Source organism: Blennius ocellaris, assembly GCF_963422515.1.
Source record: "Blennius ocellaris genome assembly, chromosome: 10".
NCBI lineage: Eukaryota > Metazoa > Chordata > Actinopteri > Blenniiformes > Blenniidae > Blennius > Blennius ocellaris.
The window spans coordinates 13,759,356-13,881,623 of record NC_137659.1 but is presented as its reverse complement, the minus strand read 5'-3'; the positions used below and the strand labels follow the sequence as shown (position 1 = coordinate 13,881,623).

Here is a 122,268-nt window from a genome sequence, read left to right as displayed (position 1 = left end):
GTTCCTTGCCTCCAGGACAACGCAAGTAAAAAAGGAACACCTCTTACTCCACTCTGTACTCTTTGATTTTTCATGCATCTTACAGAAGAATGAGTCTAACTTTTTTATCTGGAATTCTATGTTGGTGTGTCTCTTAATACAACACTAACTCAGCCGTGCTCTATATTTCAAGATGAACCCTTCTGAGTTCACTTCCATTTACGCTTCATGAGTACAGCAATGATGTTTGAAGCTCCACCAATGCTAGAAAGCACCCGTCGGTTAACGCCGACGTACCACCAGCCTCCATTATTACTGTTAGCAGTGTGCCAGATGCCTCCGTGGATCACACTCTCACAACACTGATGAGTTTGCGGCTGATGTCCAGAGTACTTCTGGCTCCGCGTATCACGTGTCAGACGGTAAATGAAACCGTAGTGAGCAGGTTGCCAGTAAACACTCTCCCACATTCATCAATTCCTTAGTGTATATGGAAAATAATAATAATAATAATTGTAGAGCCCCCTTCTTTTGCAACACGCTGGAACTTCTGATCTAATGAGGCCTGAGCAGCAGCACTTGCAGCCAATCCGCTGCCGCTCGGAAAACTGTTGCCATGGAGATCATAAAACAGTAGAAGAGAAGGATGTGTGAAGTTCAACTGGCTTTCTTGTAGCCTGGTGGTTTTCTGCACATTGCTCTAAATTGTGGTTGTGGTCGTTCCCACCTGCGAACTGAAGCAACTGCTACGACCAGTTAAAGTTTTCATCAGTGTGACACACTGCGTTTTCTTACCACCCAATTTATGCCTTATTTCATTTGATACAGCACTTTTATGGCGTTGCATAAGAAGATTATCTCTACCTTTCCATCTCCACCTGGCCATCTGACCTGATATTTCCACTTAAAGCAAATTTACACAAGGGATTGAAAAACAAAAAAAAAAACACTTGAACATACCGAGGAATGCAGTTCTTGTTTTCGAGGGGTCAACCTTTTCAAGCCATTGTGCAATCGTCTCGCCACCTTATTGCTTTTACACAGTCTTTAAATTAAACCTCCCCAGTGTTTCACACCAGCTTCAAATGTGTGCTGAAACAACTGCTATTTTTCACTCCTCCCGTACTTCGTACCTCTTTCTCTTCACAAGTCGATAGAGGTAATACACCCTTTTTTTTTTTTTTTTATTATCTTTTTCACCAGCATTTTTTTAACATTAGACCTAAACTTATACTTACATGTAAAGCAAATGCCGGAATCGGTCCTTTAATTTCCAGAGCAAGAAATCATTGTCAAAGATGCTGCTGTTGGTTCGTCACCCACATCATTAAAAGTCACATCACTACAGTTCAGAATTCATTCCAAGACACCTGATCGATCGCATAAAGCTTGAAACAACCCCGAGGTCCATTTACATTTGTGGCCGACTTCAATCGCAGAAGCGCAACAAGTTTATTTGATGTTGAAATGAGAAATATTTGTCGTCACAGTTTGTTCTGTATCAAAATGATTTTGTGATTCAGTTCATGAGCGGAAGTCATGATCTGAATCAAAAGTCTCCACCACCAAACCGACAAACCTCTTCCGTTAGTGCTGCAAGTCACCATTCACTCCACTTCCCAAGCCCCACGCTCAGTTTTTTTTCATTGTCTCATTTATCTTTTGTATTAGAATTAAAGCACATTATTTTGCCTCCAGTGTTTCTGAATTGGAATATTTGGCCTTGGTTTGACAAAAGCGTATATCAAATCAAGTGGTGATGCAATTTTTCCTGCCGAGACTATATAACTTGGACATAAGGTCCGCTGATTATGTTCACTATTCACCTTCATCACAACTCAATGGTGAATTGGCCCATGTCCAGGCCCATCAATTGTATGAGACATTGTTTTCCTTCAATCAAAATGGGAGAAAACATCAGAATATGCATTATGTTTTAATGGCTTCTGGAACATATTTGACCTTTGCTTCCTTTGCATGAGTAGGAAGAAATTGAGGAAATTAGATGAGCTTCAAAGTCTCACACAGGAAGCCGGGGGAAGAGGGGCATTAGTAGAATTTCATTTAGTGACGAGTTAAATTGAAGAGAGTCGACTCGTGTGTGAGCATGTTAACCCTACAAATGCTGATTTGTGGTATCAAATGTCAACATCGACGCGGCGCGTGTTTTCTCAGCACTTGTTTTTCGTTTGACGGGAAAGTCTTTTTGCACACAGGACCCGGCGCTTCACTTTGCCAACAGAGCGCAGATTTTATTTAATTAAAAAACAGTTTTCACAAATGCAACTTCATTCTTTCTCATCGTACTATTACAACCCCCCCAGGTTCTTTTGCACTTCATGAAGACGTTTTTTTAGTTTGACTGACTCACACATCACATCAGTGCACCATCTCACCTTAACAGTTAAAAAAAAAAAAAAAAAAAGCACACACACCTCCTGTAGGCTCATATGCTCTTTGAGTTATAAAATAGATAAAATGCCAGTATCTTAATCCCATTTTATTTGAGTTCCACATTTCTGATGCGTCCTGTTGGACGAAAGGTGCAAAAAAACCCAACAAAACAAAACCTCAAGACATTAAAGAAGCAACTCATGGTGATAATGTAACAGTCAGCTGGAATCCCATTGGTGAATGACTTCTCTTTGAAGGTGCCGCTTCAAAATTCTTTGTTTCACATTCTACGGTCAATGTAAAGCCTGTTCTGTAAAGCTGCTAAACCGCCAATACTGGAGGTCGCTGATCTCGCGCCGTGTGTGTGATGCGAATCGCCTCGTCTCTCTGGCAACACATACCTAACACAGTGCTTTGGCGTGGATGTCCGACTGAAAGGACTGAGGTAATATATCCAGCGATGATCCTCAATTGACTGACTGACACGCTCGCACGCACGCACGCACATACACAGGCACGCACGCACGCACGCACGCACACTGTTGTGATACTACAAAAACGCTGCTTTGCATGGATAGGTGTTGAAATAGTAGGGTCTACAAAGGAGTGCCAGTTTCACAGCTGTGCAGTACAGCTTCCCAAAGGGTCCAGAGGTGTACCGCTTCACCCGCGGGTCCGTCGCCGCCTTCCACAGGTCGTGAATGTCCTCCACGTGGCCGTGGGACGTCATCATCTGGTTATAGATGCACTGGTGGTACGGCGCCTTGCCCTCCCCTGAGAAATAGACGTGCTCCTGCGGTGACACACCCACCGCATTGGCACAGATGCCCATGAACACGTCGTCAATGTACAGAGAGGCGTTCAGAGTCAGCGTGGCGCGGTAGATTTTGTCCGCCACGTCGCTGGAGACGACGTAGCCGGCCCCGGCCGTGTAGTCAGGGTAAGACAGCCACTTGTACATCTCCAGTGGGACGTAGTACTTGCTGCTCTTGTCGCGGATGGGCGGCGCCCCCCTGTGCACTCGACCGATCCAGAAGTCAGCGACGCCCCTGCGGCTCAGGTCCTGCAGGTAGCCCACCAGGTTGGGCATGTGCACGAAGATGTCGTCGTCTGCGGTCATGAGGAAGCGCGCGTGCGCGCAGTAATCGTGCATCCAGTGGAACTGCAGGATCAGCTTGAGGGTCAGGTTGTGGAAAGAGTCGAAAAAGTCCTGCTGGATCAAATCAGAATGGAGGCGATCCTCCTGGAGGAGGTGCTCCTGGAAGCCCACGCCGCTCCTCTTGCTCCACGTTGGCTCCTCCTTCTTGGTCTGAATTGAACCCAGAGCAAACAGCACCTTGACCGTCACTCCCAGGGCACTGTGGATGTAGGTCTCATTACCCCAGGTGGACCTGATGGCGTTTCGCCGCTCGATGTTCTGCGGCGACGTTTTGACGAAGAGGAGCAGGAGGACGTCCTGGTCCGCGCACTTATCCGGATGGTTCAGCAGGTAGCGGAAGTTGCTGAAGCGTGTGGCCTGCTCGCGAGGGATGGTGAGGCTCTTGTTGATGTAGGTGAACTGGTTGACGAGGAGGTAACGGTACGAGTAGGACTTGACGTGGCTGACGATGCTGCTGTCCAGCTGCTCCCAGCAGATCATCACCACTGACAGCACCAAGCAGGTGGTCATCAGCTGCACATACTGACATCTTCGTATCCTGCGGAAATTGACAAACATCCTGGAAGCTAGTCACCGCTTGGCAGTGGTCCCTGTTTGGCCGGAGGTGAAGCAGACGGTGAAGCAGCGGGTCGTGTCGGTGTGGCCGGAGGAGGCGAGAGAATGAGTCGGAGTGTCGTTCCAGTGCGTCACAGCTGCATGTGCTGGGTCTTCCATCCTAGGCGTTCCACATTCAGCAGGAGTCAGAGGCAGCGGCGGGAGTCACAGGATTACGTCCGTCATCACAAGAGAATGAATCACTTGCTCAGAGTTTCCCAACTGCTGAAGAGTCATCTTTCTGTTGTCGCTCTGTGGAGGGAGGACACATCCAAAACAGATAGTAAATGCTCAATTTCAAACAAGAAAGAGGAACTACATCTGATAACTGCCTGCTAAAAGGGGGATGTAGTTGTCGGAAACTGAAATGGTGTCTCAATTTCTGATTAGCTCACATCTTACTGTTTCTATTCAAAGTGCAACACGTCATGTAACACACAGCTTCCTATAATGACAAAGATCAGAATTTAAGTTTTCACTCTACTGGCTTTGGAGCAGTAACGTTAGCTGTGGAGCCTAAAGCTGGTGGGTGGAGTAAACAGGAATAGTGAGGGGTGGGTTTGGTGGAACAGCTGAATGCAACAGCCAACACAGCAAATGTTGCAATACAAGCTCGTCCATAATGGAAGGGTTTAAGGCGCAGACCCACTGAAAACGCTGAGAGCCATGGAAAGCATCGGGACACAATGGACAGCGTCAACACAGCTCGGCTGCACAATGCTGGATGAGAATAGGCTGCTTCCGCATGGACACTGGGCTAAACCCAAGAGAGGATCATGATGGGCCCGGGGACTCCCACTGCGGACTTTGAGCTTTTTCAACATTACTGGCAGGCCTGTGCCTAATGGGGTCATTGAGTCAGGGCGGCTTTATTCCTGTCTGATAATGAGAAACCGTCACCTCTGGCTCACAATGCCTCGCTGCTATCACTTCTACACCCACTGCTTTACCTCGTCGACCCCCTGCCATGAAACCCAATTCATATTTGGAAATTATATAACGACTGGAAAAACTCAAAAGGGTTTTTTTTGGCAGTAGGTAATTTACATAATTCATATTAATAAAGGTCTGCTTTGCCAAAATGACAAACGTCTTCAGTTTTAGCGAAATAGCTCGAGTGAGTGCCGCCATACAGACACTGTCCTTTGTCTTTGACAGATAACCATCATACACCCCGCAAACACATTTTTCGGGAAACCGCATAAATTCTACTGCAAAACCTGCCTGTAATCAAAGAATATCATCTTTTTTCTTGTTGTATATCAAGCCGATCATTTCTTTCATCGGACACTACACCTATCTTGTGACAGGTGTAATGTCACCAATCTATTGCCTGGCTCTGTCTAATTGCTGTGGCACATTGCCACTGCTGTTGACAGATCACACCTCTGTGAAATTCTACCCCGATGAATCATTCATCTGCAATTTAGACAATAACAAAGCTATTGTATTGTGTTGATCCAACCAAGGCTCTTGTGTTCTCTCCGCAACATTACATTTTTAAGCATATTGACCGAAGGCGTTCTGCCACTGTCACACTCCACCGGTCTCTCGTCTCCGTACGCACTCCACGCTGTACTGAGCACAGTTGATCCTCACTGTTCTGCCTCGGCAGCGTCTAAAACAAGCTCCGTGAAAGTGACCCACCCCACAAGCATATTTTCAAAGTCACCATTTGTATAAATAGACTTGAAGTGCCGAGGCTGAACAGGAGGGGATGAAAAACATTGGACCATCATGAGATTGATCATCCAAACACTCACCGGCGGGGGGGGGAAAAAAACAAAAAACTGTGCGCAGATCTGATCCAGAGATAGCAACAGCCGTGGGTCTTGTCCTCAGCCGCCTCCTCCTCCGCTTCAAGTTTACTTTTCCTTCAGATACCAGGACGTGGAAGACTTGTCAGAAGCAGTGCACCATTTCTTAGCAGAACAAGTGTGTGTGAGACGATATGTGAGGCAGTGTCCAACACTGTGTTGTTTCCATATCATCACATTGACCTCAGCACATAGACTGGAAGTTGCTGGTGAAGCCAGTTGCCTCGGCTGTGCTCACACCCCTCCCTTCCTTTAATTTCTCCCGCCCATCCTCCCTCCCACTACACAGAGTGGAGGTGGTGATAGAGTGAGGGGGCAGGATGAGAGGAAGGCCCGCTCTGAGCTTCGTCTCACCCCTCTGACAGACACCCAAAAGGTGAAAATCGTGCACATGCACGGACGCACCGTTTGAATGTATTCAAATAGCTCAGTTAAATTCAAATAATATTGGCAGTACAAATGACATCCATACGTTGAAGCCCCAAATAGGCAAATACTCCTTAAACTGCAGGAAGTCAACTTTCACTGCAAAGCTTTGATAGAACATTAGCATGTGCTATTAAGAAAATAGAAAAGCAGCTGAATGCACCCTGCATCCTGTCTACAGCAGCTACAACATACCTCTTTTCTTTTTATATCTTCACTTAGATTCTTTTAAATTGATTGAAGAATCAACGAAAGCTATTGGAATTTAAAAGAAAAATCTAAATCAGATTTGATCTCGTCTGCATTTCTGTTCTATTCGGCACAGATTGACACACAAACAAGCTGCTTCAGACCAGTCAAACCTCCATTAATAGGCAGCCGGCCTACAAGATTCACCTGAGAGAGAAGCAACCAACTCCAGCAGTAGATGAATGTCTAAAAATACACTGACTGACCTGATTAGAAAGAAGAAAATGTTTGTCAGGGGGTCACAGATGTAAAAGGCTACTGTACAAGACTGCTGGATCCTGAAGAGCACATGACTAATGGATCACGAGATTTCTTTTTTCAGAGCAGGTTTAAAAAATTTAAAAAAAAGACTGATATGTAGTCTCAGGGGTCCACGAATTCACTTGTTACCCAGAATGCATGCACACTTTCAAGATCTTAATTTATCATTAAACGTTTAGGATCTGCTGTGGTTTTCAGATTAGCTTGAAATTGGTGAAAGCAACTTGTAAGTTGCGTCGATTTTAAAATAGCTGCGATGTTATGCAGGACCGACTGGTCATGGGCAGAAATCTGAACACAGAAAGTCTCCAAGAATCACAAAAGTTGCACACGTAAAACACATTTGCTATTGTTTTTAAAAGTGAAGCTCTGCAAGTGGCCTTACGGTCTGAAGACTGTGAACGTTGCATTAAATAACGGCAGTTTGAAGCGAGCGTCGGGACGTTATCTTCATTTTTGGAAGGATAATGTTCGTTATTTTGGAAATAAAGAAGGAAACTGTGTAACACCTTGCAAAAAAAAACAAAACTAGTTTACATATGACAAAGAAACCCCTCAGAGCACGTCTGTTGTTTCCCATCTATATAATACTATGCTCGTGCGTTGTTTTACCGAGAATCTCGTTGGTGACAAAAGACAAACTTGTGTGTTGATCGATGAGGGGGAGGGGGGGGGGGGGGGGGGATCTCTGCAAGTTGAATAAGCAGAAGCAGAAATGGTGTTTGGTTAGAGATGTGAGTTTCATACCTCACACTGTGACTGACACCCGCAGCCTTTAGCAGGAACGCGACACAGTTAACCTCTCGCCTCGTAGTGTTCACCTCTCCTCACCTGGATCAATCCAACGCACTCCGTAGGGGGGGGGGGACGACTGAAGGCCGCCAAACTTACCTGCGAGAACAAACATCCTGCAACGTGACAAATACATTTCAACCTTACTACTGGGTCGATTTAAAACTACCACATGTGAAAATTATGTTAAGTCTGCCACAGACTAAAGGGATTTTTATTGTTGTTTTTTTGTAACACCCTTCCATTTCTGACTTGGTAGTGGTGACGTATAACGGTCTGCACCCTGGACGTATAGAAAACTATGTAATATAGGTCTATGTTCTTCACGCTCAATTTTCTAAATCTCGCGTAGTCAAACTTTTTACTTTATTAATTTACTTGATAGGGACAGTGCATATTAATGAACATCTGTAAAACAGTGTAAATATGCCAGATTATAGCAAAAATGCTAATTTCCACCTGTTACGACGTGACTTCAGTGTAAAACAGACATAGATATAAACGTGCACATGTATGGCAAATGACCTGCCTATTTTTTATTTTGACAATCTCATGATCTAAAAATTAATTTATGTAGTCTCAAATTGAAAGCAATTTATAATTAGTTTAAAAAAATGTGAACTTCAAATGTATTTATGTTTGTGAAATAGGATAGATACGTGCAGAATTTGGATTTCTTTTTGTTCTGTCACTACTCAGAATGGAAAAAAAGCACGACAATTTCCTAGATATTTGCTCCCTTTCATGGCGTTTTGTCATTTCATAAGATACACGATGTACTTGTCCTTACCCTAATCGCTAATGGTCAGACAACAGGAGGTCACAGATAACGTATGAACAAAAGTAAGACATGACTGATAAGTCGGCAAGTGTTCACATGGGCTTGGATTTAAGAGCTGCTTCATGATCAAAGCAGAAGAAACAAAGCTTTTGGTAAATTGTGGCCTTAAAAAAAAGAAGAAAATATCTTCCAAGAAAAGACAATTCCACTACCTCAAAACTTCAAACTTCAAACCTGCTCTCAGGGACTGGTGACCCGTTTCGGATGTTAGCCTGATTATCTCCAGCACCCTGCTGCCCTGACTTGGATCAATCTTACCCACATCCACACAAATGCTTGTATTCAACCAATTACATTAGTATTCACTCACAAAGACTGCAGTCTTTAGCATTATGCTGGTAGGAATTCCACCTTTCTTAAAATAACTGAAAGGACAAGGAGCATTTTTGAAAGCAAAAAACATTGAGAAACCAGATAAATGAGCAATTATTCACATTAAGTGTCCAGGGCGGGAAACGACTATTGTAACCGTCAAGAGGCTGTGATCCCTGAAGGTTCCTCAAGCAAGTAACTGATCATTGTTCATTCTTTGATGCTAAATAAGGGAACGCACAGAGGCTCCGATTTCCAGGGAAGAAAACCTTGTAGCGATACGTTTTAATAACCAGCAGACACACTCGTATTATCAAAATAGATTTTATTCTAGACCTTGAGATCTGAGTGATATTACAACAGTCTGATTGAGAGGCTGCAGACTGCAACCATGTGAGTGAGAGAGAAAGAGAGTACAACATAGGTGAGGGAAAAGACACCAAAAAAACCTGAAAATTGGTATTTACATTTTCTGTTATAATACATCAACAAATCCAGATTCTTTTTATTTTATTTTTTTCTTCTCACTTTGAGTGTGCAGCTACAAAGAAATCAAAATTACAAAAGTTTTGATAAGTACAAAACCTTCCAACGGCTCTCCAACATAGCAAAGATAGAATTAACGTTAGTACTTTCGGTAGGAACAAAAAAAAAAAAAAAAAAAAATAGCAAACACACTTGAATGCAGTGTAAAAAGCTTGTCATCTAAAAACAAACCATTATAAAATACCATTTCACTGTCATAGGTCTGAAATAGTGTCTTTGTGATGCAGCCCAAAAGCTGCAGACTGTACGAAAGCAAACTTTAAAATAAACTTGAGCTGGGGTACACTTGTTTCTTTCAAAACGAGTAACATTAGGGAGTAAAATGTCAAGACGACGTGCGTGCATCGAGCAGTTTTGGACGTTGGTTGTGGCTGCGAGATGAGGCCTGGAATGCCGTGAAGTAAACCTGTTTGACGTACCCGAGGACTCGGCTTTATTTACCGTCGGGGACGCTGCACGTCAACTAGGGTCAGAGGAGTTTTCAACATGGGATGTGTGTGTACGGTGGCATAAATAAACACAACTTCCTGTTTCTCCATTTTCCAGTCTAAAGTGCAGAAGAAGGAAAAGAAAAGGAGGAAAAAAAAAACCCTTCAAAAGGCTGCTCCTTTTGATTGAGCTATGACGGTTTAATGGTATTTTATAACAAAAACCATTTGTCGTGGTCATGACTGCCAGTGATGCACAACCACATCACACATGGTGATTCAAGCGTTTTTCAAAAAGTTACTTAGAAATCCTCTCTTAGCGCAAGAGTGGCATACAAAAGAAATTCCCCTGTAATAGCACAGATATATATTCATATTTATTTATATATATATTATATGCAAATACCATGTTACATCGAGTCAAATGCTGCGAGTCTGCTTGTCAACACGAGCACAGACCTGCCTCATGACACTACAAACAAAAGCGCCGTCTATCTGTGCATAGGCCTGAACGTAGCCTGTCTCTATGATGAGTGTGTGTGTGTGTGTGTGTTAAGAATGCCGGGCAACACTTGCTTAACCAATGCCGGCGCTGTAGCGCGTACTGAGGTCACTGCCAGACAAGAAAGCCGCATGTTACAGAGCACGAGCTTAGCGAGCCAAGCAGAGGTGGAACCCTGCCGCCGCCGCTGCCAGTCAGTCAGTCAGCCGTCGCAGTGTGTGCGGCGTCAGCACAACAAGGTTGTGACTGCAAAGCCCCGTGGAGGAAACGACGCCCCAGACGATGTCCCGATGTCTAATGGCCACAGCAGGGGAAACAGGACGCAATTAAGCCGAGTTAGTCGGATCATCATTCAGCAGTGATCAACGAGGAGCCATTAATAGAGGAAACTATTAGCCGATCACATTGGATAGATAGATGTTGCTGTCGAGAGCCATTTGTCCTCGTTTCCTCTCTTTCCTTCTTTCTTGTCTTTCTTTTTTTTTTTTTTTTTTACTTGGGCTGCATCACGTCGCACCAGCTGCTGGCAAATTAACCGGGGCACATATTCAGAAGCTGACTGCACACAAACGGTTCACAGCTATGTGGATTACTCTCCAGCCTAAAGAGTGTGAATTCTTCTGAGCTCTGTGTTCAACCTGAAAACACCTGAAAAACACTTCTGAGGATTAAAGTTGGAAAAAAAGAAGAAGAAGAAAAAGAGCACACGTCGCCCTTTGATTAACTGCTTTCAATTCTGGTTTTCAAAATGGCAACAAAAAAATAATAATAGAAAAGCAAAAGTACTGAGTGAAAATACGGTCCACAAAATGGTAGAACATTTTATTTTCTGGACTGTAAATCTGTGTTTGAATCTCAAAGAGCGCAGAAAAGTAAATGGATGAATCTCCCAATGAACGGCTTTGTACATCTGCTTTGAAAAACAAGTATCTCCCACCCTCACCCCCCCCCCCCACCGCTCTCTTCTCTCCCACCACACATGTAATATAAAAACCTACAGAGATCAGTAAAATCCAAATTCAACACAAAACATGTCCACAGGACACCAAATGCTGACATATGCAATATGCACACACCAACAGAACAAAAAACCTTTACAAACCTGATACAAAGGATAAAAAGAGGAAAACGAGACGGGTCCTGGTGTTTTGGTTTTGCTTGTGACGGGCGGGACAAATTCTCACTGTGTGATGACAAAGAAACGGTTCTTCCTGCAACAGAGATCCATACAGACCTGCGGCGCCCCTAACGGCGAGCCCGGAAAATTCTACGTGGCCCAACATGTGGTCCTTATGAGTACAGATGGGGGTGGGGGGGAGGGAGGGGGTGGGGGTTGCCCAGTCGGCTGTGTTGGCGGGCCATGGCGTCTGATGGGACTACAGCAGTGTGGCGGACAGGCAGGGACAGTCATTTTGGCTATGTACACATTCGTAGTCGGTCCATGACGCCCCCAGACGTGTGTCATTTCCTCAGGTCTAGTACACAAACCTGAAAAAAAAACAAAAAAACAAAAAACAGAAAGCCACCAACAGTTTAACAATCAGGATTTTTCTGTGTCAAGTTTCAGTTTCAGCCGCAGTGGGCTGTCTGTGGCGGCGGCTCGCGAGCTGCTCTGAATCTCATTGGTCGACTTCAACGGTTTCTCGGAGACTGTGGTCAGCGTGAGCTGCACGGAAAGCCCACGCAGCTTTGAACAATCTTCCTCTTGGATCAGGCACCAGATTGAGAGCACTTTTTTTTTTAAATACTTGTACACAGCATACACGGTGGTGAGAAAAAGAGTTCGCTCGCCCTCCTGACCTGACCTCTTTACTTTTCTCACACTTTGATATTTCAGATCATCAAACTTAAACCTTAGTCAAAGACAACACAAAATGCAGTTTTTGAATGAAGGGTTTTATTCATGAAGAAATCCAAAGCGACATGGCTTTGTGTGAAAAGGTGTGAAAAAGTGTTAGCCCCACCATCTCCTGTTAAAACATAACTGTGCTTTAATTTGTGTGGCCACACATCAGGCCTGATTACTGCACACCTGTTCTCAAGCTAGAAATCACTTGCATAGGACCGACCCGTCAAAGTGAAGTAAACTAAAAGATCCTCTAAAGCTGCAGACGCCATGCTGAGATCCAAAGAAATTCAGGAACAAATGGAGAAAAAGAAAAGAAAAAGTAACTGAAATCTGCAGCGACGACTCATCCAAGAGGTGACAAAAGACCCACAAGATCATCTAAAGAACTGCAGGCATCGCTTGCCTCAGTTCATGACTAAAAACCATCAGAAAGAGACTCGGCAAAAATGTCCCGCATGGCAGAGGTCCGAGGCGAAAACCACCGCTGAGCAAAAAGAACATTAAGGCTCGTCTCATTTTTGCCAGGAAACATTTTGATGATCACCAAGACTTTAGGGAAAATATTCCGTGGACCGACGAGACAGAAGTTGAACTGGAGGCCTGTGTTCCATTACGTCTGGCGTAAAAGTAACGGTGCATTTCAGAAAAGAACATCGTGCCAACAGTAAAACATGGCGGCGGCAGTGTGGCGGTCTGAGACCGTTTTGCTGCTTCGGGACCTGGAAGACTTGCCGCGACAAATGGAAGCGTGATTTCTGCCGTCTACCAAAATATCCTGAAGGAGAATGTCCGGCCAGCTGTTCGTGACCTCAAGCTGAAGCCAACTTGGGCTCTGCAGCAGGACAATGATCCAAAACACACCTCTGAATGGCTGAAGAACAACTGAATGAAGACTCTGGAGTGGCCGAGTCAAAGTCCTGACCTCAATCCGACTGAGACGCTGTGGCAGGACCTTAAAAAAAGGCAGTTCATGCTCAAAAACCCTCCAGTGTGGCAGAATGACAACAATTCGGCAAAGATGAGTGGCCAGAATTCCTCCACAGCTTTGGAAGAGACTCAATGCAAGTTACCGCAAAGGCTTGATTGCAGGAGTTGCTGCTAAGGGTTGCCCAACCAGTTATTAGGATAAGGAGGCAAACACTTTCCACACAGGGCCACGTGGCTTTTGGATTTTTATTTCTTCCTCATTAATAAAACCCTCGACTTAAAAACTGCATTTTGTGTTTACTTGTCTAATCTTTGAATTTGTTTGACTTTGTTTGATGATATGAAACGTTTAAGTGTGGAAAAAATGTAAGAAATCAGGAATCGGGCAAACACTTTTCACATCACTGTATGTGTGTGTATATATATGTATATATATATATATATATATATTCCTGATGAGTGAAATGCTTGTGCCTGTTCTGTGACTCGTTCGTGTCAAACCACATCGCGGCAAACCAAATGTGAAAATTCACATGAGAAAATTCGACGAATGGACGAGATAAGCAAACAGAAACCAAGTGAGAAAGAAAACACCTTCACAAAAGTCACTTCTTACCAGGAAACTAAAACCATTTATCTGCCATTCTTGTTTCCCCGATCACAAAAGCTTAATTTCACACGGTGTGTTGTGAAGCCGGCGTCTGATATACGTGCCGGAATTCCTCGGGACCTCGACCTGTATTCCAAGTTCCTGATATCAAACGCGTGACGTTGAAAAATAAATCATTCCCTCCTCCTCCGCAGCAGCAGCAAGTTAATAGTTTGCTTCACGAGATGACAATTCCAGAATTGGACTTTCCCTTCCGGGGCTCAGGCGATGCAGCGATAACATTCGGAGCCTTAATTTAGCCTTTTGGAAAGGAACCCCCGCAGGCGCTGGCCTCTGCTCTCTCGTGGATCGCTCCCTCCATATTCACACCGTTCCATTTGAATTCAAGACCAAGCCGTCTCCACCTTTTTCACACCGTCTGGGGTGAATGTGTGTCCTGTGAAGCAGATGGCTGTTCCAGCCCCTTCACTCCGCAGTGGCTTCTCTCTACCCTGTAGCCCAATAAACGCCTGAGTGATGGAGGGGCGCCGTCGCCTCCCGGACGGCGCTTCCAGTTTGCTGAGCTCGGCCAAAAACCGACGACGCGACGTAGGAAATGTGAAAACGAGTCTGAATGTTCTGCCCGACAGCGTTTCTCTCGGGCAGGTGGGATTTAAAAGCCTCCAGATGGTTCATTTATTAAACAGTAGCTCATTGTTCATACACTAATGGCTCTATCTCGTGTCACCTGGTGGCGCCGCAGCATCAGCTGCTCTTTGGCAACTTATCTAATAAGCTTAACCTCATTGTTCAAACAGGGACACCGTGTGATCCAAATCAAGCGCTGATCTCTCGCGTCCAACGGGAGACATCGTGTCACAGTTTGACAACAACAAAAGGCGACAGTAGAAAAGCGTGCAGCAATTCAAACGTCGAAAAACACCCAGTCACACGACGGGAGCAAAGAAATTAAATAAACACACAAAACGGGAAATGTCATCAAGTCTATTATTTTACTGCTAAATATACTAGACACGTGTCAGCAGTTGAGTGCGATAAAGTCATTACATTTAATTTGCATCTGTCTTTGACCAGCTCACATCCTCTTTCTGTGCTTTTAACACGTCGACTTTGAGGATGACAATGTTCCAGCACATGAGGAACAAGCGCGACGAGGTGACGACTGGTGGTACTTACTTTACTGCTTAGTGGCCATATTGCTACAGCCTGTGAGCATATTTGAAAATTGATCTATTCCGTAAATATAGAAGCTGCTTGGAGGCTTGATGAATATGTGAATGTCAGTTCACTTTGATTCAGTTTCACTTCTTCAGCGCAGACAACGGAGAACTTTTTACATGTAAACATTCGAGGTAAACAACCCCACTTATGACAGTGAAAGTGCCTTGTTAATAGACGCCCTGATGTTTATGGATTCTTTTTATCTGCTTCCAGCCACTTAAACGATGCACATTGGAATGCTACTCGCGAGACCGCCGCCACAGGCACTTTTATGACATCGGTGTTCATGTGTTGCATCCATAAACATTCATTTCCCAGGTCATCAAGTAACTGATGGAATTCCCCACAAAAAAGAACAAACGTGCACATGAGCAGCATCTGCTTCCGGGAGCTGTGATGTGTGCGATAAAGTGAATGCAACTCACCGATCCATCTGAAGCGCTCGCTCCTACTTTGTCGCCCGTGGCGTTCCAGCACACCTCAAATATGCCCCCCGTCCCTCTGTAGCTGTGGACTAAAGCGCCCGTCTGAAAGCAAACGCAAAAGAAGGAGATTTAGTGACGACAGGCGGCGCGTTGGTGACAGCTTTGACTCGGGCTGCGTCTCACCTGGGTGTTCCAAATGTGGACACACTTGTCAAAGGAGCCGCTGGCCAGGTGGCGGCCGTCGGGGCTGAAGGCCACGCTGTAGACGGGCTCCTGGTGGCGTGTCAGCGTGTGGATACAGACGCCGCGCTCCACGTCCCACAGACGCACTGTCGAGTCAAAAGAAGCGCTGGGGGAGAGGGAAAGAGAGCAAGACGCAGTGAGCCAAGGGTCACGGTGTGGAACTGGGATTAGGGAAAGTTCAAAAATGATTGGAAACTCCCATTCTGCTTCTGCTCCTTCACTTTACAATCTGGCTACGATGAACACCAAACTGCTTTCAAGAGGCAGAAAAACTAAACCAAAGTGGCTGTTTTTTTTTTTTTTTTTACACACCAAATTAAATTCAAATGGAATATTGGTTAAGTTGGCTTAAACCTGGATTAACTCATTTTCACCTCCAATGACACAGCAGCGACAGCCAAAACAAATTCCCGCTTGGCAACTATAAATCCACTTAAAAACATGAAGAATATGGAAGTTGAGTTGTTGAAAATTTGGCTTTTAGCGCTAAAAGACACTATGTTTTTATTGTAAATTCTTAACACTATTTATCTTTGACTTGATCAGACATTAAACATCTGGAACATGAAAAAAAAAAAAAAAAACAAATTGGGAAGGTTAAATAATGCATGGAAAAAACTGTAGAAATATTATTTGGAATCAAAAACAACTTAACTTCCAAGTAGAATTTATGAAAAAATAAAACACACACAAGAAAACCCCCCCCGAGATACACATGAAATGTGGTCTTCATCCCCCTAACAAAAAAAAGAAGAAAAAAAAGCCACCAAATGACAAATGATGTGTCCTGCCAAAAGACGGATCACTGGATTCTTACCTGGCCAGCATGAGGTTGGCGTTGGGGTTGTTGGTCCCGGGGCCTGTGGGGCTCCACTTAATGGTGTAGATTTCTTTACTGTGGGCCTGGAGGTCGTGGACACACGAGTCCTGTTTCATACTCCAAATCTGCACCACAAAGTATGGAAGCAAAAGTTGAGTTTGACGAGTAACACCCACACACACACACAAAAAAAACAACTTCAAAAGCCCAAATGGGCGGATTCCACCACATCCGCTTGTAACGGGAGCCGACCTTGAGTGTCATGTCATCAGAGCAGGAAGCCAGCAAGCTGCCTGTGGGATCCCACTTGATGGCGTTCACTTCATTCTGGAGTAAAGAAAGATGCGAGTTGGAACAAACAACATCTGTGAAAGTTGCACACGGACAGCTGTTCATATGAAAGCGGCTGCACAGTTTCAAGACTGCCTTTCACTGCAATCCCAGTAAGATTGAGAAAAATACATCCTTCCGCTTTCTCATTTCACAGAAAAAAAAAGTCCAATAGGAAGAAAGTGTACAGAGGCGAGTCTTGACGAGCACTGTCGGCGAACTGGAGCTCTGATTAGAAACTACTGTGCTCCCAGGGCTCCCCTCAGATTACCTAACAGGAGTGCACTTGACCGGCAGAGCATTTCTGCCTCCCTCGTGGTGAGAAGATTGAGCTCGCGCGGCAGCAACCCCCGTCTTACCGTGTGGCCCTGGAAGGTCTTGACAGGTCTGTCCTGACCCAGCTTGCACACGTGGATGCACATGTCCGTGCTGCAGGAGGCAAAAGTGTTATTGCTCTGCCAGTCCACGTCCAGAGCCGGGGCTGTGGGGAGGCAAAGACACAGCTTGAGGCTGCTGCTGCAGCACAGAGGCACACACACAAACACACATTGTATGATGACTACTTGGTTCTCTGAATTGCTCAAAGTTATTTCAAAATGAAAAAAAAAGAAGCTCCCACAACATTAATCTTAGGCTGCAGTCTGTTGGTGTCACACGCTGCTGAGCAAAAATGCACGGAGGTAAGCTGGGTTAAATACGGCAGGATAGAACGCATCACTCACAGAGTGTGGGGAGACTTGATGACAGAAAAACCCTGAATTTAGTATCAGTGTGGACCTGCTGCAGTTCAGCAGAAGGTAACATCTGTCTAAAAACAGAAGGACTCCGTGTGAAAGCACACGAGGAGCGATCCAGCTGACGCCCGTCACTCACCAGAGTGGAAAGGAAATTGTTGCTTCGCCTCTCCCGTGTGCGCGTCCCAAATAATCGTTGTCTGTGCGAAGGGAAATAATTTGATCACTTATAATGGATTGGTATTCATCACTTGAAGTAAACGAACAAAAAACATTACAGAGAATATAAAGGAACACTGGTAATCTTACTCAATGCTGCAGGTCACTCTCAGTTGACCTGAATAATGTGGATGAGTGAAGGAAAAATAAAAGGAAGATAGTCTATCACACTTATTACGCCCCCGAGGGAGCAGCACTTTCATTTGTGAGCTGCAGTGACACAGTGCGCAAGTCTATGTGTGCACACCAGGGGGCAATGTTGAGCCGTGTATGGTTCTGTCATGTGGCAGGGAAAGGGACGCTTGGTCTTGCAATGGAAATGCACATTGCTTATCTCTCAGTAATTATAATAGATTTTACAGAAATCCAAAACATCTCAACTGGCCATCTCAAATCGGTGTTCAATTTTTTTTTTTTTATGTCATCAATGTAATCTCGTGTTATATTGTCATGTGTAGTACTGTATCATGCTATTTTTTATTTAATCTTGGATTTTTAGTGTCATTAATGCCAGAGACTTTAACATGTATTCAAATCAATTCTGAATTGTTTCATACTTTGAAAGAATTGCAGGGTCAACATGTAGTGTCTATTGCCCTACAGGTCTAAGGTCATGCTCCAATACACCCTTATTCAAATAAACAAACATCCTGAGAAACCAGTTCATCACCAAGAATGACATCGGAGCACAGACATGCAAAGTTTGTGGGAAACTTAAAAACCACAACACTGTACCAGATGCTGATTATTTTCACAGACTATTATTATAAAAAAAAAAAACTGTTGTGAAATGAATATCTAAAATTGGTTTAATTACAAAAGTGAAAACTTTGGGTATTCTTGAAACGAGATTTACAAGAATATTTTCTCCTCATCTTAAACCGGGGAAGAATACTAAAGAATTGAGCATATTGTAAGAAAAAACCCTTTCTGAAATGCAAAATGTTGTCTCGAAGGGAAAACATCAGTCATAAAACATCAGTACAGAAGAAGTAAAGTACAAAACTGGTCCAAACATGAAGCGGCTCTGATGATTAAACGACAGCTTATATTTTGTGGAGCAAATTCTGTTTTTAAGAAAACGTTGTAGAAAATAAAATTAAATAAAAAAATTTAATAAAAAATGTGCAAAGCTGGCCACATTTTAAAATGTTCGGCAGCACAGACGCCGGTACAGACGGCTGCGGGCGCACACATACACATGCAGTGAAACTTTGCTGAGCAGATGTTTCCTGGTTACAGTTTTCTGTGCAGTTTAGAGTCTCCAGAGTCCTCAGCCAAGTCCTCACTGGTTTCACTCCAGCTACTGCTGCTCTCATGCTCCTGGTCCGGATGCCATTGAAAGCATTTGAGAAGCATTAAAAAAAAAAAAAAAAAAGCCTGTGGACGGCTTCTCAACAACGTCCAACCAAAATAAAAGCACTGAAGTATATATTATTATGATTATTATTATCGTGCCGTCTTTGTGGTTTTTAGATTTGTTCTTTCAAAAAAAGACTTTGTTCGTAATGTTGCAATAATGAAGTGGAAAAACATGGTTTTGTTTTGAATTTGAACAGATTCAATTATATTTTTCTGGCTCAACCCGACGCGGCTTCTGTGAGTAACAAACATCATCTGTGGCGAAGACTGGGGAGTTGCTCAAGGTGGAAACATGGCCACGTCGAGAACAACGGCCAATCAGAGTCCGGGAGCTGTGACTCGCTAGAACCACACCCGAAGTGACTGAGGCTGTTTGATTACTTCACTTAGTTGAATAACTGCCAGTAAACAAACCTTAGAACCCCCCCACACTGTTATTGATCTCATTTGCACATGTGCTGAGAAGCTATTTAGTGAAACTGCAGTGCGCATGTGCCAGTGCCACGCGTTTCAGAAGAGTTTGTTTTCTCTGTTGAGACGGAGGCGTATTAAAACGGTTTGACTCTGAAGGCAATCTTGTGATGAGTCAAATGCAGAGCATAATGTATAGCGCATTGAAACACAATTGATCACATTCATATCATATTGCTCGGGCTCATATTGTGATCAAATTGCCATATCATTGCATTCAGCATGTCACTCTTTGTACCCGTTTCTCTTTCTCATTCATTTTGACCAATACAGTAGTTGTAGTACTTCAAAACAAAATATTTGCTCATAATTAGTGTCCATCATGGTTTCAAGATTTTGGTCCCTTGTTTCTCTCGTCATCCTAAACAGTCAGATTACAGCTGAAACAAACATGTATTACCTTGTCAACACCAGCACTGAGGATGAAGTTTCCTTTCTTATTCCACTTGAGTGCAAATATAGGGCCTTTATGCTGACCCAAAGTGCTGGCCAGGTTACCTGGAACAGAACAAAATTAAGAATTAAGAATCAAATGGGAGACAAGACCAGAAACGACTGATTTACAAGGCGGAGATGTGACAGATTTGCCGAGTCTTACCGTCTTTTGTCCATATTCTTGCAAAACCATCATATGAGCCTGTTGCTAGCAACGTGCCCTCACTCTGAAAGAAAAGACAGACGAGTCTCATTACAAGCTGTAATCAAGGCTCCTTGTTCACATTCATCTGCATGTTGTAGTTCACAAAATCTTCATTCCACTGTCCGTATTCACGGTATAGCGGTTGTGGATTCCTTGTGCTACTCTGGGATTTCATTTGCAGCCGGGCAACGCAGAACGCCTTCTCCCCCGTGTGGGAGTGACTCGCTCCCATATAGAGGGAAATATATTTATATACGTATGGCTGAAAGAATGCCTTGTGCAAATGTAGTGCTCACACAGACATGCACACACACACACAAATAGATTACATTACTAAAAGCTGCACACACGCATGCACGTGCACACGCACTCACATTCCAGTCTAGTGAGGTGACGTCTTTGTTGCTGGGTACGTCCTGGCCCCCTTCCCGTATGCAGTGCCTCAGAACCAGCTGGGTGGATCCGCCCGTGCTGTTTTCGCTCAGGTTCCAGATCCGTGCGGTGGAGTCTCCAGACCTGCGCCAGTTGAAACAACACACCGTTGAGCCCTTTATTGCAGCTTCGACTTGTGAAATTGCCACATAAACGTGTATTAACCTGAACATCAGTGAGTGGGGATGGAGCGGAGAGATATTTTATGAAACGGCTACCACAAATCACCAAGTCTAATAAAATCGACAATCTCTTTACATCCGGATCGGTGCTACATTATCTAAAGGTTTACATTATCTGGAAGAGGCACTTTACAAGCACACGACCCAATGTTTACATGAGAGGGGGAAATATTTGCTCCCGTATTCAGGCCTTCTTCAACGACAAGAGTGGGCTTGATGCAAATGTACTTTTCTTATTTTCTATTTTAGCATAAGAACTGTGTTAGAATCAACACCATTGAATTCACACACAAGTATCCAAGCAGCATAGTTACAAGTATTGGGCTGGAAACATAAACTCGGACCAGTATAATCTTGAGTATGTCCAAACTTTGGGTTTCTAAAAGTAAGGGGGTGAGGGTAATGATACAGCCAGGCTTTTTCCATCACCTCCCATACAAACACATCGTGGAATATGAGCAAAGCGAGAGGGGGCAATGCAATGCAAACATCAAGAAAAATCACTGAGCCCCGCTGGGAGGAAAAAAGCTGGCTCTGCCATTTCAGACACTTTTAAAGGCTGCCCCCCAAAAGAAAGAAAGTCTGCAGCGAAACAACACAACAAACACCACCACTGCGCACTGGAGTGAAAACATGGTTCCATTTCTTATGGCTGAAAGGGCTTGAAAGACATGATCAAAGTGGAGATCTCACTACTTCACCAAGGCCTTTGTTTTTTTTTGTTTTTACTACTACTACTTTGCATGATAACTGTTCCTAAAATACCTCTTTACTTTGTTAAACATGTACAACTGAAATAGAATTACAGTCACAGCTGCAGCTGCCAAACCAATACTTCACTGTTTCAGAGGTTGCAGCTGATGAATTCAAAAGAAATCACTGCGTCATAACCTCGTTACGTTGGAGCATTCACATGTTCAAGTCGCGCCTAAAGTGCAATTACCCGGAGAGTAATAACACTGAGACAATTTAATGAAGTAAACACTTGTTTGGTTGTGAGGGAAGGAAGAAGCCCTATTAAATTTGAGGAAGTCAAACCTGATGAGTGGTTTACTAATGCACAGCGGTGTAGCGGTGAGTAGTCTCACTTCACAACGAGGATCTCTCCAGTCTGAGTCCAGTTAGTCTGATCAAGTGTGCATCGGTTTTAACTGGTCCCTCTGGTTTGACTAGGATCAGGTCCATCACAGATTTTATTCTTTTTAACGACTTACGGCCAAGTACATACATTAAGACCGCGTCTGAAAATCGTTAATCTACACGAGGAAAATAGTCACCAGCATGCTTTTTTGGGGGGGAGAAACTACAGAAGTAATCAACAAGACTAATACTCAAATTTGTAAAGGTTCACATATGTTTAATGTACTTGCAGATCCTGTGGATTTGCATCTAATCCTGCTCATCCATTTTAATGTGAACGTATTAACACAGGCTGACCTGAACCACGCTAGAGACCCTGAAGGAGTTGCCAACAAAAGAGGATCTCTGCTGGACAGAAAGCTTATAGAACCACACATTGTATTAGTTGTCCTTGAGGCCGCTGTATATCCACTGAACAAGAATGATTATTTTGGACACCAGAGGACTGTTCGGCGCGCCTTGATTGGCTTGTTGCATTTTTGTCATGTGTTAATTTTTCACTATCTTCCCCTAACAACTTCAAAAGCGCAAAGTTTCCTGAAGAACTTGCCTCCTCACCACTGGGAATAGCCGACAAACATGCACATTTACATATGACTAATACCTGCACTGCGCTATAGATCAGTGACATAACAGATTTCAAGGCTGCAAAGACCATCGACAAACAAGGACACAGGTGGGGATACTGACCCGGAGGCGAGGAGGTCATTCACCGGGTTCCAGGCGCAGATAAAGACTTCTGACTCGTGACCCCTCAGGACCATGGCTTTACTTTGGGGGATCTCCACATCCCTGTCCACCTCCATCATCTCCGAGTGGTGATCTACAAAAAAAAAAAAAAACAGATCCCATAAAAGGTTGGAAATACCAATAATATCATTCATCAACTTGTGTTCAGTTCAAAAGCAAGGTGCAATGCAGTTATAAATTTCAAAGGAAAAAAAAAAAGAAAAAAGAAAACGTAATGAGTTTCCACTTCCTGAAAGAAAGCCTATTACTTCTGAAAAGAATAACTGGTGCTCCCACATTTGACGGTTTTATTGTGTAGATTATATTACAACCACCGAAGCAAAGTGCATCACATTGAAGAATCGCAGAGGTTCTCAATGACATCCTGTAATTACCTATTAAATCTCACAGCACATCTGGACTTAATCATGGGATCTTCCTACGAATTCATTGTCGATGCTTGTGTGTCTTCTACCTAAAACTTTATCCACCTGTGATGCACTGAGGGCACTAAACTGCCCAGCTGTAGAAATACAGGGCTCGCTCTGCTGCTGATAAATGTCACACACTCGTGTCAACACCGAGGAAAGAGCACGTCCCATACAAAGCCACCCAACCACCGTGTCGAGTCGTCCACACTACGGAGGAAACCAGAACATAATTACCTTAGAAACGTATGTAAAGCTAGAAAAATGTACTTCCGAGTCACTGTGATTGTTTATAGTGAAAAATCTGTCACAAATAGACACGTCACTCAACAGAATCTCATCATCGTGTTGTAAACTCTGCTGTAGTGAGATTTTATGACTCAATTTTAGGCCCTGGGAGCCTGAATGTGCCCCTCGGCAGCAGCTTTTAATTTGATTCCCATGCTCAACATGTTACTGTGATTAAAGTAAACAGGGAAAAGGCTGAGGTTTTGGAGGAAACACAGGAGGCCACAGCTTTCCTTCTACGCTAAAAACAAACAAACAGTGTGGCAGGAAAAGGTGAGTAAAGACATGGAAACTCCACTACACAAGGAAAGATGTGATGAAAGTCGTGTGTCGGCACAAAGAAAAGACCAGAGCGACGGTTGAGAAAAGCCAGTTGCAGAAACTTAACACAATACTAAACCCCAAAGCAGCCATTGTCTTGAGAAAGGTGACACAATTTACCCGTTCACATACTCTCAAAGATTATTGAACAACTGATTTATCTGGAGGTTTGAGAAAAGTTTCAGTGCTTTAAAACCGAATTGAGCACTAAAGTTGTACATTGTAACTCGAGAATGCAATGCAAACTTTACGTTGCATTATTCAACAAATAGCTCCAGCAGCTGTAACAACCTCTACTCAAAAATGTATCCATGTTGATTCATGAAACACGTTTCAGCGTCACTGAGTAGAATGTAAAAGTTTAAAAACCACCCGATTCTGACGAAAATCAACACGAAGCATCCTTATTTTGTTTTAAACAAAACACTCAGCTGCAAGTTTATTAGGTGCACGCGAGAAAAATTATTGCAGGCCGATAATGAGCAGCACGACATTTTATGTTTTAGCAGCTTACAAATGATAACCGCCGTAATCCATCTCTGCCTCTCTGATTGAAATGAAGCGATCAACACCAACCAGTACAACTTAATATTATGAAACTGTACAACAGCAGCCTCCAAAACACAACCGAGTTCAAGCTTAAGAGGTTAAAGCATCTCCATTAAATCCAGTCGCCTACCACAGTCCACTGTCTGCTTCCAGCATGCTGAATTTTCACAAGATTTTACAAAGTTGTTTTTTTTTATTATCGAAATCAAAATGACCCAGCAACTGTAGTTCAATGTCTGGCCTGCCTGGAACGTTCCTTGGAGCCTTGAGAGGTTTTACCACATGGTTCTGAATAAAAACTGTGGCAAGAAGCCTTTCAAGCGCCACAGACCACCCTGAACCATTTGCAGGTTTCTACCACTGCACTCACACACTCGCTTTTTCATAATTATTTTCAACTGCGTTGTAACCTGGATTTGATGTGCGAGATAAATATTTAAATACAAAAAGTGGTTTAAAAAACAGAATTGTAATGGGTCGAATGCCGTGCTAAAAAAAAACAACAACATTAAAATCAAGTTGTCTATGCTAATGAGACATTTTTTCCCCCACTCAGAATTAAGAAGGCTGTTACCGGGCTGATTCAGTGACTGTTCAGAACTATGGGCCTGCTTACTGGCTAAAGCGTGGGATCCGTTTTCCTCCCCGTTGGCAGCACCCTCGCCATTCTTGGTGCCTCCCTGTGGCCCTGCAGTGCTCCCACTGCCCGCTGCCGCCTGCTGCTGCTGGGCCAGCTTGTCTCTGTAGGCCTGCTGCCTGGTCTGGACGACGTCCGGCATCACAGCGTCGATCAGAGATAAGGACTCGATTGGCCGCCCGTCAAACAAGGTCCCGTCCTGCACGGTAAAACAAACAGTTTTAAGGAACCGAACTGTTGTGAACGACGACGACATCACGGCAGATCATTAAAACAATGATAATTAAACACGCTGGATGTGCGAGCCTGCCGAGACACAGAAGGTCAGAGAGCATTTCTTGCTGGGAGGATATTGGAATCTTCCAATAATTGCTAGATGATGATATGAAGATGGAGCCCGACCTCATTGATGCTGACTTCGGCCTCCACATACTGCAGGCCCTTCTGGATGATGGAGATGAGGGCAGCAGGGGGCACCAAGGCTCCGTTGATGTTAGACTGACTGATGTGGCTCTCTATGCCAAAGGTGAAAGCCGAGTGGGAGAAGCCTGGTGGAGAAATTGATCATTTGGATGGAGTCGGAGTTCATTTGCAGAGAGGAATTGATAAAAATGCACAATCTTCATGATGGCATACAAAACTACTGTCCATCTATTCTTTCTCACGTGCTTACCTGACTCTTGTAGGTATCTGTAAACCAGGAAATTGACCTCATCACTGCTGATGCTCATTTTTAGTCCTAGTGATTAAACCATGGGGTCAGCACAGGATATGAGCCTGTAAAAGCAAAGCATAGACAGTTTATGATAAATCAACAAGTTCATCAACCAAACTGAAAGGTAATTTTCAGTTCTTCCTCACTCACGGGCTCACTTCACAATATACACAAGTACATATGTTTTTTTTTTTTTAAATGAGTAAAATGGTCATTTGGGCCATTCAGTAATGTGTAAAAGGCAGCTATCCCACACACACATTAAGGGTGGCATTACGGGTCAAATAACAAACGAGCACACACAATCAAAATCTAAAACAGTGGGTGGGGGGGGGGGATGCTGAAAAGAGATAATTTTGCTTGACCTAGATCTTGCAATTTATCACAAGTACAGATGTGGCTCAAAGCAAGCACCACTTGATAAATAACCATGTCTTGATTCGCTCTGTTTTTGGTGGCTGCAGAAGCCTCCTGGCTCTGGGCAGGGCACCAGTTTCCATTCATTAACCTACAACTGGAAATAATTACCAGGCTTATACATGAGCCGGGCTGGGTATTTTGGACTAAAATGCCTGGAATAGATGGGCTTCAAACCCCGGCAGCAACCCACCCATTGGTTCTCGGTATTTGTTCATGCAGAACACACTGTTTAAACGGGGCCGTTGGAAGTAAACAAGGGGTCTGGAAAAGAGACAGAACCTCTACTGTTGCCACTGTGCCAGCCCGCCGAAAAAAGTCAACATGTCTCCTGCAGCATCCCGCAGGCTGAGGTCCAAGACCAACTGAGCCAAGAGGAGAAGCCCTTTAGCGATTCCCAACAAGGTGGTCAGACAGTCCGGATGGCGCCCGCATCTCACCATTAGGCACGGCAAAAAGGATATCTAGCCTGAAGCTCTCTATGAGCGCGACACTAATCTGTTCACCGGAGGAATTCTTTTCCTTTTTTTTTTTTATACACACAATTTCCAATTCCAAGTGTGCCATTCTCGTTCTGTCAAAGTGCTCTGTTCCATTACATTTTGTTCAGCGTTCAGTATGGTTAAGGCACACTGGGAGCACTGCTATAGCACGCTTCGCTATCTCACACTTGCTTGGCTTTCAACGGGTGCTGACAAAATGTCATCACTGTGCGAGTGACGCAGGAGCAGCAAGCAGGGTCACGGCTCAGTTACAAGAATAAGTCCACCGATTTCATCTGGCCGACTCCATGTCCAATAATGAAATGTTTTATGAATAAGAGCATTGAGCAACCTAGCAGTGAGGAGCATCAGGAAGATATTAAAAATCGCAATATTACTTCTCAGTGGGGGTATCCAGCTGAACATACTAATTAAATTTGCTCACACGACCAAAAGATGCGGTATCACAACATTATCACATGCAAATGAGTACGAGTTCAGAGTATCTCAAATCCTCATTACAATCAAGCACTGTAGCCAGGCCGAGACAACAAGGAGCTGTCAGAACAGTTATCAAAATAACAGTTCAGAGCTATTAACTTGTTCAGCGCCGTGAAGGGGATGTCTGGTAAACACAAACGATCTAAGGATACACTTTACATTTCTGGATTAAACTCAGAAATATCAGTTTCACATTGCCACAGTAGTCCATTGTGCTTACACGGTGTCTACAGTGAGGTTGCCTTTTGTGCAGGCTATGAGGGAAATCTGTGACAACGTTGCTCAATACTGTGAGGACACTCCAGTGTAGATGAAATAAACAGTGAATAAATAATAATTGTGGCCAGGAAGCGCTTAGAATTTCCCCACTCTGGGACTCAGTGTTGAAAAAATCCAAACAAACAAACAACCAACCAGCCACCCATGTTTTCGGGCTTCTAAAATGCCACCTCATATGGATGACTGTGAAACCACGTTCTCGTGTGAACGGCCCCAAAGCTTAACGCCAGTTTTTGGGGGAGCTGGTCAGTGTGAAATGTCAACATGCTTTACTGTTGTGTGCCAACCCAGCCAGCTCCCAGGGTCGCTACCAATGGGACTCTTGTCGGCTGCAGCGTGAATATTGTATGAAAATCCTGCAAAAATGGCACCAAACTGACAAAATGGAGATATGGTGGAGCTTTGGCTGAATGGTGGGGAGAGATTCTTTGGCAGTTTGAGTGTATCGTGTCCATCCTGCCCTCCTTGCTTTGTTAATTCGCTTTCGTGATAAGATCAACAATGTGATAATATTTCAACTTGCACAGCGGTGGAGGGGCCGCGGATCACATCCCGGCCACTTTTGATTTTTACCCTGGTCGGCTGTTGATGTGAACTTTGCCAAAAGCCAATGAGTCAGACTACAAACTGTTTAAAAATGATTTCATGTGTCACTTTCCATGTGAAAATGCTACATAATAAGACACTTGCAGAATAGATACAAAATGTTCCCAGGCATATTTGTCCTGATTCAATTTACTTTTGAGACACTGTACTTTGCACTCTCCTTATCTCGTTTTTGTCCCCCCTGTCCTCTTAACCCCAGTTTCACTCTTGATATTGGAGCATCAACAAGCGATTCAGTTGGAATCACAATCTAAGTAGTATACACAGGTGTGATACACTACAACCGAGTTGACTGTTCATACAAGTATTTTTATTTTTAACACACAGTGAATGAGAGACCACAACCCATAGTGATGTGCTAAAAAGAAAGCCTCGGCATTTATTATTGCGATTTTTTTTTTTTTATACAAATAATACATTTAAGAAACATTAGCTAATTAAGGGTCAAAGGTTTATAAAACAACACTGTTTCAGCATCCAATGAAATGGAATTCAACTGGAGGCCAGAGAGTGTTGAACCAGCACCATAGTCATGTTATCTTAACCCCAAGTTCTCCACAATGAACCTCAGTGTAAACTTCAATATAAAAGACATGCAGGATGTGGGGTACATTTATACATTAAGTTATTTAAAATCCAGAATATAAACAATTTTTACATGTCTTAGGCCTTTTTCGGTCAATAAATGATTAATGTTAAGTTTTGCATAACCAATGTCTGCTTCTTAAAAAGCATCCTGGACCTCCAACGCTTACTATCCCCTATGACTTTTGACAGTGTAATACAATAGATGTGATTTTCCAGACAGCAATATAATGGGGTCACTAAACTAAGAGACCAAATGAAATCAACAGATCAAACTATGACAATGAACAAAGAGACAGCCTACCCATGTGATCAAGATATCCTTAAGGACGAATCATGGCTCAGTCGTTCTCAAGACGAACTCTTGACCCCTAAAAAGAAGAAAAAGGTAGTGAATGCATCCCTTCTATTTGTTTTCAATTAGAAAATGACACTTTTACATATTTTGTGGTATCCTGCACAAAGACAAAACTTGTGCATGAAGTAAATCTATACATTGTGTTACTATCAAAAATACAGGAAAGTGGTATAACAGTCTCAATTACCACAATACAGAGCATGCTGCATTATGGGATAGTGATTATTAATCCACCCCTTTTTCTGCATGTGTAGCTGCAGGCAGGCACCAACAATTCAGACAAATCTCGATAAGGAAACTATCAACACTGTGGCAAATTACTGTAATAGCAATGGACACTTTAGCAAATGCATGTCAACCGGTGCATGAAAAGGCAGCCGGAGTAATGTGCTGTGAACCAAGAGGCGTGTTCCCAAACAATGAGAGAAACTGGGTCAGCAATGTAATAAGCCATAACACCCAATGGATATTTGTGCTATGCCTCCTCCTGACATACTTTGTCTGTAACATTGTCATTAAAAACAAAAGCCATGCGTCCTGTCAGAAGATCATTATTGGCAAAAAGGCCTTTTCCATACATTCTGAACCACTATTTTATAATGTCTCAGATCAATAATATCAGTCAGGAGTTTTATTAGCGTGCAATTCAGATTCGGTGAAGTTTAATTGTGTCTCTGTGAGTCTGATTGATTTAATGCATATTAAGTACACACACACAGCCACCTCTGTTCTCACACTATAATCTACAGGAAGATCCCCCCCCCCCCCCCCCCCCACACACACACACAGTCAATGGACAGTACAAACTTCAGTGTGTACAATCATAGACATGCTGGTCGATGCAGGTAATAACCAGGATTGGCTCAGTAATCGTGCAAAAAAAAAAAAATAGAAGTTAAATTACACTAGGCTGAAATAACATTTTATTCATTTATAATCAATTTACATGAGAATGCAGTAAAATTTACCAACAAAACCCGTTTAGCACAACAATCTTTTAACATCATTGTTGTTGTAATAATGGACCGAGTGTCCACATGTCACGCTGTGTGGATCCGCACAAGGAAAAAGGGACAACGCTATCGGGCTTAAACACATTTCACATTTAAACACGCAATGGTCGCTTCAACTCCCCGATGAGACAACCGGGGAGAGCCTTGAATAGTGCCCATTTAGCGCGGGGTGAGCCTGCAACTGCTGCGGGCTCGGCGTCGTTAGCACAGCGGCTAACACGCGAATAAAGGTTGGTTTAGCTTCGGCCGTACCGTCACCGCACATGCCAGTCGGGCTCGGCTCATTCCACCCAGCTCCCCGGCAACCGTAACAATCCCGTTACCTCGGATGTATTCCCGAATACAGCAGCCTCACATCACATCGTTAGCACAACGCCTAATAAAAGTGCATTTCTGATTAGTGCCGTAAGGTCGGCGGCGCGCGACCACTCTCAACCTGACAACTAGCTCGCCAGCTAAACCTAGCATGCTAGGCTAATGACAGTCTCGTACCTACTTGGACAAAAACCGTTCAATTGGCGAGATCTTCCACAGCCCTTGTGCCTCAAGTCACACCATATTATCTTTTTTTTTTTTAATCGATTGCTATATTGATAATATTCGCACGTATATCAACTATTGTGAGGTTATATTATAAAGCTAAAGCCAGGCGGTAACAAGCCAAGCAAAGGCTTCAGACACAGTGGCCTGACCCGGCACGCGCAAATGAGCCGCCTGTAACTACTGTTATTTCAAAGCGCCACTCACTACAGCTCAATATAACGATTAACCAGGCACGACGGGAGCTGGTCGACCATCCACCCGCTCTGTATCCGAGTGGAACGACCTACTGCTGGGTGCTCGGATATACACGCATAGGCAAAAAAAAACAACAACAACCCTAAATGTGCCAGACACAAGGCTGCGTTTGTAACTAACCTATTTTCAGAAAAAAAAAAAAGCCCCTTAAACACCACCTCGTGTTGCCGCCACAGCTGAGAGCCGTCCTCCGGCGTGGGTTAAATGTTTGCCTCCAGCGCGTTCAAACCTGAAAAAGAAAGAAATCGAACTGCGTCCCCACGCTGGATGCGACCAATGCTTTTGAAAAGAGAAAGAAAGAAAGAAAGAAAGAAAAAAAAGGGCTAAAAATCTACCGAGGCCTCTGGAAGTTTGTCCAGCAGCCAAGCACCAGTCATAACAGTGTCCGCGCCCATCCCCCACTACGCCTCCTTTCCGCCTGGCGGGTCACCACGAGCCCTGGATTAATGACACCCCACCCCCCATCCTCTGCTCAGTCATTCAGACTGGGAAAGTCAACAACAAGCTTACATCATCATTGCAATCTGTGTTTTACACTGATTCTCTCCAGCTACATACATAATCCATAATCATATTATTTGCCTCCACGTTTCTCATAAAGATAAGCATTTTCACGCCGTACTCTGGTCATTTATGGGCTATAATCTATCAAGGGTTTTTATTCTAGTAAAAAAAACATAAAAAACAACAAACTAGGATGACCTTCAGCACTCACGACAGTGAATGTTGTGTTATTAAATAAACTGCATGAGTGTGATTAGTTGGTTGCATTGTTAGTGTACTTTGCGGTGCAACATGATGACATATTATGAAATTCTGAATTGGCAACCTTTAAATTAATTGTGCAACAGCGGCAGCTGCAGTGCAGCCTGCAATCCTGTCAAACAAATGGCACAGGAGCACATTTTCAACTTGTGCATTTCCAACACTCAAGATGTGAATTCAATCATGGGCGGTTGATCTATTATCACAGCTAAAATGATTTATTTCCTAATCCGACACGTCATCTACAACCAAATAATTGCTGATAATACTGCAGGAGTACAGCATTTGCATGCAATCAGATGGAAAACGTGCAAAATGAGCATTTATTTGTCTATCTGATTAGCTGTTTAGCTGACTGATGGATTTGTCTGTTGCAGATACTGCATGTTGCTGCAGTCTGTAAATTTTCTTTCATCTAACAATGCTACTCCTCAAACCAGCTGTTTGATCCTCCTACTGCATAATCTGAACTCACCTGGTTTACAATTCGTCACCAGAATTTCATATCCAACATACTGCCACACATACTTTTGATATTATGCTAATTTGTTGTATTTTAAATATATATTTATTTTCTCCTTACATTTTAACTGGAGATGAACTCTTTTTGTTTCTTCTCGCTCTGCAAAATAAATACTGGAGAATTCCAATCAAATACTCCGCCATTTCAATCAAATGTATAGATGACAGAGTACTGTAGGAACTCTGTGCACAAAACAGACCCGAGGAAATGCAAGCGGAGGTGCAGAAATTGGGATTAAAGTTTGACAGTTTGCAGAGAGCTGTGAAACAGCGGTTTCAGTGGTGTTTGTCTCCATTAGTTAATTTACAAGCAATTTCCCACAATCTGCCTCTCACGTCTTTCTCCTCAAGCCAGGAGAAACAGAAATATGTGCTTCATCCCTCCCACTTTGTGAGGGTGTTTTGGCTGCCAATGGAGAAATGAGACGCAAATTCCTCATCCCCGAGCCAGGCTTTACACGGTATATGATTCATTGTCGACACAAATATTGTGAATTGACTCACCTCTGTGACTGTAAATCATATTCACTCATTTTCGCCTACTGTATGTACACTGTGTTTCCTTTACACGTGCCGATATGAGACACACATGTCTGCATACATCTGCGAAAACCTCCATATTCATGAGGTCTGCGTGTGCCGATGCACTCGTCTTCTGTAAAATGAGATTAGCGCTGGTTCCCTCCATAAATGTGAGACTAGAAGGAGTACAGCAGTGTGATATCTGCGTGGGGGTGGGGAATTAATCTGCAGGACAATAACAAAACCAGGCTTTATCAACTGCCTTAGCAACAGCAGTATTGCCTTTTCGTGTGTGTGTGTGTGTGTGTGTGTGTGTGTGTGTGTGTGTGTGTGTGTGTGTGTGTGTGTGTGTGTGTGTGTGTGTGTGTGTGTGTGCGTGTGTGTGTGTGTATGTCTGTGTGTGTACATAAAAACAGAGGGGAGACCAGGATATCAATATTTAAATATTTGAAATGTGGACAAACGATCTATGGTTTTCCACAGAAAACGGTACAAATAATGGCCTCATGTCATTAAATCAGTCCATAGTACTTTCAGACACTTCAAAATTACCGACTGATGCATTAGAGAAATACAACATGTCCTGTGTAAACATCAGTCACGATGAGAAACCTTATACATGTAAATGATGTGGTCCTTTATTCCAGCAAGGAGATGTACAGGTAGTAAACATGCAGTACATTGGTGACACTCAAGCTGTAATCAGTTTACACGAATTTCAATCGGCGAACATCGAGACCATAAAAATAAATCATATTCTACATTTGATTCACATGTGGCGTTATTGGGATTATACATTCTGCGTGTGAGGAAAGTGTGAGACACAGAAAAAGAGGAAAGGGGAGCATGAGAAGGGGACTGCGGCTCAGCCTCACTGCCTGCTCATCAGCAGCTATTTTTAGATCCCAAGAAACAAAGAAGCAGAATCGCCTTTCATCCCCCCTGTAACTGTGTTGTTTCACCTCCAAATGTGGCACTTGAAGACAGCCTGCACTTAGCAGCTATGTTTAGGCTTAACCTTAAATAAATAGAAATGCCTTTCCATCTGCCCTTGAGGCCTTTTTTTTTCTTACCCCCCTCATCCTGCTATATTTGTGCACACATTTTCCTGCTGTCCTACTGTATGCAAAAAGGCCTGTTATTTTTTCAAGGCGGGAGCCAGAGCCAGGGTATAATTAAAGGGAAAAGCATCTGTGCTGAGAGGCTGGGAAAAAGATCTCTTGTGCCGTCTACAATGTATGTGCTGGTCATTAGTCGACCAAAGCTTGCAGGAGGCAGTCAAAGCAGAGTGGTGGGTGGAACATTTTCTTACCATATCCAATCCCATGCCGTTGCTATAAGGGACAGACAGACATTCATAATCACACACACACACGCACACACACACACACACACACACACACACACACACACACACACACACACACACACACACACACACACACACACACACACACACACACACACACGCGCACACACACACACGCGCACACACGAAGCATGATGAGGGAAGATTGCGGCCAAGATGGCTCATCAGCCGGGGTCAGGCTGAAGAAATCCCTCATCTCCTCAGACTGCAGAGGAAATGACTGGTTACACGGGAGTCATCAACGCAAACAGCCGGAAAACATTTACAGATCCAGTGTGGTAAACAAATATTTGTAGTTATTATATTGTATATGACCTTTTAACTTTCTACATGCTCAACATGTAGGAATGACAAGATACATTAAAATAGAAATCCCACTTCATACTTTTACTTTTGCTTTTAATTTTAATTTTAGCATTTTTTTGTGTGTGTTGCTTTTAAGCAAAAAATGAATAGATATGTGGCCCATGTATATAAAGAAAGATCAACGATGGAGCTGTAATAATGGTTGACCCCTTGACTGGAGTCTCTGTCAAACCAGAAAATAATGCGTCCATCTCCACCCACAATGACATAGATTGACATAAAACGTCACATGTTCTGAAGTTAAAATCTATGTATCACGGCTGAGTATTACTGTAAAGTCACACGTTGTTTGTCCCATAAGAATGAATCTGTCCTCAGTTTCTGAGGTTGCAGCGACACCTTGTGGACGCATTCATATTTTCTTTCTCCCCCTCGAGTTTTGACTTTTATCTATAATCACAGAATATTTGTACAGATTGGCAAAACTACTCACATTCTCTCTTTAGGCAGAAGCCCAGATATTTGTTTGAAAATACTTTGGCAAAATGTATGTATTGAAATTATTTAAGCTACTTAATTCGAAAAGGAATTACAGAGTCTGTACTGTACTTAGTTAAATAGAACCAATTTATAAATTGCACTCAAAAATGAATTAAATCAAAAAGGTATTTTTAAGGCATCAGTATTGATAAGTATTGCTATCGGATACCACTTGAACTCTGAACCATCAAAAATTAGTCTTTCAAGGATAACTTTTTAAGAATATAAGGAAGAGAAATCCAGATATTTGTATTCAAATGTAGGGATTAAAGATGAAAAGTCTACAGAAAAATGAACACTTCACTGAAGTGCAGTCACCTTGAAATGCACTCATGTGAAGTAACAATGGGAATACTTTACTTGCCTCACACGCGTAACATAATGACAGAGCAGTTTGAAGTAAACGTTTCTGATTTTGCTCTTCCTCTGTGGACGTGCAGCATTGCCAGCAGCAAATATAGCAATGCGGCCCACAGTGCAGCCACCCATAGCCAGTTATTCCAAAGGTACAGGGGAGAGTCATTGTGCCGGACTGGCTCATTTTAAGCATGACGGCATTGTGCAGGGAACTCATATTACTGACACAGGTATGGCTGGCATCCTGTTCACTTGGGGTAAGAGTTTAAATAAGAGGTAGCCAGCTGCTGTTCCCGGGAGCCCAGACCAAGCTGGAGAGAGCCACTGCTGACAGTTGTAGACCAATGTCTGGATTATCATAAAAGCCTTGCAACAAGAGGTAGGACCTCACAGATTTGTTCATATTACCACTTGCTATTTCAATTCAGTATACTTGCAGCCACACTCCCAGGCTGGGGCTTACCGCAATTTGACTGTGAAAGAAAGAACAGATTATAGCGTACACAAGAGAGAGAGACAGCGAGACGCAGACGAGCAGACCATGTGCGTAAATGTGATCAAGCACACAGCCGAGGGTTGACACTCGGCACAAAGCTGGGGGGGCATAAAGGACTTTTCAGTCTTTTTACAGGTGCCACACAAGGGATATTAATTTAGGAGTGATCACATTTTGTAGCAGAGCACATTCTGTGATTGACCTGTTAGAAAGGGATCACAAAATAGCATTCATTTATGTGCGGCCTGAATCCTATTAAATGATGATGCTGCTTCTTACTGTAACAAAAGAATAGCAAGTCAATGACAGAATGCAGTAACGGCAAAGTTGCACTAAAAGCCTCTACGTATGGGTGTTCCCACGTCTTATTGTGTGCAGCGCTATGCGGAACGAGCTGAAGACACCGAGTTTTGTGGGCCTCGCAACGTTCACGTTCCTCATGTTCCCAGTTGGTGCACCTCAGGTAAGTGTTTATTGCCGTGTTACACTTCTTCTGGGAACTGTGCAGCAGAGCAAGTGACATTTCGAAGGCGCCAACACCCAAGACATATGTCAGGAAGACAATAATCACTGGAGGACAAGGCAGAAAATACATCCTGAGACATTCTTGATCAAAGAGTGCGATGATAGGAAGACAGGCTTTGAATTCCAACTGCCGCAAGGTGAGACTCGCCACCTGCTACAGCAATAATAAAAGTGTACCCTCAGACCACTCTTTATATGTTAAACACCCTGCTTTCACCAGACGCCAGGAAAATTCAGTCTAAACAAATTATACTCTCTGAAACAACATTAGAAATGTAGTTTAGCGATCAACAGTAAAAACACACAAATGGCAACATAAAATTGCTGTTTTGTTTCGTTGTTGAATTTCTAATGTCTTGTGGAGGTTTTTTTGCCCTTTGAAGTGACTTGCTGGTGATATAATTCTGACTTTATTATTATTTTGACCCCTTTAAAGCTTTTCCTTTGTTATTTGGGAGTTTCCCTGCTAAGATCAAATCTGTTGTTGCTAATTTTGTGTTCCTTTGCATTTGTTTTGTATCTCATTCTACCTTTGTACCATTGTGTACCTTTACAGTTTTTCTCGAGAAGTTCTTGTATACCTTTGGGCATTTCGGGGTATATAATCACCTCATCTCTGTTATATGCACAATATTATTTTGTGCATTTTCTATCTTTAACATTTTGTATCCATTTGCAATCATTTAGTAAGTTGACAGATGTTTTGTTTCATGTTTTTCTTTCTTTTATAAATCTTTGTTTTGAATTAGAATGAGGTTTTGTTTGTTTTTAAGTATATTGTCTGTGTTCATTTATGACTTCTTTGCTTTCTTGGATCTTTTGAAGACTTTGTGCTGATGACGTCGCTGCTGTCGGTCGAAAAACTGGAGTTGAACTTCAGTAAGACAAAGATCTTTTATTTGCGTCCCTTCACACACGTCAGTACGCAATTGTGCAATTCAGTAAACGCTAAGATGACACCTGCTCTACGGTTAGGCGGTTTCGCGTGTGCCATTTTTGGTGCAGTGTCATTCATTCAGCCTTTACATTCACTCTCCTAAGATTGGAGAACGGCAGCTGGAAGAAATATGAACTGAGGACACACCCATGAAAAACATACGGAGAGGTCGGCTGATCCTATCCGCCTCTGGCTCAGGATATTCATTAAACTGATAACAGGAAAATGTGAACAATACGCTCCTGCTGCTGTAAGCAGTTCCACACTGGTGCCGGGCATCAGAGCATCTCTTCAAACACAAAGACTGTCACCATGCGGTGCTTTATGTTGTGACACCGCAGACTCAGTACATTTTTGTTAAATAAGCAGTGTTCTTAACAAGGACACACATATATTCAAAATCATTTTTTTGCCCAAGGTGGTGACTATCATCTGGAGGAAAAACTTTTCACCTGCTGTAATGCATTTTTTTTTTTGGCCGAAATCCATTTTTGTGCAAGCCGATATGGATGAACTATTACATGCAATATGAAGACAACAAATGTGTGATAAAGTACAAATGTGTTGTTGTTAGTAGTGGAGGCTCTGCAAGGTCAGGCTCAAAGCAGCAGCGAGACAATCTGCACTGTATATCATTAAGTACAGTCATAGCCCATTCCTTATACTGAAAGTTATTTGGCAGCCACTGTAAATCCAGGCTGGGTGCAGCGTGAGGCCCAGCCACCAGCACATTTACAGCTCTCAGACCCTTTCAAATCTTTTGCTTGACAGTAAAGTGGATAGAAGGAGGTCTTTCCGAAAGTGTGCGTCCATGTTTAGCTGAAATCAATACAGTTATGTGTGGAACTTGAGTCACTCCGGTGCCAACGGTCAGTGTGGTTTAACGGAGGGGAAAAGCTGGAAAACAGTGCGACAGAGCATAAAATCCATGTGAGTGACTCTTTGTTGTGGGTATGCATGCAAAGTCATTCAGAGGGTTTGGGGGAAATCATATTTGTAGTTAACATATATAGTCACCTTCAGATGTCACGTGTGACGCTGGGGCTTGTCTCTGAGCAACGCTTCCCCTAAGCAGCTGGGAATGTGATACAATAAGGAAATTACTCATCTAAGAAGAACTTGTTGGCTTGTTTTCTAACTATTCTGCTCCCAGTCGCTCTGGCAAGGTTGTTATCCTCCAGAAAAAATGAAGGCTGCTTGCTTATTCTGCTTACATGCAGCTAGAGCGGGTACAGAATAGAAAATCGAACCCATTTTGAGCAGGAGTAAATAAACAATATGATTTGATTTCTGGCTCCCAGTTTATTGATTAGCATTTCAAATTCAATTTTGGCTTAGATTTTGAACACATAAATGCAACAACAACAACAAAAAAACAATGATCTCTCTGCTTGAATGGGACTGACCTAACCTAACTAGTAGCATGGCTCGTTAAATACATTATTTAAAGACAATGTTTTAGAATAAAGGGTGATTTCCACAGTTGGTTTGCATCGACTGGTTCTTAGTCAATATCCTTCAGTTGACCTGCAGCGAATCACTCAAACTGTCTCTGTTGCTCATTCATTTCCATTTGAATCAAAGTTATTGTTGTATATTGAGCGATCAGCTCCATGTGAAACATTGAATGCTGTGGTTTTTCTGCCTATGGTAGGAACCGCAGGAAACGTGAGGAGCCCCATGCGAGGTGTTGTTGTTGTCCTTCCAATAGACGGACGACCCAATGACTTTGTGTTGACAGCGCAAGTGTTCAGGACGGGGCAGGTTGGTTTTTCATGCGCGCCTCATCAGCATTAACACCTTTCATCTGGAGCTATCTGTCATCTTGTTTGAGCTTTGTAGCGTTTCTTTGTGTTTAAAATGAGATGTTTACCTGGTGGAGTGGGCTATGTCAGACGTGCGTCCTGTCCCAGCACATCCACTGTTTTAGGGTCGTTAGAAGCAGCATATACGATATTCTTTACAAAGCTGGACTTTTGTTTATATAAGAAAAGGGGGGGAGGAAAGAGAGGGGTTGAAAAAGCAAATATGCACCAAAGGTAAAGAAAGATTTGTGCTTTTTTTTCTCCTTACAACTGGGTTTTTCAAACTAGTGACTTGGGATTTATGTCATGTTTATGATCCTGATAGCGAATATGCATTTCTTTGCAACAGCGAGACATAAAGCTGGGCTGTGATTTTTTTTTTTCCGCAGGTCTTTCCAGCAGTCTTTCCGTTCTGCCTCAGCAAGCAAAGGACGACGTGGCTCATCAGGAAAGATGTTCTTTGTGGCAGGGGCCAAAAATGCAGCGGGAGCTGGTGGACGGAATGAAAGGAGGTAACTGATTCACAGCAATCCAGGCCTAAAAATACAGACTTTAAAGTGCTGCAGGTGTAGGCCCGGACATCCTTCAGTGACCACGTTCTTGAGCTTTAGATGCTACGACACTGAGTTCTCTTTGTTTTCTATCATCAGCTCAATTTACCGGAAATTCCGCGAGGTTGATTTATTGGACAAGAAAAAGACGGTGACAGCTCTGAAGCCGGGAGAGGACCGCGCCATTCTCCTGGGACTTGGAATGATCCTGGCCTCAGTCATGATGTATTTTGTCCTGGGTATCACCGTATTACGCTCCTATGCAGACAGGTACAAGCCTGTTGTTAGTATAGTGTTATTTGTTTCTCTCTGTGAAGGAGTATACGTCGTTGTTTCTACCGGAAACATGTTTTATTCATCAGGTGTGTTTGTTGACAAACCGTTTGAGTGCTCTCTCAACCTGAAAATTGCAAAAAATGAATACTTTATGAAACCAGAGTTTCAGGAACAAATAACACCCTGAACCAAGCTGATTTCATACCATGAGTTCCCCAAAGTGTTCTCTGCATTTTTTATTTATTTTTTTATTGCCTGCATTAAATTGGATCTTCATTTAAATGTCAACACAGCGTGTGGACAGAGGAGGGTGTGTGTGTTGTTCTCAACTCCACGGTCACAGCAGACATGAACTGTTCCTACAACTGTGGCTCGGACTGCTGGAGGGTGTCCAAATACCCCTGTCTGCAGGTCTATGTGAGCATCAACAACACGGGCCGTGTCAGCCGTTTATCTCACAATGAAGAGACCCAGGATGCCAGTTCTGAAGTGAGTACTGTGCCAGAGGGAAAATACTGTGAATTACTGAACCATTTCAAATGTTTACAATGACCGGTGTTGGCCCGGTGATAGACTTACTCTACTAACAATTCACAAAATGTTGGATGATGTTTGGGGTTTGGAAATAAAGCCAACTACCCAAAACAAAACAAAAAGGGTGAGTGACTGATTGCCCTCTAAGTAACCTTGGTGTCCTTCACTCCAATCGTTGCAGTGTTTCTATGTGCCCAGGTGCCAGAAGGACAGCATGGCCATGCACACCGTGATCATGAACATTTCCGACCGTCTGAAGGTGAACCAGCAGGTTGTCTGTTACTATGACCCCAGCGAGCAGCAGGAGACCATTCTCCTGACCCGGCTGTACGACCACAGCGTCGTCTTCCACTCGCTGCTCTGGCCCTCCTGCATGCTCACGGGAGGAGCCCTCATCATCTTGATGGTGAAGCTCACGCAGTACCTCTCCAGACTGTGCGAGGAGATAGGGAAGATCAAGAGGTGAAATACGTGCGGCAGCTGCGAAAGCGGAGCATATGGCGGTGTGCTGATGGACATACGACATGAAAGGGATTGTTTTAGCGGACGACCTTGCCGTGACCTCGTGCAAACTTTCCTCTTCGCCGGAGACATTCGGAGCAGCTGACTCTCACTGCGGAGCGAGGATGTGACTGTTTATAAAAGTGGACTGAATGTTCCCAGGCGGAAACTGCCACACGTGCTCCCGAGGAGAGTAGGGCTGTATGTTGCATGGTGTTAAAACTTATGTAGAATGCTTGAGGATACTTGTTTACAAGCTGTTATGCTTATAAAAAAAAAAAAAGTGTGTCATGTGCATGGCTTGATGTGATGTCACATGTGTAATGTGAGACAATAGGCTGCCAAACATATACGTACAAAAATATCCCCCGATTGTGCCTGTTAACAATGAACAATGTTACTTTTGGAGACCTTTCTTGAATTTTGATTATTCACAGCTTGTTGTGAATCAATAATAAGTTCTTGTTTTTCACCAGTGACCAAATAAAATGTGGAACTTATTCACTGAAAAATATCCCCCAATAACTTGTAATCATTTTTTTATACACAGAATGTGAGTGCAAATGTACAAATGAAACTTTGCTTGCTTACTTTGGGGGTCACAAGTTGACTGTTTAGCACAACAGCTAATATATATCCACCTCCAGGATCTCCCATTGATAACAACAGCAATTTAATTCCTCCTTTGTCGAGGCACTGTGATTCTGCACCTGTAAGAAATTATCACCGCCATAGGTAAACTACAAAGCACACTGAGAAACTCTTTCTCTGCCAAGATTAAAATAAAAATTGTTTTTAACGTAGAAATTGACTCCTTTTTTTCCCATATCGACATCACAGGCTGAGAGGATGAACATTTTGCCTGCCACATGGACAGATGTGCAAAGCTACTCACACCAGCTTATCACCTTGACGTTGACACTAAAAAAAGCTGTATGCTTTAGATCCATATGATCGAGGCGTGTGGGGACATTGAGTGTGGGGGATCCAGGTTAAAATACCTGCTGCAGCAGAAAAGGTATCAGATATAAAATCTATTGAAGCCTTCAATGAGTTTTGCAATGATTTTCTGTGGTGAGCCATGTTTGAGGGAGCGGTATATCACCAACGTGCAGGGATGCACAATACCTATATTAGATTTAATTGTTGGTTTCAAACGAGAATCAATATCTCAGTAATGGAGAGCAATGCTACTTAATTTCTCTCAATAAGTTAACAATCATTTTGATGCTCAAAGCTGATGAGACCTTTCTGTGTCAGATTTACATGTTTTATCTCAGCTTTACTCTAGTTTCCTCCCACAATTTCAAAGAATCGCATGCGCCCATAACAACTGGCTGGATAAAGCAGGTATACAACATTTATTAGAATAATATAATGCCCTGAATTCTCTATGCTGAATAAAGTAAGTAATATCAAGAAATGCTGTGGGTTTTGCATAAAGCCATGTCAAAGTCAAGTATTGACTTTGCTCAGTATGAATGTTAGGAGAAAAAAATCCAACCCATTTTGCTTCAATTTTGCACTTTTCTCATTGGCTAATATGATCAGGGCTTAGATATGAATCAATTCCACTCCAGGGGAGACCTAAAGTTGATATTCAGTGTAAAATGTATTTATTATATCACCCCTGGCATCAGCCAGATGAGTTGGAAAATATCACATCATTTATCAGTTATAAAATCCAATACTGCAAGTCCCTTTTTAATCACAGTTAAGCTGATTAAGCTGTAAGATTGCAGAAGTATTATTGAATAATAAACTTTTCTTATGCGCTAAAGGTGAGTTTGAATTCTCTGCACTTTTCATCCTCTGGAGCTGATCAGGGTACACGATTCACAAGGAAAAACAGAGACAGATACCAGGCGGTTCTGAGTAATTCACTTCAAAATACAAGTTTTTGGATTGTGGAGGGGAAACTAGAGTATCTAGAAAAACAACAACAGATGTATATATATATATATAAAAAATATTTTATGCTATTCATTGAATTACTGTCAATATTCCAGCAAATCATACCATTCCTTGTCAGATCAGAGGATGCCTTTTTTCCCTCTTAGTGTATATATATATATATATATATATATATATATATATATATATATATATATATCACATATATATGTGTGTGTGTGTGTGTGTGTGTGTGTGTGTGTGTGTGTGTGTGTGTGTGTGTGTGTGTGTGTGTGTGTGTGTAGAATAATTTTATCATTTAATCGAAGAATTTCCCGTGATTTGCCCGACTTTCCACATCTCATGACAGGCGTGTGTGTGTGTGTGTGCCCTGTGTGTGTGCGCGCGCGCGTGAGGGCGGTCCTCGCGAGGAGCCTGCTAGCAGCAGCAGCAGCAGCAGCGCTGGAACAGGCTAGCCGCGCGCAGCTTAGCGTGCTACCTAAACAGTGCAGTTTTATTGTCGGGACGGCGCGACGAACAACACCATGAAGTGCTACAGACTCATTCCGCCAGGGCGCATTGACACCGTCAGCGGTAGTTAGGAGGGTTTTCTCTTCGAAGTAAGCGGGCGCTGCCCCGCTGCCGTGGTTCGGATGGACTAACGTCGGAGCTAGCACGGCGGTGTGAGACGTCCCGGGCGGGCACGGATGGGATTTCCTCGGCGAGCCGCGACTAATGGTCGTGCAGGCTAACTAGCTCCGTGGCTAACCGGCTCGGCTATCTGACACAGGTAGCTTTTAACATGTGTCTTATCGTTGTTGTTGCCGGCTGTTCGCTGTCCACTGCTAACCGAACCAACCACCCGGTGACTCACATGGCACACCCTCGATCCGTGGTGTTTATTATAGTACCGTCGGACTAAAATTAGCTTATGTATGAGGCGAGGTTTTCATATTGCTTATGACATTGATCTGCTTAGTGAACTTGGCTAGCATGGCTAGCCGAAGAAATAACACCTCGCTTAAGTTGAAACACTCCAAAAAACCACAAAACAAAACAAAACAAAACAGCAGCATACATCAAACCGATCAAAGTGACTGTCAAAGCCCAGCTGAAGGCTAAACGTCAGCCTCGGTACCCACGTTAAACTGAAGCGGCTAACAAGTTTGTTTACATGGCTTTTGGAAGTGGTTTGAGTCGACATCACAGGATGTTTATCACTTCATCGCTGCTCTCTCTGTGAGTTAGCAGATTTTCAACACTAAGAACTAAAGTCACCATGTTTCCCCCCCCATCCAGATGATGTAGTTTGTTGCTTTGTTCGTTTGCTTTCGTGATAAGGAGCACACGCATAGTGATGCAAATTGTTTTTGAATTATTAAGTGTTTTGCTACCAGTCGACTGTCGAACTGAATGAACGTCACTTTACATGACGGGGTTGTCATAAATTATCAAGCATAAGGAATGTCAGATAGATCCCACTTAACTGATTTTCCCCTCAGTATAAATGTTTGCTGGAGATGCTAAGTGGACATTTATTATCCACTCAATCAGTATATAAAGTTAACTTGCATTGGGAATGAAAACATTAGACCTGCTCTTCTCTTGATGCATATATGGTGCTATTCACAAAAAGGATATATTTAAATGGAGTCATTTGCATTTTTATCTGCCATTTCCTTTAAAACATAAACCTTGCTGGTCGTAAGCGTATCCTTACATTCATGTGTAAACCTGTATCGTCAGCGGAACTTTTGTATGTAATTGCAGTGTTATTGTACAGGTATAAACAAATAATTTTGGATGAATATTACAATGCTGGCTTAAAGGTAGGAACCTTTAAAATAAAACGACTACTTGTGTTTTGATTTCTATTTAGCAGATGCCTGCATACAATAGTTGTCAATTGGCCAATCCATATTGGTATAGCCTTTGAAACTATGTTAAATACTCATACTATTTTTAATGTGTACTATGATCAGAAAGTACAATTAAACCTCATAACAGCTACAATCTGAGTAAATGTAGCATATTCTATTGAGTCAAACATTGAGCATTTTTAAAGCATTTTATTTAAAGTATTTTATTTGCAATTCATTTCAACAGACACTTTATTAATGATATTTACAATCACAGTCAATACTGGCTGAGTCTGGTGACATGTTATTACCATACATCCCTAAACGATACCGTAGTCTCCTATAGGTGTTCCCTGCACTGTAATTACTCCATTAACAAAAGCTTTGGCAGCTATTAGTAAATTTTAATCCTCCTACTTAGCATTGTATATTAAGTGTCTTTGCATCACTTGAACTAAATATTTACCTCAAGCCTTTTGCATCATTGTACACAAGTTCTTATACAATTCTCTTTCCTTATTTCTCACAGTTGGCTGATATCGCTCATCTGGTAATTACCAGGCTCTGAAACCGAATAGAGTGGATTTGCTGGCTCAACCATGCCTCCCAGACCCTCGTCAGGAGAACTATGGGGGATGCACTTGATGCCCCCCAGCATCCTCGTGGACTGCCTTTTGCCAAATGGCATGATTCTCACATTGGAGTGCCTCCGGGAGGCCACACTTATCACAGTTAAGCATGAGCTTTTCAAAGAGGCCAGGAAGTACCCGCTCTACCATCTGCTGCAGGAGGAGAGCTCCTACATCTTTGTCAGTGTCACTCAAGAGGCAGAGCGGGAGGAGTTTTACGACGAGACCAGGAGGTTGTGCGATCTCAGGCTTTTCCAGGCCTTCCTCAAAGTCATCGAGCCAGTGGGCAACAGGGAAGAGAAGATTCTCAACAGAGAGATCGGTATGCAGTTTTAAAATGACCTGCTTTACACTGGGGTAATATAACAGCCACTGGCCTTGTCAGTGCTCTTTCCCATAGTGAGAAGGATTAACATAATACTGTGTGATACTCAGCTGGTCATCTGCAGTATACTTATATCATGCAAGACATTGTACAGTTATCATTTTGTGTAATAAGAATTCATCTTGAAATACGTTTCATGGCAAATGACACACATGTTTCCTGTGCAATTTCTATCCTGTAGGTTTTGCCATTGGAATGCCCATATGTGAGTTTGAGTTGGTGAAAGATCCAGAAGTGCAGGATTTCAGAAGGAACATTTTAAATGTTTGCAAAGAAGCGGTGGACCTCCGAGATAGTAACGGACCCCACAGCAGAGCTTTATACGTCTACCCCCCCAATGTGGAATCCTCAGTAGAGCTCCCCAGGCACATCTATAACAAGCTCGACAAAGGTAGGACGTTTTACTCTGGGGAGTGCGGCAAGCGTTCGCGGCGCCACAAAAATATTTCACACAATTCTTCGCACGACTGCGTCCTATCCATTCGCTGTTGTCTCTCCTGCAGGTCAAATCATTGTGGTCATTTGGGTCATTGTTTCACCCAGCAATGACAAACAGAAGTACACCCTGAAGATCAATCACGATTACGTGCCAGAGCAGGTGATTGCCGAAGCCATCCGGAAAAAGACGCGCAGCATGCTGCTCTCCCAGGAGCAGTTAAAGATGTGTGTGCAGGAGTATCAGGGAAAGTACATCCTCAAAGTCTGCGGCTGTGATGAATACTTACTGGAGAAATACCCTCTGAGTCAGTACAAGGTAATCTCATTTAATCTTCGCCCGGCCGCATCGGATGCTGTTGTACTTAGAAGGGAAAAGCGATCCACTTCACATCAAATTATCATCCGACACAAATGCTCTTGACATTCATGGCATGAAATGAAATTTATGAGGAAATGTCCTACCTGTAAAATGTGCTGATCCAAGGAAATACTGTACACATCACACACGGCAGTCGAGCCAAATGCTTCAGCTATTGCTAAGAAGTAATTGGAAGTGCATATTTTTTTTTCGTCTTTTATTTCCCGAGCTGCTTATCTTAGAAATCGTCTTCAAAATGTCAGACGACATGAATACCATCATGCTGTCAAGATCACAGATGCTATAAAGTGTCACTTTGTCTGCCTTTGACAGTATGTGCGCAGCTGTATCATGCTGGGAAGGATGCCCAACTTGATGTTGATGGCGAAAGACAGTTTATATTCCCAACTGCCCATGGACAACTTCACGATGCCGTCGTATGCGAGGCGAATATCCACAGCGACGCCCTACATGAATGGGGAAACGGCCACCAAGTGTCTATGGACTATCAATGGAACGCTGAGAATCAAAATACTGTGCGCCACTTATGTCAATGTTAACATCAGAGACATCGACAAGGTACGGTGGCGTTACTCTGCTTTGTGTTGATTGCGTCACCCGGTTGGCTCCAAAGATTTTGTACTTTGTTTTGGTTTGATTGAAATATGTTTTGACTGTCACTGGATATCGCAGTACCTCAGACGTCGTTCAATGATGTCCGACGCCGTGCGGTGGTTCGCCTTTGTCAGGCATTTGTTGAGCGACGTCCTTACCGCTTGAGTGGATTACTGCACATATCTGTTCTTCTGTAGATCTACGTCAGGACCGGGATCTATCACGGTGGGGAGCAGTTGTGTGACAATGTCAACACCCAGCGCGTGCCCTGTTCAAACCCCAGGTAGTGCGTAGTGAGCGAACGGCACGCCGAGCGCCGGGACGACGACGCGATTGATCGTACTAACGTCTCTCTTCACGTTGGTCCCAGGTGGAACGAGTGGTTGAACTACGACATGTACATTCCAGAAATTCCCCGGGCTGCCCGCCTCTGCCTCTCCATCTGTTCTGTCAAAGGGAGGAAGGGCGCTAAGGAGGTTAGCAGTGAAATCCAATACAAATGACCATGTTTAGGATTGCACACACTGTTGTTCCTGCTTCGCCTGTGGTCACGACGTTGTACCGTCGAGGGCCATTTGTTACACTAGATTAAACTCGCACGTTGAAGTTGTGTCACAAATCTATTAAAAGTTTGCTTCAGTCAAAACAAGCAAATCGGTAATTGACCTTTTGCCAACCTGTCAGAAGAAAGTGATGTTTGATTTCATAGCACACAGACACACTTAGTTTTTCATCCAGTCGCTCTCCCTCTGTGATGTCATCGGTGTCATGATTACCGGTACTCACTGCAGTCATTAAAAGCTGCTTTGACGTGTGTGAATGTCAAAAATGTCAATCTCATGTTTGGTAGACTTGTTCTGAGCAGGACGACAAACTGTCCTCTGATTTGATCGTCTGTTAAAGAGCGACTATTGCAACCACATATTGCCGCTTTCTGTTTCCTTTTCAAATTGAAAGGACCCATTCTGCACTTCACACATCCTGGTTTGGCCCAGTCTGGTGATTTAATGACTGTAAACGGTGCAAAACCAGTCACGTCCATTGTGCTTTTTGTTCTTCTTTAATTAACCCGGTAAATCAGTCAGTGTCAGTGTAAACAAACACTCGCCTGTGCCTTTCTGTGCCGCACCTGCCCGCTTCGTAGCCCCGAGCTGTTGACATCTTAATGATTTTCACGTGTCGCCTTCTGGTTGTTGTCTGGTAGGAGCACTGTCCCCTCGCCTGGGGCAACATCAACCTGTTTGACTACACCCACACACTCGTAGCCGGGAAGATGGCTCTCAACTTGTGGCCCGTCCCACACGGCCTGGAGGACCTGCTCAACCCCATCGGCGTCACGGGCTCAAACCCCAACAAGGTGAACGGCAAATGTCAACCTCATGAACGTAATAGTCTTCTTCTAATGAAGGAAATTCTTTGGGTGTTTTTTTTTTTTTTAATACAGTCTCTAAACTATATTGTTTTGTAATTATGATGAATTACTATTTGGCATTTGTTGTAATGATTTATCTGACTTATTGAACCTTCCTGTTGCGTTTGTGGCTTCTGACATACTGTATTTATAATTTGAGTGCCGGTTCGGGCCTCTAAGCCCCATGACCCAGTTTTAATGGAGCCGGTGACAACCCGTCCTGTGCGGGTGCCGGACTTAATCCTCCTCGATTTAAACAACCGAGCTTCTTATCTCACTTAATTAATTACTCATTTGACACAGACACCTTTCTTTGATGACAGTAAAACGTCTTGTTTGACCTTGTTTGACCCCCCCCCCCCCCCCCCACTCTGTAAACAAACAGGAAACCCCCTGTCTGGAGCTGGAGTTTGATCATTTCAGTTGCCCTGTCAAGTTCCCTGACATGACCACCATCGAGGACCACGCAAACTGGAATATCTCCAGAGAGCTTGGCTTTAACTACTGCCACACCGGTTTAGTAAGATAACAAGCATTCTTTTATTATGCTCTTGCTTTGATTGCAATCTCCTTCTGCCTTCATGTTCTTTGCACACAGAAACATGAGGTCACAACTTGATTCATATAATAAACAGGTCTCCTCTGTCCCTACAATTGTGTTTATTTACCGCGAACGTGTGTTTTTGTGGCGTTACAGAGCAACAGACTGGCACGTGACAATCCGCTGACTGACAGTGACAATGATCAGCTTCGGCAAGTGTGCAACAGAGATCCGCTGTCTGAAATCACTGAGCAGGAGAAAGACTTTCTGTGGCGGCACAGGTAATTAATATGTGGGTGTGGTGGTGTGGCGCTCTTACAGCTGGTGTATGAGGGGGGCACTTTGAACTGAAACCCGGTGATCGCTGCATGATCATACTCAGACTTGGATGTGTAGAAAATTAACCTACATTAACGACACATCTCACAGAAGAGCGCAACATGAAAAGTAATTCGTGTGGCGTTCACGCACTTTCTGAGCGGCTGGAAATGAGTCACACAAGAATAAAGAAATCAGAGAATAATAATAACCTGTTGTATTAAAGGGAGGGGGCTCGATTTAAAAGCGTTCTGTCGAATGGTTTGTGTTTTATATTTGCTCATTACTTCATCTCATGATGGCGATGACTCGCACATGAGAGAGGTGATAGAAACATATACAAGTTTTACATCCATCGACTGCTTTTGGCATTTTTGAGACACTTTGTATTGTCTTTTATGCGGATGTATTCACCTTTTTGAATTAATAACAAATATTCCGTTACTTCAGACGTTAGAAAACTTTTTCTCCCGTTGCACTCTTTCAGACATGACTGCAGCAATTTGCCGGAGATCCTTCCAAAGATCCTCCTGGCTGTGAAATGGAACTCCAGAGATGAGGTTGCACAGGTGAGCTCAGGTTTCCACTGCTGCCGTGCTTTCATTTTGTAGGTTCACTCTATTTGCAGCCTTTGCCGTTCTCACGTTCCCATGCACAGTAGGGCCGTTTGAAATTGCACAAATACTGAAAAATAGATGTGTAGCCACCTTCTTTTTTGTTTGGTTTGGTTTTAGATGTATTGCCTTCTGAAGGACTGGCCCGCGATCAAGCCAGAACAAGCCATGGAGTTGCTGGATTGCAACTTCCCCGATCCCATGATCAGAGATTTTGCCGTGAAGTGCCTTGAGAAATACCTAACTGATGACAAACTCTCACAGTACCTTATTCAACTGGTTCAGGTGTGTGGTACCGTCATCTTGTTGCACGTATAACATGAGTCAACGTTGGAAAGGAAAGCTTTGTCATTGTCGTGTTTCGTTTGTATATAACTGAAGCTCATTTCTGCATTTTGGTTCCTGTTCTCAGGTTTTGAAATATGAGCAGTACCTTGATAACCCTCTCGCACGCTTCCTGCTGAAAAAGGCATTAACCAACCAGAGGATAGGACATTTCTTCTTCTGGCATTTGAAGTGAGTCTTCCCCTTTTTTTTTTTTTTTTTTTTTTTTTTTTAATTGAGTATGTTGAAGTTTGAACTGCCTTGTGGAAGATTTTTGTCGAGTCATCTTTTTGGAGGCTGCTTGTATATTATCGCAAATGCTCGACGCTTTTCACTGAGACGCAATTCTTCCTTTTTCTCCCTCCCCTTTGCCTCATTGTGTGAAGGTCAGAGATGCACAACAAGACAGTGAGTCAGCGGTTTGGCCTGCTGCTGGAGTCGTACTGCCGGGCCTGCGGCATGTATCTGAAGCACCTGAGCAGACAGGTGGAAGCCATGGAGAAACTCATCAATCTGACTGATCTCCTCAAACAGGAGAAAAAAGATGAGGCGCAGAAGGTAATCGGACAGCTGGCAGCTGTTAATTGTGATCCACTGAATCGTTGGCTTTAATCTTGACAACATCTGGACTAATCTGTCTGCGGAGATGCCACAAAATAGTGGAGCGAGAGAAGTTGGACAGTTGCTTTTGCCTGTTTACAGCGATTTCGATTGAACCCAGTTACAAAACAACATGCGTCTATAACATAAATAATGTCCAAGCTGAGGTCACTTCAGCCGGTGCATGAAATTTTAATGATGCTATTTCTTGTGTGCAGTTTAATTCAAAATTAATTCAAAAAAACTTCCATGTGCTTCTGTTTTAAAGGGGGGGGGGGGGGGGGGGGGGGGGGGGGGGTTAACGCTTGTCTATAGACATTGTTCTTCTGTTTGTGTTGACATAAATATTTAATTAAATAAATAAATAAATAAATGAAAACAGGAATTTCCTCCTAAACAAAGGGCACAGGGAGAGGAAATCGGTACACATGAGGAACCGGCTGAACTTGTTTTCAAATGTGTTGTCACTGAAATCTCCAACCAATTGAGCGAAGTCAGCCGGATTTGTTCATCAAGATAAGAACAAGTCCAGTTGGGAATGAGAATATGCATAGAAGTATTACACAACCGTCTTTACTGGGGAAAAAAATAAGAGGATTTAAATAAGGGATTGACCCAATGATCTCATTTGTAAGAGTACAGAACATACCAATAAAAAAAAAATAAAGGAAGTTATGTCAACTTTAGCGTCCAGCCTCGAGGCACCAGTCACATGTTTAGAGGTTTTTCGCAGTGGGAGTCGGGCCTTTGTGAATGACTCCACACTGCATCAGTGAAGGCTCGGTACATGGACGTACTGAAAACAGTACATCTGTTATCAAACCGAGATCAGCGCGAATATAAATTGTGTGAAAGCGGCACTTTACAGATGCAGTAATTCAGAGAAAAATACATGTCCTCACATCGTTAAGGTCAGAAGCTAATAAACACTTGAGGACAAATCTTTTTAAATTATTCCACGTAGATTTAATCCATATGGAGGTATCCGGAGTCCTGTCTCTTCTGTCTGTGGGATCAAGTATCATAATTATGGTAGCAGTGGCCTCAGGAATTGAGTCAAACTAAGAACGTATACGTTTGAAACATTACAGAGTTCATTTATATAAAACGGCTGATGTTGGCTGTTCAAACATCTCTTCTTTTTTTTGTGTTGAAACTGTGGGCTTCGCACATGGCCACCAGAGGGTGCATGCCATTGGGCTAAAAAACCCTTGCATGAGGCAGCATTACCTCATTGTGGGCAGTAAATAATTTTGATAAAAAGAGAGCGGCAGGGCGAGTTCCGACACTGCTTAATGCATATTTAACAGACTGACCTCTTCCCCCAGCTGCTCAGCTGTGGAATATGAATCACCGATGCGCCTGTTTGACTCTCCCAAGGTTCAAATGAAGTTCCTGGTGGAGCAGATGAGGAGGCCCGACTACATGGACGCGTTGCAAAGCTTCACCTCCCCCCTCAATCCGGCACATCAGCTGGGAAACCTGCGGTATGCCAACACTCTCCGACAATATCACACTTTGTTCTCTCAATAGATTTGCATTTATTTTCTTTTTCCAAGTTTCCCCTGCTGGTGTTGCTTTTGTCGTCCCTTTCTCCGAGGCTTTGTAAATATCACCAGATGTAATGGAAATGTTCAGTGTGGATGAAGTATTTTCAGGGTCACGGTATGCTCACTGTCTGCAACACAGCCTCTCTTTACAGTAAAGCCCACGTGACTTGGCTGAGATCCAATAATGTATACTTTGTAGTGAGTCAACCTCATGCGGACGGCCACAGTTTGTGGGAGATGGCTTTTTTTTTTCTTCTTCTTCTTCCTTTTCCGCCTATTTCTCTATTTAAACATACTCGTGTCTCTTGTCCCAGCCTGGAGGAATGCAGGATGATGTCTTCGGCGAAACGACCTCTGTGGCTTAACTGGGAGAATCCAGACATGATGTCGGAGCTGCTCTTTCAGAACAATGAAATCATCTTCAAAAATGGAGACGGTGAGCTCAGTCCGCATCCTCCACACGTCTATCTTCCTCCTGCCTCCATCTCCACGTCTTCTTCCCTGCCTCACTGTCTCGGCACACTCACTCACACAGACGGACACAAACCCGCTGCTGCTGCTGCTGCTGCTGCTGCTGCCTGAGCACGCAGCATAATTCAGTCCAAGACTGTGAGCTTGTATCATGGTACAAAAACAAAACTCCCATCTTTGCTCTTTACAGAATTTCAGGGCGTCACACTTTACTGCAGCCGCTTGTGCATGGAGCTGCACCATCTGTGACCAGCCTGACTTTGAAAAGCTCTGCTCCATAATGCATCGAGGAGATGATCAAAGCATCCAAGCAGCTAATATTCACGTCACTGTTTTCCGCCTCCTTGTCTCTTCCTGCTTTCATAGATCTAAGGCAGGACATGCTGACGCTGCAGATCATTAGGATAATGGAGAACATCTGGCAGAACCAAGGCCTTGATCTCAGGTAGGATCCTCACTTCACCATGACAGCAGGGATGCAGGTACACCTTAACAGGCACTGGACCTTTCATGTTCTGCACTTCGTACTTGAATGTAGATTAGTGCCAACTCCTACCGGCCACCTCGGGTCGTCAAATACAAAGCCCGTCGCTGCCACCTTCGTTTTGACGCCGCTCTGATGACCTTTCTTTTTGTCTTCCCGCCGTCAGAATGCTGCCGTATGGGTGTCTGTCCATCGGTGACTGTGTGGGTTTGATTGAGGTAGTGAGGAACTCGCACACCATCATGCAAATCCAGTGCAAGGGAGGCCTCAAGGGGGCGCTGCAGTTCAACAGCCATACGTTGCATCAGTGGCTCAAAGATAAGAACAAGGGAGAAATGTAAGTGGATGCTTCAGACAGTTTTCCTGTCTCATGTGATTTTGCAGAAGTGGGCCTCTGCAGAGCTGGAAAGTTAAATATCATGTAAAATAATTTCTGGTTTAAATATCTTGTACCGAGCAAGAAAAACATAGTGTTGTAATGATTTTCCTGACGTATGTGAACGACTTTTTTTTTTAGTGTTTAATATCTTGGTGAAAAAAAAACTAAAATCAAATCATCACAGTTTTTTTTTTTTAAGACTTAATCTGGAGATTTTAAAATACTGTGCGGATTATTTAAATAATAAAATAAATCTTATTATATCTTACCGGGTCTCTCTGAATGATGTATTTACACCATTGTGTAATTTTTTTTTTTTTTTTATCTCGACCAAAAGGCATCAGAATGTTAATTTTGTTTTCTTTTTGTATATTTTCCAAGTTTCATATCACTGATACGGGAAATATATTGTGAAATCCTATCAAAGTTGCATCCTTTTCTCACCGGATGGTCTGATCTGGTCTCAGGTATGACCAGGCCATCGATCTGTTCACGCGGTCGTGTGCAGGCTACTGTGTAGCCACATTCATCTTGGGCATCGGCGACAGGCACAACAGCAACATCATGGTGAAAGATGACGGACAGGTAAGGTTAATGCTGATATTGTCTTGTGTTGTATTTCATGCCATGCGGCGAATTGATCTTTTACGTTCCGCATTCACAGCTGTTCCACATTGACTTTGGCCATTTCCTTGACCACAAGAAGAAGAAGTTTGGATACAAGAGGGAGCGTGTTCCCTTTGTGCTCACACAAGACTTCTTGATTGTCATTAGCAAAGGAACACAAGAGTGCACCAAAACCAGAGAGTTCGAAAGGTAAGACGAAATGTGAGGTTGTTGGGGAGAAAAAAAAAAAATAGGCGTGTGAGAGGTTTTCCCACACGATTAATTAGCCGCTTGGCTGGATTGTATCGTCCTCCAACCACATATCTTTCTGCTCTTCCACAATGTTTGACCCCCCCTCCCCCCCACAATCAGGTTTCAGGAGATGTGCTACAAGGCGTACCTGGCAATCCGGCAGCACGCCAACCTCTTCATCAACCTCTTCTCCATGATGCTGGGCTCGGGGATGCCTGAGCTGCAGTCCTTCGACGACATCGCCTACATCAGGAAGACCCTGGCCCTGGACAAGTCGGAGCAGGAGGCTCTGGACTACTTCATGAAGCAGATGAACGACGCCCACCACGGCGGCTGGACGACCAAGATGGACTGGATCTTCCACACGATTCGCCAGCACGCCATGAACTGAGAGAACCAAGACACTATACGAGCTGTGACCACAGCGGCACACTTAGAACCAAAAGAGTGGCGAGAGGCAAGCAAGTACTTTCCCTGAAACACTACGGGCCGGGTTCATACTTCTGGCAGTGTGCGACTCTATTATGTTATCCGCCGGTGCGACACAAAATGAGGATGCTCAGAAGAGCCGAATTCAGGGACAAAACGCCTAAACGCTCCCGTTACTGCGGGTGTGACTTTGTCTCCCTACATTATGAACTTTAGAAGGTAGGGTGGAGTTATATTTCATCTGTCTTCTTTATAGGAACTCAAGTTCAATGGACCTCAACATTTATGTGAACTAATTATTGACAAATTTAAATTTTTCCTTTTTTTTTTTTTTTAATTCCTTTCAATACATCGACAACCATCAGCATTAAGACAGGAACATTTTAAAGTGGTATTCTACGAGCACAGCCGGCTTTCTTCGAAAATGACCCCGTCAGGGTGTAACTGAGTTATTTTGTACTACCTATTACGAACTGACGGAGATGTGGAGGGTGGTGAGGATGGTGAGGGTGGGGGGTTGTCGGCACACACAGCCCCGGGCTGAGGTGGTTCACAATGAAAGGACACTGAGCAGGCAGGCAATCAGAGACGCATCACGAAAGATTGTTGGAAAGACTTTTACCTAGCATTTAAGACATTTTGGAGCAGCTGAAATTATTACCTACTTGTAGCCTACAAATGATACGTCCTCATGTTAAGAATTCTTGTTGTCAGATAAGAGAACTATTGTACAGCAGTATATCCAGATACTTGTATGCATTCGGTGCACATATTCCTTTTCAAGTCTATTTTCTACTGAGCCAAAGTACTAGATGTATAACTCCACTACTCCGCAGTCTTATTGTAAAAAAAAAAGGAAAAAGAAAAAAAAAGAAATACACTACTATTCTAAGTCTTGTGTGTACTCATAGCACTGATATCTGCAGTATTTGTTTTTGTTTTGTTTCGTCCAACAGTATTATTGTGTGTACGATGTTCAGGCGCGAACCTTCGTCATCCACCCAATGCAGATCGATCGGTGAAAAGCCTCCCCGGTGGCCCGCTGCGTCACGTGTTATGAATTGTTTTTGTTGTCGTTATTGAGCTGACACAGGCAAGAAGCGCAGGAGAAAAAAAAAACCTGGACGTGTCGTGTCTGTCTGGTGTGCTGTTACCCTATGCAAGGTGTGATCCTAACACGGACCGTACACTGAAGAAAAAAACAATTGAATTGATCGCAGAAACAATGCGGACACGGAGTAGTATATTGTACTGATAGTACATGAAAGAAAAATGAGTAAAATGCACAATGCTGCTGTGTAACAGAATCGTCGTCTTCTTCCCCTGCAGACAGAACGGTGAGGAATCACCTCCAAAACCCTGCTGTTTACTTCTCACCAGGTTTCAAACCAAGTTTGAAACTTCAATTTAAGCCATCTGTTAAAAAAAAAAAAAAAAACACGTATTTTCTGTTCCCACAAAATCAATCCTCAAATTCACCAAATCATGTCGTCCAAGTAAAAAAAAAAAAAATAGAAGCAACTTCAGTGATTTATTATTATTTTTTTTCCCAAACCTTTCAAGTGTCTTCTTACTTACTCTCGTCCTACCACAGTGTGTGAAAGAGTCGCCGTCGCACGACCGCGTAGCCTCGTGCGCAGGAGTCCAGTGAGTGTTTCTAGCTTTACTAAATGATCCGTGAATGGGGGGGGCCGGTTCTCTGGACGCGTCGAGCCTGCCTGCGTTGGCGTGGGCTTGAACCTGCTCAGGGAAGCGACCCCATTGAGATGCATGTGCTTCTGTACAGGAGACAGAGCGGTGGGCCGGACCCAAACTGAGAATACCAATCCCCATGTACCATGTACTCTAAAAATGATGCCGTCTCCCTTTTGTTACTTGCTCCGGTTGTTTTCTTTCTCATACTGCATTATGCATGAGGTCCTTGAATATCTACTTCTTATTGTTTTTTTTTTTTTTGTTCCCCCCCCCCCCCCCCCCCCCCCCCCTTGGTTGACCTGATGTTGTTTACTTGAATTTCATGTATAGAAACTGACCTTGTTACTTGTTTGAGGTACAACAAAGTCACAATGAAGGTAACAGATACTGATACTGCTACTACATGTGCAAATGCTTTCCTTAAATAACTACAGAGGTAATATATTTTTGTATTTTTAAATGTAAACGTGCTCATATATGTATCTGCTAACCAAAAAAAAAAAAAACTGAAAAAAAGGAGGAATCACGCATAACATGCACCATCCTCATACTCGAATCCAGCAGGCGACCTCTTGTGGTTGAAGAGCTGAATGAAGGAGAAGGGACTTGAGGCTTTTGTCAAAAGTACCGTCTTCACCTCAAGTGGAGGCCTCTTGTTCTAAATGGAAGTCTGTAAGCACAACAAGGAAGAAGAAACTACCCTGCATGTTTTTAATAAGAACCATGTTATCTATCCATTTGTATATATCATACAAGGAGGAAAAAAAACAACCCCTTCAAATACTTGTTTTTATCATCCTCATATGAACATGTCTGATAAGAAACTGTATGCATTCATTTACTGTGCTGTTGAATAAAGACATTTCTCCCTACATAAAAGATTTCTTCAGTTTTCACAGTGAATAGAACCTGAGGTGATGTTGAGAAGTGTTTAAAAAAAAAAAAGCAAATATATTTAAGTAGATCAGTTTTAGTATTGTATTCAATATTTCAGAAGAATAAAATATGCATATTATAAGTTTAGGCATTCAGACTGAGATGGCATTTTTTTATTTCTCCACTGCCAAACCGTAAAAATTTAGCTTAGAATTTGTGTCAATGTCCTACATTCATCCTTTTTTTATTGCAACAACCTATTTTTTTTTTTTTTTTGAAATATCTGGTTATTTTACAGGGACACCTAAAGCTGCCAGTGGCTTTCTCCAGTGATATTACCCATGATGCCCAGGGGGGAAGTTTGCAAGAAGAGAGGTGGTTGAACAATGGACCAACAACAGAAGCAGCTTTTGGCCACAGCCACTCTTATGTGTGCAGCGATGTGTTCCAGATAAATACATGCCAAAAAGAACAAAACACCCCCTCAAGTCTGCTATTCCTTGGATGGTAAAGTTTTAACATGCAGTATTCTGCCTCAAAACGTTGTTTTTTTTCTTTAATACGTCAAGCCATCATTTCTCCTTTGAAAACTCAGCCCAGAGAAGAAATGAATCCGACTAAAGGCAGCGAACGCAAGTCTTCCTGTTTGTCATGCCAGAGAGACGCATCCAAAACATCTGACATGAAAAACGCTGTGGATGTATTTATTTTATCCAGATATCAAGATGAGAACAGGAAATGACTTCAGAGAGTGGGTGAAGAAAAAAAAAAATAAGTCATTTATTTTAACATTAAAAGTTTGTGAAAGTGAGCATACTTGGAACGATTTATCTCGTTGGCCGACTTAACCTTTGCCAAGGTCTCAGACCTTAATTAGTTGGTTTGACCTACGTTGTCCACAGGCGTGTCCACGAAAGGCCAAATAATGCAAATTGGTGACTCTTCAAACTATTTAACTGCTCCCACAATCGGGAGCACGTGGCACAATACAATGTAAGATATTGGAAGCTCGCGCAGCAGGAGGAGGCAGGAGATAAGGGAGCTGCTTCTTAAGACTTTCCTTTGCAATTAGGAAGCGGCTGTTCGCGGAGACGTGGGGGTCAGGTTTGAGGTGAAAGACCAAGAAAAGGGCTCAAGAGAAACGCTCGTCTTCGCTGTTAGACGGCAGCAAAACCTCCAGGAGGCTCCAGGAGGCCATTCTCCTCCTCGTAAGTTTCTTCACTTACTGTAAACCGAACCTTCAGAAGCAGCCATCAATAGAAACACCCTCATCTGCCTCCTTAACGCAAAACCCAGAATCAGGCAAGTGCGCATTAACATTTAAATAAGTCTTTGGACGTAAATTCCATAGAAAAGTATTTCTCTCCATCCTTTCAGAACGGGGGTGGATGGATCACACGTTGGACTTGTCCTGCGGCCAGTGGGTATGTGGAATATTTCACTGGTGAAGGCAACAATATAGCTCAACAATTTCTGGACAGAAACATCAAACTGAAGATAAACCGAAGTGATTTATTTATTTTAACAAAATCCTACAGTCAACAGCACTATTAAGGGCCCAAAATGTAAAAGGAACACTATTGTAATGGAACGTTTTTGTATATCATTTCAAACTGATTATTCACAGTTTGCATCCGACTGCTTTTCCAACCTTTTAGCCTTGAAAAGCAACAGAAACAAATGACACAAGTGGATGAACCGCCATATGTATATCCTTTGGCTTATGTGATTTTACATTTGAATCCATCACTACTGCAGTAGCTTACAACAAAAGCAATAAAAAAAGATGACGTGTAGCACACGAAGTAAAGAGTTTGCAAGGTGAGGGGGAACCAAACTTATGAGACGGACGCAGCCACTGATATATCAAGAGTAAAGCCATGAGACGGATTGATAAAGAAGCTATTAAAAATGTAAGGAACAAATCTTTTTAAAAACTCACAGTGGACCTCGTTTTCATGAACACAACCGTTCGGAGGTTCTCCTGGTCAGTTTGGTTCAGTGTTTATCAGTGCAAGAAAAAGGGTTAATTCAATCAGTCTCATGATGAATTTTATCATTCGATAGTTCAAATTTGACATTTCCATTCAAAACCTCTAACTAAGACGCTCCGTGGCACTTAATCTTAAAGTGACGATGAAACCGTAGATCATTTCAGTTATTTTAACATTCTGCATTCATCCAGCTTTGGCTCACATTTACTCCAAGTTGCGAGTTCAGAACAGTTTTGGCATACTGTGGGCATGACGTTAGGAGGAAGACTGCATGCTGGACCTGCGGAGTAGCCTGTATAGTTTGCCCTGAGTGTACCTTGAAGCCGGCCGGCCCCCTGCTGGAGCCTCGCTGCTCACCTCGGCCGACAGATGGGCCAAGCACTGAGTGAGCTTCACCAGTCCCACCAGCAGAGCCCCGCCGCCCAGCATCAGGCAGGGCCACAGCACGGCGAACAGGGTCCTCCTCAAAGTATAGATCCTGTTCAGGATGACGTGGCTCGGGTGCCTGGTCTGGTCCTCGAGACACGAGGACGAGGTCCCCAGCAGACTGTCCAAGCTGCTTTTCACCTTCTGCACTTCATCGTGGAGCGCCTTGCTCTCCATTTGACATTTTGGTATGTAGAAACACTGGAAGAGAAGAGATAGAGTTCAAGTGTATTTTTTTTTTTTATCAAGTGACCTGCTTGTTACAGTAGGCAGCACTGATTGCAATCAGCAAGACAAGCTGCAAGGGCTCTCTTTTTTTTTTTTACCCTTTATTTTTTTATATCTCTCTGTCTGGATGAGGGAATAGTGTCTCGCCTCAATTTGCTGCACTCCTTCCTCCCAAATCTTTTTTTTATTTTTTTTTATAACAAGTGCTCTGAATAGAGCTCAAGTACAGCAGGACAGCATCTCCTAATAATATCTCCACTGGCTTATTCACATGGGCAATTACAGAAGTGATGCTTTTCCACGTTATCAGCTATTTCCGTGCGGTTATTTGCTTCCATCACTTTCCCCCCTCATGGTTTTCTCAAGTCTTTGTTTACCTGACTGATAAAATGCGGAATATTCTAATTCCTGGAGATAAAAATCAACCACCGAATGAAAAAGTGTTTGTGGAACTTCTACAGAAAAGTCTGCTCCTTTGCAGGCGACTCCTAAAATCTGGGTGAACTGCAGTTATGAATTCCTACCTCGGTGGCATGGAGGACTGACTCTTCGTCAAAGTGGAGAAAAGCTCCCTGATTGGTGCGGGTGAGGTTAACCGTGACCCTGAGGCACGGCACCGTGCTCACGCCTCTGCAGTCCACCCACTCCTCCGGGACGTCGGTCTGCTGCAGCACACAGCCGGCCTCCTCCCAGTTACTGGAAGACAAGCATCAGGGAAGGTTCACAGAGGCCTGACCAAAGCCTCCAAGCGCGCAAAGTTACACCGGAAAGGCTCTAATTTAGAGGAAAAATATGGAACAGGCTGCCAGGGAGCCTCGAGAATGAACTCTCATAACTTTTGTGATCCACTAACTTTGGAAGCAGAGGTGTCATCTCCTCTGAATCAGACAAGTTTACAACTGTGACTCATCGCAACACCAGAAGCCCCCCAGGGTACCTGTTGACAAAAGGTTTCACCGTCGTGATGCCGACCACAAAGAACATGAGCACAGAGAAGGCCATCATGGTGAAGCCCAGCAGGATGGCCCGGTCCTCCCCGACACTGGACACTGGGACCTGGGTTCGAGCGCCGTGCCCCTCGCGTCCGTCGCCCCCACGGCTCCACTCGTGCTCGTGCTGCACCGCTGCATGAACTAGCTCCCTGTGTCTCTCATGCACATGTGCAAACACACACACACACACACACACACACACACATACACATTAATAGGTCGAGAGCCAACAAGCCGACAAAGCCAACGAAGGTGTCTGAGTTCTCTATAATTGTCATTAAATAGAGGTCAAATGAATGCAACAGAGATGAAATTAAAAAAAAGATACAACTTTTATCTCCATGTACAACGCAACAAGTGTGAGTACTTTCACGAAGCAACGTGGGTTTTTGCACGTCTCCAGGTTTTGGTTTCATGACATTTATTTGCACAATCCTGCCAAGTATCTGCAGATTAACAACACATTGTAAAACGATCAGTTCATGTAGGTTCTTGGACCTATGAATGATTTGCTCTTTTACAATAATACCTGGAGTTGAAACACCAGGGTTGTTTGATTCCTGCAAAAGCACGGAAGACACAATAGTTCCCACAGAAATTCACTTCCAAATGACTATATTCACAAACTCAGCTCTTTATGGGCACCCAGAGTGTAAAGGCCTCTAATGAGCAGTGTGTTTCCTCCACACTGAACTTGCAGTAGGTTTTTTTTTTTTTTTGTCTTACTGCCTGGCCCAGTCTATCACCAGCCTGCTCTTACCGTGTCTGCCGCCGGCGAGCACCATGCAGGTTGATGTTAATGGGGATGCTGAATGACCTCCGGGGGGAAGCTGTGTTCAAGAACATCCCCACTCCTTTGTCAGCCCAAGGTATGTATATCCACCCTAACAAGCTCCTTTCTATCAAGAAGTCAACAGCTGATCATATCTCATCCTCAACACTCTCAGCAGTGACTGGCTGACTGGGCCAGATCACGGTTTATTCACCAGGGAACCTCCTGTTGTTTACCAAGGCTCAAAGGTGAGTGCAACAACACCTTCCACCCTCATGTGAGTTTCTATAGAAACCACTAGCAGGTAAAGCAGGTAGGATGCTAATGGGCTCTCGGTGGGTTCGACGGCAGCTGTTTGTCATGGAAAAGCTGAGCCGGATGAACGCTTTCTTGATTATTGACCCTTTTTGTGCAGAATGAAACAACAGAGTGACACTACACTGGTGAGTACATGTTGTCTATGAATTCACGCACGCACGTACGCACACGCACACACACACACACACCCCGACAAGCTCTCTGACATTTATCATTACCTCATAATGGACAGGTATTGTGTGATCATATGAGCAGGAGATGTTGAACAAGTGTGTGTTGTGTGTTTTACTCAAACAATCAAAGGGTCTTGTATTATTCATGGCTTGCTAAAAAAAACAAAAACATATGGAGGTATTAACTTGGTGACAGTTGTGTTTACTATAACAAGCCCAAGGCTAGGAGCGCCACAGCAGCTTGAAAATGGTGCAGCCACTCAGCAAAGCAGACAGCAATGTCACACCTAATGTATTTTGCACCGAATACAGTAGTTTTGTTAATTTGAATGTTTGTTCATCACATGGCCTGGTGTTAAAGCTCAGTAATTATGGAAATGCAATTGTTTATCTGATCAATTTTTTTATTGTTTGTTTTTGTGAGCGTAGCTGTATGATGTATTGTTTTTTGTTTTTTTTGTGAACTGGCCAATTCATGCCTCTCCCCCCTCCTTTTTTTTGTAGCAACATCTAAGTTTTTCATATATATTTATATAACCTATGAGGGCAGATAGGCTTGGCCACTCAGGATTGTGGGAGAATGAAGTGCTTTTGATGAAACTGAAGAAAACAAGATTAAAAATGTATAAAGCTCGGGGTACTTTATCTCACCTGGTAACTTGAGACGTTGCCTTGACCATGAGCCTCGCAGCGTGGAGCTGCTCTGTGGACGTGACTCAAACAGAATTTCGCCTTTTACATAAATGCCCGATGGACTTGGAAAGCTGCAATCATTTCAGATTAGAGGTTATTGTTTTCACTGCTGATTTGATGCATTCAGTCAAGCGCTCCTCTCTTTGCCTGCACTGCATCCTTCCTTCGATAGGAGAAGTCTTGCATCAGCTTTCCTGTCTATCTCTAAGAAGTTCTGCAATGACTTTGAGCAATGCTTGGGAGAGATTCCTTTGATTATCCCGGCCGGCAGCAGTAAGTGGACACATGGTGTCTCCTGTTATCCGATTATGCCTCTGAGCAGCATTTCAGAACAACATCAGCAGGCGGAGGTCGGAGTATAAAAGCCAGCGAGTGAAGAGGCATCATGGATAATCACCATAAGAGGAATCTAACTTTTCTCACCATTGGACTAATATTTATGCTGAGTGGCATAGAGTACGGTAAGTTCATCATGACAGCTTTGGAGATAAGACTGGGAATAAAATATGTGCTTGGCATTTTTGGCTGTTGAAGCACACGTCACACGCAGTACAGCATCTGATTTCATTTCCATATATTTGAGTACTTCTTCCTTTGTGTCCTCAGCTGTCATTCTGCCAACAATATGGAGCTATCTGCAGATTCTGGAGGCCCCTCCATATTTCCTGGGTTTGGGTCTGTCTGCCTTCAGTCTCAGCGGGCTGCTCACGGGACCCCTGTTTGGATTCTGGTCGGACCGTAGCAAAACTACAAAGTCCATCATTCTTTTCTCCAACATTTTTGAGATTTTTGGTGAGTTGTCACACCAAACACCCCCCCACCCCCTACCAAAAAAAACCCCAAACAGCCTCATAGATTCAGCCTGTGTGTTCAGCTGCTATGTAAAACTCTCCAAGTCCTATTTGTGCAGAGTTGGAAGTCTTTCACTCATTTGTTTCCCACAGTAAATTATGTGGGGAATTCCATGCAGACAACTAATAGTGTGTGGGATGGCAAGCTTAAAAAAAAAAGAAAAAAGAACTAGGTCCCATGATATCCCTCCCATTTAGCAGCCATTTAAACGTGCTTTTTGTCTGTACTGTCTGCACAATGGTAATTTCAAGATTGCATCTTCGAATTTCTACCCTGTTTTTAGTCAAATGTTTGAGATGTGATGCAGATTGCAGTGCTTCAAAACAGCTCCAGCTGACCAGAGGGGGTAATTCTTCATTCCACTGGTGGGGGCAATAAACAGAAACATTTTCTCAAGAGCAGTTCCTAAAGGGGAGCCAAAGTGCTGCCAAATGTACTATTGGGCTAAATGTATAGAGAAAACCTTTATTACTATAAACACAGTGGATAATTGATGAATAGCTTGGATTGTACCAGCGAGTGCAAACAAGTATTACAGTAACGGTAGTGATGATGACAGTGATGTGGGCTCCTCACAGTATGAGAGGAGCAACACTCATTAACTTAAATAAAGCCATTATATGACTAATTAGGTTCAGCTTGCTTGCAATAGCAGACCTCTCGGGTTTTGACTTCAATGTGTATCAGCAAAAAAAATAAAAAAATCACTATCCTGAAGGAAAGTTACAAAGAAACTCATTTTACTGACTAGATAGATAGATAGATAGATAGATTGTGAGGTAAAAAAAAAAATACAGATAAAGTCTGGTTATGAATTCTTCACAGTGTACAGTGGCAAAAATGGAGAAGAAAAAAAAGCCAAATACATCAACTTAAGTTTCAAATTAACCTCTGCAACGCAGCTACTTACTAAAGGTCAGCTGCCACTGACCCGGTGCAAAGAGCTTCACAGACACTGTGGCTGTCTTTATGGTAGATATTTTACCACACTACTGTAACCACGGTGAGATAGATTTTTCTAAAGAGAAAAAATAAAGTTTGCGCTCACATTCAGCATGTTTAGATGCATTTGTCTGCTAAATCCTTTGGCTTTAACTTATAAAATTCTTGATCCAACAGTGTTAACATGCCCGTGTTGTGCATGTTTATCACGCCAACGGCAAACATTTGCAATAGCTTACTTGTTTTAAACGAAAAAGCCCAGCGCAGGCTTCAGCTAAGTCAGATGTGTGAGTAAATACTTAAATAATTTTTTGATGTTACTCATTACAAGTCGAGGATTTTCATTAGTTGGAAAGGTTTGATGGCTCACCTGGTTTTTATGCGCCCTCAGGCAACTTCCTGTATTTCATCGGATATTCAAAGTGGCTGTTGTTGAGCAGCCGGCTTGTCGCAGGTGAAATGCACCCAGACACACTCGTAAAGCCGGAGTTGCACTGTACCGCATGTAAGTGAACGTTGTCAAGGTGTGACAGATGTTTTCCTCCCAGGTGTTGGTGCGGGAGCGGGCTCCTCTATCTTTGGTTTCCTGACACGCAGCACACGGCCAGAAGAGCGCGCCGGCATCTTCGCCGCCATCATGGCCTGTCGACAGGTCGGCCTTCTTGTGGGTGAGTTTCCCCTCTTCCACTCCCGGCATTGGTATCGGTGTCATTTCATTTCAACTCGAGCTGCTCTGTCTTTGGAAAAAAGATGAGAGCTTTCTCTCTTTTTTTCCCTTTTTTTTTGTGATGTCTTCTTTCAGTTACAGCTGTAAGGATAAAAATATATGAAATAAAATCTCTGCAGCATAGGCTACAGTCTCCACACATCCTCCATTTATCTCATCTTTAAAAAGACTTCCTCCTGTCTCTCCAGGGCCGGCGTTCAACCTGTTCCTGCGGCTGTGTGATTTCAGACTGGGGCCCTTTGTTGTGAACAAGTATACGTCTCCTGGGGTACCGGCATCCATATAATCAGTAATCTAAGGCCCTCTGAAAGACTCCTGAATACAGAAACAACCTTCAGAAATTGTCGCTCTACATTCTGCACTCACACGTGTTTTTTTTTTCTCTTCTTCTTCTTTGTTCTTCTTCGAATAAGAAGAATACAAAACACCTGCAGTAATACTCAGGCCCGTAACAACCTGTATCGATCTATTTCTATCTCATGAGTGTGCCTGAATAAAACACCTGTAGCACGGATGTAGCTTAAAGGAGATATAACCAAGCTCTTCTATGCCTGCTCCTGTTTATCCACATAATTTCAAACTGAACGTCTCTCTTTCTTTCCCCGTGCCAGGTTACTCCTCCATAAATGAGAAAGTTCTCCTGATATGCTCCTTGGTTTCTTGTGCCGGAAACAGTGTTTCTCTCGCGTATATGAAATATTTAAAGACTCTTGTGTTGTCCATCACTTCAGATTTTCATGTGCCTCTTGTGGGTGCTGCTCCAGTTTGTGGTCTTGGCCATGTACTGGGACGTACCGCCCATCAGCTCGGAGGGGGCGGCTGTCATCATGGAGATGAAACAGGGGGAAGAGGAGGAGGGGGAGGAGGTGCCGCTGATGGGGTCTGCCGACGAGGAGCCGGTGCACACCTACAAAGCAGTCCACTCTGACCAATTGGAGACTTCTGCCTCATCAGAGCCGCAGTCCGTCCGTGGCGCCCCGAACCCCTTCAAACACTTCAGCGCAAGTCGAGGTGAGGGAGCAAGTTTGACTGCCTGTCCAGAGCGATGACTGTCAGCTCTCCTCCGCCTCATTTGTGGGGTTCAGGCAGGAAGAGGTGTCACCGCCAATGCACATGTTTCCCATCCGCTCTATTGATTTTCTTGCATGCACATGCACACACGCACGCACACACACCGTTACGCCCAGTTTCCATTCTCCAGGTTTCTCTGAGGAATCCTTTGCAGTGTGTCAGATCAGATTCCTATTGTATTGATTGGACATGGGTGTGAGTGTCTGTGTGTGTGGTTCATGTCAGTGCGTGTATGTATATACATGATGTCAGGTGTCCTTTTGGATTCATGTCACAGGAAGTTTACACGGGACATGAGCAGCGACTGTGTGCTTCTATTGATTGTGGGTTTTTTCGTTGTTGTTTTTTTTTTCTCCTGTGCTTTGGTGGAGTCTGCTTGTGTGTGAGTGCACGTGTGTTAAACCTTCACATCGATCCTTTGACTCTTTGAAGATGTAGCAAAAGGGACGGATAGCAGACTTCCTCTTTTATTGACTGCCGTGCTGTGGTTGACTTGTGGAAGAAAGGAAGACAGAATTGGTCATGTGGTCAACATTCGTGCTATCGATTCCTTTTTTGTTCTGAGAAGAATCTACAACACCAGGAACTCAGCAGAAGTGAAGGATGTTTGCTCCTGCACGTACAGCCGGAGTGTCGGTTATGCCACTACAGTGTGTCTGGTGCTCACTCCCTTGAATTATTGATCGCTCCTGACTTTTTGTGCATCAGTGAGGAACCTTTGAAAATCAGGCAGATCCTTCGTTTTCTTTCATCAGGCTCTTTTTTATTCTTGGGAAGGGATCATAAAGTCAAAGCAAACACAAGTTAAATCTGAGGGAATTTTTGCTTTTGAAGCAACAAAACGTCAGTCTGTTTCTAACCCCTCTCTCATATCACCCTCATTACTGAATCAGAATCATTACCACCCAATCTATCCGCTTGTCTTTTTAACCACTTAATCCATACAGGGCAATACTGTTGGGAAATCATGCCTCTCTTTAACTTTCTTTAGCCTGTCACAAGTCATGAGGGATCCCAAGCGGTTTCCAGGATAACTGTGAGACGTTATCTTTCCAGTTGGAGCGACGCCATCCTCTGAGTCTTCTCCTCATTTATTTTGCTTGCTGGATTTACAGCAGAAGGCAGCAGCAGGCATCCTAAACCCAAAATACCTCAGCTGGCTGTCTTCACTGCAGAGGAGACGCAGTTCTACTAGGGACTCTGGACTCTTCACACGAGCTCCAAGAGGCAGGCCACAGTGGTATCTGTACGTTCTTATTCATCCAGTCATGGCCCAGAATTCATGACCACAGGTGAAGGAAGCGATGTTAACCGCCCCGTAAACAGAGAGATAATGGAAACCTTCAGCTGAGCTGATAGGATTGGTTCCTAAAGAACATGATGTATGAAACTCTGACCGCTTGAATCAATGATTCCGAGATTGTCAATTGGTCCACTACTGCTCCAAAAGGAAAATACTCAACTTGACTGTTTATTTTTTTTCTTTTATGATTTATCATCATCCAGCATACAAATACCAAAACAATGTAGTCCCATTAAATGTGTCATGATTGATCTGTAAACAACTTTTACACACTGCAAAAGACTGCTTGGTGCGTACCATTCACTGTGTAAGTACACACAGTGGGATACGAACATAAAGCTATGTACATCACAGTATAAACACCAAACAGAGAAAATTGAACCATTGAAGATCACACGATGCAATATCAAGTAATTTCTCCAGCCATCTGGCTTGTACATCCAAATTTAGCAGCAAGCCCGGCTCTTTTTTTCTCTTCTGGAAGTCGGTAAGGGAGTTTTTGTTCCAAGAAAAGCCATTCCCAAAATGTGGACTTTATTAAAAATATATTTTTTTCCTTTTGTTATCATGCTTTGCACATAAAAAAGGAGGAAGAACTTGCTCTAATCTCCTGAAAAAGAAAATAAGCAGGTTATTGGAGTAGAGGATCAACATGAGCGACCAGCCGGGATTCGTCACACTCGCCTTCTTCAGGCTTAAGATTGTTACTGGATCGTCCAAGTTGTCTTTTTCTTTTTTCTTTTTTTTCTTGCTCGAACTTCTTTATCTCAACCTAACTTGCCAATTGAAGCTTTCACTTTGATGGTGCCAGTCCAGCCTGTTTTATGATTTGCTCTTTGGTTTCTCTGGTCTGCAGTATATCTCAGTGTCATTCCCCCGTGCAGAGTTCATGAGAGAAGAGGTGGTTGTTCTCCTCACGGCTGAGTTCATCACTCTCTTCAATCAGACAGCGCTGGAGGTGAGAGCAGCTACCGTTGAGATCCATCAGCCGGAGTTTCCAAAGATTTTTCACAATGTCACACTATTTTACTCAGGGTTTCATCCACACTGAATCAATCTGAGCTTTGCCCACAGAGACCTGTGCTTTGAGAAAATAATCAAGTCTCGCTTAAAGCTCGGGGTGAAACTGATTTAAGATGTATGCATAATACTGCACAACAAAATCTAAACTTTGTTTTTTTCCCCTCACACTAAAATACATGACCACAAAATACCTTTCATGCTGGATTCATAGCGAGACATTGTATATAGAAAATATTTATGAAGCCTCTTGCTAGAATTTAGAATATTGACAAATTCCCTTCAAATGTGACGAGATCCGACTTCAGTTTCTATTTGTTAAAACATATAAAGTGTTTAACACAATCTTGATATCTATTAATCCTACTGTATATGTATTAAACATGAAAAATAAAGAGGCCATCTTTCTCCTTGTTACATTCTGTAACTTATTCAACCATTTGTTCTTGCTTTGATTAAAAAAAAGAAGTGAATCTTTAAAATCTGGACTGACTGAGGCTTTGGAAAGACATACAATGTGTTTGCTCTAATTAGATTCTCCTCCTTCACCTCTCATTAAACAAGTTTGTCTGCCTCAATGACCTTGTGCACATCTTTTTTTTTAAAACTCCCCAGACTATGGTGACGCCTATGACGCAGCGCTACTTCAGCTTTGGCGAGCTGGGCAACAGCCTGATGTACAGCCTGTGTGGGGTGGAGGTCATCCTGGGCTTCTTCTTCGTGCGCTGGCTGAGCAGGAAGGTGGCGGACCGCGCCGTGTTGGCTATGGGCCTGGTCATCTGTTGCACCGCCTGTATCTGGTGCCTCGTCTTCCTCTGCAACCCCCGAGGTGTTAACCTGCTGATGAAAACACACACACACAGACACACACAGACACACCCACACACACACACACACACTGAGAAATACACACGCGCAGACACACACACTCTCTAAAAAAGCTTCATTCAACTGAGCCAAATCCCCTCTGCCACCGGTGTTGGTGAGCAGTGCACAGTGAAGCCATATTGGGTTACACACTGGCTGAATTGAATGTGCTCTGTAAATGATAGCGTTCAGGCTCTGGTAGGCCAGCAGGAGATCATACAGGCAAACCGGATCCTGTATGTTCATGTTGGCCTGCGTCTGTTGCAGCTTGTCACATTTATCGCTCTGATTACAAGTGACAGGTGCTGGAGCTGGGTAGTGCCTGAGTACATATAAAAGGATTAGAGTAATCTAATTAGACAAAAATGCTGTTTGTTAAAGCATAGCTTGCATTTGTTTGCTATTTGTTACGGCTCCAGTTAAAAGGACCAAACAAAGACTTAAGCCTTGAAAAACAGACACCTGGGGATAATTACTTAGTTTTTACCTGGACCACTATGACTCATGTCTGACTGGTGGAATTGCATTTCGATCATAAGATTTTAGACTTTCAGCTCATGCAGGAGCGTCCAACAATTCGAGTGGGCACAAATTCACACAAACATGTGCATGATGCAAAGCAGCAGAGAACAAAAAGCGAGTGGATGCCAGCTTGGCAGTGGTTTCATTTTGAGACAGAGCTATCTCTGATTTTGCCAGCCCATTTGTGTGAGAAAGTTAAAAAACCAATGCAAGAGGGACTGATGACTGAATGGTGGTCTGTCACACTCAATCTTTATTGCTTTGTATGAAACTAATCAGATGTTATAGCTGGGCGACTTATTGAATATTTGTATGCAGTTACTGGAGGTTAATTGTTGATTGCGGTAATTGTTTAATGACACATTTCATATAATTCGGTGGCAAAGCATTGCAATACGGCAGCACCGTGATATTATCTTTCCACCCTTGCCAGGTGGTTATGGATGGGAGCTGTCGGCCTTCATCATCGGGGTGTTTCTGCAGCTGCTGGGGCTTCCCTTCGTGGCCGTGTCTCAGGTGTCCCTCTTCTCCAAAGTCACTGCTGAAAAAACACAAGGTTGGCTCCTTTTACCTTGGCACTGTTGGCACCGCTCAACATGTTGAAACAACAGATTGCAGCCCGGCGTATGTTATGCCCAGGGAGAAAAAAAAAAAAAAAAGGAAGTAGACATACTGCACTTTAAAGCCATATTTTAATATTTACTGATGAAAGTAATAACCTTTTAATTCTTCCCAAAAGGCTTCAGCCAAGGTGTCAGACGCTCAGTCGGGGGCCTGGCCACCATCTTGGGTCCTCTGTGGGCTGGAGGACTGACCAATAATTTGTACATAATGCTGGGTATGATGCTGGCTCTCCTTGTGATGATCACAGTAAGTAGTGCGATCAAATCGTGCACAACAGATTGGCTATATGGCGAAGTAAAGGAATATCTTCATACTTTGAAATAAAAATGTGAAAGATAGTTAAGTGCGAGTTCTGTGCGATCACTATAGAAATCTTCCAGAGACACTGTCACTGATCATGTTTCCATTCCAAGTGCATGGCAGGAAGGACAAAATAAACCATCCAGTAGTGGATTATTGCTGCAGCTCATTCATCTGACACCTCGCTCTTTTGATTCTTTGCTATGTCCAGATAGACTCCAGCATGTACTGCACTTCTCCACTTCAGTCTGAACCGAAAAATACTCAATGTTGACTGAATTCACTGTAATACCATGCAATACTCCAAAAGGCTGCACCACTTCATCCTTCCAGCAGGCAGTGTGGTGAAACTTTAAGGGCTCTACCGGGCGAATATTTTTGCCCACAGCACGCCTCAAAAGCTGTAACCTGTTTTAACCTTGGTCTTTGTTCAACGCTCCAACAAACCACGACTGAGCCTTTAAATGGGGCTCAAATATTTACTGTGCAGACATGAATCAATCTCCACATCGGTTGACAGGCGACAAACTGAAAGGAAACAAGCATCGAATGGACTCTTTAAAGCAGATATTTTACACCTGAGGTCAAACACACGGTGTGCCCCCTATAGGCAAGACAGTTTTACTTTTGGTTTTGGTAAAGTGTAGAAATGACCAAGAAATCTTTCAGAAATTTTGTATTATTTTTCCTGACAGAAGTAATTGTTGTTTGTAATTTATTGACAGTAGATCGTTTTGTTTTAGGGAAGAGTAATGGGCATAATGCAACACAGCTGAACTGAGGTGCCTGCCAGCGTTTTGCCAGTGAATTAGCTTGAGCTTAAAGTGTGGAAACATTCATACTGTGGGCTGCAGAAACTGTGCGCCATGAGGAGAGACGGAGGAGAAACAGCAGCCTTGTAAAAAGGCTTTGACAGTGATTTGTCTGGTGCAATAAAATTCAAAGAGAATAAAATTAGTGATGCCAATGAAAGACGTTGTTTGTGGGCATTTTATGAAAATGTTCGACTATAGATACCAGTACTGTAAAAACGACGATGTTGAAATTGCACTTACTTTTCTTGATGAATGTGATTTGTTTCGGCTTTGTGAAAAGATATTTGCATAAATGTAGACTTATTGTGAATAATCACGGTTATCAACACACTTTTAAACCAAAGCTACCGCCCTGCTATTAGGAGCATGTTGGGGGTTCAGTGTCTTGTTCAGGGATTCATGCACATTTTGTTGGTTGAACCACAAACGTTTGGATTAGATCACAGCCTGCTATATCACCTGAAACACATCCACCTTTCGATCAGTGAATCGGCGAGCCGGCGAAGCTTCAGTGGCCCCCTGACATATCGATTTCCTCAACCCTTACTGGACGTCGGTCTTCCATCAAATGTTCCCTCGTTGGGAGCTGGAATGATGGTGAAGGAAAGTGTCTGACACTATGGTCCAGAACCTCTGACTGGCGATCTGATCAGTTTGAAGATGACGGCATATGATTTGTATTGTCAAGGTGATCGCTCAGAAAATCTTTGCATTGAGTTGTAGTGACCCTTCCCGCAAAGAGGAAAAACTCAAACCGGACCAAACGCCAGTAGAACGTCCCCACCAGCCCCACACGGCCCCCGGGTGCCCTGTTCCCAGTGTTAATATTTCAAGACGTCCACTTAATCTGTCACCTCTCTGTTGGCGAGGTGCTGGAACTAACATCGCCGAAGTAATAATGAATACGTTTCTGTCTTACATCCTTCTCAGTTTGAAGCTACTCAACATTCAGTCTTAAGAAAACAGTTTTGTTTTCTCCACCTAATGTGGAAAACAGTAGCCACGGGGTGTTCTCGCCAGTAAAATCCTTAACTCAGCATGTCTTTGATAGTCTCTGCTTATTACTCGCTGCTTTCTATTCTCTCAAGCCATATCACACGCTACATTTTTGCAGGTTATGACAGCGCTGTCCTACGAGCGGCTGACTGAGCCCAGGGCTGTGGAGAGCGCGCAGAGCTCCGACAGTGGAGGATAGAGCTGCCGGCCATCTGAAGAGGAGAGAGAGGCTGAAGACGGACGGAGGGGATGCCCTTCACTCCCGAGGGGATCGATACAGGTTTACTGCAGAGGAAAGTGCATGTGTTGAATGAAAATGCTTAAAAGTGGCCCTCAGAAGCTAACATAGAGGTGATAACATCTCAGAAAAATAAATAAATAAATAAATAAATGCTTCAGCACAGTCACAATCAGATTTCATTAAAAGCCTCCATACAGGCACGTTACAATCAAACTATTAATTATACTTTACACAAGGGGGCACCATTGCTCTCATATTGAATATTCAGAGGCATAATTGAAGATGAAAGCCATTATTTTTAAACTGAACTATTTATATTCTCCTGTGTTGATAAGAAAAGGAATACGAGCGCAGGTTTCCATGTGACCCATGTACCAAAAGTTTTGTTTCTTGTGCCGACTCTTTCTTCTTCAGAAAAGAAAGAAAATCTCTGTGAAAGTGAAAAAAGTTGACACAATGAGTCCAGAAGAGGAGTTGTCAACATCTTAGCAGTTTCATGTCAGTGTGGCTGACAGAAGAAAGGGGTCAAAGGGACTGAATCTGTACAGATTGGTTGCTTTAAAAAAAAAAAAGTATTTCTTATTTTTTTTTATTACGGTGTTGCAGTAAAACAAGGCACTTATGTAGACGTAATAAGAATCAAATTAAACACCTTGGATGTAATTAAACCAGATTGTTGTTATCTGAATCTGTTCCTCTGCTGCTCGTGAGAATAAAAAGCCCCTGAATTGAAATCATATTTGAAAAGTACTGCTTAATTAGCCATCTCTATCTTTTCACTATGGGGGGGGGGGGGGGGGGATTTAAAGTTTAATTGCCTGCATTCATAATTCACAACATGACAAGGTGTGAGTACTGTATAGTCAGCTGTTCTTGCCTATATTCTCCTCTAGGATGTGCTGCTTGCTGCACAGCCGCCTGCGAGAGGAGGAGGCTGTGAGCAACATCAAGGCATTGTCGATTCCCTTTGTACCAACGAACATGCGTTTGGCCAAATCTCTGTGTTTTTGCATAATTGCAGATAAGGCTCAGTAACCTTTCCAGTTTTCTATATTCAGCATGTGACGTTGGGCTTTCTGGAGGCTTTTTGCTTGAAATGAAAATTCTAATCTCCGGGACTCAAGGACATAATATATATAAGTACTTTCATGTCCTGATCAGCGTATTCAGGTACTTGACATTTTAAGGAAGATAACAGGGTGCAAAGAATCAGGTCAGGGCTGAATTTTCTCTTTCTGAACCGGCTTGGCTGTTTTTCAGTAGGGCTCCGACTGTCTTGTGTTTTTCAAAAGGTTCCCGAACAACTATATCAACTCAAAAACAAAAAAAGAAAGAAAGAAACTTGGATGAATATTCTTTAAACATTTATACCATATTTCTCTCTAATTTGAAAGATTAATTTATGAATGAGCATCAATCAAAGTGAAAAGGAGAGGAAAAAAGATAGGGGCTACTAAATTTTGAATTAAAACATTTTCACTCTCTTCAAGACTTTTGCTGCTTGGGAAGGTTTTACAATGCAGAAGCATACAAGGGAACCTATGTGTGCTTTCATACATCTTAGGGACAAAACAAACTTTTGTCAAAACTGTTTTTGCCACGATTTATTTGAGAGTTTATATACCACATATTGGAAGAGTAAGATATCTTGTAAAAACCAAAGAAATTTCAAATACTTTGGTGTTAAATATACAAGTATAATTAAATGCATATGGGAATGATAGAACATGCAAACTCCGCTGTTTGTCCCCGACTTTACAGAACGTTTCCTTACCCACTGAGATATAGAGGTTTGCTTTGTTCCCTTTTATTTCGGTTATTTCACATAAAAACATTCAGGTTGATGTGACCAGAGCTCAAGTTGCCTATTTGTTGCACTTTTTTTGTGCTACTGTTGCTCTGCAGCGAGCTGAAGTGTGAAGTAACTACAGTTTGGCCCTATCTTTGACGCCTGGATGGTTTTTCTCTCTGCACACAAGGCAAAACAAAGTGTTTTTGATCCTCATTTAAATATTCTCACACATTGGGATGTCTGTAGGTTTGACAAAAGAAGTGCTACATGAAGCTCATTGCCAAGAAGTAGGATGACATTTTCCTTTTCAGCCCTGGTGGAACAACAGGACTGTACTTAAGCTTGACGATGGGGAAGCACTGTGATATAAACAAAAATCCTGCTCATTGTGTATGTTTTCGACAAAACATAATGGAAATGACTGACACGTAAGTTTTATTGTTCCACAAATCAATAGGAGGAGAACAGGGCTTATAGGAACATCCCCATATATACCTCACCCACTATAATGCCTTACAGTGTGCATTTTCAACGGTAATGATATTGTTTTCCAGAGCAAACAATAGTTTGTGTCAAGTAGGAAATATTAGTGCGGAACAAATAAACATGCATGTGGAGAAAAAAAAAAGAAAATTAGATTCCTTATGAAAAAGCAGATTGTTCAAAATGTGGTGAAAGCTGAGTTCCTGAATCCTACTAAATGGTAACCGTTCTATTACAAGATGTTAGTGTGTTGTTCTTATCCTCACATATGTACATGCTGATACCTAAACATGTCTTTGAAGATTACATGATAATAATGACATCCAGTATGTGGTTATTATGACTCGGGCAGAACTCTTCAAAGAAGTTTAGCATCGATGATAATGATAATAATAAGAATAAGAACAATTTGACCATGAATAAATGCTGAGGGAACATGGCCAGACGAGACTGCTGCAGCAGTATCAATGAATGAGTGTGATCGTGACTGAGCATGTGAAGTGTCACAGGATCAGTCACATTCACAAACCAATGCTAATTTGATGCCAAAGGCTACTTTGACCTGTGGACAGGCTGGGATGAGTGACTGGATGGCCAACTTTGAAAAATGGAAGCTGCTCCAATCGACCGACCAAGAAAAACCTGACGAGCTCAAAAAGAGAAGAAAAAAAAACAACAACATGAGGGCCAAACAATAATTAAAACACTAGCCCCCTCAACTAACGTCTTAATGTGAAATTTGTTACTTTTTCTTCTTCTCTTCCGGTGACGTGAACTCGTCTGTCCGTTGTTAATTCGTCACTGAAGTCTCGGGACTTTTTCTGATGTTTGAAAGATTTCCTTGTTAACGTTCGGACTAAGGAAGCTCCATAAACTGGCCTTGTGTCGCTACTGCTCTGTAAAAAAACAAAACAGTGATTGTCATAATTGGGAGTAGTTTGGTAATTCCGGATGACAACATACTGAATGGAGCACAGGGGAAGTTTGAAGGACACGCGTTCAATTTTCTTTGTGACTTTTTGTGTGGATTTGGATGTAATTACCAAATTGCACTCTCTGACCACGAGTTGAGGCGAAAAAATGCATTTTCCGCTTTTTAGACATGTCATTATTGTTTATAATGACTGAATTGCATCAGGAAGTGTGTCACCTGTTTACTGTGGGCAGTGCAGGATTTCTAGCTTTTTAATGTCAAAAAAGTGTCTGCCGTCGTGTTTTTGAGCACACAGTGTATCTGTCGTGTTTGTTTCCTGTGAATACGTAGAGACGCAGGCAGTAGTTCCGACATGTACTTCCACTTGTTGACAAACAGCGTTTATCAGCATGTTTATATGAAGTGTTGAGGAGCTGTTTGGACTGAGGTCTCTGCTTGATTTATTGTTATGTATGAGTTTATTAGATGATTAATTGTGAAGTATCAGTGTGTAAGCAGTTTGTCTCTACTGTAGCTTCTGCAAGTTAACTTTGAAATACTTCATGTAGTATTTTATATGCACATAAATCTGAGTTATTGTGAGATAATTAATTGAAGTGGAGACGAAAGTCTGATTCATGAATCTTTTTTTTTTAATGTTTTGACTTTGCTGTCGTTGGCACTCTATTGTCAGAGTGGGAAGGTTCCCTGGTTCGAGTCTGGATTGCATGGGGAGACTTTTCTGTGTGGAGTTTATATGTTCTCCCTGAGTTTTCTCTATGTATTCTGGTTCCCTCTCACAGGCCAAAAAACATGCACCAAGATATCAATTAGTGTCTGGATGGATGGGACTTATGATTGTGGTGCCTTACTGGATCATGGGACACATTTTGAAAGAACTTGGACACATCCGATATGTGAGTACAGCATGGGACGAAGCTAATCTTCACTAATGTGAGCTTTTATAGCATTTCTTACGTGTGTTATCTGTTGAGCTTCGGTGTTATTTTGTGGACTTTGCATGTCATCCTTTTTGTGGATACAGGTTTTCTCCAGGTACCCCAGTTTCCTCCACAAACCTATTTAATTGGTGACTCAAGATTCTCCTTAGGTACGTCCTTAGGCTGATAATCACTGTTTTGCCTCAGAGGACTTGTGGCCTCAACAGCTCAGGGCTGTTTTGGTATCACAAGGGAGACACACACAATATCATAACATTATTTATATATATATATATATACACACACACACATATATATACATATATACACATATATATATATATATATATATATATATATATATATATATATATATATATATATATATATATATATATATATAGTAGTGATTTTACTTCATTTAGCATTCCAAGTGAGTTCTTCTTTAACAATGATCAATGTCAATATGTTTTAGCTGAACACTCTGGCTAGACAAAAAAAACAAAAAAAAACAAAAGAAGGTGACATCTTTTCTTTGGCGTTCAGTGAAATTAATGTAGCATCCAATTCACCTTTATCAAAGGGAAATTTACTGCTGGTGGCTTTTTTTTTTTTTTTTCTCCCTTCAGCTTTGAAGCCAAGTTGACGTCATCTGACAAGGACAAAGGTAGCTGGTCCCCAAGAGAAAAACAACATTTGACTGAAGCCAATATGTAACAATTATGTTTGCAGCAGCAGAGCGGAGAGTCGCTCTCCTCCTCCTGATGGCATTATCTGGGCTGAGGATGGTTGTTAATAGGTGGTAGATGATAGATGAGTTATTCGTGATGAGGGGAGGGATGAAACCAGTCCAGCTATATCCATTCTATGATTCACCCCACTTCCTGCTGCCATCCATATTTTCTGCGAGGAAATTTGTCCCTACAAATCATTTATTAAGAGATTTAATTTTTTTTTTTCCAGGAATATATTTATTCAGGATGTAATTTTGTTTCCATGGAGGAAGCCATTCATCAAAAAAAATCTTTTAAATAGATGTCGGCGATTGGATGTCTGCCAGTGTGGTAAAAGATTTACAGTTTCACACACGGCATTGTTGCTGACTTAAGAATCTGACTTTTGGATGTCATTGCCAGGGTGTGGCTCATGTCCAATACTGAGTGTGTGTGTGTGTGTGTGTGTGTGTGTGTGTGTGTGTGTGTGTGTGTGTGTGTGTGTGTGTGTGTGTGTGTGTGTGTGTGTGTGTGTGTGTGTGTGTGTGTGTGTGAGAGAGCGAGAGAGAACGAGCAAGCAAGCTAGAAATTAGAATGGACTGCTTGTTGTTCAAACACACTCTCGAAACTCAGGAAAAAGAATTCTTCTGACGTTTATGCCAAAGTTTTTCTTTATCTAATTTGCCGTATTGTGTGTGTGTGTGTGTGTGCGTGTGTGTGTGCACACACGCCAGCATAATTAGACCAGAGCTTGAATCTACACGTTATAGCAATATCAAGATGGGCGACTAATGAGCTGACAGGGGAGTGGTGGTGGGGGTGGGGGGGGGGGGGGGGTGGGGGGACAGTGTGCATGTGTGCTCATGGCTTTGGTATCGATGAATACAAATCACAATTTCTCATGTCTCTCCTCTCATAAGCCGCTTCACATTGAAAGGCGAGACTCGCTGGCGTGGAGGCAGATGATTTGATTTATTGCACGTGACACATGGCACTCGGGGGCATGTATATGTGAAGTGGCTGCAGTCACTCAGATGGCCCTTGGTTACATTCCTCGCAGCATTGCTATCTATCTGTACTCTGTGTGGCTGGCAAAACCTCAGATACATTGAATCAATTGCCTCTACCCACTCCCAACATCCACCCCCATACTCATATTGGAATGAATGCCTTTGGGACATACAGCAGCACTGAGTTTAAGTCAGCCACGCTCATTGATTGGGAGCCCATTGTAATAGCAATGGAAATATATTCAGATAATTATCAGGCTCATTTAGGTATGTGGTTTGCTTATGAACCTGGTGGTGCTTTGTGAGGATTTTCTCCCACTCTGTGGCAGCGACAGCAGCAGCAGCAGAGCCTCAGAGCTGACAGTAAATTTGCTCATCAACCAGTTTCGTTCCAGTGCGAGGTAAAAAATTATCCAATATTTCACGGTCTGGCTCTTTGAAGGTGCCGTTGCTCAGCAGAGCTCAATGCAGCAGGCAGCCAACCCCCCCAAAAAATTTAATAATGTCCAAACTGGAGATGCAAACTTGTGCACCAAGAAATGTTGAGAAATGGGAAATCGTTCATATAGATCGGCAAATCAAGTAAACAACCAAACTCGTATTTCACCCCTCTTCTGTATGCTGCAGTGGTGGTGTAAAGCCCAGTCATGCTTGTTGTCTGACAGAGTTAAGGTCAAGGCTTACCCGTGCAAGGACCTGTGGGAGCTTATTGATCTCATTAACAGTATATGTGGAGAATATTATAAAATGATGAGAACTTCATAGGAGGTCAGCCGAGGATCAATATTAAATCCTATCTCATTTATAATCCTGCTGAGCAGAGAAGCTCTGCATGGCTTAGCTGCTTAAAGAAGACGGCGTTTGACAATTTACTCTAATGCTCATATGAATAAATGTAATGACACACTTGTGCTTTGAGATGAGAATTGTTTTTTTGTTTTTTTTTTATTGTTTGTTTGCAAGCACTTCAGTCCCATTTCAGTGTCAACAAATGCACTATAAATACACTGATGGATGGCTTGACCAGAAAGCGCTCGCACACATGCAAACATGATCAAGGAAAGTATTGACATAGAAGCAATATGAAATTAAAATCAATTCATCAAATGTTTGTTACATCTCCCGGCAGATTGATGTTTTGTCCTCAGCTATTTTTAAGGAGATTTGGCAGCTCTGATCTGCCATCACCACCCTCTCACACACAGCGTCTTCAGATCAAGGATTAAGCTTCTGATTATACATATCACTTAGAGGATTAACCCTTTTGCACACCCTTATCTCCCCAAGTTAGAAATCTGACCGCTGACGGATGCAAAATACAACGGGGAGAGCCAATTTGAGTTAAATTCCAGTAGGCAGCTGCAAAGAAACTCCCAAACTTTTTCTCTCACTTTCTCCAATCTTGGAATTTAACCTTTGATTCAGCATGTTCCTGAGCCAATTAAGCTGTGAGATCTGTTTGAAGTGGGAGATTGAAAGGAGAACTCGCCGGTTTCGGGGCCCAAACAGTGAAGGGAGACCACAGGGGTCCAGGTTCCCAGAGCCTGCATGTGTAATCCAGTCTAACATGCATGCAAATCTCATCTGTGCCCGCACACAATGGCCTGTCTGTGTGGAGGAGGGAGGAAGGGAAGGGGAAGCACACTGAGAGAGGAAAAGCTGTAAGTGTGTATCCTCTGTGCCAGAGCATATGCCATGAGAGGTCTTAGGAGAGGCAGCACAGACAAACTGGGGTTCACAGACTAGTAAGAGTCTTTGATCGGGGTTGATATTTAAACATCTGCATAATTAATCCAGTGTCTGTGGAGCTCTCCGTGGAGAGAGAGAGAGAGAGAGAGAGAGAGAGAGAGAGAGAGAGAGAGAGAGAGAGAGAGAGAGAGAGAGAGAGAGAGAGAGAGAGAGAGAGAGAGAGAGAGAGAGAGAGAGAGAGAGAGAGAGAGAGAGAGAGAGAGAGAGAGAGAGAGAGAGAGAGAGAGAGAGAGAGAGAGAGAGAGAGAGAGAGAGAGAAAAGTGCAGCATCGCCCGTGGAAAAGAGAACATAGTAAATTCCTGGCGCTGCTCTGAGTGCACTTCTTCTTCTCTGCCCGTGTAAAAAACAAAAGTTGGCAACCTATATCTCAAGGGAAATTAAAAATCTTTGTCTTATCCAGCCAATTAAATGAAATACACTTTTCTGTACGTGGCTGAAGCTGGCCCCGAGAATGAGTTGGTGAGTGTGTCGCGGTTACCACCTCTTCCACGCTGCCCGTCGCAGAGAGCTTCACATCACCCCACAGATGACGCTGGAAATCAGGGCTATGAGGTGAGAAGGACAGGGATTTTTTTTCTCCCCCCCCCCCGTCTCTCCCAGAGGCAGGGACACAGAAAACGTACTTTCCATCTGTCTCGATCATATAGATTTATAGGATTAGTGCGAATGCTGTTTTAGTGCTCAGCAAAGGCTCAACTCTTTCATGTGAAACATTGGATTAGATAGTCAGAGAGCCTTTGTGTGCGTCGTCCCGTCTTCCAATGGATCTTTTCTCTGGCATCTTTATTGTTGCGTATCAGGCTGTTTGCATATGCAGGGAATGCCTTGGACTTTATTACATTTTGATGTCTTCATACGTGTGTGCGTCTTTATTCTCCCGAGCTGGCACCTCTGCTCTATTGGCCCCCCGCTGGGAAGGCCACAGCCCAGCGGGGGGCCTTCACTCCAATTTGCCATCGTTTGTCACCATTTGTTCGTCCTGACAAACAAAATGTTGGCCCTCGGTCCCCTCCCGTTTGGCCACAGCACACATGGGATCAGCTGCTCTCCTATTCTCATGGCTCTACTTTAGCGGGATCCCTTTGTGATTTACTGAATAACGCTGCTCCTCATGCGAGCCGGGGCAGACGTGCTCAAAATAGTTTCATCATCATTTCATCTGACATCAATATTGTAGCATGTTGCTGCTGCATTATTGATGGTGTGTTTGTCTCGGTGTATGAGATGTTAATTAAAAGATAAACTAGCTCAGTGACTGTATGACAGTTTCTTTATCTGAGAGTCAGCGGGCTTCCACTCTGTCTCTATTGTTGATCCAGTCAGACTCCGCTTCTTGCAGCCCCGCTTTCATTGTGCACGTAAATATCTCTATAGCAGGCCCTCCAAGGTAACTGCGTAATTTACTTTAAAGCTGGTTTTATGATAAACTGTGGGTGGACAGACTCCCATGGATGAGGGGCCAGCTGGGTTCAGCACTGACGAATGTGGTGGAGATGTTTCAGGCAGATATAGGGCTTTAGCATAGCAGACGGGGCGAGCCTCCACCCTTGGTCTGATAGCTAATGCTGATTTCCAGCCTCATATCACTTTCGTGCATCTGAGCCGGCGCAGCAGAGAAACTAAAACATGTTAAATTGCTCCATGGCTCCATAAAAACACAGGAAGGTCAGGCAGTTAAAGCACTTTCTGGAGCTTCCTGGGAGACTGGAGAGTCTCTTTTAGATTGCTTGCAAATGGACACGCACTAAACTTTAGGTGACTTCACGGTGTTAAGAGCAAGGAGCGTGTTCAGTCAGGGGTTGGGTTTCAAGTCTCCCCTGTTTCTACCTTCTCTCCTCTGTCTGGTCGTTCTGTGTCGTCAGGTTTTAGCTGCGAGATGAACTAACAGACGACGGTGCCATTAGTCTGGAGTAGCTGCTGCTCCTTTGGTCCGTGAGACCGCGGTGACAAAATGGGTTGGCAAAGATTTAGACAAGAAGCTCCTTGGCGTTGAATCTCAGGCTCGCTCCGTTTCGGCCCCACCAAGGGACGGAGAACAGATGTCTGGTTTAAAGCCACCAAGCTTCTCTTGAGCTGCAAATTTTGTCTTGTTTGAAGTGAGCCCCGAGGCGTATCTCATTTTCAGCCCTTGTTCCAAATCATATGCATACCTTTATTCACATCTTGAAGACTCTCATTACGTGAAATGAAGAGTGTCAGATATGGAGGAAGCTATTAAGGAAGAGGAGCGAGTGCAGTGGTCTGTCGTAATTGGAGACACTGGTGCTGAGATGAGCTTTATATTACCAACGCCTGAGTAAATACTGACCTTGCTGTTTTCATGTTTGTGGCCCGAGGGCGATTTTTCAGTCTTCTGTTGTGATTTATAGAAAAGTAATGGGAAAAAATAAATTTCATCTTAAAAAGGAGCGCAAAGACAGCTGCCAGCATTTACCCACAAAGAACAGAAAGGTGCTTTGATCATTAAAAGGATTTGTGTTGAGGAAACTTGTTTAAAACGCTGCGTGCCTGGTCACATTATAAATTTCTGTAATTGTCATAAATTTCCCTGAACCAAAACCAACTGCTGCCTGTGTGGCCACGCCTCGACTGAACAAATCTTAGATCTTCATGGCCGCAAATCTGAGCGACGCTGTTGCACCAGTTAACGTGTTCCTTTATTATTAACAAAAAAAAAAAAATGTCTTAACATGGGCACAGACTTTTACTTTCAGTCATTGCACATAGGCTGCCGCACACTTTCACTTGAGCACCAAATGTATGTTAATCCCCTGCTGAAAATAATCCTCATCAAACACTCCGTTTACTCCTCCTCGAATAGCGCGCTAAAAACTGCAGAGCTCAGCTGTTTCAAACTTGCGACCCTTTTGTAACATGACCATGAGAGAAACATTTCTGTTGAAGCATACCGCCTTCTTAAGCATTGTGAGCCCTGCTGGGGGTACGATAAGGCTGAATGCCTATTGTCTGTTTACATCAGTCCGGTCGATATGGACGAGGACGGTCCCAGCTGAGTGGACTGGGGAGAGAAAATACATTGTTGGAGACGTCTAGAGGCCGAAGTAGTTATGACAGAAGATGATGCATATATATTATAACCCAATGTGACATTTTGGCATTTTCAATTGCTTTTCGCTGCAAGCGAGTGTCCATCCATCTATCCTCCCTTCCACCTATCCTTCCATCCATCCAACCATCGTCCACCTTCAACACCCCTTTATGTAATTTAGGGTGGACGTTCCTCCCAGGTGACGACAGGTGAAAGCAGGTTAAACTCTGAGCCCATCCGTCACAGACAGATGCTCACGTGCTGACAAATACGTGCTCAGATAAGCTCAAACCTCATGTTTTACAACTGTGTATAGAAACCTGAGGATTAAAAAAAAAAAAAAAAAGAGTCACAGAACGGCTCCAGACTGGACTCAAACAGGACGTGTTCTCACTGTGTGGACCCTTGCAGGCCATTCTGTGTGTTGAAGCAGGGCAGCATGCATGCAAAGCATTAGTCCATAATTCAACACCAGTGATCTAGTAAGCAAACTTGCAATTGCAGTGATTAACAGAAACTCAACACGATTCAGAAATGCCTGCAAAGGCTCAGAAATGGTCAAAAAAACTCTACAAGGGTTCAACAATAAATGTTTTAACACAACTGACCAAAAGTCATTGGGTGCTGAACCCTATTCATGAAACATCACTGATGGAGCAAATGGTGTTACTGATAGGAGGAAAGCTTTCATCTGCTCATAAAAAATCATCACAAAACTGGTCACGAAGCAGTTTTATAATCTTTTGCTCGAATGTGTGTGGATGCTGTTTTGCACTGACTGAAACATCAACAGCAACAAATCATCTTTGGACATTTTACTACAGTGAAGCGCCAGAAAATTGTTTTATTTATCAGTTTGGATTCAATAAACATTACCAGAACGACATGGTGTTATGTTTATGAAAGATAAACGTTACGTTTTATGCTGCTCTTGGTGTTTGATTTGAAGAATAAAACTCAAGAACTTAACTGAATAATTTCAAGCTGCGTTATTCTTGCAGCATAACCATTATGTTGGAAGTGGTCGTGACTGAAAAGATCGTTTTATCTTCAACTTCCAGTCGTTGTCCCATGAGGTGACAGCAACTGTTTACTGCGATGGTCACAAGTGACGGGCTCTTGACATTAAAATCGAGCGTATTCATCAAAAATGACGCTTTTGCTAAGCTGATGAGATGAGATGAGATGAGATGAGATGAGGTGAGGTGAGGTGAGATGAGATGAGATGCATGTCATTGCACAACACTGCACAGTAAACTTTGGTTTGAAGACTTTCCTTTTCACAGGAAAACAGTAGCATGTGATTGACCATCCACTTTGTGCAGAACAAAAGCTATATTACAAAAGTGATGGACTCCTTGATGGTTTCTTCGTCTGCCTCCTCAGACGCAGCAGTCGTGTGTTCACTTTGTCTCAGACTCTGTTTGAACGTCACGAAATATATGTGAGAGGAGCCTCAGAGGAGCTCCAACTCCAGTACGAAGCGGTGGAACTTAAAGGAGGCATTATTTTATCTTATTTCAGACTGTTATTGTTTCAGAAATAGAATGGTATAGACTGACCGGTCAGAACAGTAATAAATGCCCGCTGAGTCGACCACAAGGTGCAGGTGAGCTGGGCTTCCTCAAATCCACGTTGCTGATAAGAATCGCTCTCTTTCGACGGATATTATTTGAAGCAGGTAGATTGAGCACAAGTGGAAATGTTATCGCGGTTTATCTTGAATGAGTGGATAAATTAATACATGAGCTCAAGTCTTTGTTGCCTTAAGGACAAATGATGACATTTGTGTTAAACGACACTGTGTCCCTTTATAATCTACATGTACTTTTCGGTGACATACCCCAATTTCCTTAAGAGCTTTAATCATGCCTGTAACGTCATTGAGCTGCACCAACAGTAACTTGGGTGTCGTTTAGTCGTGTCCCTGGCCGCCATGGCACTTTCTTATCTGATAGTACGCAGAGATCTGTTGCCTTGGACAGGGACAGACGGTACCAGAGCAGAGAGAAATGATTACGATAGTTGGGATAATGTTAGAAGGCTCTAAAGCCAGTGCAACTTTGAATTGAGAGAACTCCACTTCCATGCACATTTGAATGGTAGATGGACTTCACCTATATAAGTGTACAAGTACAAGTGTAGCATGTCACCTGTGTAATCTATTCATAACTGTGATATGATTGGATCACGAGATCTTGATAATTATCTCAGAGTAGATTTCAGCAATTAAAACAAAGGATCTGAAGAGAGGTTTTCATGCATTCAGGCCCTCAAGATCATAATTTATCTCCATCATAGCAAATAAAAAAAAAAAAAAAATCCGATTCTCCCACTTTGATCACTTAAGCATTGATTCAAGCGACTGCGTTAAAATCTCCCCAGCAAATACTTTTTAATTAGACGCAACAAGCGGATAGTTTCGTCCTTCCTCTGTTGCTTTGTGTCTGAGGCTGATTCTATCGGCGTTTGAAAACTCACCCATGGGTATTTCATGCAGAATGATCTCAGTGTGTAAATTCACTTTCCCTCCGCCCCACAGGAAGGTCACAGGTCAGAGTCGGTGTTTGGATTCAGTGTTTTGCTTTCCAGCAGGGGATTGGACGTGGCTCCTGTGGTCCGGGGTCTGCTTCTGTATGCAATACCCTGCACCCCTGCCATCCTGCCCATATGTACCCGGTCATGTGGAATACTGCTACAAATTGTAGCACTCCACTGAAGATTTCCTTCACAGCAAAATTATTTTTATGGTAATATTTCAGGTAAATTGCTAGTAATAATATGAATGATAGCATGAAATCCGCTGGTGTCAGTGCTGAAGGGCCTGTTTTAAGAGAAGTGCAATCAGTGACTGAGGTGTAAAACACTTCAAAGTTGAATTAACTGAGGTAGTTCAGCCTTCGTTTCATAACCATCCGCCATTTTCTAATCAAATCACTTTCATCAAGAGCTCATCTAGTTGTTTTAAACTATGTTAATGCATTGAGATCCAACCCGTGTGGTTGCAATCAGCGAGACTTTCATTACCGTATGTTAGGAAATAATAGGAAGCCACAGCAGAGGAAAAACAAGACAATTGTAAGTCAGCAACGGGGGGAAAAAAACCCCTCTCTCCTAATTAAATCCTGTGTGCCCTTCACTCCACCAAACTTCCCTATCTCGTTTTGATCGTGCTGTGACTGACGGTAACCTGCGCAAGACGGCTGGAAAATAAAGTCCCAGAATTAGATTAAACTCTGTTCCTTCCTGTTTTCCATCGGTGTCCCTAAATGGAAATCACTCATGAAAAAGGTGTGTGTTTCAAGCAAGACAGAAGGTCGACTCATCTTAGACCTCCGACTGGAAACTGCAGCTATAAGACGCAGACTTCAAATGAAAGCTTAACTGCTGTGCTTCCGAAAGGCTTAAAAACAAGTTAATTAATCCTGTTTTCAGCCCTTTGTATTCTGAGAAAGAAAAACTAGAAAGATGTACATTCTTTTCTTGGAATTTAAAAAGCATTGTATTGGAAAAGATCGTCAGAGGAGAGTAAGAAAATCTCATTATAGGACATTTAATGACAGCTCTGTCTGAGAGAAGTGAGTCCACAATCAGTTACTTACAGAATCCAAAATAAGATAAAACCTTGATTTACTAATGAATTATAGTAAGTTGCCAGTGATTTATATAACCCTTCTATTCCATTAGCATGAGGACATAAAAAAAAAAAAATCTCTTTGTGGTGGGTGTTTGTCAACTTTCTTTGTTGATGCTAGTAGAGATGGGCAGGTGACAGCTCAAAGGAAAAGATATCAATAAATGAAAAAAAAAAACCCAAAAAACAACACATAACAAATGCAGATGTTTCCACGCAGCAATGCTGCTTTTGCAAAGAAGACAGTTTTCATGCACGCTCGGTGGCATGATTTAAATAAAAAACAAAAACTGAGCTCACTTTGAGACAAAATGGCAAAAAAAAGACTTCCTGTCTGTTTCAACTGGAGCAAAAACTAAAACAACACCAAGAATTAGATCTGTGGGACAGACGTCCGTAAATAGGGTTGAAATTTATGATCGAGGTCTGTGAGGCCAGAACATTATTTCCATTAGTGTATACCAGTGTAGTGGTCTTCAGAGATTACGACCAGGTGAGTCACTCCTCACTGAGCTTTATACTGGTAGGTACAGTACACACACACACACACACACACACACACACACACACACACACACACACACACACACACACACACACACACACACACACACACACACACACACACACACACACACACAGAACGATGCAGGCATGAATGCTTGACCCCTGCAGTGAAGGGGGGATCTGGTGGCTCTCTCTTGCTGCTCTGCTTCAGAGCGAAGCGTCAGTGCAGAACGGTGCAAAGCTGTTTATAGTGATCACCTTTATCCTGTGACGAGGCTCTTCCATCCCGATGGGGGTTTTGTTTGGACTCTTTCAGAAGGACTCCATTCACATTACACAAGCGTTCCCTGAAAGGTCTGATGAGGATGAAAATAGCGCGAATCGCTTGCGAAGGCCTTCACAAATCTCACAGATTTTTTGTGGCGCATTCAAGGGTGTCGAGGAAGCGGGAGGAATGGATGCGAACGTGGGGGAAATGGGAGCGTCCCACTGGGAACGCTTTAACAAGTTGGTCGGATGTCAATGAACAGGGCTGAAAGTTCAAAAAAATGTACTGGCGTCGTTTTCATCTACATCCGCTTGTATTCATAGGGATAAATTACATTACTTGCTTTCATTTATTCAGAGGAACAAGCTTGTCGTCTGTAACTACAAAGTGTAATAGCGAGGGTTATAATTACCAGACGAATCAACGGTAGAAAACAAAAGACTGTTCTGCTGATGTGCAGATCTGAAAACACACTTTACCTCATGGCCTTCGCTAGCATCTGTTTGTCTTTTTTTTTTCTTCCCTTATTTACTTCTCGATTAATTCATTATTTGTCCATTTTTAACCTTCACTTTTTTCTCTCATGAGTATTTTAATCGGGTTTTTATTCAACTAGAGTTTAGCAGTCATTTGCTACTGCACCATCCTTTTTCTACGCCCAGGGTTGAGGCCACTGGAGCAAAGCGGGTCACGCACAGCCAGTCAACCTGACGTACAAACATCAAAACTCATTGCAGGGAGAACATGCAAACTCCACACAGCAAGTCCCTGAATTTGAACTGAACCTGTCTTCTAACCTGTGAGGCCACTTTGCTCACGACGAGTCCTTTTGTAATGCCCTCTAATTCAATCTTATTTATTACAGCTTGTCTCAGTTGTCTTATTGCCCTCACATGTTCAGTCCTAATTTAGTTTTTCCATCATCTGCGAGGCACTTTGAGCAGCTCTAACTTGAATGAATTGTGCCGTACAAATAAAGTTTGATTGATTGAGCAGATAAAAGCATCAGGCCAATGAATCTATTATAGTGCACTAAATGTTCATCCAGATGGCTCTCCAGGTCTTGTGCTTAGTGAATTCACTTTAATGTTTACATTATTTGATTGGCGCACTGAGCTGACCTACACAGATCAATACAACACCATATTATGATTAAATATATGTACGTCTCCTGACTATGGACCTCAAAATGTTTAGGATCATTACGATTATTTACTATAAGGAAAAAAAACAAACATCTTTATATCCTGCAAACACACACACACACACACACACACACACACACACACACACACACACACACACACACACACACACACACACACACACACGCACACACACATCGTCTCTCGGTTGCTGTTTCTCCATCTGACTGTTTATACCAAAAAACAGCAGGGAAGTTTTTTTCTTCTGCAGTCCTCTTAAAAATCACATGACAGAGTCTGAATTTCTGCCAACACTTTGAAGAAAACATTTTTTTTTTCCCCCTTAGAACCTCATGGGGACAGAAAACCTCTTTAACTAAGCAAAGTTTACTGTAACTTGGTAGAAAAGAAACAGATAAACTGTCTGATTGTACAGAAAAGAACTAAAGTGCAGGCTTCAAGAGCAGCAAGAGGAGAGTGAAGACGTCCTTTAGACCATCTCCTCCATCTATGTGCGAAGAATGAACATCAAGCTCGCCCTGGCGTGGAGTTTACCCAACTGCGTGACAATTGGAAACATTGTTATGATGAATAATTCATCTTAAACAATTAGAGTTGCTTAATTATGATCATTTAAAAGGTTTTCTGGCAAATTACTAATTGGTGTCTCCTCTTGTAACACAAAAAGAAAATTAACTGTGAGCATGACTTGCATTATAATATATTTCCAGCATATTATGCAATTTCAGAGGGCTGATCAGATTAGCTGTTTGACCCAAGATGTCGTCAGCTCTTACAATGTGCTGGGAATGAGGATGAATATTCAAAATATGAGTTTAGAAATGAACTCATGGCTGCATTATTAGCTTGGATCCTTCCAGGGTACGCTGTGATAATGTTGTTTGTCAGTTTTTAACTCGCTAAGCATCGACTCGGGCGCTCAGGTCTGCCAGACAGACGACTGACAAACAGACAGCGGCAATGCTTCTCGCTCTGTGTGACATGTGACATCATCTACGTGTGGACTTGTCAGTGAGCCACCGTGAGCCTGATTAACGGCAATTATCATGTTGAAACAAACATAGACTGCCTGAGAGCTGCAGCCGAGCACACTGACTGATTTATAGCGTTTCCATTTGACGTCTGTGTTCCCGTTGAAAACAGGAAGCCTCCCCGTGGACGCAGAAAGACAAATTTATTGTATTTTATCATTTCTACTTCGCCTTCTGGCTTCAATAGTTTATTTTTTGGGGGGGAGAATTTACATTTTCATTAGCATAGTGAAAAGCTCATTTGCATGTTTTCCTTTAGTGAAGTTCGGCTTTCAAGTTTGTTGTGCTCGTTCATTTAACTGAGTCAGTCTGGCCGAGATCCTGAAATCACATTTACTGTTCAAGAATCACTCACTGAACGAAATCCAAGCAATCTCTGCATCACGAACTGCCCATTGCGATGCCTCTCTTCATTTAAAAAAAATAAAAGCCCTTAAATGTGGGTGTAAATCATACATTACCTAGCAGGGAAATTGATGGCTTTCTTAATGCTTCTCACAGCACATGTAGGACAAGGTGTTGTTTAGCAAAGAACAAGTCCTGAAGTCCCCCTTCTTTCATGCTTTTCTCCCCACTTTTCATTATCCTTACAAATCTCCCAGTGTGCTAACAAGCCGCTACGCTCAGTGAGTGAACAGACGGAGCTCAGGGGGGAGAAGAGGATCAGAGAGACTTGGAGCTCTTGGGTTGGTGTGTGCTTAGAGATTCACATCTTTTTTTTTTTTTTCTCCCCCCCAACATACAGCTGGGGCTCAATTAGTGTCCATTTTTGCTAATTAAGTACACTCTGTCTGAATCAGTGGTGCAAAAACTAACGTTGTTTGTCAAATCATGGGCTGTATCCGGCTTGCTGCCCCTGAGGCAGGCTGGAGGCCCTTCTACCGTTGCTCTTCCTCTTCCTTTTTTCCGTTCTCACTTCATGTGTTCAGAGACCAGGGAGAGGAAGTCAGAAATCCCCCCGGTTTTCTATTGCTTGTGAGTGTTTTCTTCCCGTCTTGTTTACACAAAATCCTGCTTGCAAGAAGCGCCGTTTTAACAAATTAAGGGAAGGGCTGGAAGTGTCCATATTTAATTTGTTGCTTTACATGACGGTGTGCATTTCAAACCTGGGCTCCTGACGCTGGACTTCCATTCCTGCAGGATAATTTGTGGCTGTGGCACCGTGCAAAAGCCCAGCGAAAGGCATGGTAGTGGAGTTTTTGTGCATATTTTCCTAACAATGAGAAGCAGAGTAAGCTTGGCACAGCAGATAAATCCTAAAGGACTTGAAGAAGGGACCCACAGTCACAGACATTTACAGTGTGAAAATACCCTCACTAGTGTCTGAAGTTAACACTTTGTAGTATGATATGTGTTAAATTGCTCTCACAGAGAGAATCGAGTCCAAGACTGTCAATCTCTACACACCATCTGCGTATGGCATTAATTTCCCAGACAAGACGACGGTCCTTCTGCAGAAGGGTCAGACTTCTCCAGAATGATCTGTCAACCCCTTCATCCCCTGTCGCACTCTTATCAATGCTGCACACTTCCCTCGCCACTGTTGCTATGGCTACAGTTTGGCAGGGATGAGCAGTATCAAACGCGCTCCGGAGTTTAGCGAAGACTCCTCTCCGCACTTACCTCTGCTATGTAGCTCTAATCCCTTTCTTTTGATCTCCTTTTGATGGAGACATTAAAACCCGGAGGAATTCAGGGTGTACCTCGCAAAACCTCACACGACTGTTTGACTGGATGAGGTGGCGCCGCGCCGCGAGAGGATGCTCTGGTCCGGCTGGGCTGCTCTTTCCAAGCGAACAGATACCGCCTCATTATCTGCAGTCCACAGATAGGGGAACCTCGAGCAGTCAGAGGCACAGCTTTCTTCTACTGGGTTCTTTGAAGCTGGCGCAAAAAAAACAAAAAAACAATGAACTTCACAACTTCAGCTTGACGAACCCTTAAAAAAAAAAAAAAAAGTGGCACTTCTTTTAACTAAATTATGACTTTAAAGTACTTTGTGGGCTTTTTTGGGGGGGGATGGGAAGAAAGAGATGTCATTTATTTGAATAAGGAGCAGAGTCTACAGCCAGTGTCAATGGACGCTTCAGGAGGCTGTGGCTGCAGTTGGAGTTGAGTTGTTTGTAAAAGTGCTAACGAGGCTTAAGGAAAAGCCATTTAGCAGATATTTGGTTATAAACCAAAGTATTGGACACATATGCGGTTATCTCAGTTTGGTTTTTTTTTTCAAGAGAGAAGCTTCGATTCAAAATAATTATTCCGGTATTTCCATTGTAACACCAGGAAGTGTTTGATTAAACATCCCAATGCACCAGAAAATTAATCGGTGAATTTTATGACCCAATCTTTTATGAACTAGTAGGAATTATTTCCATTTGCTTTCATATATTCTTTATCATATTCAGGATGAGATGTTTGCACGAGGCACAGATAAACAGTTCATCATGACTTTGTTCTCATTTTAAATAATAAGACACCAGTTACTGAATACTGCAGTGTCTCGTTAATGCTAATGCCAATTAGGAAATCATCTTTCTGATTTGAATATTGAAAATTTATTATATTTAGAGCAGGCTTAGCATTGCTAAATGCCAACATGATTTTGTTTCCCACCTTATAAGCAGCAGCTTTGACGAGCGGTGAGGTTTTACTGCGTGGAGACACACAATTGGAAGGAGAGAAAGTTTCTGCTCGAGTAAATTGTCGTTTATTGCTTGTGAGGCACAATTAAACCGCTCATGAGAGCAGGAGAAACAAGAAGAGCCGCTGTTCCAGTCATGATGACAGAGGACATAGTGCTGAATGAATGATGAGGTAGATGCCAGCATAGCACGTGGCATTTCTCATGTCTCGTATGACCGCTCTCAAAAACTGAGAAAAGGTTTGAACGCGCAAACGTGAACCAGTATCTTTCAGATCACGCCCTCCAGAAAAACCAGGAATCAAAACCTGAGGCAAGGCAATTTAAAGTGAGATTGTGTTGATTGCATGGACGACCAGACAAGTAGGATCTTTGAAAAACTCAGTTTTACCTGGGAAGCTCAATTATATATAAACATTCTTGGAATCCTTGAGGCTGACTTCAGACAGGATCAATTATTTTAGTCTTGATGATATGATGCATCGCGGCTCAGTACAATAACAAACAATCAGGGGTGGTAAGTAACAAAGTATTTATACGGAGGTATATTTAAGTACATTCTTTAGGTATCTTAAGTATATACCAACATGATTTTTACGTTATCTCTTTATATATTGACACAAATATCTTTAATTTTTGTCCGTTTATACTAAAAACCACCTTGTTACTTCTTTGAACCTCAACCAATGAGGATTCATTTACAGTGAAAGGATTGATGTGGCTGTTACATCAATAATAGTTGAAGAGTAAGACTTCCTGTAAAAATGCAACTTATTCAAAGAGAAAAAAGAGTAAAAGTAATTCATTGTAATTCAGTAAAACAATGAAGAGATTTCTGTGCAGTGTTTGACTAACATGCTGAGGATAAACAGAAACGATGTTGCTCCACACATTTCCACGTCTCAGGGATGAAAACCATCAGGCCATCAGAAGCCGTATCACAGAACCAGTGATATCACACACCAAGAAACATGAATGGCTAAATTCAAAAAGCACATAGCGTGGACTTACAAGCCGACACACACTCAGCCGGTCTGACCCTCTGAAAGTGACCATCGCTCGCTTTCCAACCCCTGGCAGTGCTTTAAAACAGTGTGCTTGTGAGGCCGCCCATCCTCAAAAACGCAGATCCAACTCGCCTTCATCTGCCATGCCGTTACACAACCATCTGCTGACCGTTCCTGGGAGGCTGCCACCTTGTCTGGGACTCAGCAGGTCAGTTGAAGTCGGGTTTTCCGATACAAATCACAAAAATGAATACTATCAATTCAGGCACACCAAAGCAAGAGACTGCTTCCATCAGTTTGAAATTGCATTTTTGATGCAGGCATTTTCACAAACCTAAAGTGGCTGTTGAGACATCTATCCATCCACTCTACCTTTATTGTCATGGGTTGCTGGATCTGATCTCAGCTGACGACGGGGGAAGGCGACGAGCCGCCAAACGTCGCACGATGAACACAGAGAGACACACAGTCACACCTAAAGCCACTTTTCAAATCAACAATTAACCCCAGATAGGAAACCAGAGCCCCAGAAAAAAAAGCAGATTGTGTAATTAAAATATGCAAACAAACCTTGCAGATATTTTATTAGTTTGACAAATAGATGTTCTCGATTAACCACGTTAGTTCCTGAGCTGAAAAACATGGTTTTTAAACACATTCTTTGTAACGTTAGTATTAATTTCATTATCTGGATGGATGCACTCGCCCACAAAATCATTTAATTCTCAAAAATAAGACTGATTAAAGTCTTCTACTGAGTGTTCGTTTAAATGATATTCACTTACCCCACCCCCATTCAACATGTCCAATCTGAATGTAATGTGGAGGTTTGTAGAAGACGATTTCCTTTTCTCTACTACATCAAACCAGGAAAAACTCAAAAGTTGCACTGGGTACTTTCTGAGGTATTTTCTTTGAGTTCTCAAGTAAAGTTAGCTCCTGCTCGTCGATGAAAACATGACTCACTTCACATCATCCCGATATTTTCCCTGGATTCTCTAATTCACCGGAGTCTTTGAATTCTTTGGGAATTGAAAACTGTGCTGCTGATTGAAGAGGCACAAATGCTGCTGGGTCTGTTTGATGATGTCTTTGTTCTTCATGGGTAAAAAAAAAAAAAAATAAACAAAAAAACCCTGCAATGTACATTACATTGCAGTTTGTTTTTTTTGTTTTTGTTTTTGATGACCAGCTTTCCACAATGGGCACCTAAAAACAGCTATGGCAGAGAGTTAGATGGGCACTAAAAGGGTAAAGGCGGCAAAAATGTTTATCCGCTGCAATATTCAACAGACCAATTTTCCAAACACTTTTTTTTTTTTTGGGCCAATGTCTAAACATATTGAAAATCAAGATAAATGCTCAGATCTCTTTATTTGTCCCCAGGCTCAGTGTGAACGACTGATGAAGAGATGTGTATGACTACATCTCACAAATATTTCCTCACTGTCCATCCTTCCCTTCATCCAGTGCCCTGTAGCCCCCTGTGAGAAACATCAATATCACTGACAGATGGTTGGAAACACAGCAAGAGTGAGGAGTTAAAAAAAAAAATAGACAGCTACATACAGAGGGACTATTTGTGCTGCATGTGCGTCCTCATTTAGCTTAATTTAAAGCCACAGAATTTCCATTTCTGCGTCGTGTTATTGCTTAATGAGGCTCTGATTCCTGAATATTCATCCACTGACGCTGCGGCGCACTTGAATGACTGATATAAACCACAGCCAGACGATGGGAGTCAGTGTCATCTTAACAAATTCACTCTCACCTGTCACATTAACGCAAACGACCGACAATTACCACTGACAGAGGTTTGTGTGATGCGGCACAACACGTGCACACACACACACGCGGCTGTCTCGTGGCGTAAACTTTAATGGGGGGGGGGGTTAATTGTGAATGCGTGGCCATGCGCTTGCATGTTATGTGTGGCTACTTGTCAGCGGCGAGCATAAAAAGTTGACTGTGTGACTTGTTGTTGTGAATATGCTGGAGTTTATATGGGCTGCATGATGAATAGCTGGTGTCAGGTGTTACCATGGGGATGATTACTTGAAAGCAGCCAAGGCAGTATAAGCATTTGGGATTTCTAGCCAACCCATCAAATGCTTGGCAGGCCATTTATTTCAAATATACAGGTAGTTTGAGGCGATAAGAATCAGCTTTGTGTGTGTGTGTGTGTGTGTGTGTGTGTGTGTGTGTGTGTGTGTGTGTGTGTGTGTGTGTGTGTGTGTGTGTGTGTGTGTGTGTGTGTGTGTGTATGCATGTGTGTGTGTGTGTGTGTGTGTGTGTGTGTGTGTGTGTGTGTGTGTGTGTGTGTGTGTGTGTGTGTGTGTGTGTGTGTAGCATTGCAATATAGAGCAAACTAGATCACGCTGAATTTCAAACAGCCTCTTCCCATTTAATTACAAACCTGCAGTGACACATATCACTGTCAACATGTGCGCCGTTGACCCCGCTAACAGGGCGAGGCAGAGCGGCACGCCGGCTCGCCGCCACCGCTCTCAGCTCGGACGGCGAGGAAGTGTTTTTGCTCCTTGTCTCTGCTCATCTTTCCAGCGAACTGTAAAGCCCTGCACATGGAGGGGAGAGTCCCTGAAGCCGAGCCAGCCAGCCTTCTTACTCACGGCCTTGTTGCTAACACGCCCCACAGGCCACAACAAAAGAGGCTCTGAAAACAACCTCTCAAAACTTTGACTGGCAGCCCGGCGGTACGATCCGCCCCGATGCTCCACACAGATACTTTGCAGATTTGCAGAGATAGGAGTTAAGCTCGGGATCCACCAATCCCTTTGGTCTTCTTTTCTTTTCTTTGCCAATTTGGGACATCTGCTCTGAGACCACACCATCACACCCCCCCCTTTCCACGTTTACTCAAAAGCCTAAAGTCTGTCTCTTCCTGCTCTTCTCTATCCACGGCCTTTCCCCTCCCCTGGTGGGGATTTGTGATTCAAACTGGGCAAACTGGGGACCTAAACCCCTCTATCTCACCAGCAAACATACAAATGCATAATCTGTTCTTTCTCTCCATCCCATTCACATGCATGCTAATGATCTCCATTGGCCACTCTTTTCACACAGAGCTCTCTGCTTTGAGGGGCTTTGAAGCACACTGGCAGTTAGATGTGGTCTTTCAGATGCTGCACGGGGCTGGATTCTGGATTCTGTTTTATTTTTCCAGGCTTACAACAAAGGACAGTGTAGCAGTGTTTTCAACCTCACGGCAACATAACAGTGGCCTCTGACACACACACACACACACGCGCGCGCGCACACACACACACGCAAAGCTGTGAAATGTCACTTCCTTGCTCGGCTGAAATCACAATTAGTGTCTAACAATTAAATATATGACATTTAGGGAAAACAGTTTCTGGTCAAACATCACGTGAGAAGTATGACACCCAGTCCGTGTGTAAATCCGCCACAACATTACAGCCACGTGACGGATCTGTGACTGTCTCCCCCGTGATACCAAGACAGCCTTGAGCTGTTGAGGCCACGAGTCCTCCGAGGTAGAACAGTGATTATCAGCCACGAGAGGTGGTGGGGTTTGATTTTCTAACATGACTCTTCTGAACTTCATTTCTCTGTGGGAGAGTTGTGATGTGTGGACGGGGGCCAGCTCGCTCACCCTGACTGGTCTGCAGCGACACAGTCTCATAGGCAACAAACTTCACTGCATGTTGTGTTCTGACAACTTTTTTATGTCAAAGCAGCACGAAGGTTTTTTTTGTTGTTGTTGTTGTTGTTTCCTTTAACACTTTCTGGTACAGTCACTCGTGTGTTGGCTCTCCAGCCAGCTGTCATCCTCCACGCGTATCACTGAATGTTTGAGCCGTCAACCTCTCACAGGTTATCCCATTCACTAATACCTGGATCATAATCGCCAAACATCACAGGTTATGTTTGTATGTTGGTCATTTTTGATCCCCTTGATCCTGAGACCATCCTTGGAAAACCAAATGCTATATTGACCAGAAAAAACTGAGTAAAACGGCCGTTTCACTCTGCTCTTCTAGTTTATATATGTATATATATATATATATATATATATATGGAAGATATAAACAAACCTAATATTACAAACGCAGTGCACGTCCTTCACAGTTTTAAACTTATGCAGTAATTTTTCCTTTGTCACAGCATAACTATCCAGTGCACTTTCATGGGTGTGTCAGCAGGTGTTTGACCACAGTATTGGTGCGCTGCTATCTTGAGGCGATGGAAAGCAGAAATGCAATTTTACCAATTTCAACAGGCCACCTGCACACTGTGTGCCTCCTTCGATGATTTGTAGACCTGCACACATGTAGAGGAGCGTTCTAATTTACTCTCGTCTGCTTGTAACAAACAAGAGTTTTAATAAAACATTTCCTCCGACTGAAATTCTGCTTGTTGGTCTTCGCAGCTGTTTTGCATGAATCTTTTTTTTTTTTATTTATTGAATATCTACAGCAGGACTTTTAAATCAGAGCAGTTACAAACTCAGTTACATGTATTTATCCTTGACGTGTAGAGAGGTTGTTCCAGCTGTTACTTTCACTACTGCTTGCCAAAGCTGAGTGCAGCACCAGACTTAAAGAAAAATCCAGAGTGGACTATTATTTTGGGGAAAGTGATGAAAATAATGGGAATATCATTGTTAATTACATCGCCTAGTGATCAACTGCAAAACCAGAAAAGCTCATTAAAGCTCATCAGCTTGCTCACTAGCACATTTTGTTGTTTTTTTTTTTTTGACTGTGCTCAACCTAATGTGTGAACTCCTCCCGGGGTTACATGTCGGCTTTTAGAAATGGTTGAAGTTACTTTCGGGTGAGATTCCGTTCACACAGCTCATGTAAGTCTCATGCAATGTCTCATTTAGCATTTCATCACTGGCATCCAGCACAACGGTCTCTGTAAGAAAAGGGAAAATTTGAGGATTTTACCGATAAGATAATTGGTTACTTGAGTGGGTTCACCAAGGAGATAAACAACAGATTCATCTAAAATTTACTACAAATGCTCTCAAAAATTCACCAAACTGTAAAAACAAAACAATACAGAACAGACCTCAACCCCTCAAATCTCTCATGAAACTCAGTTGTCTTTTTGCCTGTGCTGACCTTCGACCCTAGATGCCCCTCAGTTTGTGGTAAAAGATTAAATGGAATATTCTGGGAAAGAAAAACAAAACAAATATATATATATATATATCTGTGGCTGGAGTTTTCTGGAACTTGTGGTGAGTCGTAGCTGCGTTTATGTGGAAATGTGGGGCCAAAATGCAGAGAAACATCACTGTTCTTTTCAGATACACAGGTTAATGTGGCCTAAGGCACACCTGTGCAATAATCATGCTCTCCAGTCATCATCATGCTGTGCCTCACCTGTGAGGTGGGGTGGATCATCTCGGGGAGGGGGAAGTGCTCACTAACACAGATTTAGACAGATTTGTGAACAACATTTGAAAGAAATAGGTCTTTTGTGTATAGAGAAAATGTTTTAGATCTTTTGAGTTCAGCTCATGAAAAATGGGAGCAAAAGCAAAAGCGTTTGTGTTCAGTATATATATGATTTTTCAAACAGAACCACAAATGACTTAGTGTTGCTTTGACTGCTTTTTTGGTTGAGCTTGTGATCAGAAGAGATCACAGCCAGGCCACCGAGCAGTTCCTCTCCCCTTGTTCTCTGTCTTTACGCCGAGCTAAGCCGGCCTGCTGCTGGATAAAGCTCCACACACACCCAGACAGGCATGATAGTCGTATCAATCAACCCATCTAACTCTCTGCAGTAGACTGAATAAGCCTGTTTCCCCAAACTGTTTAATACAACACGGCTCCAAGCTAGCAGGCAGCAGCGATTTATCCCCAATCCCTCCTCATCCTTACATTTCCTCCTCTCCTAATTCCTCCCTCGTTCCCTTCCTCCTCCTGACCTCATTCGCCACTCTGTCCCCGCTGATTCTCCTCAAACTGTGGTGGCTGTGGCCCAGAGATCAGCCGCTCTGGCAGCAACAGTCGTGTACGGGCTGGGGTGGTGGGGGTGGACATTGGGCGGGAGGATGGTGGTGTGATGTGGGAGGCTATTTTTTTTTTTTTGCAGCTTGCAGGCAGTTTTCTGACGCTCTGCATCCTGTCCTTCAAACCCAACGGGCCACCGAGACCTGCTAATCAATGGCCGGAGCTTCAGAGGCCATTTATTGGATCGGATACTGCAGAGCTCGAGCCACACACACACACACACACACACACACACACACACACACACACACACACACACACACACACACACACACACACACACACACACACACACACACACACACACACACACACACACACACACACACACACACACACACACACACATACACGCACACACACACAGCACGGGTGGGGGGGGGAGGGGGCCCTGTGCACAAAATGCACTGTCATGCTAATCGTCTGTCCTGTAACACTGGGAGCTTTTATGAGGAAAGTGCTGGGAGGTAAAGGCAAAATTGGAAAGCATTATTTACCACCACAGACGTGTGTGTGTGTGTGTGTGTTTATTTTTTAATTAAATGTGAACAAATCATTTGAGGGGAAAATTGAGTATTTCTGTAATGAGATATTTTGCAGCTCTCATTTATATTTTTCATTAGATGTGAAGCCGCAGTAAAGATTACAGCTGCGTTTAGTGCCAGCCGCTTCACAGAAATGTTCACATATAACAGCGGAAGACCAGGGTGAGGGAGTAACGGATTATCTTTAACAAGATTACAATAATCTGGTTACAAGAAATGGTAATCCATTAATTTGGATTAAAAGAAGGAGAGCGTCTCACAACTTTATTATGAATTATGAGCAAATTAAGAATTTTTACATGTTCTAAAGGTCTTAATGGTTATTTAATGTCTTTCTAAAAGGAAGATTATAATAATTTCTCCAAGTGAACAATATGTACATATTTTTGCTTCTTTTCTATAATAAAGTAACAGCTGCAGCAGTTAGATTTGATGGTTTGTGAAGGGGTGAAAGATTACATGAAGATTAAACCACAGCTATTTGCAAGGCATTTATTCTAACTGCTTGTGCTTCTGCTGCCTGCTATTTGTCACATGATATGTATAATCAGATCTTCCAGTTTTGGATTTATACAAAGTAGACTTGACGGATTTTAGAGTTGGAGACCTTTTTAATAAAAAAACAAAAAACAAACAAAAAAAAAGAAGCAAACAAGAAACGAATATATTGAATGCAAGAATGCCAAATGAATCAAAACTGATTTTTAGTGAAAAAATACGACATCTTAAAAGTGAAAAACATTTCCCTCGACTGTCATATATAATTAACTCGACATATCACGCTCCACGTTTCAGCACTGCTGCAGCTATCTTGTCTTGTACGCACTGTTTCCTTCACTTGCTTCCTTCACACCCTTGACACCGCGCTGTACAGTATCTTGGAATAATCAATTAAAATACAGCGCATTTTACATCAAAATTATTGCTGAAAAGACTTTGATTTCCATTCGTGCTTGCAGTGCGGAGATGCAGAAATTCCTCCGTGCACAGTGTGTAAAAGAGCCAGAGACAACTCGTTATTGAGATTTTTTTTGTGCGTGTGTGTGTGTGTCTCTCCTTACAGTTTGGGCTTAGTGCTGCATGCGCTTCACCATAAAGAGGGTAGTTTTCCATTGATGAGCCGGTGCAGGCAGCTTCAGCACCACCAGCAGCAAATCACTACTCTGTTAAAAGGCCCTGATGCGTAGCAAACTCTCCTGCCAAGCCTCCTCGCTCCAAATCTGCCTGCTTGCAGACCCCCTGTAATTGGAGGCATTAAACTTGCTTTGGACAGGATGGCAAATGAGTGCTTTGAGCTTGGAAGAGAACTGACTGCTGCATTCAGAAGGAGTGCACGAGGAGATGCAGCTAAATCTGACAAATCGCTGCCAATCCGGCAGGTCTGTGCATGAGTAGGGGGGGGGGGGGGGGGGGGGGCAGAGATATGCATGGTGTACAGCTCATGTTTTGGGGAGGGTTTTGTCGAGCGATTACGTACGTCCAGCATAACGACTGAGCTGCTGTTAATCTCGGGGTAATCGTCGGGATCACCGCACTGATGAAGGGCTTCGATGCAGAACCGCGGCCTCCGTGGTCAGCGATGAGCAACCGGCAGCCACAAAATAAAAGCTGCCTGTCATCCTGCCATCACGTCCTCGGCTCTCCCTCCACCAGGCGCGCTCATTAAAATCTCGGCGCGAAAGCGTCGCAGCCGATTTCTCATTACCTAATGGTCCGTAATACGATAATGAGATATTTTCCTTGAGGTTTGCTGCCATTTTGCATCATTTCTAAGAGGCAGCAGTGAAAGCAAACACAGCCAGCTCTGCTGCGATGGAGCGGCGGCGCGTCTCGTCTCGTCTCTGGTGATCGGCGAGCTGGAGCGGCCCCGCTCGCTCGAAATGCATTTATTTAATGGTAAACAGGAGGCAATTTCCCACTTTTGACATTGTGTCGGATCCCAGATGCAAAGACAAATTCCAAGAAGACATGATTAGAAGTTCGCTCTGTCTGAAAATATTTTTCTTTGAAATATTCAGATTTTCTCTGGATGACTTACTATCCTCTGCAAGGGTCAAGCTTTACATAATACATATGTCTTTCTTTTTCTTTCAAACAGAGAAAAAAAAAAAAAGGCAGCGGCGTTCCAACAACGTACTTATCTGCCATGTACCTGCAAAGCTTTGACACACATGGTAAATGCCACGGGCATTATGTTGTGACCCAGTGTGTATCTCCTGTGAGAGCAGGGCGATTAGAGAACATGTAGAGAACACGAGTGCGAGGCGGATCGTACAGCTGCTGTCTGAGCGGTGAATCAGAGATGGCTAAGTATGAACCCTTGCAGCCCCTCGACAGATGAGCTTCCTCTCAGTCAATAAAAACAGGAGGCGACAGCTTCACTCATCTGCACTGGTATGGAGACACCAGATTTATGTCCCGGCTGACAGATTAAAGCCAAACAACACTGACATTTGGTGCGAAGCCAGATTAACTTTGCCTGGTTGAAGGCTCTCCAGCAGCAGCAGAGACTGAAATCCCCAGCATGGGCCCGGGGCCTTGCTAATTGGAGGGCTGTGTGGACCAGGCTTTGATTAATCTCAAATCTTAATGAGTCCATCTGAAACCGCTGTGATATTCCGACCGAGGAGGTAAAACACACTTTCATTTCGGTCTTTTCATCCCTCGGCCAGATGAGAGGAGACCTGGAACTTCGGCCTGGTGAACCCGCCGAGAAATCAAAGAGAATACCAGAGATCCATTTAATAATTTATTTGCATATGATTATCGTAAAAATACTGAAAGAGAAATGCTTATTTTTGTTCTAGTTTTCTGGCATTTTTTTTTTTTTTTTTTTTTACAATCTAATACACCTTTAATTGCACAGGAAAAAGTCTGCCCTAACAGACACATTTTCTTCTTTCATTGTGACATATAGTTTCAGATATGTAATGACCATTAAACTGTAATTTCTCCATTTGTTTGCTCCGCAACAATAAACAAACAGGCATATAAACGAGGGTCATAGAGAGGCCAAAGTCAGGTCAGATAGTTGTAAATGCTGAGCAGATTGGTCTAATACAAATATAGTATTATATACAGGCAGTTGTTTTAAATAGGAACTGCACTGACAGCTGGCGTGCTGAAGAAAAACACATGTGAGGAGAAATGAACCAATGAGTGATTTGTTCTACATCGGCATTTGTAGGTCAGGTCAATATTAAGGTCATGACGTTATCATCTGGATAGTGACCTTTTAAAATCTTGCTGATCTGCAACACGTTTGCCAAAGTAAAATATACAACACGGCACTACCACGGGCGCTTCTCGTTAGAAAATCGGGAAGGAAAGAAGAAGGAAAAGGCCTGACGGCACAAATTGAGCTCTGTGTCTTTAAAGGTGATTAGCTTTGTCGGAGCAGAACATTTCCTTCTCGTTTCACTCATTCATGCCTGTCCAGTTTGTTACAGTGTGAAAAAAAAAAAGAAGAAACAAACAAGCTTCGTGATAAAAAAAAGGTAAGCCCAGGTACTTGTAAAAAACCAAAAAAAAACAAACACAGAAAACTCCTCTTTGCAATAATAGATAATAACTTAGCATTCAAAACAATGCATATATGAGTCAAATGAGATTAAGAAAAACATGGACGTTAAAGTCCATACAGCCAAAATGCCACCAAAGCAACAGGAAAACGTGGAACTTGTTTGTACTTTTCTGGTCAGGAAGTTTCCACTTTGGCATGCACATGTCGTGTCCCGCACAGTGTCAGTCACATCCCTCCTCTGGCGGAGAGACGGTGTGAAGACTCGGATGCTTTGTACACATTTGTAACACGTATATCTCCCAGTACATGTGGAAGACAAAGTATTTAAGAGGAAGCGGATGAAAAGTGTGTTTTTCTTTTTTTTGTTTCCCAAAAACAAAATTATATATTTGGTTGGGTCAAAAAAAAAACAAAAAAAAAGAAAGAAAAAGAAAATGCTTGATTGGGTTGAAGGTCTAGAGGTCGTCTACAGTTTGTTTGGAGCAATAATTTGCTTCATCTTGGCACTGTTGCATCGGCTATAGTCCGTGTGAGCTCGTCCATCCTCGGTCCGAGGGTGAAAGGAAGGAAAGGCTGATCCCCAACCAGCAGAAAACACATGCAGACATGCAAACACAACCTGAGAGGGAGCAATAAGAAGTTTGGCTTTATGTCAATAGTCACAAATCCACAAGTGTCAAGTAATGAACACACACACACTGCAATTGAAAGTTCTCTTTAAACAGACATTAAGTCTCCAGTGGGAAAGAAATCTCCAAAACGGTCCTTGTTCACTGTGTGGTCAGAGCTTCCGCCTCGTCTTTTCCTTCTTTTTTATATTACACGTCAAGAGTTTCTAGGTAGTGTTTATTCGCTCCTGTATCCTCCACACTGCTCACACTCTGATGGGGAGGGTTTGGCTCATCTGTTGCCGAATGATTTCCTGACTGTTGTCCGGACTCTTCCTGTTGTGTCCCGGCAGCGTTCCTCCGAGCCGCAGCAGGTCCCTGCCAACACAAAGCCACGCAGGTCAGCAGCAGGTTACAGCCACTTTAAACAAAAGGTACAAGCCATTATTACTCCACTAAGTGCCCTCATTGAAGGTGGGTAAAGGTCAAATCCATTTGAGCGTCCATGTGGCTGGGTTCTGCCCGGCCTATGTGCTTAAATCTCGCAGTTATGGACAATAAAAAATACAGCGCCGGGAGAATAAGCAGAAAACTGCTGATGGGAGAACTTTACCCGCTGTAAACAAAGTCCAACTCAAAATGCTAAGCCAAATCTATTCATCACATTTCCAGCTTTAATAAAAGTTCAACATATTTCTCAAGCTATCTTGGAAAAGCGCCGCAGCCTCCGAGTGTCCTTTGTTCCCCGGCCAGTGTCCTTGTTTTTAAGGCCCTCGTGGCAGAAGATACTCCACCGATAGCGCTGCATCTCATATCCTCCCTCTCCCGCCGTTATCTGCGCCGCCATCGCAGAGCAGCCAATGGCAGGCGAGCGGCAGCGGGCGCACGCCGCCTTGGTCGCGCTCGCAAACACGGGAGAGGCTCTCTAAATCATGCTCTGACAACATGATCCTTTCTCTCTCTCTCTCCTCTTCCTCCTCCATCTATCCCTTTCTGCTGCATACAGATGAGGCCATAAATTAATCATAGGCATGTCATCTGAACACAATGACAGTTCAACATGCATACACACACACACACACACACAAGTATCTTTTTTCCGATTCGCCCATCGCAGCGTTGGGCGCACCCTCCCCTGATGCATTAAAAAGCTCATTAGCAACCTAATTAAACACATTCCTCTCTTTTAGCTTCTCCTCAATCTCCCTTATTACTCACACTTCATCACCTCCTGCTTTTCCACATCAGCAGCTCTGGCTGCTGTCTGTCCTATCACCTACATTCCAGCATCCAGCCAAGTGTAGGGGGAATTAAACCGAGGTCAGCCATTACATTTCCACACACAATTAGCTTCACCGAGCCCAAACCCTGGCATAGGAATTGCCCTTGGGGCTCGGTGTTGGAGCGAAACTGTGAGCCAAGGAGCTGGCACCAGACCTGCATGCTGCACGTATGAATTCTGCCTTATGCGTCCGTGGGAAGCAGGATATCGTCACCAGCGTCAGAGACACAGAGTGTTGTGCGCTTGATTCATTATACATCAATAAAGAGCCGGGGAGCTTGTGTCTAAACCGGCGCTAATCACGCCGTTGACTGGATGGCAGGCAAACAAAATTCACAAGAAACGCACCGGGAAAAAAAAAAGAAAAAAAAAAAAGGCTGCAACATTTGGAGTCACTGCGCTCGGGTAAATAAGAAAAAAAAAAGAAGCTGAAAAAGAAGTCGTCAAGGCGAGGACGGCTACCTCTGAATAAGTCAACTTTTTGCACTTCCAAGGGAAGTGACAGAGAAGAAGAGGCAGACGACAGTCTGGCAGGCAAAGCGTTCAGCACAGAGAGGCAGCCTCCCAAGTAAAGCCAAAGCATAAAACAAACCAAACCAGCAAGCAGCAACCTTGTTGTGCCTTTCTTTAGGCCAGACATTATTTTGTTGTGTTGTTTTTTCCCTCTCTCTCTCTCTCACTGTGACATCTTATTCCAACAACCCAGAGGCGCAGGGCTGCTTGTCCGGGCACCAGGAGGAGTCTTCATCCTGCACGTCACAGCTGTCACATACGATACAGGCCACGATCTCACACAAGGTGAAAGAGACGCTGAACTGCGAGCGTCTCTTGCCATTTCTGCCACTACTGTAGAAAACCCTCAAAGGCATTTTCAGGTTTAATGAAAAAGTCATTCACATCATGCATACATTTATAAAAAAAAAAAAAAAAAAAAAGGTCAATTACAGTCCGAGTCAAGTCAGGAAAAAAAAGCACAGGCAACATTTTGCACTTGTTTTTTTTTTTTTTTTTTTTTTAAAGCTCCTGCAGATTTGTTGTCAAATTAAATTTGTACCACCGGTTCAAGATGATAGTTTTATTAAAACGGTCAGAGATTTGGTGCACATGCATTCGATTTGGCTGAGTAAACACAGTCTACCCACAAGAACCCACAGAGAGCTGGGGGTTTTTTTGTGTGTTTTTTTTTTTTTTTAAGCTCCAGCTATTCAGAAAGTGAATTCAGCAGGTTTCTCGGAAAAGTTGCTAAATTTCACAGCCGACTTGCCAAGGTGGCAACAGTGAAGTGCTTTGCTCTTTCTTAAAGGACCAAAAAAAAAAAAAAAAAAAAAAAGAAAAAAGAAAAAGAAAAGAAAAGACACTTTTGCAAAAGCAAACACTTTCTATCCACTTTGCAACTTCCCTACATTCACTTCAAAGCAGTTTCCAGAACAATACTGAGGCCCAATTTATGACATTGATTCTTTTTTATTTACAGAAATGGTGTGAGGGAGCTGCTGACGGCTCGCAGTGAAGGCTTCGAGTGTCGATATGCTTCAAAGGACGAGCTTGTTGAACGGCTGGGGAGCGTTTGAAACACCCTCTGCTCACACCTCTCCAGCAGTGTAATCCATCAGTGTTTTCTTCTTCTTCTTCATCTTCATCTTCTTCTGCGTCTTTCAAACCAACAACGTGACAAACTAGCCGACTTCTTGAAGTGTAGCAGTGTTTCAACTTTTTTTTTGTGTTTGTTTTTTTGCCGCAACGCTGCAAATGTTTTCCAATTACTGTGGATGTTTCGGACAGCTGCTGCCAGCGGGTCTTCAGTCCGCGTGCTGGTGGACTCACCCTGAGTAGGTGCTGGTCACCACCTTGAGGCTGGCGGCGTTGCGGAGCAGCTTGTCCAAGGTGCTGACGATGCGGGTGAATTTAGGCCTCAGGTTTCTCTCCTTCATCCAGCACTCCAGCATCAGCTGGTGCAGCACCATGGGACAGTCCATGGGAGGGGGCAGCCGGTAGTCCTGCTCCACGGCGGTCATCACCTGAGGGACAACAAGTCGTCTGTTAGGACAGGAAATGCTCCGCACACGCTGAGGGTGCTCCTTTAATTCACTTTGCGGGTGTAGTATTAAACAGGCGCTTGCAGGGATTTGAGTATTTGCGGCTGATTCTGACTTAATTAATCCAGAAGTTAAAGACGAGACGCGCTAAAAGTGGTCAAAGCCTCATGGAGGCTGGCATGTCGGTGTTCGGTGGAACAACAAGGGACGACACGCTCAATCCGAGCCCGACGTATTCGTTTTTTTTTTTTTTATATAGTACAAGACAGCTCGACTGCCATGCAGCGACCTGCCACTAGTTGGAGCTACAGAGCTGACAAGCTGCCATCTAAAAAAAAAATTTTGTTTTCTTTTCCATTTTGAAAGCAAAAGAAAAAGCACAGAGCAAAAAGCACGCATTCGACTCAAATGTTTAATTAAGTGTGACAGCTCCTGCGAATGCTGCTGGCCACAGTCAGGCTGATTTATTATCGACGGTGATCCCACTCGGCCTGAGAAGTTAACGCAGCTCATCAGGGCAGTGACTTTTCAAGATGTACCGGTGTTGAAGGTTCATCCTTCAGGAAGTTCGTTCAATATTTTGAGCCTGGACAGAAAATGAAGAACTCCACAGGACTGCACCGCACAGACACTTCAGCAATTCAAAACAACAACAATACAAAAAAAAAAGAAAAAAAAAAGTGATACCTTGGTGAAGTGTGAGATGAAAAACCTTCAAAATAAACGCCATATTTTTTGGGCAACGACGGTGGGAAAAAAAAAAACACAACTGATTGTGCTGATTTTTAACTGTTTTCTCAGTGCTTTCTTTTTTTAGTTTGCTCGATTTAATTTGGCTTTTTGTTTAGTCGCGGGAGACGTTTGTTAAGAAGCGAAGATGTGATTTGAAAATGTGAGAATTACCGACTTCCACAAACAAATCCATCAGGTGGGATTTCAAACAAATTCTGCAAATGAGCTGATTCATTCCAAAATATCAAGGAAGATATCCAGGGTGTTCGCCGGCTTTCAAATGTGGGAAGAAACAGAAATAAATTGGATTCATTGTTCAAAAATTCTTGGCCCAAAGGCCTTCCAGTGTGGAGTTTACATGTTCTCACTATCATTTTCTAATTTACTCTTTCGATGCGTTTGCCATGTCCAGCCTTTTAGAGAAGGTTCACATCGAAGGTGCCTTGCCGGAAGTCTCGATCTCGATGTTGACCAGAGTTTTCCGTGCCACCTCTACAAAGTGTCACCGTTCAGCTCTGACTCGTTCGTATTATGCTCACTCTGTTTGACCTTTGTCGGTTCCAGCGTGGAAATAATGGCAGCTTGCCGTTTTGTTTCCGCCTTTCTTCGGGTTCCTGAAGCAGAACTGAAATAAAATAACAATATTCTGCAAGATTCTCCAGCTCCTCTTGATTTTGTGACTTTGTGATTGATACTCCAAACAATAAGTGGAGGAAGAACAAGTTGGTTCATTGATTTGATTTCGCCTAGCAACTGCATTTGCCTCCATAAGCTCTGTAAGGGTTTTAACTCCCCACAACAATAAAAAATTGCCATTTGGGAACAATAAAGTATTTCTGGTGCACTCCTCTTCTCCTGCTGCTTGTCCTTTGATTTTTATGTCGTGCTCCTGGCCTGCGAGTACCTCTGTTTATATCTCGTATTTGTTGACTCTGTTGCTTATTGAGCGATGACTGTGGCACAAAGGCTATTGGGAACAATAGAGGGCCTCCACTTTGATGCTTTCATTACAGCATGTGGGTTTTGTTGTGAAAGTTATACATACATTACTGGCGTTTTTCATTTCAACTCTTTTTTTTGGTTGGTTTTTTTGTTGTTGCTTTATTGCCATCAGCCTTACAAGTCTCTTTTTGAAGTGCAATACAGAGCAGAAATTCCTCGCAGAATAAAGTGGAGGTGTGCACGCTGCTTGGGTACTTTGTTCAGGGAGGAGGAACGGAGAGATTTCTTCTTTTTGCTTTGAGCTCGCTGCTGTAGTTACAATGTCTGTGCAGTGCAGATAGCCTACAGGTAACAGCGGCCGTTAAAAAAATGAGAAGAAACCCTTTTCCTGACTATGCCTTTGTGAACGTGAGGAGGGAACATTCGCAGTATGGATTTGTAGGAGGCGGGCAGGCTCGGCCTGTAAATAAGGTGGTAAAAACGAGAACACAGCCACACAGCTGCACCAGCATCTGCAGTGAGGAGATAAAGCCGGCGGAACAGGCCCGGGTCCAACGTGTCACGCCGGAAATCAAAAGCTGCGGCGGCTCAGAGGAATCACATGCCGGGCTTAAACTTTGACATGGAACTCCGCTGTGCACGTCTGCTCGTGTGTCTCACTCACGTCCTGGTTGCTCATGTCCCAGTATGGCCGCTCTCCGTAGGACACCACCTCCCACATGACGATGCCGTAACTCCACACGTCACTGGCAGAAGTGAACTTCCTGAAGGCGATGGCTTCGGGCGCCGTCCACCGAATGGGTATCTTCCCTCCCTGCTCACAGAGCGAGGGACAAGGGGGTGGGGGTTATTGTCTCAATGGTCTCAACACTCAGGAAAAACACTGTAATCCTTTAACAACACACACATGCAGAAAAGGGCTAATGCAAATTTCACAGACGGCCTCGCGCACCAATGTAAATATTGGCACACATGAATGGGCCCACATGCATCCATATGTATGTGTGAAAGGAGTGAAGAGGATCAAATTAACAAGCCCAATTAAACATGCAGCGAGTACACAAACACAGTCAGCGCAAAAACCCACGCACACGCGCACACACACACACACACACACACACACACACACACACACACACACACACACACACACACACACACACACACACACACACACACACACACACACACAGTCTCTCGACTGACCAGGGAGCTCGTGTAAGTGGGGTCAGAGGAAGTGTCGTCCAGAAAGCGAGACAGGCCAAAGTCGGAGACCTTGCACACCAAGTTGCTGTTGACCAGGATATTCCGTGCGGCGAGGTCGCGGTGAACGTAGTTCATGTCTGACAGGTACTTCATCCCCGCGGCGATGCCGCGCAGCATCCCCACCAGCTGTGTCATTGTGAAGCGCCCGTCGTTCAGCTACAGGGAGACCGGAAACAGAGGGGGGGGGTAAGAGAGAGGGCGTTAATAAAACAGGACGCAGGAACAGAAATGAAAAATGAGAAGAAGAGAAATGTGGACAAACAGACGTTCGAGGAGAGTACAGGAGATAAGGAGAGCACCGGAGGGAGGCCCATCAGTCACCGAGGCCACATAAACATGACGTCCGTCATCATGCTTCCCGACTGCTCCTGACAGTCACTGACAGCTGACCTTTTCATGCACGCTGTCCAATTAGCTGATTAATTAGACTGTTTACGGCCATACTGAAGCCATTAACACACAAGCACACAAGCAGGAATGCGGAGCGGCTCTGCTCAAACCCAAAACCAGCCCACTGCAGGTATTTTTGTCATTCTCTCGCTTCCTGACAAACTAGTTGCAGATACACGCGTTACATGGCTGTGAACACAAATCCTCGCAGGCAGGAAGCTTTGTTTGTATTTTTTATTTTTTTTTGTGCTTATGAGCATTAAGGCGAAATGGGCCTGTTGGGTAAATTACAATTGCGTGTCACTCAAGGGATAATCCCCCCCCCCCCCCCCCTTTTTTGCGTGCAGACTCTAGCCTGTTTCTGTTAACGTCTCCGAGGAATGAAGCAAATCGTCGATTAGTGCTTCCGGCGTCTTATTTTTAAAATCCTCCACGGTTTCAGATGATCATCATGAACCGAGTCGTCTCGTTGAACCCTGACGAGCGCGAGCAGGGCGAAAACTAATCAATGACATGTCGATATACAATTAAGAAAAGAATTATAAACGGCTCTGCAAGTAGAATATAGTGGAGAGGGAGAAACCCCCCCCCCCCCCAAAAAAAAACCCTCTCTTCAACATAATCAATTCATTCTTTGACTGTGCAACGAGAAAGCGGAGAACAGACGACGTGACACGACAAAACCGTAAACACTCTCCTTTGAGGCCTGCACACTCCAGTGACGTCTGACAGCAGAACAAGCCGCGGCGGAGAGACGAATAAACAGCCGTGATTCAGAGCAGGCATGTAAAGCATGTGCGCGAGGCCCACGTGTGCCTGCATGGCGTGTTTGAGTGGAAGCGTCTCGGCGAGGGAGCCGAAGTTTCTCATGTGGGTCGACACACTCGGACTTTTATTTCGCCGGTCTCCTCGTTAGAGCCCGACTCAGTTCCTCTGAGTCACAGGCTGTGTGACACTAGCGGGGGTGAGGAGAGCACAGACCAGGCAGTTTTTTTTTTTTGGATTTTGTTTTTCTTTTTTTTTTTTTTTACTTTTGTTTGTAGGACAGCTGGCTGAGAGGAGTCAGTGACAATGAGGGAAAAAATCTCAGCCTGGACCATCAGATGTGGGGCTACAAGCATTTTTTTTTTTGCCTTTGAGGCCATTATGTGTTAAAAGTCTCACTGATATTCAAATGTCACTTTCATACATCTTTTGTAGTTGAGAATTTTCTATTTCTTTTTTTAATAAACCAGAGGATCAAAGCACCGTGACCAAGCAAAGAAATCTATAACGTTCTCTCATGTCAATATTTATTATCTTTTCAAATGAAGCAGTCAATAAACAGTCTTTTCGTCAGATCTAAAAGCTGATTCATTTCACTATCAGACGTTAAGGAAATTAAATATTCCCATCTATTTTGTCCAGTGGCAAATCATTTGAACAAGTCTGCACCATACACATATCGTCTGACATTATTTGATAAAAAAAAAAAAAAAACACGGAGAATGCGTCTGCTCGTCAAAACCCCATACAAACGTGGCTCCGCTTGATTCTCTATCAGAAAAACGAATGTGAATCTAATTGTGAGATGATCATTAGTGAATCCCCTTGTGTTTAGTCTAAGCAACAACACAAATCACAGAGACATTAAGAAGAGGAATTGAGAAAAGCTGCAAATTGGAGCAGCAGAAGCAATTCTGCTCAATAAAGTGCTTGATTAAAAAAAAAGCTGTCCATAAATTTAGCCTTAACTGAATAAATGATCTATCCAGTCTTCATGTGATTTTTTTTTTTTTTTCCCGTGCCACAGATCCAAAATGCGCCTCAACACCACATATTGAAAACAATTAAATATTAATATTCGGCCCTGAATGACTGAACAGCCTCATTTACTCATTCTTTAATCACATATTCACTAACTTCAACAACAAGTTCAGACGACAGTTTATTCCAGCTTTTCTGTTACTTCTTGGCTGGACTCCATTTATCATTTTATCATCTGAGAAATCACACGTAGAAAAAAAAACAACAAACAAACAAACAAAAAAAACCTGTCAAGATTAAAAATGACCAAGAAAGTTTTCTTTATACGGAAGCGCTTCTTCTGTCAGTTTAAATTTTCAAAGTTATTCAAAAATAACAAACAAAAGCAGAAAATAAAAAAAGGTCTTTCAAAAGCTACTTATAATAAGTATAGAGTTTCCTCTATAAATGGTTTAAAGTAATCAAAATGAATACATTCTGAATTGATATGAGTTAAAAATGTAGGGACTCTCACAGGAAGAGCAGTAATTTTTTTTTTTAACGTTAATTACTAATAAATGGTTTATTTTACTTTTTTTAAGTGAAAGTGAAACCTTTTCCTGAGATATGACAGGAAAATGTGAGAATGCCAATTACCATGGAGCAGAGCCTGGGTGGAAAACTTCAAGTACCTCATTTTTATTTCAACAACCTAAAATCTAGAGATATTTAATTTAGAAAGCTGGGGTAAAAGAAAACCAAAAAAAAAAAAAAACCCAAAACAGACGAGTGGTGCTGGTTAACTGTCTAAAGAACACAGCTGAGCTTTAAACCGCATCTTCTCACATTGAACTTTCAGGAATCAATTTAAAATTATTATATAATCACAGCTCAATCACAACAGCTCAATTATTCTTTCCCTTAAAAATTGAAAATGTTTCTGAGGTTATGTGCCTTTTTGTGTTTTATGAGGGAGACATTTTGGGAAGAAAGAGTGCAAGCATATCGGCGAGCTTGAATAAAAGCAGAAAAGCTTTGTTTTAGGGTATCGGCTCCACGAAAATGAAAATATAGCAAGACGGCCGATCAATGTCAGAGCTCATCAATATCGCTGATAACGCTACCCAGGATATCCGGTGCCCGACACTCTTGTTAATACGAGCAGCAAAGCATTGATCCATCGCGGGCCTCATTCAGGCAAACAGCCGCAGTAAGTAGACTTCCTCACAGTGCAGCCATGCAAGAAAACACATATTATTGAATGTAAATGACATGTAATGGCCCCCACGCAGCTGGAAATGTACCTCGTGACACTTCATTTCTCATCCCGCCTTTGTTCAGCGTTTTGTGTAGGTGGTGTGGCCTGAGCCGAAAAGGCCGATCGGTAATGTATTCCGCGCTTGTACAAAGAATCTCTAATACAGCGAGGCGAACCTAACCAAAGGTCTGTGTGTGTGACAGTTTTCCACCAGGAGTTTGTACACTGGAAAGCCTGTCAGCATCAGTCAGTCACGTCAAACAGAGACACTATTCCTGTCTCCAGGCGTTATATTGCACATTTAATCTCTATCACTCAGCAAGTGAACGCCTCGGGGTGTTTTACAGAGAGTAAAACATTCCGATAACCCAGAGGTATCGTGAATGACTGTCTGCGTCTGTGTGTGTGTGTGTGTGTGTGTTCCTCTTCGCTTTGATACAAACAGAAAGTAATCTTCTCTGTCAGAGGTGCCGCGGCACGCACCTTCTCCGCTGAGCTTACCCTGAGGAACGAATCGAGCGCGCCGTTCTCCATGAACTCGGTGATGATGAGCACCGGGCAGCTCCGCGTCAGGACGCCCTCCAGTCGGATCACGTTGGGGTGATCGAACTGACCCATGATCGAGGCCTCTGCCAGGAAGTCGCGCCTCTGGCGCTCGGTGTAGCCGGCCTTCAACGTCTTGATGGCCACCACCATCTCCCTGCGACCGGCCTGCTTCAGACGTCCACGGCACACCTCGCCGAACTCACCTGGACAGGGGGGGACAAGGTGGAGGGGGAGGGGGATGGTGGCGGGGAGGGGGTGAGGGTGATCGGAGTGAGTCGAAGGGAAGAAGAGGAGAAGGAGGAGGCGTCGGGGGAGGAGTGCAGGGAAAGGGAGCGTCACTGGTCGGACATCAGGAGTGAAGGAGCTGATTTGAGTTGAGGGTCGGCTTCAACTGTGGGAGAGAATTCTAAAAGAGAGGCGTGGTGGGGGGGCGGGGGGGTGGGACGTCAAGGGTCAAAGAGGTTGGGAAGAGAGGGGGTGACCGGTATCGATCGAGTGTGCAACCTGGGAGCGGTGCAGGGCGACAGAGGATGGGCGAGGTACTTGAGGGTTTTAAATTTGGTGCCTGAGCACGAAGGTTTACGAGGGTAAGAAAGAAAGAAAGACAGGGAGGGAGGAAGGTTGAACGAGCAGGAGCAGAACGTCATTTGAGGCAAAGTCAGGACACAACATGCTGCTGGAGAGAGAGAGACAGAGAGATATAGAGAGAGAGAGAGAGAGAAAAAAAAGAGCAAGGCTTGGGGGACGAGCGAGAGCTCCAGAGTTTCAATCCTTCCCACCGGCCGCTCTCATGCACTCTGGATCCTAACCCTTACCGAGCGGAACCCCGCGGGCCTGATGGCACACTCCTGTTCAGATGAATGATTAATGAGCCCGAATCACTCTCTGTCCTCTTAGATGAAAACAGCGGCGTTGTTTTACCTGCACCGATGACTTCCTCTATCTTCACGCAGGAGATGTCGATCTCTTTGGCGAACTCGTGGATGGCGTCGTTTGGATCCTCGTAGGTAAAAGGATCGATGTAAACCTTGACGCCCGGAGAAACTGAAACAGAACGGTAAATAGGAACCAGCTCCCGTATTGAACGTCAAATGAATACATTCATTTAAAGACAAAGGCTTCGTATACGTCCTCGGCTGAGTAATATGACAGAAATCAATAGTCCAGCATGAGTCAGACATTTTTTCTTCTTCTCGAGCCGTGCTGGAGTTGCAGCGTTGCTCCAAACTGAATTACTTCAACAGCTGCCGGGTGACAAATGAGGTTCTGCGCACATAATTTAGACTTTAACAGGACAAATCTCGAAGAGTTTGGCAATCATCTGGCTTCTTGTGCTTTCATGAAACGTAAAATAGCTTTTTTTTCTTTCTTTCTTCATTTTCACTACCTTATATATATTCACACGTTTCATGAGAGAAGTTTTCTGACTCATCCCTCAAAAGCACCAACGTTCATCTGGTACGGTCCCTTCATGCAACGAGTCAGTTCATCCTCTGTCTAAAGCACACCAGTGCCACGGTTTTGATGCTTCACATGTGGAAGGTGACCGTGTGAAAATATCTTGTTGCTCGCAGCAGTCTAAAGGTTCCGACACATATTCCAACGATTGTGTGAGTTCACAGCTCGCCAGCCACACTGTACGACGAGAAAGGGAGGCCGACTTCTGATGCCACTTTTGCAAAAAGAGACTTGAAGTAAGTCTTTGTTAGTATCGACTAGCATTTTTAAGTGAGCATTTATTTTCATGGTCTTTCATTTTCCCCCCAAAAAACGTCACGACATGTTGCCATGACAGACAGGTTGCAGCAGCCCCAAATATCTGACACTGTCTCAATCTTGTCATGATTTAGAGCCAAGACCAAAGATGTTGCCGCGATTGTCCAACAACCGCTATCGCAGGGTGCGTAGCGGGCATAAGGCCTGAGCTATATCACTGATGAAGCTGCTAAAAACATGCAGTTCAACTGATTGTTTAACTCTGGCCATGATCATCATAAACACGGCAGTAAAGCATCACAGCATTCGTAAAAACCCATTGTCAAAAACAAGACAGGTTTCCCCAGGCTGAGGGAGTGACACGAAGCTTTGCAACAAACAGCCTAAAATAATAATATGATCATGTCAAAATATGGAGATGCTACATATTAAACTTAACCTCAGCTCCAAGAACATACAAGCCATTTGTTTCATCCTCCGACACCAACAAACCGATTGATCAATACCCATGTAGCGTCGACAAAATAATACAAATAGATGTTACGATTTTATGTTGTATGTTAGATATACTCTCTTCAGTGATGTTCAGTCATGCTATTGTTGCGTACAAGAAACTTTGGTTTGTTCATGTGCAATTTAACACACTATTCAAATTATATCTTTTGGTCTTCTGGGGCATTTGGTCTTTAATTAACAGCATACAGCGGTGGGGCATACATTACCGTACCTATATGGGGTTTCTCACTGGTGGCTTTACACTTTATAGAAATTGTTGTGTAGATCCTCAGGCAACGTGGATCTCCAGAATTTGCATTTTTCAAATTAAAATATGCTTCCAATTATTAATTGGAATCCAGAAAGTTGTATATGTAATAATTTAGCAGAAAAAGGTAGTGTGTGTGTGCACATCTAACTCAAGTCTGGTACCAGTGTGGGATAAAAAATTTTTTTTAAAAAACCCTACCGCAGGAAGAAAGTGGAGTGGATGTCAGCATAAAGATATTTTGCCAGTGGGTAAAAATGTTGCATTAACAAAAATTTTAGCTGCTTTCACATTTCAGTGTGCCCAGAGCCTCTCCTTCCCCAATACTGACTCATTACTCTCCTGCAAGTGTCTACTTTTCCAACTCAACTGATCAGTGTGGCCGGACTTCCTCTGAGCAAACAGGAAAATGTTCTCCTGATTTAAACGGGTTATCGGATAATTGATTGAATCAATCAGCTTAACAGTACTGGCATGACCAGAGAAGCACGGAGCAGACGGTTCCCAAGCTGAACACATAAACTTACTGTATTGCTGCAGTTTCTCGGTGTACTCCAGCTCAGACCCGCTGCGCTGCTTCCTGTAAACAAGCCGCACATGAACAAAGTCACATTCACGTAATCAATGCTGGCTGCTTTTTCCAGGTACAGCAAATTAAACTAGAATGTCCGCTATCAGATGGAAGCGCAGACAGAGAGGGAGCTCCAGGCAAAGCCCCGGTGTTTATCCTTTCTGTAGCTGAAGCAGCCAGACTGGAGAAAAGTACTATACACCCTTTGAAAGCATGTTAAAATTTAATGAGCCTCTTTGTTCAAAGTCTAACTAACAAAATGAAACATGCAGCTCGGGCAGTCAGTAATAAAAATCAAACACTTACTTAAGGCAGACAACGGCGATTACCACCAAGGCAACAATGACCACCAGACCTGCGGACGCCGAGCCGATGATGAGAGGCAGCTGGTCCTGCACCGACTTCTGAGGGTCACCTGGACCGCGGAGCAGACGCAGACACAAATTAATAAATAACAGCAGAGGAAGATTAAAGGGTGGCTTGAACTGCATGTGTAATGGCTACCAATTAAGGTGCCCATAAAAACTATTAAGCTTGAACCCTCATTAGGAAAACTGCAGCAGCAGATCATCAAGAACAGACTGTAAAGCAGGAAGAGAATTTATCCGTACTGTGCAGGCTGGTGCTGAAGTCCATGGGATTGCTGTAGCGTCCGTAGCCGGCGACGGTGCGAGCTCTGACCTGCACCACGTAAGGCGTGGCGGCCCTCAGGCCCTCCACTTTGGCGGAGCTGTGCTGGGAAGTGACGGTGTGCGACATCGCCTGACCCTGAAGTGAAGAAAGCAGCAGTTGAGGCAGCGGCATCGTGCGTCTGTGTGGTTTTCCGACTGTAGAAATTCATCCTATCATCGTCAATTTGCCTTGGAAGGTAAACAAATACAAATTTGGTGGCGGTGGTGGCGGAACAACCGTATATTCCTTTGCATTGACAGTGCCGTTTATTTTGCGATTTGCCGCCATCTTGTCAGTTGTAGCCACAGAAGCTTGCGTTTTACAGAAACTACGCCAAAGCAGGGTTACTAAGTAGGGTTACCAGCACTCATGCATGAGAGGCCAGTTTCAGTCCGTAACACCCTCTCCCTCTCTCTTTCTCTCTCTGCCCAAACAAAATCTTCCACCAAGCACGAGGGAGCCTCCGAGCTCCTTCTTTAGGATGCAGTTTAAACAGACTTGCTCTGCATACAGAACAATGTCTCAACATCAGGCATTTCCCATTTTACCAGATGACATTACAAAGAGGCCATAAGAACACAGTTTAAATGGCTTCATTCGAAAAAGGCGTACTCACAAGGCTGATTTTATTCAATAAGTTTTGCCTCATTCACTCCCTGTAGTTTCACATCCATCACAGATTTTAAAATAACAACTATGATTAACACTCACTTCTCTCTAACCGAGCAAATGTGGAACATGATAGCATTTAACCGTTACTGAGATTGAAATGTTGTATTCAAACCAGTAAAACTGTTACTTGGGAGAAAAATTAGCTCCCCTTCAAAATGAATGATATGAATTACAATTAATAACCCTCATATCAGCTCAAAGAAACAAAGCCGAGACAGCAGAAATACCACGATAACTGTGAACGGCCACCAGTGATCAAAGATTCACCAAATGATTCTGAATTGTCTAAACTTCCTGCACTCGTTTCCAAATGAAATCCTCTTTGGAGTTATACAATGATATGCACTTGCCAAATCCTTTGTTGTTCAAATATTTGTCTTTCCTATCCCGAGTCTCACTGAATAGCTTTCTGGTACTTCTTTGAAAGTGGGACCGGATTTTGGACTCGGCAATTAGTTTGAATGTCGCTATCCATCCATTCCGCCTTCTTCTACACTCGGTTCATTCGTCATCGGGTCGTGGATCCCGTCCCAGTCACATCACAATGAGTGGCAGGTCACACCCTGGACGGGTCACCCGTCCACCGCAGGGCTAACATGGAGAGACAGACGGTCGGGCCACACACACATTCACACCTGTGGCCATTTTGGAGTCGCCGGCCGACATGGACGTCTTTGGATGGTGACGACAAGTGGGAGAAAAGCCACACGGGCAATGAAGAACATGCAAACGCCACACAGGCCTGCATTACTGAATCAACCTGAACGCCAATAATGTTTTGATTTTTAATGAACATAAATGTGATCAGGTAAACAATAGCAATGATGTTGATGTCTGACTATTAAGTCCCACATGTTATTTACAGAATCTGAATTTTGTATCCAACATCTGACGTACATTTAGAAATATTGCTTTAAAGAACGTTTGACTTGTGCTGGCTGTTTCTAAAACATATACATATATAACAATGGTTTTTACAAGTCTGGGCTGACATGGTTGTAAACCAACCTTATTAAAAAAAAACACACACAAAAAAAATGCTATAAAAAGAGTTAAATCTGTAAAACTCTCTACTGGTCTCCCCTACTTGAATTTAACGTCCCGTCCTCTGTGTCTTGTAACTCTTACAGAGACCTGAGTTTGTAGGTGGGACATTAAAAGCCAGCTAGTGTTTCATGAATAGATACACATGCCAGGTTTTTACCTCATCTCATTAAATCATGCCAAAGTCAGTCAATTATGTAATAAGCCTCGGGTAATGAGAGTGAGGTTGGAGGAGAGGTGGTGGCTAAAAATGAATTTGTATTTGCATTGACTTTTTAAGCTCATTAAAAAAAAAAAAAAAAAAGGTTGTCCAGCAATAAGCAGGAGCTGGATCAACTTTTGTCGTGATTCAATGTGAAGTCATCTAGAAAAGCTTGTCAAATACATGCAAATTACTTTTGTACATGACTGGGCTAATACTACTATTTTGCATTTGCAATTGCTGAGATGGAGGTTTAACAGATAGGGACACGAAACTGCTTTGAAACTTTCAAGGTATTCTCCTCGGCGAGCTCAAAAATGCTCCGCAGTGTTTTATGTCTGCTTAGAAATCATGACCTTTTCAGTTAAGTTGACCTCGCTGGAGCCGACCGAGTCCCTGCCAGTCTTTTAATGCACAGTCTGCAGAGTGTGAAGGTCACAAATTGACCGTCGAAGATGTTTAAAACGACCATATCTTCAGGGCTTTTCACTGCAATTTGGTCAATATTAACGATGCGTCGCACGCTTAACCAGTTGCTGACTAGGATTTAAAACCCAGCAGTTGAAATGTCCGCCCCCCCTTCCTCACACACGTCCCCTCTAAATATTTTTTCAGTACCTCATATTTCTCCTGCCCGTGCAAGACGGGAGCAAACGAGGCACACGGAAGACAATCGGAGCTTACCCTCTCGTGGTATTTGATCTCGTAGTCGAGGATGACCCCGTTGGGCTTCTCAGGAGGCAGCCAGGACAGGCTGAGAGTGTCCGAGGTGGAGCGCATCAGGTGGACAGTGGGGACTGCTGAAGGTGCTGGGGGGGGTTGAAGGGGGGGAGGGGGGGGGGGCATGAGAGAGTGGAGGGTTCAACTCAACTGCTGCTGGATAGTTACTGTATTCCCTGAGGTAAACTGCCAAGAAATTCTCACTTGGAGCTGCAAAACCACCACAGTAAGATAATTATTATTCAAAACTCTCCACCTGGAACGATTTAAGATTCACCTTCACTGTTCTGCAGTTTATTGATTTGTGAGGCCTGAAAAGGGACTCAATTGACAGTCATTGTGCCGGGTTCATAAAGTGCAGTAAGGTGGATTAAGTGCAGGTTAACAGGGAGAGTAATTACAGTCTGTGAAAGGTGCTGAGCAGTTTGGAGTTTGGTTGATGATGACGCTGCAAATATTAAGTGGATCTGTTGAAAGGTGACATTGTCAGTGATGTAACAGAAGACGCTTGGTTGACAGTGTGCCGAATGCTGACGGTGGAGATATAAAAGTATACTTTATCTGCCGTTCCTGTCGCTCTGACAGAGAAGCAGCGCTCCAGCTGAGTTTGTCCATCTGTCGCTTTCAATGAGCTTGTTCAACAGTGTTTACCCTCAGCGCTGGTACTGCTTTAGATACTAAAAACCCATTAAGACACTCATTGACATTGACCGAATGTAAGATCCCCCAACCAGCCTGTTTCATCGTGATGTTAAGTGCTATTGATTGCAGCTCCTCTATGAATTAACTTGTGGACACATCCTGTGTCATTGACAGATCTTCTACTAACCGGCCTGGTTGGTGGTGATGTTGACGGTGGAGTAGCTGGGCGAGACGGGGTTCTTCCCGGACACCCCGTTGACGGCCTGCACTTCGAAGC

General features: G+C 43.2%; 7 protein-coding genes across 9 annotated transcripts in view; 3 read left to right on the top strand and 4 right to left on the bottom strand.

Moving 5' to 3' along the window:
• Positions 1–2,637: 2,637 nt before the first annotated feature.
• Positions 2,638–6,105, bottom strand: b3gnt5b (UDP-GlcNAc:betaGal beta-1,3-N-acetylglucosaminyltransferase 5b). The gene is made up of 2 exons (XM_080502861.1): positions 5,890–6,105; positions 2,638–4,378 (listed from the first exon to the last, which is right to left on the bottom strand). Exon 2 carries the CDS (start codon positions 4,088–4,090, stop codon positions 2,924–2,926), a length of 1,167 nt encoding a protein of 388 aa, XP_080358987.1. The 5' UTR covers positions 4,091–4,378; positions 5,890–6,105; the 3' UTR covers positions 2,638–2,923.
• A 5,171-nt stretch (positions 6,106–11,276) lies between these two features.
• tbl1xr1b (TBL1X/Y related 1b) lies at positions 11,277–30,844 on the bottom strand. Of its 3 annotated transcripts, none has more exons than XM_080504125.1 (16): positions 30,770–30,844; positions 28,747–28,813; positions 25,531–25,634; positions 25,260–25,405; positions 24,837–25,056; positions 22,596–22,728; positions 20,526–20,667; positions 20,110–20,173; positions 19,912–20,009; positions 17,599–17,659; positions 17,085–17,206; positions 16,648–16,722; positions 16,393–16,520; positions 15,516–15,681; positions 15,333–15,434; positions 11,277–11,788 (listed from the first exon to the last, which is right to left on the bottom strand). In XM_080504125.1, exons 3-16 carry the CDS (start codon positions 25,586–25,588, stop codon positions 11,762–11,764), a joined length of 1,542 nt encoding a protein of 513 aa, XP_080360251.1. In that variant the 5' UTR covers positions 25,589–25,634; positions 28,747–28,813; positions 30,770–30,844; the 3' UTR covers positions 11,277–11,761. The 3 variants fall into 3 exon arrangements, with proteins under 3 accessions (XP_080360251.1, XP_080360249.1, XP_080360250.1); XM_080504123.1 differs by lacking the exon at positions 30,770–30,844 and adding an exon at positions 30,306–30,458; XM_080504124.1 differs by lacking the exon at positions 30,770–30,844 and adding an exon at positions 30,310–30,458.
• Positions 30,845–36,751: 5,907 nt separating this feature from the next.
• LOC308135815 (calcium-activated potassium channel subunit beta-2-like) lies at positions 36,752–40,582 on the top strand (the record flags this gene model as incomplete). The annotated part of the gene is made up of 6 exons (XM_080503937.1): positions 36,752–36,892; positions 38,605–38,714; positions 39,145–39,267; positions 39,406–39,576; positions 39,876–40,071; positions 40,298–40,582. Exons 3-6 carry the CDS (start codon positions 39,209–39,211, stop codon positions 40,580–40,582), a joined length of 711 nt encoding a protein of 236 aa, XP_080360063.1. The 5' UTR covers positions 36,752–36,892; positions 38,605–38,714; positions 39,145–39,208.
• A 2,408-nt stretch (positions 40,583–42,990) lies between these two features.
• On the top strand, positions 42,991–55,195 carry LOC308135949 (phosphatidylinositol 4,5-bisphosphate 3-kinase catalytic subunit alpha isoform). The gene is made up of 21 exons (XM_080504120.1): positions 42,991–43,300; positions 44,899–45,320; positions 45,565–45,774; positions 45,887–46,137; positions 46,513–46,758; positions 46,992–47,077; positions 47,165–47,270; positions 47,999–48,151; positions 48,591–48,725; positions 48,903–49,027; positions 49,552–49,633; positions 49,799–49,963; positions 50,091–50,194; positions 50,389–50,560; positions 51,983–52,089; positions 52,467–52,588; positions 52,990–53,068; positions 53,274–53,444; positions 53,954–54,071; positions 54,151–54,302; positions 54,465–55,195. Exons 2-21 carry the CDS (start codon positions 44,969–44,971, stop codon positions 54,733–54,735), a joined length of 3,207 nt encoding a protein of 1,068 aa, XP_080360246.1. The 5' UTR covers positions 42,991–43,300; positions 44,899–44,968; the 3' UTR covers positions 54,736–55,195.
• Positions 55,196–59,593: 4,398 nt separating this feature from the next.
• kcnmb3 (potassium calcium-activated channel subfamily M regulatory beta subunit 3) lies at positions 59,594–61,830 on the bottom strand (the record flags this gene model as incomplete). The annotated part of the gene is made up of 4 exons (XM_080503872.1): positions 59,594–59,965; positions 60,517–60,688; positions 60,930–61,133; positions 61,745–61,830. 4 exons carry the CDS (start codon positions 61,828–61,830, stop codon positions 59,594–59,596), a joined length of 834 nt encoding a protein of 277 aa, XP_080359998.1.
• Positions 61,831–63,325: 1,495 nt separating this feature from the next.
• Positions 63,326–73,228, top strand: LOC308135974 (major facilitator superfamily domain-containing protein 8-like; the record flags this gene model as incomplete). The annotated part of the gene is made up of 11 exons (XM_080504154.1): positions 63,326–63,401; positions 63,547–63,732; positions 65,126–65,188; positions 65,283–65,402; positions 65,650–65,729; positions 66,193–66,472; positions 68,720–68,793; positions 69,471–69,684; positions 70,678–70,800; positions 70,984–71,114; positions 73,098–73,228. 11 exons carry the CDS (start codon positions 63,326–63,328, stop codon positions 73,176–73,178), a joined length of 1,428 nt encoding a protein of 475 aa, XP_080360280.1. The 3' UTR covers positions 73,179–73,228.
• Positions 73,229–105,057: 31,829 nt separating this feature from the next.
• ephb3a (eph receptor B3a) overlaps positions 105,058–122,268 on the bottom strand; it is a gene marked incomplete at its 5' end in the record, with an annotated part of 33,903 nt that continues 16,692 nt past the window's right edge. Inside the window, 11 exons of the mRNA XM_080503191.1 lie at positions 105,058–105,190; positions 107,919–108,112; positions 110,469–110,618; positions 111,011–111,226; positions 114,945–115,192; positions 115,911–116,033; positions 117,996–118,048; positions 118,346–118,454; positions 118,651–118,807; positions 121,314–121,438; positions 122,179–122,268. The exon at positions 122,179–122,268 is cut by the window's right edge and continues 246 nt beyond it. Coding sequence (XP_080359317.1) covers positions 105,079–105,190; positions 107,919–108,112; positions 110,469–110,618; positions 111,011–111,226; positions 114,945–115,192; positions 115,911–116,033; positions 117,996–118,048; positions 118,346–118,454; positions 118,651–118,807; positions 121,314–121,438; positions 122,179–122,268 — 1,577 coding nt within the window. The 3' untranslated portion in view covers positions 105,058–105,078. The remainder of the gene's footprint in view (positions 105,191–107,918; positions 108,113–110,468; positions 110,619–111,010; positions 111,227–114,944; positions 115,193–115,910; positions 116,034–117,995; positions 118,049–118,345; positions 118,455–118,650; positions 118,808–121,313; positions 121,439–122,178) is intronic.

What these genes read in the sequence shown, in the direction of transcription:
- b3gnt5b (XM_080502861.1), bottom strand. Translation starts at nt 4,090, where the DNA reads ATGTTTGTCAATTTCCGCAGGATACGAAGATGTCAGTATGTGCAGCTG.
- LOC308135949 (XM_080504120.1), top strand. Translation starts at nt 44,969, where the DNA reads ATGCCTCCCAGACCCTCGTCAGGAGAACTATGGGGGATGCACTTGATG. An exon ending in ACTACTGCCACACCGGTTTA is followed by an intron (nt 48,726 to 48,902) that starts GTAAGATAACAA and finishes GTGGCGTTACAG; the next exon opens with AGCAACAGACTGGCACGTGA. An exon ending in AAAACCAGAGAGTTCGAAAG is followed by an intron (nt 54,303 to 54,464) that starts GTAAGACGAAAT and finishes CCCCACAATCAG; the next exon opens with GTTTCAGGAGATGTGCTACA.
- tbl1xr1b (XM_080504125.1), bottom strand. Translation starts at nt 25,588, where the DNA reads ATGAGCATCAGCAGTGATGAGGTCAATTTCCTGGTTTACAGATACCTA. An exon ending in AATGACCTCCTCGCCTCCGG is followed by an intron (nt 20,668 to 22,595) that starts GTCAGTATCCCC and finishes CAACTGGCGCAG; the next exon opens with GTCTGGAGACTCCACCGCAC. An exon ending in TCCACATTTGGAACACCCAG is followed by an intron (nt 15,435 to 15,515) that starts GTGAGACGCAGC and finishes GTTTGCTTTCAG; the next exon opens with ACGGGCGCTTTAGTCCACAG.